Source organism: Vitis vinifera, chromosome 4 (assembly GCF_030704535.1).
Source record: "Vitis vinifera cultivar Pinot Noir 40024 chromosome 4, ASM3070453v1".
NCBI classification, from domain to species: domain Eukaryota; kingdom Viridiplantae; phylum Streptophyta; class Magnoliopsida; order Vitales; family Vitaceae; genus Vitis; species Vitis vinifera.
The window spans coordinates 15,456,843-15,601,021 of NC_081808.1; the positions used below are offsets into that span (position 1 = coordinate 15,456,843).

The 144,179-nt window shown below is 34.5% G+C and overlaps 3 protein-coding genes and 1 non-coding gene across 5 annotated transcripts; 1 reads left to right on the forward strand and 3 right to left on the reverse strand.

The window, feature by feature from the left end:
• Positions 1-682: 682 nt before the first annotated feature.
• Positions 683-3,079, reverse strand: LOC100257040 (protein neprosin). The gene is made up of 6 exons (XR_009465576.1): positions 2,879-3,079; positions 2,419-2,505; positions 1,939-2,100; positions 1,543-1,710; positions 1,149-1,238; positions 683-1,060 (listed from the first exon to the last, which is right to left on the reverse strand). It is a non-coding gene; the product is annotated as a protein neprosin (transcript).
• Positions 3,080-19,017: 15,938 nt separating this feature from the next.
• On the reverse strand, positions 19,018-22,347 carry LOC100253635 (protein neprosin). Its single transcript, XM_010650644.3, has 7 exons — positions 21,629-22,347; positions 21,414-21,500; positions 20,856-21,155; positions 20,444-20,614; positions 20,253-20,306; positions 19,746-19,892; positions 19,018-19,658 (listed from the first exon to the last, which is right to left on the reverse strand). Exons 1-7 carry the CDS (start codon positions 21,842-21,844, stop codon positions 19,281-19,283), a joined length of 1,353 nt encoding a protein of 450 aa, XP_010648946.1. The 5' UTR covers positions 21,845-22,347; the 3' UTR covers positions 19,018-19,280.
• A 5,453-nt stretch (positions 22,348-27,800) lies between these two features.
• Positions 27,801-110,605, reverse strand: LOC100248532 (protein ILITYHIA). 2 transcript variants are annotated; one of them, XM_010650645.3, is made up of 60 exons: positions 110,269-110,605; positions 106,222-106,598; positions 105,992-106,123; positions 105,518-105,899; positions 105,220-105,366; positions 104,884-105,068; positions 104,657-104,783; positions 104,468-104,541; positions 104,007-104,083; positions 103,867-103,903; positions 103,566-103,732; positions 103,234-103,417; positions 92,082-92,159; positions 77,836-77,955; positions 77,685-77,744; positions 75,565-75,690; positions 75,359-75,482; positions 75,055-75,224; positions 67,523-67,825; positions 67,331-67,447; positions 67,148-67,249; positions 66,916-67,065; positions 55,217-55,381; positions 54,969-55,145; positions 50,063-50,185; positions 49,802-49,882; positions 49,597-49,713; positions 47,686-47,858; positions 45,456-45,533; positions 45,225-45,372; positions 43,480-43,602; positions 43,320-43,376; positions 43,128-43,238; positions 42,844-43,035; positions 42,590-42,763; positions 41,302-41,412; positions 41,139-41,208; positions 40,943-41,021; positions 40,445-40,547; positions 40,186-40,356; positions 39,930-40,052; positions 39,731-39,844; positions 36,127-36,233; positions 35,970-36,021; positions 35,765-35,871; positions 35,610-35,669; positions 35,419-35,533; positions 35,143-35,253; positions 34,891-35,028; positions 34,695-34,817; positions 34,478-34,549; positions 33,069-33,181; positions 31,640-31,798; positions 31,258-31,354; positions 30,995-31,177; positions 30,499-30,693; positions 30,246-30,425; positions 30,006-30,138; positions 29,591-29,669; positions 27,801-28,223 (listed from the first exon to the last, which is right to left on the reverse strand). In XM_010650645.3, exons 1-60 carry the CDS (start codon positions 110,381-110,383, stop codon positions 28,181-28,183), a joined length of 7,911 nt encoding a protein of 2,636 aa, XP_010648947.1. In that variant the 5' UTR covers positions 110,384-110,605; the 3' UTR covers positions 27,801-28,180. The 2 variants fall into 2 exon arrangements, with proteins under 2 accessions (XP_010648947.1, XP_019074935.1); XM_019219390.2 differs by having other exon boundaries at positions 67,148-67,447.
• A 23,828-nt stretch (positions 110,606-134,433) lies between these two features.
• LOC100248518 (dehydration-responsive element-binding protein 2D) lies at positions 134,434-135,577 on the forward strand. Its single transcript, XM_002267513.2, has one exon. The coding sequence runs from the start codon at positions 134,630-134,632 to the stop codon at positions 135,224-135,226; it is 597 nt and encodes a 198-aa protein (XP_002267549.1). The 5' UTR covers positions 134,434-134,629; the 3' UTR covers positions 135,227-135,577.
• Positions 135,578-144,179: the final 8,602 nt, after the last annotated feature.

Consider the following 144,179-nt stretch of genomic DNA (forward strand, 5'->3'; position numbering starts at 1 on the left):
TCAAAAGTGGAATAGAATGGACTTGGATGAGTGATCGGGCTAGTTCAACCCATCTTGTGTAAGTGAGAGATATTGGAGTTGGGTTTGGGTGCCCAAGTGGGTTGACCCGACCCGACCCAAATAAAATCTGTCAGTATTAAAAATAAAAATAAAAATAAAAAGTTTTTTTTAATTCTCTCTCTCTCTCAGTGAAAAAACTATCTCATGACAATTTTAGAGATATTTTGGCTTCTCTTTCCCTAAAAACCACAAAGAGAATAAATATGTTTTCTTCTCTCTCCGAAAAACGAAAGAGTAAGAATATAATTCTTCTTAAAAAAACAAAAAGGTCATCTCTTGAAGTTATTCCTAGTTTTCTCTGTGAAAAAAAAGTCAAGGCACGTATTCGTAGTTCCATTCATGACTTGAAGTGACAAATTTGGCTAGTGAAACAACCAATCGAGATCTTAGAGCATTATAAAAGGTAACCGGGAGCTTTATTATTCATCAATCAACTAAATATCAAAGAGATTGCTCTCTAGAATATGAATATTCCTATTTCCACACCAGTTCTGTTTATGCAAGGTTGTAGAGCTTCATTCAATTTCAATTAACTGCATCCAAGAGAAAACAAAGTAAGAGGATTGGAAATAGCAGAGTGGTAAAGTTTGGAAAGAAAATAGAAAGATTTAAGTGTGAGGATCTAAGTGCAGTTGGGATTAAATCCAGGTCCCCCATAGTAGAAGTGAGTGCCCCAATCATTATTGTTGAGAAGATTTATGCTATAGCAATTGCTATCATCGGCAAAGGCCGATATGTCTTGGGGTGAGTTGATGTTGTTATTTATATCGACAAGTCCCACATTTTGGAAATAGCTGTTGTTCCCATAGCCCTCTTCAGCGAAGCGTCCGGAGCCCATTTGGGTGGAAGTGTGGGCGCCGTTAGGCTTGGTATTCACCACCTCCCCACCCCACTCCACCTGCGTCGCCTTCGCTGCTAAGTGTGTGAACAGGTTTGATGGCTAGTATCCCACTGCAGTGTTGTTCCCATACCCCAGCCACCAATTTTCTGTCTTTGGATCCTAAAATTTTCATTTATTTTCAATTCTCCAAATAATATATATAACATTATCAAAGTCAAACAAATTTATCTAATGAAGAATGACAAACCTTCCATATGAAAATATTAGTTTCGTATAGCGTGCCAGCGATGGTGAAGACCGGAGCAATGGCTGAGCCCACAACTATATTTGTGTCCACCTGCACAAATTCTGGACAGAGAATGTTGTAACACCCTATTGATTTATATCCATCGGCTTGTCACCATGTTGTAAACTTAGGTTAAAAATCATTTTAATGTACTAAATAATGCATCTGCAACATGTTTGGCTTCTGTCTTGTTAGAAAGAGATCTGACCGGCCAATAAGCGAAGAATCTGGTGCTCCTATCACCATACAGATGTGGCTGGACCTAAGTACATGTCATATAATGTAAAGAATAAGGGGTTATTATTATTAAATAATAAATAATTGATTATAATTAGAAAAAGAGGAAACAGCGTACCTGCCATCCAGCGTCCATGGTGTTGAGATCTGAGCCACTGAATGATCCAGCAACAACCCAAATATGGGAGATGCTCATCTCACCATCTTGTACGGATGGGTTCCACAAGCTTATTTCTGCATATGCTCCGTACACCCCTTCCGGTGATTGCGAGCTCACGTACGCATACTGTCATTCCCAATGCACTATTTTTCATTGCAAAATATTATCTAGCAATTAAATTAATTTCATAGTACCTTAAGAAAGATAGTGGAAGATATTCTAATGATATCAAGTTTATAGAAATTGTAATTGCTCTTGAAAAATAATTAAAAGCAATATTAATTGTTTCTAAAAATGAAGCAGCAAAAATCCTAGTTGAAGAGAAAAGGGAAAGATATTGAAGATGAGACAAACCTCATGGTCATTGTTACGGATATCATCAGGAGCAATGGTGTGCCTAGCAAGAGCCATTCTTGGTTGTTTCTTCCCAAAATCATGGAGTGATTGGGCCCTCAACACATTATCCACTGTGGTCCTCCTGATGGGCACTGTGGTCCTCCTGATGGGCACTGTGCCCTTAGGGCACCTTGTCCTATTTTGATGCCACACTTGCCATGCACCTCTCCCACTAATCACCATTCTTTCTTCGTTCTTCCTACTTGAAATATGGTTATCTCTCTTCACTTCCTCTTCTTTCATTCTCCTCACTCTTGGCATTTCCGGTGGAACCAATTGATTAATTTCATCGCATAATAAAAATTAATTAAAAATCAAAATAGAACAGTTTCTCTTATTTACTCCATTGATAAAATATTTGTTGTTCAAATAGACGTTGTAATATCATAGAATGTTTGTATACTATCCGGAGAAACGTTTGGAATAGACTTTGTGTACCTGAAGCTTATGATTCTTGAGAAGAGGATGATCAAAAGCAGGTTGTTTCCATTTATCAATGCAATCTATTATATCTCCATCTGGGCTCTGAAAAATCAATGAAGAATACAAAACCAAGAAAACATCATCATCTTCTACAAACAATTAAAGAAACCCCATACGAAATTTAACTGAAAAATGAGAAAATAATATTTAATGGTCGATTCCCTCTCTGTCCACTCTAACCCAATAAGTCTTTCTGACTGTAAAACATGTTTTTTTTTTTTTAAAGAGAAGTGAGATTGTACATATATATTGTTAGAAAATTTTAATTCTTATCTAATGTCAAATTTCACAATCACTATCACTCACAACACTCATTCAAGTGGCTCCCTCCCATGAACATATTTATCCACTTTATTTAAGACATGTTAAGAGAAGTTGACTATACTTCTATCTCATTTCAAATATCACAACATACCTCAATGGTCATGACAGTAGGCTTATTGATCTTGTTCGAGTGCTTTTGAATCCTTTCAAGTGTCAAGCCACTTGGTTGCTTGTCCTTAGAGTATTCCAAACCTGAAACAACACCCACTGATCTTTCCAAGAAAATGGCCAAGAAGAAAGTCAAACAAAGAGGAAGGATAACAACAGAAGAAGAAGATGGCGATCCACCCATATCTCATTCAATGCCAAAGAAGAAATTAACTGAGGTAACTAGAACTATCAATGGATAAAACAAAGAGGGAGTGGGGATGCAAAAGCCAACTCAGAGCCTAGCGAGCTTCTCTTCCAAAACCCCAAAACACCAACTTTTTTATTGCACAACTTTGATTGAATATGCGTATCTGCCACCATATACTTTGCCATTAATATCCCTTTAATTCTCTAATCCTTCCTCTTTCCACCATTCTTTCATTATCAGTATCTCCATTCCTTTGCTTTGTTTTTCCATTTTATGTCTATAGTTCCACCAATTCTATATGCTTCCTGCATTTTTAGATATATGGGTGTGTATACATACGATATAGTCTTCTGTATATTTGATTTCCAAAATTATAGGTTTCCTAAATCCATATGGTATTTTACTTTAAATCTATATGGAATGTTTCACAGTATAATAGTAATAAAAAGTAACTCGCACCTAAAATATTGGCAGTGGGGTTCTTCAAAGATATCGTAGCACTGATTTGGCCACCTACATGGAGTTGTGGTCGGAATCATTATTGATGAACGAGGGGTGGTGGTGTAGGAAGAGTGTAGATGTGAAGTTGTGTTTTAAGTGTTTTAACTTGCCCCACATGGGAAAGATAGTAACCCTTTAGTGGGTATATTATCTAATTCACTTAACCTAATGGGCTTGTGGAGAGGTGTAGGAAAGCCTCGCCACCCTGTGGGTTGGGTCAAAATTCCTTAATAGTCATCACGACCAGTGGTACCCTAGTGCAACGCCTCATCCTATCACCGTCGATAAGTTTCTACTTACTCATTCCATTATGTTCTTTGCTTGTGTGTTTTTGGGCTAGTCCTCTTTTAAATACGGTGTTGTGATCGGAATGGGGTGTGAATGGAGTTGGTTCGGCTGTGAGAGAGGAAATGACATGGCGGAGGGCTGCAGCAACGACGCCATGAGCACATGGATTGGCAGCAAAGCAATGAGCAAGTGGGAGGGCAGGTCAATGCAGCCATGGCAATGGTGGCGGTGGCTTGTGCCGTCTGGTGGCCATGGGTGCCACTGGGTGTAGAAGAGGGGTGGCCAGCCACAGGCTTCAGAGAGACCTGTACAAAAATCCCTCAATATTTTAAAACTAACCCCCCACTTTTAATAGCCTCCAAAATAATCCAATCGGACAAAAATACCCCTTAGCTACATCAACTCCTTTTTTCCCTCCCATTCTAATTTTATTTCCATCATATTCTGAAGCTAGATCCAACGAATTGTTTTTTTTCAATGAAGTATGTATTCAATGCCAACATACCCATAGGTCCTATACAACTAACTGATGATGGGGATGTGAAATTCTTTATTGGTTTAAATTGTACAAATGGTAAGTTGCATGTTGCATTGTGCATCACAGTTGAAAAGAGAATTGATAATCACAATCAGAAATCAATTTGCAATTCTTATTTCGAATATCATATCTCTTCTGAGATTGATAAAGAATTGAATGGGAACTCAATGTTGATGCATAAAAGTAGACACATTCATTGTGAGTCAGTTGAAACTCTTACTGTTGATGGTGAAAATGGACCAAGATTTCAAAATGAGTCACTTGAAGGGTATAAAGTTCATGATTGGAACATGAATGAGACGTCAATTAATGAGGAGAATTATAGGATGGATACTAACCCTACTAATGATAAGCAAGTGACTCAAATTGGCACATTCAGAACTAGTTCAGCTCAAAGTGTAGAAATCTTGACCATGATTGATACAAATGATGGTTTCATACAAGACAATCCCACTATAATCGAAGGTGTAGCAAATGAAGGACAAAACATAATGCAACAACCTATAGTTAGTGGAATTAGTGATGACCATTTAGAAGAGCACCAAATATACTCAAGTAAGAAAGAATTACAAAGGAAGTTGTATATGATGGCTCTGAAAATGAAGTTTGAGTTCAAAACAACTAAATCCACTACTAAGTTATTGCTTGTTGAATGTTTTGATAAAGAATGCAAGTGGCGAGTTCGTGCTACCAAGTTGGAGATTTTCAATATGTTTCAAATAATGAAATACTATTCAACACACACTTGTCGGTTAGATATGATGTCTCGCGACAATCGACATGCAAGTAGTTGGTTGATTTGTGAGAGTATAAGAGAAACATATCAAGGGGTTGGTTGTGAATTTCGACCAAAAGACATTGTAGCAGACATTTGAAAGCAGTATGGCGTTCAAATCAATTATGATAAGGCGTGGAGAGCCAGAGAACTTGCTCTAGGTTCTATTAGGGGATCACATGAGGAGTCTTATAACACTTTACCATCCTATTGCTATATTTTAGAGCAAAAAAGTCCTAGTACCATTACTGATATAGTTACCGATTGTGATAATCAATTCAAATACTTTTTTATGTCGATTGATGCATCTCTTGCTGGGTTTCACACATCAATAAGTCTTGTGGTTGCAGTTGATGGGACATTTTTGAAAGCAAAGTACTCAGGGAATTTATTTATTATAGCATGTAAAGATGGCAACAATCAAATATACCCTTTAACCTTTAAGATTGGTGATTCAGAAAATGATGCCTCATGGGAGTGGTTTTTACAAAAACTGCATGATGCAATTGGACACATTGATGATTTGTTTGTGATATCAAATCGACATGGTAGCATTGAGAAAGCAGTACATGAAGTATTTCCCTTTGCGAGGCATGGTGTCTGCACTTATCATGTTGGACAAAATTTGAAGACAAAGTTTAAGAATCCTATAATTCATAAGTTCTTCCATGATGCTACCCATGCTTATCGTGTTTTAGAGTTTAATTTTATATTTGGGCAACTAGAGACGATTGACCCAAGAGCAGCAAGATATTTGATGGATATAGGAGTTGATCGATGGGCACATTCATATTCTACCAAAAAAAGATATAATATCATGACGACATGGATCGTTGAAAGCCTTAATGTTGTGTTGAAAAATGCTAGAGATCTTTCATTTTTGCAATTGGTTGGAGAATTGAGAAACTTACTTCAAAAATGGTTTGTGACTCGTCAACAACAAGCAATGTCAATGTCAACTGAACTTACCATGTGGGTTGATGGAGAACTTCGTTTAAGGTATAATATGTCAGTAACATATCTAGTGGAACCTATCAACTCCAAGGAGTGTAATGTTAAATATGTTGACATTAGTGCTCAAGTGAATTTAGACACTCATTCATGCACATGTTGACAATTTGATCTTGATCATATTCTATGTGCACATTCTATTGCTGCTTGTAGATTTTACAACATTTCATGCTACATTTTGTGCTCCAAGTATTTTACTACTAAAGCATTGTTATCTGCATATTCAGAGTGTATTTATCCAACTGGAAATGAAATAGATTAGGTAATACCTGATCATATTTGTAACAAAGTTGTGTTACCACCTAAAACGAGACGCCCAACAAGAAGACCAAGGAAAGTAAGAATTCCTTCTAGTGGAGAAGGCAAGCGCGCATCTCGTTGTAGTCGATGTGGTCAATATGGGCATAATCGGAAAACATGCAAACAACCAATCCCTTGATATCATGATAGCTTTGGCACTCTATGAACTTACATGGAATGAAAATTGTAATAGTGAGCTTTTTTGTTTTTTTTTGGTACCCATGTGAACGAAAATGTAAGTTACTTTTTTGTATCAGGTGATAGGATAAGCACATAGATGAATATTGTAATAATGATCCCTTTTTTTTGCATACCCATAGAAATGAAGATATTTGCTACTTTTGTACATATATGTTATGATGAGTTATGTATAAAGTATGAATGAAAATTCCATGTTTATTCTCAAACTATGGACTCAACTGTTTTCACGTTTATTGATAAGGAGCTTGACAATAATTAAGTTCAGGTTTTTTCTGAAGACTGTGGACTTAACTACCTTCAAGTTTGTACATAAAACAACTTGACAATAGTTAAGTTCAGGTTTTGTTTGAAGACTATAGACTTAACTACCTTCAAGTTTGTACATAAAACAACTTGACAATGGTTAAGTTCATGTTTTGTCTAAAGACTGTAGACTTAACTACCTTCAAGTTTGTACATAAAACAACTTGACAATAGTTAAGTTCAGGTTTTGTCTGAAGATTGTGGACTTAACTACCGTCAAGTTTGTACATAAAACAACTTGACAATAGTTAAGTTCAGGTTTTGTTTGAAGACTATGGACCTAACTACCTTCAAGTTTGTACATAAAACAACTTGACAATAGTTAAGTTCAGGTTTTGTTTAAAGACTGTAAACTTAACTACCTTCAAGTTTGTACATAAAACAACTTGACAATAGTTAAGTTCAGGTTTTGTCTGAAGATTGTGGACTTAACTACCTTCAAGTTTGTTCATAAAACAAATTGACAATAGTTAAGTTCAAGTTAAAATGGCAACTGTAGACACAACTTCCTATGAGTCTATAGAAGATCGACTTGATACCTGTTAAGTCCATATTAAATATGTTATTCTGAAATAGACTTCGACTTAATATTTGTCAAGTTTGTTCACAGTTAACTTGATAGTAGTTAAGTTCAGGTGTTCTATTAAGACTATGGACTTAACTACCTTCAAGTTTGTACACAAAACAACTTGACAATAGTCATGTTTAGTTTAAAAGGTCAATTGTATACATAACTATCGAACTACATTCATCAAAATATCCAAGTATATATATCAAGTTGTCCAACTACATTTATCAAAATGTTTAACTACATATATCAAGCTATCCAATTACATATAACAAACCATCCAACTACATTATCAAAATGTGAAATATCAACATGAATTCATTACATAGGCAAGTATTTCATATAAAATAACTCTACTGCCATCTTTTCCTGACAGTCCATTCGAGCACTTGTTAATGACTTCAATGGATGGTTGTGCATTAAGTATTCAACATATTTGATAACAAACATGCCACAGTCGCCACTGCATGGTACACAAATAATCAATGTTAGGGCTATTATTAAGGATTAAGTGTATAAGATATGAAAGTAAATTTAAGATCACTTACTCATTTTCCTATTGAGAAATATCTTGCAGTCGTTCAATTTCCCATTCTTGGTAGTTAACTTTTGTGTCACCATGAAACCCATAATATGCTATGTTAAATCCAACTATGTTACCAAACTTATAAATTGAGCAAAATTATATTACCAAACTTATCCAACTATGTTAAATCCATCATTTCGTATTACTTCTTAACATAGACTTTATTTTCATATTATTTAAGGATGTCATGTCAAATGCTAATATTCTAAAGATATTATTTTACTAATACAATTGAAGCTATTATATTTTACTAAGTTGCAGCTAAAAAAAATTGTAGACATTATTCTAGTGTTTATTGAAATTTGAAACAAAACCAAACCATTTTGAAATTGCAACCTGTTGACAATGAACTTGATAGTAGTTAAGTTCAGTTTTTTCTTAACATATATATTTAAATCAAAATTCTAAATATTTGGATAAAATAATTTCATAAAAATTATATTCAAATACATTATAAATTCATAACAAATAACTTCATTACACAAAATTTCAAAGCCTTTTGATGGTAAAATTGATAGTAGTTAAGTTTAGTTTTTTCTAATCATTCAAATATTGCTTTAAACCTTGGACTATAACCTCACAGAGAAAATTTTCAACAGTTAGATTATCAATTCATGAAAAATAAATTCATAAAAAAAAAGGATAATCGATTAAAGAGATAAATTTAAAAAATAAAAATAAAAACCAAAATTTCAAGTAGAAAATTAATGCTTATTGAATCAAATGATTTCTTCTCATTTTCTGATGACGATGGCAAGGTTTCAAAACCTTGCTTTGTTTCACTTCTCTTTTTTCCCGAAATTTTATACCTCTTCCGTTTCGTATTTTTTCATCAGCAAATTTTCTTCTTCCACCATTTTCATGAACTGAATCAACACACAATATCAGAAAGATGAAAAATAGGGTTTGATTTAAAAAATAAAAATAAAAGGAACCAAAATAAGACACTTAGGGTTTCTTCTCATTTCATGGATGAAGGTTCATATGTACAGTTCAAAAAATTGAAATCAAAGAATGAAACAGTGAAACTTACTTTCTATTTTTTTTCTTGTGTTGTGTTGCCTTTTTGTTCTCTTGCAATAAACAGAAAAGTCCTTCGTGATTTCTTTCTTGTAGGTTAACAGATGGAACAAATGGGTTTGCAGGGTAAGGAAGAGACACAGCATAGGGGAAAATTGGAGTTGGAGGGAAAATGGGCTGAAAAGATAGCCGAGGGGTATTTTTGTCTGAGTTGGGTCATTTTTGAGACTCAAATAAGTGGAGGGTTAGTTTTGCAATATTGAGGGATTTTTGTCCCTTTTAATCGGTTATCCCAAAAAAAATCTATTTCCTCTTTCAAAAAGGAAATATTTGGTTAAAAGGGATGAAATAATCCCTAAATTGAAAATCTAACCCTTCCTATGTTTTTTCTGAAAAAGTAACCAATTTTTGACATAAATGTCATTTTCTATTTTAAGTATTTATATGTAAGTTTTAAAAGAAAATGTTATTTTTACAAGAAAATGTTGAGGACATTTTTATCCAAATGATGCCAAAAAAGGGGTGGGAGGTTAAATTTCAAATTTTGGGCTTTGAGAGGCCCTTTTAATCAAATAACCCTTCAAAAAATATGTTGATTCTTGTATGCACAGAAAAGCCCATTGTAAGGGAAAGAAAGATGTGAAAAAAAAAAAAAAAAGAATTAATAAGTTGTTTATATATCTAGTTCAAGTTTATTTTTAGTTATTTTAATTTTTATATAAAAATTAAATAATTTAAAAATGCATAACTTTTTAAATTATTCATATTTATTTTTTTAAATTAAATATAAGAAATCATTTTTGTTTTTGTTAATATAAAAGGACAAGGTATTTTTCACTTTTTTATTTTCAAAAATACCCTTATTAATAATCAACTTAAATATGAATTTAATATTTTCATTTAATTAAGGTTTTAATTACTTGATGTAATGGAATCCTTCTTGAAATTGTAATTATAAACCTAAAAGATCATTCAAAATTTAATCTTTTCAATACTAATAATCAACTTAAATGAGAATTTAATCTTTTCATTTAGTTTTTAATCTTTTTGTTTAATTTAATTTTTTATGTAGTTAATATTTTAATTACTTCACGGAAATTATTCCTAAAATTACAATCACAAACTTAAAAGGTAATTTAAAATTTAATCTTTTTGGTAATCATAATCAACTTAAATGGGAATTTAATATTTTCATTTCATTAGGATTTTTATTACTTGACATAATGGAAATCATTCTTGAAATTACCATCACAAACGAAAAGGCAATTAAAAATTTAATGTTTGCATTTACCTCCAATTTCTATTCCATCAACTATTTCAATAAGGATTTCAATACTTCATTTTAATTTTATATTCAAATTTAATCCTAAAACTGCTATCAAGAAACTATAAAGTAAAAAAGTTAATGTTTATGGGAAACCTCTCAAACTAGGCATTCATCTCTAGCACAACAATCCGGTGTCCCCTCCGGCATAGTTACTCCATCCTTCATCCTATTTGACAAAGTACCCCACCAATATGATGTTTATGAGTCTCAACCATTGATTATGGTTTATTTATAATATGTATGAAGAGAAGTGGATTATGATAGAAGATTGTTGCAAAGTATTTTTCCCATTTCGAATTTAGAATTGAAATAAAGGACAGTTAAGGTTTGTTTGGAACTCTCTCACAAATCGAGTTTTTTTTTCATGGTAACAAATTTAAAGTATTTTAAATCATATTTCAGTGTGTTTTAAGAAAATAAATAAAATGTATTTAATACTTATATTTATTATTAATTTTTCCTTCTTATCCTAACCTATCTTTCATTTCTTCAATGAAATAAATTAATTTTTTTTTAAAAAAATTACATGAAACTTTTTACTTTTTGTAACTGTAATAGTAATTTCATTCATTTTGATATTTAAATCTTTTAAATTTAATATTTAATTAAATAATAGTGAATTAATAATAACACTTATTATATTATAGATAATTGTTGAATCAAAATTTTCATCACGCATTTACATTATTTATTTAAACAAATTTAAATTTTATTAAGAAACTTACATCATGGTTTTAAAAATACTAAGATTTTGATATAAAATTTACCAAAATGATGAAAAAAATTCTATTGAGATTTTAATTGTTTTGATTTTTTTTAAATATTTTTAAAACAAAACTTTTTTTTCCTTCATATTTTTTTCATTTGATTGAATAATTTGATATATTATATATTTTTCTTTGATATTAAATTATTTAATTTAATCTTTATGTTATTTCTATATTTAGAAACAAAAAATAATAATAAGTTTTACAAAATATATAATGGTTTTTAAAAACGAATTAAAAATATAATTTTTAAAAATAATTTTTAACAACAGAATGTAAGTCAATGATTTTTCCATAAAATTTTTTAAATTTAATATAAATTTTTAAAAAAAGAAAAAAGAAAAAAGTGTATGGAAATTGCTCATTAATTTTTTTTATTTACTTGTAACTTAGGTGCCCTCTCATAATTTGTGGAACACCTTTTTATTTCTTAAGTTTCCTATTAGTTGTATTCCAATTTATTTATTTTTTTAATTTATTTTATTTTCATTACTTTCTATGAAACCAAGGTTTGGTTAATCTTGATTTTGATGATAACAAAACAAAGTTTAGAACTAATGGTTATATTTCAAGTGTGATTAGGCAAGATGATTTCCAAAGTGGCAATCACAAAGACAAATCAAGTCAAGAAGAAATCATGAAGAAGAAGACCACCTCAAAGAGAAGTGTTTTTCAAGACCCAAGCTTCATAAGATCTCTTTGTAAGGTTGTTGGTGCACTAGGATTTTCATGCATTACATTCTTTACTTATGTACCAAAATCATCCAAGAGTTATTTTGTTTTAAATATTTTAAAAATTGGATGATTTCATGTTTTCAACTAAAATCTTGTGTTAAATGTTTTTCAAACTTATTTTAAAAGGTTTTAAATTGAAAAAGTTTTAAATTGAAAAAGTTGGTTGTTGAGCCAAAAAACGGCTCAACCGGATGAACCAGATGAAGAATCGGTCGACCGCAAGATCAACTGGTCGAGGTCCGGGTCGACCCCCAACTCAATCGATCGAGGGTGCAAAAAACTTTCTCTTTCTTCCAGACGATTGTTCAATCGGTCAAGGTTGAACCTCAACCGATTGATGTCCGGTTGAGGTCCGATTGAAGCCCAACAGTCACCTGCCAAACATTAAATGCTAACGGCTAGTCAACCGGTTGACCCCTAGCTCGACCAGTCGAACCCCCAACGGCTAGTTTGGCTTTTTTTTCCTATAAAAATGCTTCAATCTTCATTGTTTCAAAAGCTTAACCTTCCCAAACCTTTCTTGAATATATTTGAATCTTGGAAGAGTGTTTTTTAGTGCACTATTGTTCTAAAACTTTCATATCCTTAGTGCACATTTTAATCCTAGTTTTCTTGTATCATTTGAGCTTAAAGTTTTTATACTAGGATTTTGTGAGATCATTTATTTGTAAATCTTTGAGAGAAAATTTTTCAAGTGTGGGGTATCACTTGAGGGGTTGTTCAAGAGTGGGATATCTCTTGAGAAGTGTAAAGGGTGCTTGGAGCCAAAAGTCCAAGAGGGTGAATTGGAACCATAATCCAATTGTATTGCTTGAAGGCTTGGTTTGGAAGCCTTGAATTAGTGGAACCTCAAGTTTGGGATTGAAGATAGAGGAAAGTGGATGTAGGTCAGGTTGCGCCGAACCACTATAAAATCTTGTGTTTGCATTCTCTCTTCCCTACTCTTTTATTTTATATGCAATTGTCTTTTTATTGCTTATTATATACTTGCATATAATTGTCTCTTACATTCACATAGTTTAAATTTGCAAAAAGAGATCATCACCCTATTCACCCCCCCTCTCTAGAGTGATTACCATAAGTTGGATTAGCCTATTTTTTTCTAACACTTTCTCCTTCCTCTCTTTTTATTATTTTGCAGTCAAGACAATTTTTTTTTTTTGACAATTAATTTAGTAAAATCCTATATTTTACATACCAAAAAAAGGGAATGATCGGTAAGGTTTTAATATAAAAACCCTTTGTTCGGAAGAATTGATTTTTGTTTTGTTTTTAGTAATTTTATGAAAAAAAAAAATTAAATGAAAGACAAAAAAAAAAGAGGATTTATTCCTTTTATTCTCAATTTAAGACTATCAATTTCATACAAGAGTTATAGATTTTTAAATCTTAAACAAAGGTTGTTGAATGAAGTTTTCAAAGCTCCAACACCCAATTTATTTATTGAAATCGAAAAATTGGCATCTAAAAAAAGCATTCAAAGTCTTTAAAAATTGATGGTAAAAAGGAAGATCATGAATTCTACCATGTTAAATGAAGTTATCATCTATAGAATAGAATAAAATTGTTAAATGTTTCTTATTCAAATTTCAGTAAAATAGAAATGTGCATAAAACCTTTTGTCTTAATCATCTTCAAGTTTGAATAGCCCACTTTATTAGGGATGTTATTTTTTTAATATCAAACCACACAACCTTATTAATTAATTATTGTTGTATTTTCTCTAAATGATTTATCAATGTTTTGAAGTTTTTTATTTTTTACCTAATTTGAGTGATAGATTTGACCATTAGCGTGTTTTCGGTTTGAACTTTCATCCAATATGAACCTGGAGAGAAATTTTAATTACTTGGCTCAAAGGTTTGAAATTTTTTTTCTTATAATTTAACTTAAATAAATGTATACTTAGCCATTCCAATGGCTTTTGCTACTATAACCTTTCCGATCACGATTTTTTTTCCCTATGTATTTCACCTCAAAAAAAAAAAAAATAGTATTGATACTAGGTATCAAAAGCATAACAATAGTAAATTCAATAAAAATGAGAAATTTCTTATTTAAGACAAAAAAAAAAAAGGTAATATTCATATATTATTTTCCTTGTGATAATTATTATTGTTATTCACAGATGTTTAGGGCTTTGAACTAGAGATGTTTGCAATGCTTTGATAATCTTGTTTTCTCTTCTTTCTTTTTTTTTAACTCAACTTACGCTCATCGCACCTGAGCATCTACTAGTATAACCTAAAAATGTGAATTGGGTGTGAAGATAAAAATAAATAAATAAATAAAATAAAATAAAAATAAACAACACCAACCACAATACAAAATGATACTATATGAAGAGGAGAGTAAGAAAGATTGCAAAAGCTTCAATGAGGCTCCATGGTGTTTTAAAAATCGGACTGCCCGATCGAACCGGTCAAAACGTTGACTGGAGACTAGTCCGGTTCACATGTTGAGCCGGAAATCTTCTGAACTGTTTCAGCCGGTTCTAGTTCTCCTCAAAATTTCAGATCTGGGTTTGGGCACAAAAGGGTCCCTATGGGCGGGCTAGTGGGCTTCTCCATAGGGATCTCTGGGGGCCCACCGTAAGGGATAAGTTTTAATTTTGAAGGGCCCTCTTTCTTCATCATTTTCAAACCCACAATTGACTCCAGGCTCAAAGAAGGGACGATAAACCACCCGCCAACTACAAGTTTTTATAAAACTTACAAGGTTAGTTAAATTTATCACGTTTATTCGTGTTAAAATAAATTTGAAAATAATATAAATAAAATAACCTAATATCTTTTAAAATTATAAAATAATTGGATATTTAATATGTAAATAAAATTAAATAATATAATTTTTGTTATTTTTAATATATATTTTCATATTTATATTTATCCATTATAATTTGAGAATATTAAAAATGAATAATTAATATTATTGATTTTAAGTTTTTTTATATATATTTTATATTTTTTATAATTATTTTTAATTTTAATAAAATATAAAGTATATATTTATAACATCATTGATTTTACTGTGATTCAACTACTGATTAGACCATTAAATCATAAATCGATAAATTTTTCAATTCAATTTTCAAAATATTGATTAAAAAAAAAATCCAAAGAACCAAATGTCCACGTGGTCATCCAAATTCTAGTCATTGAAGTATTTAATGAGCCACAAAGAATCGTTGGAGGCTAAAAAGCAAATGTTAATGTTCACATTGACAAATAGACAACTACATAGTTGTTCACATGGCTTCCAATGGCTAAATCAACCAAAACAAAATGAGTGGACATCTAGACGGTTGTCTGACATGTGCTCTAACCTAATAAATTTAAAAGTTCAAACATTCTTTAACCAACGTACCCATATGAAATTGGACTACCTTTTATGTAAGAGCTAACCAATATATTGAAATATTTTCAAGTTTAAGAGCACATTAGTTAAGTCAAAAATGTTCTTATGGAAACTTAAGGTTTTTCATGAATGGCTTGAAGTTCAAATGAGTCTCCTAGGTTTTCATAAAATATTTTTTCGTAAAAATCAAACAAAAACTTTTTTTTACCCTATACAAAGGGGTGGCAGAAGAGAAAACACATCACTACGATAGAGGATTTCAAAACAATGCTAGCAACTCGATGGGTTCAACTAAAATTTTTTTCATACACTTCCAAACGTGTAAAATGACAAAATTTAATCACTATGTATTTTATAGAAGTAATTATTATTTTCTAATTTTAAAAATAAAAAGCATATTCAAATTATCACTAAACAAATCTTAAACTATTTTTATAGTTACCAATTTTTTATAAATTAATAATTTATTATAAATTTAAAAAAAAAAAATCCCCACCAAGCCTCCGATAAGTTACCATATTTAAAGGATGCCCATGGGCTATTTAATGGAGTGGAGTACCACAAGTTATTATTTAATGCTTCGACTTCCACACTTGTTTTTTAATTAATAGATTAGCCTTCAAAGAGATGCCATGTTTTGTTGTGATCTTCTCATTCAATATTTGTTTAATTCCCATGTGATGCGATTAATGCAAAGATCCCTTAAATTTAATATTGGCGTAGTTTATGATTTTTCAGATAATTAATAGAATCTCTATCTATATTAAATTGGATTCACTTTTATGCTCATATTTATTTTTAGAAAAATTAAATATAAATTAGACAAAAAAAAAACCTAGGGGTGGTAAAGTTTGACACGATTCGTGATCACAACACAAACCAAACATATTTTTCATATATTTGGATTAAATATAAATTGGTTTAAGTTAAATTCATGTTGACCTGCATAACCTGTTTGATAAATAGGTAATTTTTTTGTCAACCTACATAATATGAATTTTACCTTGAATTGACCTATCTAATAATCTCACCATTAACTTCATTATATCTTTAAACTATTTGTTTCATTATATATTTAAACTATTTGACTCATATTTGACTTATTTTAAATTTGTTTTTAAATAAATAAGATATTTGAGTCATAAACATGTTTGGTTGAAACATTAATTACATAAACATGTATAAGACTTAACTTACTTTGATTATAAAATAGGAAAAATTAATTATTAAATGAGTTAAATAAATTGCACACAACATGTTCCTTGTTTAATAATTAGATAGTATTTGTGTTTATGTTTTTTATATAATTATTTTTCATGTCAAGTTTGAATTGAGCTATGTAGTAGAATACTTCAGCTTTGACACGACACGAACACAATCCACCAACACCAATTGTCACTCCTAAAAAATACAATTTGCATCTAACTATGGGAATGATGTTAAAATATGAATTTGAAAATATATTTTATCATCTTTTTATTAAATTTCCACCTATGACAAAAATAGATTGAGCTATGACTCATTATAGTGTGAATGGCATCTTTCTATATATAATTTTTCTTATCATTTTTTTAGAACCAACCCTCTATATATCCCTAGAATGGGAATAATAAAATATTTAATATTTACTTCTATAAATATATTAAAATGAATAAATATAAATGCATTAAAAGCACTTCAAAAATATTATTGTTCGTGGTCAAATAAAACAAATTATATATTTATGTATAAAAAGGTAAATTATAAAAATAATATTTTATTTTGTATATTGCATTATGTCCTAATCTCAAATAGGTGTTATTGTTAAGATTTTTCATGAAAAATTGGGGGAGAAACCCACGTGACAAACTTGTAAACAAATTAGACTTACCCAAACATATTATATTAAGGATGATGTAAATATATATGTGATTGTTGTATAATTTTAATGAAAAATCTTAATTAAATGGTTTATTTAACATTTGGATAAAGTTTAAAGTTGATATTGCTTTAAAAAAAAATTAGGTAATGTTTGGGAACAATTTTCAAGAATAGTTTCTTTTGTTTTTAAGAACAAAAAAAAAAAAAAAAAAACCATTTTTCATTATCAATTATTCCCATAAATATATTTTTGAAAATTGTTCTAAAAACAAAATGCTTTTTCCAGAATGTATTTGTCCGTACAAATTCATGAAATACTACATATTTTTCCTGTATGGTTTTGTTTTCTCATATTTTTATCTTTATAAAATCTTTTTTCTTATTAAAGAAAGTCACATTTATTTTAAGTGAAGTTAGAACATTAAATTTGGAACTCCAAAAACTTTATTTATATAATTCAAAAAATTTGATTCAACTTGTTTCATAAATTTGCCTTTATTTTTATTTTTAGTTTTACTTTAATTAAAAGATTTGTTTTCTTTGTTTACGAAATTAATGAAGAAAATATTTATTTCTAATTCCTTTTTACTTCAATGAGAATATTTGTTTTTATTTTGTAAAGACTTAATTTTACAGTTTTCCAATTTTTTTCATGTGTCCTCTTTTGAATTGTATGTCACATGTCCAATTATTGAACTAAATAGTCACATTCTAAAGAGGTAACTTAATCCATTAAAATCTTTTATGTCTAAATCATTTTAATTATTTCCATTTTTATGTTGAAATTTATTTTAAAAATAATTATATAAATATGAAAAATGATTAAAAATAAAAATGATTTTTAAGAAATATTTGAAAACATAAAAGTCTTTAAATATAAAATACAATATTTTAAAAAATATTTGCAAATAGACCCTTTGAACTAAATTGGAACAATGGGGAAATGATGATATTTTTAAAAATAAAAAATGAGAAGAGAGGCAAAAGCATGATAGTTGTGTGTGAGCATACAACAAAGCTTTTTGGATTGGTATTGGTGTAGATGTCATTAGAATAAATGCAAAGAGGCATCGTAGTAACTAACATAAATAAAATATATATATAAAAAAAAAAAAGATTGAAAAAAAGGCTCATCCTCCAACTCCCCATAATGAATGGGCATTGAATATGATGTTTCCCCATCTTCCACTGCCTTTATTTCCTCACTTTTTTGACTTTCCCCCCACCAAAAATTGTAAATATGGGGGTAGTTTTGAACAGCTTGCTTCCCATTAATTATGCCTTCTTTTGGGTGCCTTCCACTCCACTCATTTATTCAACTTAGATTTTGCAAAACTAAGCATCCTTCACTCCCATGCCCTTTCTAAGTTTTTGCAACTTGGATTCTTCTGTGTGCCTTTCAACAAATATATATATTTTACCTTTTTGGTACTTCATTCAAACTTGCCCAAAAGGTTCCTTTTTTTTTTTGGGTTTTTCAACATTTATTCTAATTTTATCCACATTTTCCAAAAAAAAATGTTTTTAAAAATTGTTTTTAAGTTAAAAAGATAAAAAATAGTTTTTTAAAAACAAGTTTCAAAAAACATGGTGATAGGGTCATAATTTTTTTCTTTTTTTATGGTAAGTTTTTAAAAAGAAAAATATTGTAAAAATTACTTTCTATTAATTTTTTGAAAATTTATCCCTTTTTATTTTGTTTTCAAATATTATTCTAGAACAAAGTAGACAAACATGTATATACGACTTTGCATGAGAATCATGTGCATAATAAACAGACTAGCAATTAGCAAGATACAAGAAACAAATTTTAGCAATTAGAAGCACTCACTTGGTACAAATAAGAGATTACTCTCTAGAATATTGCTATTTCCACACCTGTTTATGCAATGCTTTGGCCTTATTGGATCTAGGACAAAAATTTGGCAATGACACAAACAAGATTGGAAATAGCATAATTCTATACTTACAAAATAAAGAATGTTAAAATATAGATTTTGCTTCGACTTAGAATATTATAGGACGATAATGGTTACGAGCAAACAACAATGACGATGATCAGGGGCACCGGGGATTATTTCCCGGTCCCCCAAAGTAGAAATGTGTGCCCCATTCATTGTTGTAGGAGCTCTTTATATTGTAGCAATTAGTATTCTCTGCCAGAGTTGATATCTCTCCAACTGTACTCAGGCTGTTGTCTGAATCCACAACCTCAAGGTTTCGGAAGTAGCTTGCTTTCCCAAATCCATCTTCAGCGAAATGCCCGGACCCCATTTGGGTGGACGTGTGGGCGCCGTTGGCCCTGGAATTCACCACCTCGCCGCCCCACTCCACCATGGTTGCATGGTCTGCCAAGTGTGTAAACAGCTGTGACGGCCAGTATCCCACTAGTGTGTTGTCCCCAAACCCCATCCACCAATTTCCCAACTTCGGATCCTAATTTTAGTTCAAAGAAATATAATCCATCATGCAGAAGGTACACAACTCTAATGAAGAAAATGAGAAGATGTGATGGATATAGACCTTCCATATGAGAATGGTTATGTCATATTGGTTGCCGGAGATCAACGACACCGGAGAAATGGCCGCTCCGATGGCTATTTTACTGTTGGTCTGCACAAATCCTGAACATAGAAGGTTGTAGCACCCTGTTGCTTGATATGAATCACTCTGTAGCATGTAACACACGTGTAAATTTATACAACCTTAGGCTAAAATAATGAAATTATTCACATGTGTGGCAAGCAATTCCAAGAAGGTTCACACCTAGATAAGCCCTCAACCCTAGATTATGTTGACTTTGACCAGATAATAATATGATTTTTAGAAACTATAATTAATTTTGATTTTTTTAATAATGGTTTTTGAGAATCAAAGATAATAATCTAATATGCACAAGCACCCACGATAGACATTGTGAATAAAGAATTCAAAGAAGCTTCACAGCTAGAAAGAATCTCAACCCTAGGAGATGTTGACTTTTGACTTTTTTTTTTAAAATGCACGAATACCAGGAGAAAGAGATCTGACCGTCCAATAAGTGAATAATCTGGGTCTGCTGTCACCATAAAGCTCCGGACTGACCTGACTAGTATAAAGAATCAGCGGTTAAGAATCCCACTTGTGGATTTATTTTATTATTAAATAATAATTAATTGATTCATTAGAAAAGAGGAGCTTTGGATTGAGTGTGTGGCAGGACAGGAAATGGAAAAAAGTACCTGCCATCCAGCTTCTATGCTATTGAGATCTGAGCCGTCGAATGATCCAGAAAGAATCCAAATCTGAGAGAGACTAAATTCGTTGACCACTTGTATGGATGGGTCCCACACGTTTATTGTTGCCCTTGCTCCGTATACCTCTTGAGATGTTCCCGTGTACGCGATCGCATGCTGTCATAGCCCAATGCACTCCAAGTCATATACCAACAATTCCGTATTTCATTGAAAAAAAAAATCTAATTATTATAAAAAAATAAAAAATAAAAAATAAAAAAAGCTAAGAAGCACTAACACGTTAAGCTTAGGAAGAGACATTAATGATGAGGATATATGAAAATTAAGTGTAAAATAAAAGAGTAAAAAATACTCATATTGGAGGATAGGGGGAAGTGATGATGAAGAAGACGCAAACCTCATGGCCATTGCCACTGACCACATCAGGTGCATCGGTGCGCCTGGCAAGAGGCATTCTTCTCTGTTTCCTCCCAAAATCATAGAGGGATTTGGCCCTCAACACATCATGGACTGTGCTCCTCCTGATGGGGACTGTGCCCTTGGGGCACCTTGTCCTATTTTGATGCCACATTTGCCATGCACCTCTGCTACTCAGCACTGTCCTTTCTTCACTGTTGCTACTTGTAGTATTGTAGTCTCTCTTCACCTCTTCTCCTTTCGTTTTTGTCTTCGCTCTTGGCATCTCTGGTGGAGCCCTCTGCTTACACCCACCGCATAATCCAACAGTTTGTGGAAATAAGAATTAGAGATACTGATACTTAAATGTCATATGATAAAATAACAAGTTTTGAACAGATTCTCGGATTTACTGTTCATGCAGAAGCTGTTATATCATAGAGTATTTATACATAATTATGAGGAGAGGTTTTCACAGAGAGAGAGAGAGAGAGGGAGGGAGAGAGATTGGGATCTTGTGGTAGTGGTGGTGCTTGGTGTTTTTCATAACTTTTTGTACCTGAATCTTGTGATTCTTGAGAAGAGGATGATCCAAAGCAGGTTGTTTTCTTTTATGAACGCAGTCTATGATATCTCCATCTGGGCTCTGAGAAACCAATGAAAAACAGAAAAACCAAAGCAAGAAAAGAAAACATCATCTCCAGAAAATAATTGAAGAAACCCCAGATGAAATCTAACTCATGCAGAAAAATGGAAAACCAAAGACATATATACCTCAATGGTCATGACAGCAGGCTTGTTGATCTTGTCCAGGTGCTTTTGAATCCTCTTAAGCCTCAAGCTATTGACTTGCCTGTGCTTGGAGTAGTCCAAACCCGAAACAACAACCACAGATCTTTCCAAGAAAATGAGAAAGAAGAAAGCCAAAAATAGAGGAAGAAGAAAAAGGGAAGAAGAAGATGTCGTCTTCCTTTTCAGAAGACCACCCATATCTCATTCAATGCCAATGAGAGAAACTGAGGGAACTAGAACACCATTAGTGGCTAAAACAAAGAGGGGGGTGGGGGAGGGGAGGCAACAAGCAAGTCAGAGCCTAGCTAACCCAGCTAGCGATCAGCTTCTCTTCCAAAACCCAACAAGGTACACAATAAATGGAAAAACCAGCTGCAAAGAAAAGGACTGTCATTAAGGAGCTGCAAATGCCTTCACCTTCACCTTCACCATCATCATCATCATTGCCTCTCTCTCTGCATTGGATTCATAGACATATTCAATCAATCACCACAGCATTTGTTGTTGTTTTCTTGGGGGCACCTGCAGGTACAGCAGCAGCTCACCACAGTGGCTTCAAAGCATTATAAAAACCCATAGTCCCACCAATAAATCCTCATCAACTCCCACCTTTTTATTGCACCACTTTGCTTTCAATATGCATATCTGCCACCACACACTTCGCCATTAATATTCCTTCAACTCTCCCCACCTTCCTCTTTTCCACCTTTCTTCCCTTCTCAGTTTCTCTATTCCTTTGCTTTGCTTTGCCTTTTTATATCTATAGTTCCACCAATTTTCTATGCTTCCTGCCCTATTCTATTGCTAAATTAATCTCTCTTCCTCTCCCTCCCTCTCTCTCTCTCTCATTTATTCTTCTTTTACCTTTCATGAATAAGACATATTCTGAATACATTTGTTTTCCTAACCTATAGTTTTCCTAAATCTATGTACGATTTTTGTTTAATTAAATAACCTACCAAATCTAATATTTGAAATTACAAGCTAAGAATCAAATCATATACCATGACTTTATAATATAATTTTCTAAAATTATAATATCCTAGATGTATACATGTATATATATATAATTTTCAGTTCACTATTTAATGACTTAAGATTTTAGGTTAATCATTAGTTTAACATGGTATCATACTTTTAATTAATTAAATTAATTTCCTAATTACCTATTTCTAAAATTTGGCCCAATCATTATGCCGACAATAAGATCGGGTCCTTCACTTATTATTATCATCGATGATATCATAAAAGTCGCTACTTCTCACCATAAATATCCCCAAGCTTAGCCTAAATGTGGATGTTTTCACCTAATCCCCTAATTACGTGGCCATAATTTTAAAACTAACCTCATGGCTATGGTGAACAATTTGAGAAAATGATAAATTTGGAAGAAGGTCCAAATTGACTACCTACCCTTCATATTGGTGGGAGAATCCTTGTTACTAAAGTCTATTTTATTTTCTTTAATATAAAAATGTGATGTTTATTTAACATAAACTATTCCTAAAACCAAAGAATGCAAAAATAATTTTTTTTTTTGACGAAATTAACATAATCAAGACAAGAGGCATGGAAGACATATTTAGCCAAAAAATATCTGAGATTTTTCAACAAATTTTCTAAGAAAAATAATATTTTCCATTAAAATTATTTTTTTTAAATATTTTTATTTTTAAATAAAATTTCCAAAATGAGAATTTCCAAATTTTGTATTGAATCAAAGTCAATCTCTCAATTTACTATTGCATATCGACTAATGGCAATATTGTTTGTAAATTTCAATCATTCTTGCAATTTTTATCAAAATTTGCGTCCATATAAATATTTTTAGGGATATTTCTATAAAATGGTACTGTTATTTTCACTGAAAAGTTGTTGCCAAACCTAGAAAACACCTTCTTTTTTTTTCTTTTTTCTTTTTTATCAATATTCAATTTCAAAATCATATTTATTATAAATACATCTTAAATTATTAAAAAAACATTAATTTAATTTGCGCATTATTAATTTTTCAATTATTTTTTTAAGCTTTATCAAAAATCTTTTAATTGAGTAGGATGAAACACGAAAAGACATACTCAAACCCAACCCGAGATCTCCTAAAGATAATGGCACTAGTGCTGAATTTTTATTTTTATTTTTTTAATGGTAATAGAATTAAAAAAAAATTGTGTTAAGTCTGAATTTTAGATATTTTATTTGAATATAAAGATTTTAAAATTTAAATAATTTATTAGTTAATCTTAATGATTAATACAATCAAATATCCATCTACAGATATAGTGTTTGGGAATTGAGTAGAGATGAAACCCAAGGGAGAGAAGAGGTCTAGTTGAAATTTCAATGTATTGGGGATGCTTCTATTCTGATGTTAAATTATTATTTTTATTTTTTTGTATTGGGTTGCAAGCAAGGCCTTGATTTCTACTACAATGCTCTCTTTTTCATGTGGGTGCATCTTTCAACCAATTAAAAATATATATATTAGACATAGAATATGAATTGTAATAGCTAGTTAGTCAAGGGTTTGAATTTGGGTTACCTCCCCTCATATTATTGTTTATCAATTTTTCTATTTTTTTTTATTATGAATTTTATTTTTTTATTTTAAAAAAAATTATATTTGATATATATATATTGGAACCCATTTCATGGATTCATTTATTTTTTTTTAGGGTCCTAATGTTAAGAAATAATTTTTAAAAAATAGAAAATTAAGTTGTTTTTCTATTTTAAGACTAGAGGGTGTTTGTTATTTTTTTTTTTGTCGAAAGCAAATTGCTTTCAGATTTTAAATTGTTTGTTTTTCTATTTATTCATAACTTATTATAAATTTTTAAATGAATAAAAAAACCCAATATTTGATATTTTTAAATAAAAAAAATAATATGTTGATTTTTCTTTACTTTTTTATACTTAATAGAAATAAAATATTATAAAAACAAATAACTTAATATTTAATATTAATTAGTTTTAAGTTCTATTTAGAATTTCTATCTTAACGTTGACTATTAAATTATTACTAATACGTGATTAGGGGTATTCGATGAAGTGATGTTTTTTAAAAAAAGAAAAAAAAAAAGGTGGTGTTTAGACTTTAGATGGGCAAGTGTGCTTGGGCATGGAAATGGAAAGGTCAAAACAAAGAATTTGCTTCATATCTTGGATAGCATTTGCTTAGAGTACAAATTTACATAGGGCGGTGATGATATATGTCAAACAAGTAGTAATTGAAAATTATTTGATGGATTTCATACAATCATACTCTAATATTAATTGTCTTAATCATGAATGATTTTAAGTTGCCTTATGATTATGTCTACTCTTTAGGTTTAAAGTTTTATATTCATATTTGAAGGCAAAATTAATAATTAATTAGAACTTGAGTAAGTCAAGGCCATCATTCAATAGTTTGAGGGATTCTTATTGAACCCACAAAACAAATAAAATAAAATATAGAGACCTTTTAACTTATTGATTATTTTGTAATCTTCTCAATTATTATTATTATTTAAATTTAATTCACTATTATGAATGGAATTTTCAGAGGCAGTGGAAGTGCCTTCATTTTTGACACTTAACACACCTTAATTGATTTCAATGATTGGGTATATATTTACTCCCCAAGTACTCACATTTTCTCCAATGTGTTGATGGACCTCTAGTAGTATCTACTATGAGTTTGGTGTGGCTTATTATGAATCATCTATTTATATATTTATTTATTTATTTTTAAAATAAAAATAAAAATAAAAAGTCTAGTCATATGTAAGATGGGGTTCCATTTTATAAACCACTTCAATGAAGAAATGAATTCATGCCAATTATGGGTATGGAGATTGCAAAAATAAAAGTTGTAAAATTAAAATCCATTAATGAAGTGACCTCCTTAAAATAACAATAAAGTGGGCTTCATTTACCCATTTCATTGAAGTCTTGAAGATAGAATAACTTTTTATTTACCTTTTTTTATTTCATAAAATTAAATTTATATGTATCCCATTTATATACATTTATATTTTAAATAAAAAAATAATTTCTAATTAATTTAAAATATTGGACCACAAAAATTAAATATTGGGTTGGTCCAATTCGGTCTACATTTATGACCAAAAAAAAAAAATTTAAAAAGGAAAAAGAAAAAGTATAAGGGAAGTCATCAGGGGCATTTTGGTCATTGCACAGCTGTACCAGCTTCTAAGGCAAGGAGTTGCAGCGAACGGTGACTTGGCGAGGAGAGTTATTATAGCCTCACCTAACAATGAATCGACAAATAAATTTACGATAATACCCCTGGATTTAGTTTTCTCAATCACCAATGTGTACTTCACTCCCAAGGGAAGTTAAGGCCAAGCTCTTTAACCAAGCAAGAGGAAGCAACCAAATCTAATATTCCTAATAAAACCTAAGAGATTGCTACTCATATCAAATTAATTATTTGATTTTGATTGAGGTGGATTCTATGTGTTATAGTTGCATTACTTTTTAAACCTTTCTTTTTTGTTTTTTTTTTTTTTGGTTCGAGGGAGGTTTTTTTTAATTGAAATACATTAATTCGAAAAATTAGTACCCAGTCTTAAAAATATTTTATTAGGCTTGGATTGAATATTTCATATTTTAATTTTAACTAAAAGTTGAAATCAAAGTTAAAATTATAATTTTTAAAAAGATAATATTATTATAAAAGTTTTATCAAGTATAAAAGAACTTTTTATATAAACCAAAATAAAATTTTTCTTTTTATAGTCATAAGTTTTTAAAACAAAATGAACCAAACAGAAACTATTATTGAACACAAAAAAGAGTTTTTAGCTTTGTAGAAGTTGGTATGATATTAAATTATTTGATCTATATTACTAATATGTGTAAAATAAGAATATGGTTAATATAAATAATGTGATTAAAGATAAAAGGAAAGTAACCATAAATGTTGATATATTATATTAAGTCGATAATTTTGTTCTATTATTATAATGAATCCTATACATTATACGTCTAAGGGTCTTACCAATTATAATTGATTTTTGATGTATTATTGTATGATAAATAACTATGCTATGTAAAATTGGAAATTCAAACAAAATTGGAAAATTATAGACAAACATTCAAATGTTTCCATGGAATGTTGGAATGTCATCCTGATGGATGTTCAAAAAAACATTCACTAGTGTTCAAATGTTTCCAACATGGTGTTTAAATGCTGGTCAATTCATGTTTCTAAAACCTATTTTTCATACTTTTGAAGACTTTTTGGTAAATTTAATTTTGGAAAACCCATTGTCACCATACTCCTAGGCTTTTTCTATAAAAACCTATGCATGTGAATAGCCATTATTCTTTTATTACTTCATCTCTTAGAGCTTTTAAGAGCAATATTGAAAGAATTTTCACAAAGACAAGGTCCAATATCCTATATTAGATAGGATGAAAAGATTATATATGTATGGATTTTTTTTAACATCGTTAACACATTTTAAAATTATGAGTCTCTTAGATTTAAAGTGGATAATATCTATATGATTGAAAACAAATTGTTATTTATTAATGTTGACTTGCAATCCTATGTTAGGGGTTTATTAAATCGATGTTTATCTATTTAACCTTATAATCTTATGGGATGAGACACAATGAAAATATTATGTTTGTATCCCACATCAGATATAAGAAAAAGTTCCTGATATGAGCTCTTCTTAACTTTGTAGACGTGTTTTAAAATTATGAAAGTCTTCGAGTCTAAGGAAGTGGATAACATTTATATGGTTGGGAATGAGTTGTTATATAAGGTGTATGTATCAATATGCTAATCCCAATACTAGGTTGAAGTAACCCACAAAGGAATATGAAGTGTTATGCTGAGGATGTGAAGTAATGTTTAGATGCTGATGGATAGAAGGTCTTTAAGAGGATGTGAAGTAATCTACACATTTGGGTGTGTAGAGTTCAAAACTTAGTAGGTTTTGGACCGGGATAAAACAAATTCTGATTGAGTTCACATTAATCCAACTTAAATATAATCAAACTTGATTTATTTTGCAAATACAAGTGTTATATAAATGCAAATGATGAGAAAAGCCAAACAACTACCCTCAGCTAAACATGTTTGTACAGAGAGCCCTATTTATCCATATGACAATCTGAAAAAAGAGATGGGAAATGGGAAAACAAACTACCTTTATTTAGTGCCCTCATCTTTCATTGACCCTGAAAAAAAAGAAGAGATTACATCCATACAAAAAATCACAGGCCATGTGTGTCAAAAATTTAGCCCCCAGTCTGATTAACAATTACATTTGACATCAGAAAAGAAATCCAGGTGTGAAAAACTAGGGTATGCCATCTGCATATCTGTTTCTCTCTCTCTCTCTCTCTCTCTCTCTGTGTATATCCCTATTTTCCTTATAGACATTTTCCTCTAAATAAACACACAAAATGGCATATAAAAACTACATTCAGGCCCCAAACTTCTAAAGCATCTGCAACTTTCCAAAATTTCAATATGGGAGGGGAAATCCAAAATAAAAAAGCCACCAAAATTCAGCCACTTGTTGGGTCATCTTCATTGTCTTCACTGTCATCACTGCATATCCATATCCACAAATCAAAACCAACTTATTACAGTTCAACCATAACAAATTAAAAACAAAAGAACTATTAAAACATGTGCAAACTACTTTTTTGACCATTTTTTTTTTTCCCTAAAAGCAAACACAACAATGTCCACCAGCATGCTTAACATTTTATTCAGTAGTAACTGAAGAAAACATAAGAATGTGGAAAGAACCAATCATACAATTACAGAAAAAGAGAAACAGTTTCAGATGATAACGGACTGGTTATTTAGCATTATCTCCAGCATTTCCTAAATAATGCTTGTTTCTGAGGAAATTTATCACATGCTAGGGAATGAAGTTAGTAATCAAATTGAGAACAGAAGTAAATTGTATGGTTCTGCTATTCCAAATATCCTAGTGCATAACCTACTCATGATGAGACTTTGATCCAATATAAAACCAGAAACTTCAAAAGACTTTTCTCTAGGTTACTTTGGGGAAAGAGAGGAAAGATCATTTCTTCCATCCTTGTTTTTTCAAACTTATGGCATAACTAGTGAAGTTGGAAGTTTGATCATCACTGCCTTGCAAACATAAGTCAGCTGGTCATGGGTAGCACCTTGAAATTCATCTTCATAAACAAGAAATCAAAGTTGACTGGCAACAGTAACCAAATAATACCGACTGGAAGCCTTGGTAATCCAAGTCAAAATTTAATTTCTTAGAAACAAAACTACATGCAGCAATATTTGAGATCCAATTTTACATGGACACTTCAAAGTATGTAAAATACCTATATCAATATGATATGGCAATGGGAGATGCATCTAAATGCCTACAGACAAGACACATAATAATAAAGAAAGAGCAATGACTGGGTCATAGGTGTGGGTGTGGTGGAGGTGGGGTGGGGGTTGTGTGTTTGTCATTTCATGTGGAAGAAAATGGTAAAAGGGAGCATTCCACCAATTATAAAAATATTTACTAATCTAAGAATATATTTTGACTTGAATCTAAAGCACTTATCCATTTTCATGCTGCTCCTTACAAAGAAAACTAGAAAATCCAAACTAGCCCCAGGAAGTTGGAAATACACTCCATTAAACCTTCAAGTGGTTATGAAAATGGGACCTCAAACCCCCCAAGGATTTCCAAATATTACCATAAAAGAATATATGTTTTTTTTTAAAAAAAAAATCCAGATTTACAGATTATAAGGTATGGAATTTATACAGTTGATATAATTTGACATTTGTCATCACAGATGCACACACATGAAAACACAATCCCCTAAAAGCATGTAAAAAAAAAAACCTAATACTTCACTCTATCCCTGTGCAGTTGCAAATACTGATGACAAATGTAAGTCTGCATAACATGTATAATGATATACCTGTGTTCAGGAAACTTAGACAGTCGCCTAGCATCCAAGCCTGTGATAAACTTTTGCGCAGCTTGAACATTTTCTGTACCTGAAAAACATTGAAACAAAACTCATTATATGATGTGATAAAATAACCTTTCAAGTGGTCAAAACAGTAGTGAACAGGCTTAAATTTCAATAATAACTATGCCACATGAGATAAGTGTATGCATTGCATGGCTTGGGTTCCAGAGAGTCAAAATTCTAATAGGCCAGGCCTAATGACAAATCAAAAGTTCAATGATATTTGTTTCATGTCCAGCATGTCTACACTGCCCCTAACCCAAATGGCAAGCAAAAATCTGAATATTGAAATAACCACAAGTCAAAGAAACTAACAGAAAAGTGAAATTGAAAAAAATATGCATGCAGCAGAAATAAATACCCTTAGTCAATTGGAAGGCGTGCAAGGCACATCTTTCGGCAGCAAGTCTCACTGGAGTATTTCCATCCTTCAAACATTCAGCAAGTGCAGGACCAAAAATTGTAATATGGGTCATAAGGGCTGAAGGGTTTGCCTGCAACATAATTTTGCTTTATTTAAACTACCTAGAGACTAATGAAACTCAAGAAATTCAAAAGGTACATGATTTAGTATGGAAGGCATGAACAGTAAAGTATGTACTTTTGCAACTGCTTTTAGGGCAGACAACGCCCTTCTCCTGACTTCACTGGAGTCATCTTGCAAAGCTGATACCATAGGTGAAAGAACATCCAAATGTGCAGCGGTGTTTGAAGGATCACTTTGAACTCGATGAAGTAAAAGCCTTCCTAATGCCTTTGTTGAAGTTTCGCGAACAGGGAACTGTATGAGAGTAGGTGTCAGGAATCAGCTAAAGGTAGAACCATGAAAAGTAATTCTGTCAGAATGACCATACCTTTTCATCTTTCAAGTTATCTTTAAGGCAGTATACAACTGATGGAAACACTGGAGATGTACAAATTGAGGAGGGACTGTGCCTAAGCATGGACGAGATTGTGAGTATTGAGCCATGCCTAGCTGACCAGCTAAGGGATGAGTCCAAACTTGAGAGTTCCTGAAGCAGGTCAGACAACTGACCATCTTCCATATACTGCAACATCATTTTTGACAAGTCGCATCAATAACAGAAAAACCATCTTACACCAAGTGCTGAAGTAAAGTGCAGGCAGGAATAAATAAATCTCTTTTAACAAAATTGGAAGTGGTAATGGAGCAATAGAAATGGGTCAAAAGACCTATACAATTGGCCATGCTGTCACACAAAAAATATATTGCATAAATAAAAATCTCCAAAGTTTGCATTTAGCCATTCGAAAATAGTTCAACACTTTTTCAACATCTGAATGTAATAAAGAACGAAGGAAGAATTCCTTAAAACAATGACAACAGACCTGTGATAGGATGCCCAATATGCTTGCAGCAGAATTTCGAACTTGGTCATCATCATGATGAACAAAATCTTTCAAAAGGACATAGACACGGGTTCGAACAGCAACACTCACACTCTTGCCAGCATGCTGCAGGACACCTTTTAATGCAGTAAGAATGGCCTCCCGTACTCCACCATCCGAAACCTGAACAAACGATTCAGCAGTGTTACATGGTTCAGTTCTGAAACCCATGGGCAACAAAGTTGAAAAAGAACAAGCATCACCTGCAAGCTAGATAGGAGGTCTCCAACTAAAGGGTCAACCCTAGTGCTGAGTGCGCTAAGCTTACCAAGTGCTAGGGCGGCACTTGAACGAACAGTTCTGCATTGTCACACCATATTGTAAACAACTGAAATAGCACATGAAAGCTATATAATATAATATGTGTGTGGACACTCTGTGTGTACAATAACTTAGGTGTGAGTACCAGAAACAAGTAACTTAAATCTCTACAAATAAAAAGACTCATTATATTAAAAGTAAAACCATCAATCACTCAAAAATAAAGGAAACAAAATATTTACACTCCAGACAGAAGTCTATGAATTCTCAAAAACGCATTGATTGTCATTATTAAGATGCTAAAAGTTGAAATTCAAAACTAACCTTGTGTTATCCTGAAGGCACTTAATAAATGTTGTCTGAAGTTGAGGAAGAAAAGGTTTCAGGGCAATCCCACCCTTTCTTATTATGATACTTAAGGTGGATAAGATGGCACTCTTCACTTGCCAAGGGAACCGATCACCAATGATTCGAATAAGAGGCCTGTAGTTACAAACAAGTGATGAACAAGTCAGATTCCAAATAACAATGTATTGTATTAGGCATGGGTGCAGTACATCTCATCAGTCCAAAGGGAGAGCTAGTGCACAGCATTCCAAGAGGAAGACACAATCACTTTTTTAGAATATCAGACCAATAATAATAATAATAATAACAATGTATTGTATTAGGCATGGGTGCAGTACATCTCATCAGTCCAAAGGGAGAGCTAGTGCACAGCATTCCAAGAGGAAGACACAATCACTTTTTTAGAATATCAGACCAATAATAATAATAATAATAATAATAATAATAATAATAATAATAATGTATTGTATTAGGCATGGGTGCAGTACATCTCATCAGTCCAAAGGGAGAGCTAGTGCACAGCATTCCAAGAGGAAGACACAATCACTTTTTTAGAATAGCAGACCAATAATAATAATAAAAAAATATGATATAGACTCATTTTACTTACTATTAGGAAATAGAATTCCTCAAATTAACTCATAAAAGCATGTATAAACAAGAGGTAAAAAAAGAACAGCACAGGAATATAAAGTTGATATTTGGACATCAATCCTAATGATTATACCATGATTCACAAATTTCAAATATCACATAATATGGAAAATTCAATGCTCAAGTTTGGGCTATGATCCTAGAAAGCAACCTTTTCCATACACTAGATTTGGGCTTCTACAGACTAAAATCTGATATTTGTTGGACTGCAGTGACCTCATAAAACAATATTTAGTGCATCTGCTCTTCGGAAAAATATTGATGATCCTCATCAAAATGGGAGTAAGGATAACAAAAATACAACCAAGGAACATCTGCTAAACATTTCAGGAATCTTTTGGACTTGGGATCAACTGAAACATTGTGCTAATCCTGATTTTTGAACCAACAATACGTTTACATGAAAAAGGTCACACGCTCAGAAGTGCCAAAAAGTTACAAAAACATTATTTGGAGCTTTTTTATAATTAAAAAAAAAAGAAAAAATCTAATGGAAACATTAACTGAGATCACGCCACTCTCGGGTGGCATGAAACCCAAAACTCCATCTGCTTAATAAAGGCATCCAATGATTTGCTAAAGACAGCAAGCTGTTTCACAGAGGGTCTTGCCTCTATGTAGTGAAAAAAAGGGGGAAAAACAGACACAACAACTATGTATTTTGTCAGGGAAATCCAACCTCACCCTTATATTTTTCAATTCTTTGGACATTAAAGACAATGCATATTTACAAAACAACCACATTACATACCCTGTTATTGGAATAACAAACTCCTTCAATGCTTGTTCGCTAGTCACTTCAATCAGCTCTCCAAGACCCTGTGCTGCTTGCTCTCTTAGTTCTGCTGATCCACTTATTAGACCCTGTAGATGCAATATGAAATGAAAGACTAAACTACTTGCATAATTGTAGAAGGTATTGCATAGAATTAAATCATTTCCACAACTGTGCTTCTGATAAATAAATATGTTTTCTGCCAGAACACTAATTAAGGATAAACAATTTAACTTGAAGGAAGGTTCCATATTCTTCACAGGAGTATAAAACAAGGACGTGTACACAAGTTATGTAAGATGCACTGTTATTCAAGTGAATGGTGTAGAGGATTTCCAAAATCAGCTGATGGAACATATGGGCATATTTATCCCAGCACTTGCATGACTTTCCAATGAGCCACGCAACTTCGAAAAGTTTGCTTAGCCTGCTCAGGAAAGCTATATCTATCTTGGTGGGCTAGAAGAAAAGGAAATTACACTGCTTAATTTTGTCTGAGTCCCACAACTAAAATTAAGCAGAAATAAACACAATGCTTGTTTCACTAGTCAAGAAATTGTGGGATAAGAGACTACAACTCAGGACCAGACATGTAAACAGCTTATTTGATCTGAAGCTCAAATATCAACTCAAGTAAAACTTAATACTTTAGTTAACATACAAGAAAACATAATTAAATAAAGAAGATTTGTGGCCATACATTAAGAAGTTTCCAAGTTATTTTTGCTTAGAAACCTCTCTAGAGTCAAAGCAAATGGAAAAACTAGAATGTAAGAATTCAAACCTATTTGAATCCTAACTGGATAAATATTTCTTACAGACAGAAGCTTGAAAGACAAGAAGTAATATGCCACAGAAGAAATTTACAACTCAAAATTTTAACAAAATTCTTTGAAACACTAGATAATGTTATGATGAAGTCCTAAATTTTTTTTTTTAGATGGCTAAAAAGATAGAGACTTTAGGTGGTAGATCATCAGCTAAAGGTTTAGGATGATCTAATTGCAATCTCACTGTACAAAAAGATAATTCAAAAGCAAGGGCAATAGATTTGGGCCACATTATGATTGTAGTGAGTTAAAAAAGGCAGATGATTACCTAAATGACAAAATTTTGCAAAAAGGAAATTGAAGAAAAGCAAACAGTATTTGCATATGACAATCAGACAGGAGTTTGAGCAAATACAGTTCACAAACAAGGATAACCAACTGTACCACATATTCAATTTCATAATGATCAATTTAGTAATATTTCAAAGCATAAATCGCAAAATAGAATGGGGGCCTTTTAAGGGAGCTTCGGATTTCCTGGGAAACAACATCTCAAAGAAAATATGTCTAAAAAACTTTCAAAGAGAATACCTAAAGAACTTTCAATGAGAGTACCTGGAGAAAGACTGGAAGCAATGGCTGAAGAGCTTTAGGGAGACAGAATCCGGGTATAAGAACTGGTCCTCCCTGAAAATTAATTAAATAAATTTATGGCATTCTAGAATCTGGAATTTTTTCAGTAATCACAGAAATTAGAAACTTAATTATTTATAAAAGATAATAACATAATTTATATCTAACCATCTAAACTGTAGAATCAAGAAGAATATACCTTCTTTTTTCTTCGCTCTTTATCTCTAGATGTAGATACAGCATCCCGTACTATTTTTATATATGAAGGAAGCACTTCCTTGGGAACTGAATTTGTGACCCTTGACAAAGCTTCCCAAGCAACCTGTTGAATGGAATGTAAGATACAATAACACAGAGATGAAACAGATAATCATTAATTATGAATAGGATATTACCGCAACAGTGGCCGAATCAGAATCACTAAGCAAAACAATCAGGGTAGTTATCATGTTTGGAGCTTCATCAACCAAATATAATTTGCTGTTTTTGAAGAAGTATCCTATTAAAAATGAAGAACTTCTTCGTATTGAAGCCTGGAAACATAGAAGGTAACAAACAAAGCTGTGAGAGAGAGAGAGAGAGAGAAAGAGAAAACCAAACATGAAATGAGAACCTTGAAGATAATGGATAATCTATTGCTAACATACCTGATTATCACCAACACCTTTAAGAAGCTCTGAAATCAAACCTTCAACACCTTCCTCATCAATGACTAAGACCACAGTTTCTGCTGCCTTCTTTGCCAGTTTTTGAACATCCTAGAATTTCACAAGCAGTAAATAATCCATCAGGATAAACAGACAGGAAGATGTATTTAAAACTAAAGATCTTAAAACCAAAACCCATGCTCAAAAAATAAAAAATGTAAGTTTATATTCAAATCAGAAGAAGCAACACAGGAAATGCTTCTAATAGTAGCATACCGTATCATCATCACTCATGGCAGAAAGTAAAGCAGGAAGAACAATGCCCAGGTGAAAGTTAAGACCAGGTCCAGCAACCTCTGCTAATGCTCCCAGAGCATGTGCATTAAAGGCACTGAATGTAAATTGCTTTCAGTTAGAGAGAGTCCCTCAAAATTGTATATTATGAAATGGGAGGTAGGTATACATACGTGAGAGGAAGATGAACCAGCTTGGGCAAGATATGAGGCAAAACAGCCGTAGTCCTGACACTAAATTAACAAATAGAGCAATTTTAGCATGAGGAAAAAGCTGAAAAAGAATATACAAGCCAGAACTCATCCAAGGGGAGAGTAGATATTTTTACCTAAGGATTTGTTTCAGGCCATCCAGTGCAGTATCAGAGGTTTGATCATCCTCCAAAGAGTGCAAAAGCGTAGGGACTATCTCATCAATTGCTTGCATTCCAGCACTCTACATAATCATATGTAAGTGTTAATTTTCATTATATTGTCAAGTCAAACATAAAACTGAGATGAAAACCAGAAAACAGGAATGAGCACAATGAGTACCTTGTAAAGAGTGCTGAAGGCTAAGCCTGCAGACTCGCGAACCTCAGGCGTGCTGTTAACAAAAATAAAATCATGATGGTTTGTCAAGTAATGAAAAGTAACCAGTTTTGATGAGATTATGAGCATGTCAAGAATCAAGCATAAAACCATGACAAACCTATCACAAAGGGCAGTTCGAATAGTAGGTATGAGCTCGTCCATAAAACTTAATAGCTGACTCTTACCAGCACTGGCCATCACTTCACTCAAACCAATGCACACACCCTGGAAATTAAATTTTTTTTTAAAAAAAAAAAGAAAAGAAAAGAAAAGAAATGAAAAGAAAAAAAGAACACAGAAATGAGCATCCTAGTAATTTCATGAGATCCTAGTGAAGAATCTTATCTGGTCCATCAACAAAATAATCTTCTCCTTCACAAGTAAAAATTGATTATGAATTTTCCAACATTTCATTTCTAAAAGAAAGTAGGTTCTTTGACAAATAGTAAAATCTCATATGGAGAGAGAGAGAGAGTAATCAAACTGAACATATGAGTTCCTCTAGAAGAATAAGTTGAAAGTTAGATGAGAAAATCCACAAATATTCCAATACCCATGTTGCCAAAAAAATAGTAGGCATCCCCACATAATAATTAAATACCATCCCTACTCCCAAAACAATTGAATTCCCCAAACCCTCATTAGAAAGGGGTAAAAAAGGCAAGAGAGGGAAAAGGATGAGATAAAATCACATCATGCAACCCCAAACCACTCCTAGTACCAACTCACCCTTCTGCTAGAGCCATTCCAAAACTCTCTCCACCATTTTATTTTAAATAGGCAAATAATGATTGCATTAGTGGTAGAAAATGTGTGTATACACATGATGTATAAAAAAGAAGCCAAAAGGCCAAAAAAAAAAAGCACGAAAACACGAAAAACAGCCACAGTGCCCCCCCTAGAGCCTAAGTTCTAATCAATCCACAAAGTCCAACATGGACAAGGAACAATCTCCAATTGACACTGTAGCTCATTCCAAAAAGATGTACAAGAAACAATGTTTAATTGATTGGTCCATTTTTTCAGAATTTTCAAAAGCTATCCCATTTCTCTCCCTCCAAATGGTCCAAAGCAAATACAATGGAGCAGCCCTTCGAGCCTTTTTTCTCTTCTTTCCTACTAAGGTCCTATGCCAGATCAAAAGAGCATCCCTATCCAAAAAATGTATCACCCACTGCACACACAAAAGGGCATAAATTGACAACAACAAAAAGCTTGCTTTTGCACAATGAAGGAGAATTTGGTCAAACCATTTCTTCTTCTTCTTCGCACATGTAGCATCTATTTAGGATCTTCCAAGCCTTCCTTTTGAGCTGATCTAGAGTTAGAATCCTGCCCTAAGTAGCTTCCCAAGCAAAGAAGCTAACCCTCAATGGCACCTAAAAATTTCAGACCATGCCAAATGGAAACGCCTCTGCCCTCCCATTCCCAAATGATAAAGACAAATATGGCTTAACTAAAATATCTCCACCATTATTAGTTGTCCTTCCAGAAACAAAACCCACAGGCACCTTCCACCTTGTTCCCACCTCATCCTATACTTTTAAATGGGCATTCATATAATTTTTTTTTTTTTTTTTATCTAAGCTCCAAAATTAATCCCTAAAAGTGCCAACCCAACCATATGATAAGGAATTCATGCTTTCTCGGCAAGTATAGTTTCAGTCAATTAATGGAATGACATTTAAACTCATCCCTTTTCCCACTCCCAATAATGTAGCTATTAATTATAACAAAGGCCACAAGTCAACACTTGGAATCCAAATGCATATTACACTACGCAACTCTTGATTAAGAGTATCATTGGCATCTCAAGGGGAATTTCAAGCATCATAAACAAGGCAGGGTCATAAATGTTTAAGTTACTCATCATCATCTACAAATCATCAAAACCATTCTTGTTACTCACTTCTAGATCATGATGGATGCAGTGTGTGGTTCATTTATGATCGTGAACCAGTTTTGGTAGAATGAAGTACATCAAAATAAGCCCAGGTGAGAGTTATGTGGTGAAATGATCTGTCATGGTTAGAAGGAAACCACAGTGTTGATCACCAGCTTCATGGCCTATGGGGTAATTGTTACTAAAAATGACAACTGCAACAAAAAGTTGATGGGTGAATATCCATGCAAGCCAATGGCTGAAGATGATAATTTATGCTCTTCACAGACCATAGAAATTATTATTGGAGCAACACTAAAATCATGACACTAGTGGATGCCAATTCCAAGTGAAGTGCAATACTTCATAATATTATAACTCCTTAGTGTGGACCATTTGTTGTGTTTTACTAACATCTTTCTCAACTCCAATTGTAATGAACAGTGAATCAATGCCATTTCAAACTGAAATACTGTTGCAAGAATTGGGATTGACTTGTTGACCATGGAATATAGTTTCCATAGCTAAATGCTGTATATCTGTACAATATTATGTAGATCCTAAAATTTTGCTAGGATAAATTTGTTTCCTTGTTTAGATTCTAGAGCTAGAACTTTTGTTCAATACATAGTCTTGTACCAATACCTAAGAAAGAATGAGAAAGAATGATTTTCTCTTCATTTTCTCTCTAACTTCAGCAAACACATATTCCAGCCATCAAAAAAGTTTGTCCCTAAAATGTTTGACTAAAATGTACCACATCACGAGTGACTTTCTGTTAATCTGTCAGTTAAAATTTTTGAATTTTGTGAAGTTTCTAAAAAAAAGTTAATGACTTGATGTTCCCCATAAGATTCTCCTAAAGTTAAGAATGAAAACCTTTGAAAAATATAACATCACCAAGTCAAAAACAGTCATATATCTAGCAAATATGCCACTAACAAGAATAGTATACACAGAACTAACAATGACAATAAGACACAATTTCCATGAATACTTTCTGGCAAGAAACATTCACAATGCGTACAACTAAATCCATGAAGCTTGTCCTACATAAAAATTTTTCTCTAGGTATGCCATACAAATACAGAATACATATAGGGCTATTGAAAAGAAGACTAGTGAATTTCCAACAAAGAGTAGGCTTGAATAAATGATTGGCTTTTTGCTCTTGTTTATGGAGAAACTTACATGACATAGTCAAGATGGTTTTCTTTCATGTGTGTTGTTTGCTGACAACATAGTTTTAGCTTAGGATAGAATAGCGGGAAGGCTATTTACACTTTGAAGGTTTTAGGACAAGAATCTTATGACAATATAAGTCATGCAAGTTTTTGTAAATATAGGATTGCAATTGAGGAAATATAACTATAAAATACATAATAGAGACTGTTGGACAAAGAGTACCCAGGATATAATAGACTGTAAAGTAGTATTGTGTAAAGAACAACAGCATTGATTCAGGTAAAACATATTAAAATCTAAAGAATGTGCCACCATGTCATACCATACTCACATCAATGTCAAAGCAAGACAAAGATGAATAGAGTTCCGCTAAGTAACATATAACACATTAAACTGCTAAATAACAAATAACATGTTAAGAAAAAATAAAATCAATGTTGTGGTTGCCTGACAAAAATATAAATTCCAAAATAATACAGCTATAAATTTTCTCAAGTGGAGAAAACGTGTTTTTTCAGCTAGGGGACTTCATGATTGACATAAATTTTATTTGATAATAAAAATTTGTGGCTGTATGCTTTCCAGAAATGAAACCAGAAAAGAAAAAACTAATTAATTATTTAATTAATAAGAATCGCAAGTGAAGAAATCTCACTTGTCGTCTGCTAGTCTTAGGGTCTTTTAGCCCTTGAGCTAAAATTGGGATGATTAAAGGAAGTACTCTTTCACCAAGCTTCCTAACAAGCTCACCCAGTGATCGTCCAGCAACCTGAAAACACAGAAGCATTGAATTTATGCCGCACAATTTGCAAACTATCTCAAAGATGAGCTATAATAAGAACATAGAAATAGACCTGCCGCCTTTCAGAGGATGATGATGCAAGAGAAGTAATCAGTGTATTCATTAAAACTGGCATTATTTCCCGAAGAGTCTTTGGAGTATTTGCCACTATAGTCTTCCACACATGTAATGCAGCCTAACAAAGAGGAGGGAGAATATATCAGCTTACCAAATTAAAAGACATATGTAGATGCATGCATGCATATTTACATACATATATCCAGACTTATGTTAAACAAATAGCTGTTTAAATTTGTCAGCCTCATTACCTGACGAACTGATATGCTGACATCAGCCCGAACCATGTATAATGCAGCAAGAACTTCATTACGTTTATCCCTTCCAAGTCCCTCAATGATGGCACGCCCATGTGCTTCAGTACTAGCACCTTCATCATCACTACCGCCCTCAAGTAATGCTTTTCCAGAGGTTCCAGCAACCTGGATGGTAAAAAATTAATGAATTTTTAAAAAACTGACAAGGAATGTCCCCCAAAGACAAATTGCAAAAGGTTGAAGAGCTTAATACCTTAAACAAGAGATCACCAAGCAATTCCACAGAGCTTTGCCGGATACGCCAATTGTCATTGAAAATCCCATCTTCTACTGCTGGAAGGAGCAAGGGTAAAGACCTGACAAGAATGGGGAAAAAAAAAATGGAACCAGTCAGTTGAACATTAATACCAGGATCAACTATTCCCAAAATGCAGAAGACATTTCAAGTTAATAGCAAGGCTTTTTTTCTGAAATATGTAACCACAATTTTGTAACATCAATCTCAATATTACAATCTCTTCGATGTTGAACATTACAGGAATTATTTGATAAATTTCAAGACAATTTCCAAATTCCAACATCTCCTTATTCTCCCAGAAGAACTTACCATTGATTTCCTGGGGATTTATATAAAATATTTTCAGATTAAATCCAGAGATAGGGGCAGGAATTTCAATCCTCAATTCATTGCTATATTAAATAAAAAGGAAATAACATATTTGCATCAGAACTGCAAGATAAGAGCATGTACGTTGTAGCATAATGCTCCACCAGAACATGACCGGCACTGAGTGCTGCATCACGTACAGACTCATTCTCATCGGCAAGACCTGAAAGGGTATAAGAAGACATTATATTCAAACATATCAAGTATTGACAAAGGAGAAAGCAGACACCTTAGTATTACAACATGAAACAAAAAATCAACAGGGAAAAAATCTACTTACCATCTAATATAGCAGGCAGCACCTGCTGCAAATAGTTCTGGAATTGGAGACCTAATGACCTTGGCAAATACTGCAAAAGAATTTTCATGAGGCAAAGACAAGGAGATTTAAAAACAAACACTTCAGTGGTAAATGTGTAAACCATATAATGTATAGCGGTCACCTTGAAAAGTGTTAAATATCCATCACGAACAGATGCTCTTTGATGAGAACAGTTCCTAATTATATCAGGAAGTAGGTGCTCAAAGTACTCTGTGCCTAGTGCTGCTAAAACCTGGAGAGAAATAGACAGACCTTTAAGTTAACAATGAGAAACTTAAAAAGCACAAAGTACCAGTTAAAGTCCAGACACCTGTCTACTTGATGTATAACACAGAAATCATAATAACAACTTTTGTAATGGTTGCCCCTAAATATGAGTTCCGTACAACTGATTAATAATGTTTTTACAGACCCTGCAGTAAATTCCATTCCTTTCTTGACACTGCTCATCAGTCACAATATATAGGCATAAATTGATAATCGGGCAATATCTTCAGAACATCTTAAGTTTAAGATAATGGTTTTCATCTTCTTGTTTTATCTGTTCATAAAGGTAGAATTCCCATGTGCAAAGCCAATTACAGAACTATCCCCCTCTCCTGGAAAGAGTGCTGAATCTGTTCTAGAAGAATCACTCTACAGAACAAACTAAAGGAGCTGTAAAAGAGTTCCTAAAGTCATGCTTTTAGCGAACTAACCATATTTACAAGAGTCATGCTCTATTACATTCATTTCACTCTTCCAAATTTGTAACCTTTCTTCCCACTTCTCAGAACCACACTTCAAATTAGGACTGATTGAGATCAGGATCCTTTCAAATATGAACCCTAATTGCATAAACAGAAAGAACTGGAGCCATTCACCGCATGATGACTGATTCATTATAGAAACTTAATTATGCCCTTTAAAAAAAAAAAAAAAAACATCAATATTTAATATAAACATTGTGTATAACATAAACATTACAAGAAAACAAAATATAAATAACAATGCATTTGTCGTTACATTGCAATGCACTATTTATTGATTGAATGAATCCAATGGTCATGAATGATTACTAAATTTGCTGTGAGGTTCGTAAAAGTATTCCAAATACTTCAATTCTGACAAAATTTCCTTCTTTATAAACATGCATTAGTTTTATCACTCTCAAGTTCCATATCTCATTTCTCTGTTTACTCCTGATATTTTGCCAATTCACACTCAAATTCAAAATAATCCCAGTCTCGAATAGATCCAGCAACATGAACAAGTCACCACATCACATGATGGCAGTCATTTCAAGTATGCAGGACATAAAAAACTTTGAAATCCTTGCACCATGAAGAACAGATTTTTCTATAATCTACCTATTTATTTTTTGAAAAAACTAAAGCAACTGCAAAAACAATCAATAGAATATAGCAGACCTCACTCAACCCTTGAGCAGCTCCAGAGCGCTCAACGTTACTTGCATCAGATTTAAGAGTGTCTAACAACCATGAAACAAGATCTGGGAAATTCTCTTCTCCCATCCCTCTTATAAGCGATCCTAGGGCCCTCGCTGCAACAGACCGTACTTCAGGAATTGGATCCACAAGAACCTGTTTTTGTAGAAACAAAGAAAATGAGAAAAGGTTTATATTGTTTTAGAAGGTTAAAGAATATCGTTCCAGGAAGGTACTTTTTTCACTTCAGGGAGGAGCAAGCCTATATAAGGAATCATGTCCTTTGGTTCCGTCACTAGTGAACACATATTGCCAACTATTTGAGCAGCCTTCTTTTTAGTCTCAGCACTCCTCTCCCTAAGCCCTCTATGGACTATTGGTACCAAAAGTGCAAGTGAAGGAGCATCAATTGAATTAACAAAAGTTGTCTGCAATAGATAAGAATGTATTTAGAGCAGTAAAGAAGAAGAACAAATATAAAACTGGTTGAAAAGTTCAAAATTACATCCATGAACCTTACTTGCAGGAGAATATCAAGGGAGTATTTGGTATAGTCATTAGGGTCAGTAAGACCCATTAGAAGAGTAGGGACAAGAGCCGAAATTTCTGGATTCTTGATCACACTCCCAACCTAAAAATGCAAAAGGAAAACAATAAAAAAACAAGAATACTGAGCAAAGAAAATCATAGTACTTCTAACAAAAATTATCACCTGCTGAAGAGCCATTTGGCCTGCTGACTGAACTTTGGGATGGGTGTCTGTTAAAACCTGTGATTGTGGTAATAATTAAAAAAATTTAAGATAGTATTATATTTCGATAGGAGGAAAACTATCAATTAAAAGATGGACTCATGTTTGTGCTGGGATAAACCTCAGTCAGTTTTGGCACAATCTTAGGAAGGCACTGTGAAAGTTGCTGAGGAGCACAGTAAGCCATAGCACCAAGCAGTTGTACACTACTTTGCTTTGTTCTCCAAGCTTTATCTTCAAGGCCCTGAGAAAATCATGTATTTAAAAAAAATATATATATATATATCATGAAGGTGCATGTGCAGGGCTTATAAGATGATGAATTCCTGCTCTAGATCTGAACTTAAGAGGTAAAATGATCAATAAGAGGTAAAACATCATTAGAAACGAAAAGGGAATAAAAGGTAGAATGATAATATAATCCTCTTGAGATATGCAGCTACAAGTGATCATCTCACTTGTAAATTAAATATATAATACAAGCAAATGCACCAAAACAAAACAAAACATATAAAGATGTTCTTCACACTTGTGGAACAAATTTCCCTATTTTGTCTTTCAATTTTCTAGGATTAAGATATACACATTATTCTGCTCCACATGAAAAAAGTATTTTCCAAATTATTTGGGCCAGGTTACACCTACATCACCATTCCTCCATATCTAGCAAATTAACCAAAAGCAACATAAATAATTTATATAAATAAGCAACATAAAATACAGAAATAATATGTAGGATGTTTCCCCGTATCAACCATTGATATGTCTGAAACTTGTTGACAATACATTTGTGTCAATCTATGGCTGTGCCAGATTCTTCTTAGGATACTTACAAGAGAACTCACCCTTATCAATTCTAATGCACACAAGAACAAGTGAATAATGCCATTTTGTTAAGGAATCTAATTTAAAATTATTAGCTCCTTCACCATTTTATTCTCCTGGTGCCCATAGAAACTTTGCACATGTTTGATGGACTTGCAACTTAAAATGCTCTTAAACAGTGACTTTCAAATTTTTTGATATCTTTTCCAATGATGCTTCTTTAACTCAAACTAGGATACCAATAAAGTACATATCCTTGTCAAGTTTTATGCATTACATTACAAAAATTATATAACATAAAATAGAATCATAATAACACTATAATATTATGGTAACCAAAAATATTTGTTACATAACTAGATCATATAAACAATTCTTTTTGATATCTTTCTTTTCAATTACCAACAAATCTTGACCATACAATTTTACCTATATGAAGTTGTATTTGCATAACTCAAAAATATTAAATGGTACATGGATTTTTATTTTTATTTTTTAATAATTCATGCAATTTGTATAAGCATATCTCAAACAGCACACCAATTGGATGTTTTTCTCAACTTCCATGTAAAACTATATATTTGCAATTTACTAGCACCAAATCAGTCCTGATATTTTAGTTTTTATTAGGTTAATTGTAGCCAATCCCTGTGCATGTAAATTATATGTTTATTACTAGTAACAATCGGTACAAAATATCCATATACCCTTCATACTGATTGCTATCTGAAATGGACCTAGCATATTTTCATTTCCATATGATTACTTTCCAATTACCAGTTTATCTTTCTTTGACAGTGTTCTAATCACATTAGAGCTTAAATTGCATATTATAGGCATAACTTCTGTCCTAATTTCTCCACTTTATATGTCTATTATATAAATAGGAGGGAAGCATAGGACAAAAATCTGTATTACTAAGACATAGAATACAGTGGAGCATAGTGACTAGAATATTTTGACATAAACAACGATTGTCAATTGTGAGAAGTGAAAAATTATGAAGAGCATTACAAAAAATAAATCATACAAAATAAGCACCTTCAGAAGTGATGGAAGAACAAGCTTCACACCCTGAGCACTAAGCTGAGACATCATTGCACGAGCAGCACATTCAGCACCGTCACGAACAGCAACAACTTGATCGGAAAAAGAAACCAAAAGCAACGGTAACATTTGAATTACATACCTGGATGAAACGTAGGGAAAATAGTCATGATAAAATCCATATAGAGAAATCAATATTTTGAGTACAAGAAACCATCTACATACGGTTCAAACAATCTCCCAAGCTTCTCACAAAGGCACTCAAATCCTAGTAAAGCTCCTTCACGACACTTTGCAGAATTCCTGTAATATAGATCCAAATTCAAGAATAGATAGGAGTTATTTCCCCTTGAGCAAAACATGATCAATGAAGGTGAACAACAGATGCAGCCTCCTATATTACAGATCAATGCCAATAAATAAAAGTGAGAGTTTTAATTGCATATTAACAAAGAAAACTCACTCCTACTACTAAAGGTGGACAATACAGATATTCCACTACACTAAGTGACACTAAAATTAAACTTAATTCCATCACCACATAAGATACTTAAAGATTAAGGGTTCAAATATTCACAATTCCACATACTTTTAACTAAAGAATTAACAGAGCAATATGAAGGAAAAGACAATTAAATGTATCTTTTTAAGGGTGTAAATCTAGTAATGGTGCATGCAAGGAGACACCTAAAAGAAGGTAAGTAGTAATACAAGCTCAGACCAGCAAAAGAACCAGAAAGACCTTCCCCACAAGACACATGAAGCCAAAATTTTGGTTCCAGCCTATTGTTCATTGAAATAGTAGTGAATTCAACAAAATCACCCCATCCTTCCCCAATTGGACGGAGGCCATACTTATGTACCCTACCTTACCTGGTGCACCACTACCCCAAATTTATCCTTAATCTAGTGTCTCCACAATTTATCCCTTATAACTGAAATGTCCATAACCACTTACCTAGCAAAGCTTTATTCAGAATTAGAGAGTTTCCAATTACCAAGCCCCCTTCTTAAGTATCAACTATCAACCACTTAACAAGTCATTACTTCTTAATATCATCACCCCACACCAGAGAAAGTCTAATTAAAGCTTTCCTAAATGGTTGCAAACAAAAACCAGGATAACAAGTGAGGATATAAAGTAGAATGGTAAACTGGATAAAGTACTTCGAACAAAAGTAAGCCTATCCCTTTAGATAAGAATTACCTCTTCTGCAAACAAAGTCCCTACTCAAAACATTCCCTCACCTAGATCAAATGTAGATTAAAACAAAGCACTCACAAATAATGCCAAGTTGGTAGGTGGTGCTGAGTCACTCTACAATAAAGAAATGCTGCCACTACCTCCACATTCTCAATAAACTGTACTGAAATCACCTCCCTATTGTCCAAATTGTCTCTAAAACACAATAAAGCTTCAAACACAACAGCACACATCTAAGATACAACAACTACTCTATTCACATTATATATCATCCCCATGATAAACCACCCATAACTCTCTTGTCTGTATTTGAAATATTCAGAGCTCTAAGATCCCAAGTGCATAGAGAACTTTGGAAAAAACAATATGGGAAAGGACAAAAGGGAATATGCAAGCGAGGTGGTCCAAGTTAAAAGGATAAAAACATACATGTGTATTAGACTAGTCAAACCCATCAACAAGAGAATGTGTAAGCTAAAAATCCAATCCAACTGCAAATTCTTGGCTGCGACATTCCGTAGTTTTCCACATGGGGTTCACCTAATCCAACAGCTACTGGTTATCTAAAGTCAACACATATGTACTAGTTTTACATTTGCCAAATAAGTTAGGCTGAACTTGATATTATCCAAAGTGGTACTCTGAAATTCCATCCTTTCTGGGGCCACATTGAAGGACTTGCAGAACTATAGCAGGTGATTTTCTCTGATCAGGGAAAATCATACACACACACACACATATATATATATAGAGAGAGAGAGAGAGAAGGAGAAGAAGAAGACCATGATTTGGTTCCTTGATCACCAAGAGCTTTCGGCCAAGTGCTACAAGATATCGGTTTCCACAGAGTATGTCGTTCAAGGAAGAAAATCAAAACCAAGCTGGGTGAGAGGCAAATGGCTTGACAAAACTTATATATTTTGTGGAGAATAAAAATGGCTGAAAATGCTTTGTTTAAATATCTCAGTCTAATGTGTGACATGTTACACACTTGCATTTGGTATCAGTAGTGCTGCCATTTTTGTTTAATGGTCAAATGCATTCAAATGTAGCACTCAAAGGAACGCCTTATGATAATATTTCGTATCATTTGTTCATCACAGGCATCTTAAGATTCTTTTCTTTAACTATATTTTTAATTCTAGAATTATTTGTGAAAACTGACCCACATCTCATCAAGATTTTATATACTGACGTCTCCCATATGCATGCTCAGAAAAAAGGTTGCTAAAACAGCAATGGAAAACAAACCTATCTGCAAGACCTTCTCGTAGTACAGTTGCAATACCAAACTTCTTCAGGGAAGAAATTCCAAATCCTTTAACAACCCCAGCAAGTCCAAATGCCGCTCCACGGCGCTCACCATATTTATCACTCTTCATTAGTTGATCCAACAGTCTTGAGACAAGTGCTGGAGCATCTTCCTAGTTTAAGAAAATATATGAAAACAAAACGGGAGGAAAAATATCAGTTTTCAACTTCATGAAGACTAAAGTCAAGAAACAATAATATCAAGGGAGATAAAATTAAACATGATACTGTTGCCACTTCTATCTAGAGAACAATATGATAGACGAATACTAGAGAATAGTAAATGAAGAAAAAATAGCAAATGATAGTTTTTTTAATCCAAAAAAATGACAGGAAAATCTCACAAGGCCTTTAGAGGCACCTCCTTGAGCTTTGTATTGCTAAATTAGCAGCTTGTATGCAAGTCAAGGAGGTTGGTCCAAAAGACCTCACAAGTATGGTTAACGCCAATTAAAGGAGTAGTTAAACTGAATTTTGATGGATGTGCTTGACGCACCCTAGGCAACTTGGGATTGGTGGTGTCATTAGAGATCATTGAGGTTCAGTAATCAAGGCATACTCTAAACCTCTAATAAAAATAAATAAATAAAATAAAAAAATAAAAAAGACATTATCTAAACCTACAGGAGATGATTTTTGCTATTGAAGCGAAGGTTGTAGAGCTTCTAGAGGGTCTTGTACAAGCAAAAGCTTTGGGCTTGTTCAATCTTATGGTGGAGGGAGATTCTGCCATTGCGATCTCATTAGTGGCTAAAAAGAAAAGAGGTTCATGGAGACTCAATGGGTGGCTGCACTAAATATTCCACATTTTTACAGAGTTGGGATCTAATCAGGTGGCAAATAGGCTAGCTAAGTGAGGGGCAAAGCAATTAGTATCTTTTGTTGGAGATTATGTGCCTCCTTGAGTCTATCTAATGCTTGTTTCAAAAGTTGCTTCACATTTTGTAATTTCTCTCATTTGTTTAGTATAATATGGGTCCATGTAGAGGGATCAATTCCATTGTCTTGATCTAAATTTGTACATTGTGGAAGGATGTCTCCACCTTCTCGATCTTTTAATTAATCGAAAAGATCTATTGGGTTTCTGATCCAAAAAAAAAAAAAAAGGAAAAGAAAAAAAATGACAGGAAAAGAAGACAAGATTAGCAAAAAGGAGAAAAGAAAAAAGAGCAGAGAAATAGATCAACTCTCAGCTCTCTCCAAGATTAAATAAAAATAATACAAAACACTGATATTTTGATAATCACAAAATAGAATACAATTGTGGCTATGTCAAGAAAAAAATACTTAAAAAATTAGAGGTTAAAGGAAAAATTATCCTGAGATGGACAAGGATAGGAAACTATGATAATTAAAGCTTAATGTAGAGGCAGGGCAGCTCCCAATGCTAATAAGACCCAAAAATTAACTTTAGGTTGCTTTGAGGCAAAGAAGAAAGCAAGATAGCAGCATAGCCACCTACCTACTGAAATCATAACCACAACTATTTTATATAGCATTTATTCCCTTGTTAGAAACCCACTCCAAACAAATGCCCAATAAAGTTTCAGACCATTTGTTGGCAGTTCTAATTCATATTAGACACCAGAAACCATGTCAATGTCCTTGTTAATGAGAAATTACTGACCCAGAAAACAGAAGTCATGAGATGAGGCTAACCATGAAGCAAGGGCAGAAGTAACTACACATACCAAGTAGTGACTAATGAAATTTAAGTTGATTTTTTCTTTTCATTAGGAAGTGACAAATTTGAGAGAATATCATGTTTTCAAATAACATTGACCTTTGCAGAAACAAAAAAATAAAAAATAAAAATGGATAACATCTAAAATCCTTTCTCTTGTAACATACTTGCTTTGATTGCATCAATGGAGATAGGCATGTTGAGACTGCCCGTTGAACTGCTTCTGATGGAGTGTTCAACACATCCAACAACTTCTCTACAACAGCATGAACTTTAGGATCATCCTGTTCAAAATATAGATATTAAGGTTAAACTAGAATGCCAGAATGATGCCAAATTATTCCGAAGAAAGACAGGACAATAAACTTATACCTTTGCTAAGTGTTTAGCCAAAGCTCCAGTGAAAATAACTACACCTTCACGCACCAAATCATATTTTTCTTCATCAGATGTCTGGGCAAAAGAAAACAAATAAATGAAAACATCCAGGAAGCTTTGCGAAGTTGCCATATTAGGAATATGCATTCCTTCCATTTAGGATTGAGACATCAATGAATATTTAATCAAAGAGAAAGAAAGACCTCCAGTAATTATTTAGAGTCAAAGAACTTTTTGCTTAAAATGGATACTAACCTTTTTGTTTAAGTAGTTCTCAAAGATTGGAAATAACAAGGACACATTATCTCTTCCATGCTTATCAATAATCAGAATTCCAGCATTAATCATTCTTCCTCGAACATCTGCATTTGGATCAGCCTGCAATATCAAATGCATTGACAAATTAGTACCAATGTTTCTAATCTCATCAAATTCTTGAATCACTCAACAGTGCATATTAAATTCAACCATGCTTCTAGGATCTAGGCTCTTTTTATCTCAAAGGAAATAGAATTATGAGGGAAACAATAAAGTTAGAGTTAATATGATGGCACGCTATCATTATATCCAGCGATGCATAAGGTTGATGAAAAGGCTATAACCAGCAAATTCTTCAGAACAACATCCTAAAAAAATAAAAAAGATAATTATAGAAAAAGATATACGCCTTTCTTTCTTTCTTTTTATTTTTTAAAGGCCCTGAGTGTTGCTAAGGTGGGAAGACACACAGAGAGAGATCTTGCTGTCAAAAGTTCATCAGTTCAACGAGTTTTAAACTCCAAAGTTCTTTTTTCCCCCTTCTTTTTTTCCTTTTTAATAGGCAAAATAGGGACAGGTATGTTGGTAAAGGCACCTAACAGAAAAAGGGTGTGGTAATCACTAAAATTCTCTGTGAAGAGGGATTAAGACATGCTTAGGTTGCAAAGTTTAGTGATTGAGCACCTCATATAAGCATAAAAAATCTAGCTAGAACCACTACAATGATAAAATTGGTCGTTCCTAAAGTTCTACTTAATGATGGCATTTTATCAAGGTCAGGAGCAATGGTTTAAGTATGGAGAAGTTGGAGAGAAAACAGGAAGAATGGAGCGGGGATGTGTATCTCTCAAGCAAATTCTTCCTCTGCTCTAGCAGATCACCACTATAAGGACTGAGGTTGATGCACCATAATCTGCATGAGCAGATTTCTTGATCACACAAGTGAAATCACAGAACATAGACTGAGATTTGGGGCCTTCATCCTGCTCATGCAACTATCTGAAGCACGCCAGCAGGTTTTGCAGCACAAGACTGAGCGCCACACAGGGCTGATCGGATTGAGCTGAGGCTCCTTCTGCATGCACAAAATTACACATGGAGACATCCTTTTTCCTTGGTCATGGACATTGTCACAGCTCCATCCAGGCCATCCACATGTCCCAAAGAGGGTTGAGGCTTGGAAGGGTATAGACAGGCAGAATAAAGGCAGACCTTCAGCTGCTTCTTCTCTTGACTGGTTGCTCTTCACTCAATCATTATCTTCTCCTTCTACTCTGTTTTCAGGTCAATTCTAGGTTGTGTGCAAGGTTATTTTTCTCCAGCTCCTCTATAAAAAAAAACTAGATTTTCATAGCTAGGGCTTACAGTGAGGCTGTGGGTCATACAAAGGATGAGAGATTATATAGCTGAATTGTGAGAATTCTATTAAGGAATTCTACTCAGTTTATTTTGCATATTTTCCTTTCCTTTGCTTCATTGATGTAATATTTTCCTCTTAGATGAAGTCTTTTTTTTTTATTGGACCTCTTAGATGATGTCTCGAATGCTTGGATTTTGATTTTGATGTACTAAATTGAGCTAAAAGGTTAGGATAGAATCATACAGTGTTGAATTCGTTCTTGTTGAAAATTCAGAATCATATTGAAATATCTTCCAATTAAACCCACTCATTATTTGGTAGAGGATTAATTGAGCCTTGGTCAAATATGTCTCAATCCTTTAGGTGAGCTATATCTAATAATCATGAAACCTTGGGTATTCCCCTTCATTGAACTCTTTTATTTAAATTCCTCTTAGACTTCTTAGCTTACAATCTCTAAATTTCCCAAATTTCCTTCATCTTCTTCTTTCCTTCCCTACTTTGATCACTTTCTTTTCCCCTAAATCCCTGTAGAGATGATACCCAACTCAATGGGAATATTTCTCCAACACTCCAGTGCTTAGAGAAGACATTGCAACCGTGTTATAGGGTGCAATCCAAATACAAAATAATGTACACAAACAGCACAAAGGAAATGATAAAAGAAACAAACAACTACATTCCTTGACCAAGTTAACACACACCCAAGCTATACACAAAATATCACAGAGAAAGATTAGCTGTTTCCAACTCCACCAGATTATAACACTGCATCATAGCTTCCTGCCTGGCTCACTAATCAGACCTGCGTGTAATTGCTCTAGTTCAGTCGCCAAAGCTTTCTGTCTGCAAAGCAAAGCATGTGCATATAGAAAGTTTTGCTTCTGTAGGCACAGTTCTACTAACACTGTTTCAAGATGATCCAAAATAAACACAAAAGGGTTATCCGCCACACCACCTTGCGCTTGGCGGCCAGGCAAAACATCTCTAACCAAACTAGTTAGGACCCAAGGCCATAAAAAGACAATAAATATCAAAGATCATAAGCCAGAAACCCTCTTATGATGAATGATTATATGATCTGTTGATTCAAAATCTTGTTTACAGAAGCACCACCAACCAAGCAATGCCTACACTCTGTCCTCATAAACAGATTGGTTGTAATAATACTCCCCAAGCTACTTGGAACCCATCTCAGCTAAAAATGCTCCTATCTCAGCTATCCTTGGCACCTCTTCCTTTTTTTCTTGGAACCTAAATTTCCTTCATAACCTCACTGATTTAGAGATTGAGGACCTCGAAAGACTCATCTCCTCTCTCTCTTGTGCATACTTGTCTCCATCTACCCTAGATATAAGAGTTTGGTCTTATCATCTTTAGGCTTTCTCTTGATAAAGTCTTTCCTCTTAGCCTTATCCGATTTACCAAATCCATTTCCTTTGAATCCAACTAAATTTCTTTGGAAATCTAAAACTCCATCTAAGATCAAGGCCTTTGCCTGACTGTTGCATTTTGTGCATGGAGAGTGCAAAGAAGGTTGATCATCTCTTTCTACACTGTCCGCTGACTTTAGGGCTGTGACATAGATTATTCAATCCAGTCAATTTGGATTGGGTTCTGCCAAGGCATATATGTGGCATATTTAATATCTCTCATAGGGGTTTAGGGAGTGTCAGGAGAGGCAATGCCCTTTGGCAAATAGCTTCTCACTTTTATTTGGATCTTGCGGTGGAAACAAAATGGTAGGATTTTTTTGGACAGGTGGAAAACTTCAGAAACTATATAGGACCTAATTCATATCTATTCCTCTTTTTGGGCATCCTGCACCATTCTTTTTAAAGGTATTCCTCTCAATGTTATTCAACTTGAGTGAAACTTGGTATGTATAGCAAAAGGGTGTGATTAGTAGGAGAGAAACATTTTGGTTGGACATGTGATCAACCCTATGGAGTGTTGAGTTGCTTTTTGAATATTCCCATGTGTTGTAGATGTCTCCTGGGTATAGTGGAGGTGTTTAGTCTTATACTTTTTTTATCAGTTCCTGTATTTTGGGGAGGACTCTTTATCCTTCTCTTATACTTATTACCATATTTAATACATATGCTGTTTCTGATAAAGAAAAAAAAAAAAATTACTCCCCAAGCTCCTTACTGCATCATAAATGAAAAAAGAAAAAATAACTTTTTAGGTACCCAGGGATTAAAAACCAACTTAGCAGGAAAGGTGGAAGGATCGCCACAATTAAAGACTTGTAGTAGGATCTGAACAAAGGATCCCTCCCTAAAATGCTGCCAAACCAACCTGTTTTTGGCATCGGTACAAACAGAAAGGGTTCAACAATCGCAGAAGAGATTTCACCAAAGTCAATTACTAATACAAGACTTTCCTTCTAAAGAAAGGATCCAAGAAACACCATTCTAATGATTGAACACTCAAAGTCTCTTTCTGGGCTGCTAGATTGAACAATACCTGGAACCAAAATTTGAGAGGACTCTGAAGTCTGACCTCACAAACAATCATTCTAGGACTTGGTTGAGAGACTGTTTCCAATAGAAAAACATGTTCTCAAGAAAAATTCATCTCCACCATTGTTAATTGCTCTCCACAAGCTTGAGCCATAAGCTTCCCTATCCTCTCCATAACACCAACCACTCCAATTCTCCATATTTTCACAATCAACTTCCTCTAAAATTGATCCTGCCCTACTGCAAATCTAACAGCCCATTTCAAAGTTAAGCCATTTAGAGAAGCTTAAGGCTTCCGATACCTAAACACCCAGAAATATTTCCTAAAAAGCCTCTGTGCCATCTCATTGAAACTTTCTAACTGACCCTCCCCCACGAAAGGAAATTTAAAATCCACTCCAATCTGCTCCTTACCTCTGAGGATTATGGTTCACTATAAAACCATTTCTCCAATCTACTTTTCAGTATTAACATAGACTGACAGGAAACTAAAACCCATTGACATGATGACATCCATTCCTCAAAATCTTTTTTATCAGAAAAAAACTCATTTCATAAGAAGTACAAGGAAGAATGGGACATCCTATTCCTACAAATATATATCCAAGGTCTGATAAAAAGAGAGAAAAAACGCTAGAAGGGCATACAGCCACAAAACATGAGAAAAACCAAAACAAAGATCATAAAAGCAACATGACTAAGGACCTGTGAACTCCCAACATAAACCTCCAAACTAGAAGCACACATTTAGCCAAAGAATCTACAGCCGGTTAGAGGAGTGCTGAATCCACAAAAGACCGACCCAACTCTGTTGACAAATGAAATATCCTCCAAAATGTCAAATGCAACATCCAAGTATCTCTCTTTTCATGAGATTCCTAAGAAATAACTGTGGCTGAAACACCATCCCTCTGGGAAACAATTAAACCAAAAAAACTGCCAAGGTCAAGCCTTCCAACAGTGGTAAAATCATTTCTACTCCAAACTAAAATATTCATCTGGTTCAACATAGCACAGTCTACAAAATGATAAAGCATCATTAACAAAGTTCTAATAAGAAAAATAAAGCAAATCTTACCAGTGCCCGTGATATCAAGAATGTCATTACGACAGGAAGGTCTTTGGTCCTTAGTACATCAGCTGCAGAATGTAAGGCCAATGCTATTCCTTGTCTGCCTATCCAACTAGCATCAACATTGTCCTCACCAAAACCAACATCACGGATATATAAAGAAAAAAGAGTTGAAAGGGTTTCCTGAAAATATTACCAAACCATAAGAAACCACACCAGACAGTCTACAGGAGAAAACTGAAAAGCACACTAACCTGTATAGTATCTGGATACTCATCTAAAGCGGCAGCTAATGCCTCCCCAGCAGCCAAGCGAACATTATAGTTGATATGGGAAAGTGCTTTGAAAAGTCCAGAATAATCAGTCCCAAAGACATACCCACAGCGGTCCCATATATCCTCTGCCAATTCTGCAACCGACTGAAAATAGCAGGAACATTATGACAACAAAGTGACTGACTTCTTAAAATAAACATTGGAGTTCAATAAAATGACATTAATTACATACAGAAACAGAAAAAGCAAATCCATTTCATATAATGAAATAAAAATGAATCTAAAGAGGATATTCTTTTTATAAGAAACAAAAAAAAATGAAATAGAAGTCTAAAAAAGATAGATACAAGGAGATGGATGAGAAGTTCATGTCAGGTAGCATAGATCATATCTAAGCCTAGTAACCCAAAGGAAAACCACAAGCAGCTATTTGAGAACTTAGTTTCACTAATACCAACAATAGGGTGTGAACCTAGCAACACCGAGAGTTGGTCCTTATGTGATGGGAAACAATATTTGCCAAAAATAGTTTAGGAATTTTAGCATTTCAGAATTTTAGTTGGAATCCTTCTTTTTATTCTTTTTTTTTTTTTTTTTTTTTTTTTAAAGAATTGATTTTAATAGTTTATTTTTTAATCAAATTCCTATTTTTGTAGTTTTTAATTTGATTAGGAAAAGGAGCCATTCCTATTAGGATATATTCTTAGTCTTATTAGGAAAAGTAGCTTTGTGTGTCTATATAAACATATACAGTTGTCAATTTTGTATTCCTATTAGGATATAGTTTTAGCCTTTATTAGGAAAAGTGGCTTTGTAAGTCTATATAAACCTACATAGTTTCAATCTCAATTAATTTTTTTGATCGGCAATAAAAATGTTGTATATATACTAAAAAAGAAAATGGTATACCAAAGTACATAGGATGTATACAACAAATTCAAAATGGCAAGGCCACAAAGGAGAGAACACAAAAACAACTCTCTTTGATTAAAATAAAATTACTCTCAACAAGATCCTAGCCAATCTAAAAATCAATAAAAAGCATTGAACCTTTTTTAATGTACATCTCAACTCATGCTAAAAGAGTACTTAGGAACAAACACTTTAGCTTATGATCAAACAACCCATTTTCAAACGCCCTTTGGTTTCTTTCCTTTCAACTTATCCAAAAAATGCATAGAAGAGTGGCTCTCCAAACCTTATTCCATTTTGTCCTAACAAAAGAGTCATGCCAACTTTAAAGAGCACCCAAACTATGTCAAAAAGAGAGAACAACTGCCATAGAACTCTTGACTTGACACAATGAAGAAGAATATAATCAATTGATTCCTCTTCAATTTTACAAAGAAAACATCTATTTTCCAATGACCACCCTTTTCTTTGCAGTTAATCAAACATCAATACTTTCCCTCAACAAGCTTCCCAAACAAAAAAACTCGCTTTGGATGGAACTCATGAATTCCAAATAATGCTCAATGGGAAAGGAATTGGCCTCACCGTCTCTAAGACAAAGTACGGGGATTTAATAGAAAAAATCCCATTCTTTGACACCTTAAAAATCACCCTATCATTTTCTTCCCTCATCGCCTTATCTTGCAATCTTGAGAAAAATGTTTCAACAATACTTAACCCCCAATCGTTTAAGTGTTTAGAAAAACACGGATTCCAATTTAAGTGTTTAGAGAAACACGAATTCCAATGATACCTATTTCATCCCATAAATCCACTACCTAAGCATCTTTGGACGATGTTAAAGCATACAAGGAGGGAAAGAACTCACATAAAGGCTCCTGCCCAAACCATCTACCTTCCAACACTTCACCTTTCTTACATCCCATTTCAAAAGAAGCCCTACCATTGAAGAGGTCTCACCCCTTCCTAATAACTTTCCATACTCCAACCCTATACCTACCTCTCATTTCACAGAATACGAACCCCCTTCTTCTTTCCCATACTTCCCCTCTATGACATGTCTTCAATTTCGATTAATAGAATGTACCAAGAATTTAGTGGCTATTTTGTTTCTTAAAGGTGTGATTGCCAAGGATCTAAGTGTATCCTTTCTTTTCACCCAAGTGTGATTGCTTAGGAAGCCCTAGGTGTGATTGCTTGAGAACCTTGATATGATTGCCAAGGATTTGTCCTTTCTTTCCTTTTTTTTATTTTATTATTTCATTTCTTTGACTTCTCATCTAAATTTACAACAAACAAAACCTTCTTTAGTGCTGGAAATCTAAAGATCCTACATCAGTTTTGTATCAAAGCCTATGGACAACATTATGACATCTTGAAGAGGTTGGAATTTTAGGAAGAAATTGAATGATCAACTAATTGACAAAAGCCATGTTACAGCACTATGACTATGACACCCTCAAGGCTAATGGTTCTTATAGGTTCTCTAATATGCAGTAAGTTATTGTTGCTAACCCTTTTATTAACCACTAACAGAGCAAACATCCTGACCTTTGATGGAATTTTGGACCTCCAACTCAAGTTTGCTTGAGGAAATAAGGAGATATATTTAATCTAAGATTAACCAAAAAGAAAGATTTCAACAAGAATATACTTGACATAGTAAGGTCCAACACCTCTTGTTGGAACTTCTTAAGAAATATCTGACTTTGGATTTCCTTGGGATTTTCTCCATAAAATTTTTGAGGTGCCATATAACAATTCTAAAGCTCACTTCTGTCCAATAATTTTCATAAAGTTTCCTTACAAGTTGTCAAAAGTCTCTTTCCTCTTCAATATAATGATCTACTTATACAAAGATAAATGCCTAATCTCTAAGGCAGTTTTCCCTTATAAGAATAAACCCAAGAGATTCTTAGGTGGTTCAATAAATGTTCAACCCTTGTCAAGTAGAAATGAGATAAAAGTAACATGGGACACATTTCACAAGCTGATCCGCTCCTAGACTCCACTCAAAAGATCGAAGAAGGTAGAGGCTGACTTTGATTATGAGATGAGACAAGCAACTAGTTTAAGCATCCCCATGCCACCAAACCAAGACCATCAAGGATCCCACCTTCAGATGAGACAGAAATGCTGTAGCAAACCAACTAAGAAAATCAGCATCAAGTGCTCTATCATGTTTAGACTTCTTAGACCAAGTTGTAGATCCAAGACGGTGTTTAGAAGCAAGGTGCATAAAGATAGGGAGGTTGTTAGCCAAATTTCAGATATTGTGCCCAATGGGCTCCATTTCATTTCATTCCCAGCAGGCACTGTTTCAACAATTTTTTTTTGATAGGAAACGACAAAGAGATATATTGATAAAAATAAAAAGTACAAGAGAAGGATGAGGAATCCTCCCACCAAAGAAAAACTAAACAGCAAGAATACGAAAACAAGAAGCTACAAAGTAAAAACAAACAAACTCTCTAGGTTAAACCATCCCGTTGGAGCTACACAGTGCTAGCCAATCTAGTTGTAACACATTAAGGGGAATGCCCTTAAAAACCATGGAACAAAAAACTCAAAGAGAAGCAAGGAAGTGAATGAAATCCCAAAGATTCTCAGAATTCCTTGTTTTATCCTCAAATATCCTTGCATTTCTTTCCCGTCACACAACCCAAATTAAAGCAATGCATGCAAATTGCCACAGAACTATCCCTCTCTTGGATAATCCAAAACCTTTATAATTGATGGTCATCATGTCGAAGATGCTTCTCGGGGGAACCTAATCCATCTTGGCTAACTGAAATAGTCTGTGCCACAACCCCATCGACAAAGAACAATGTAGGAAAAGATGATCTGTTGATTCTCCATACTTCATACACAACTTACAAATGTCAAGACTAATAGCTTTGTAGGGTCTTCTCAATTGTAGCAAGTCATTAGTGTTTACCTTCTTGTGTGTCACTAACCAGACAAAGGATTTGACTTTAAAAGGAACTTGAGAATTCCATATAAACTTAGTAGGAAAAACTAGAGAAGAATCGGAAAGGTGGAACAAGGCTAGAAAAAAAGACTTCTGTAAAAAGCCCTAAAGAAGATAAAGACTAAGATCTCGCATCTGAAATCAATGGGGATAAATGCAAACAATCAAGTGACCGCATGAGGCTTTTTAAATCTTCTATCTCAGAATCAGAAAGGTTACGACGAAATTAAAGTTCCAAGAGAAGGGGCGAGCAGAACCGAGAATTGAAGATATAGGTATATTTTTATCTGTGACTACTCTAAATAGTCTTGGATATTGGAAACCCAAAGGTTGGTCCCCCCACCACAAGTCTTCCCAACCGAATTCTTTCCCCATCTCCTGCCACAAACCGAGTATACTTGGAAAAATCCTGAAAGACTTATACAATAGCCTTCCAAGGACAACGATGTGACCATCTGACTATAGTGTTGGCATCCCAACCATTGGAATGTGTCCCATAAATGCTTAAAATGACCTGATGCCATAGAGCTGAACTCTCCCTAAGGTACCTCCACAACCATTTCCCTAAGAGAGAGAGATTCCTTAGAGAAATCTTCCCAAATCCCAAACCCCCTTTTACTTTCGAATTGCACACTACATCCCAACTAACAAGATGATCTCTTTTACCTTCCCCAACCCTTGACCATAGGAAATCCCTTTGCAATTTCTCAATTTTTGCAGCCACTGAAGCGGGAATCTTAAACAAGGATAGAAAGTAGTTAAGAATGTGGGAAAGGCATGAATGGATAAAAGTTATCCTACCTCCAAAAGATAAGTAAGTCTTTTGTCACCCATCTAATCTCCGTGAGATTCTCTCAATCACTGGATCCCAAAATCCACAAGCCTTTAGATTCCCTCACAGAGGAAGACCCGTGTAGAGTATACGCCAATCAGAAGCCTTGCAATTAAGCAACTCAGCCAACCTAGAAAGATGATTCTGATCAAGGTTGATGCCAAAAAGATTACTCTTGTCAAGATTAACCTTAAGCCCAGAAATATGCTCAAATGCTAACAATAGAGTCTTGAGAGTTTGCAGATCTTCTGCACAAGTGTTAGAAAAGAAAATGGTATAATATGCGAATTGAAAATGGGACACCCTTGTTCTATTCCTGCCTACCTTGAAACCCTCCAACAAACTTCTTTCCTCTGCTCTCAACAACATCCTACTCAACACATCTGCGACGATAGTAAACAAAAAAGGGGATAGAGGGTCACCTTGTCTTAATCCTCTAGTTGCCTTGACCCATCCTTTATTCCATTCACTTGAACTGCATAAGAGACCATAGACAAACAACCTCTCATCCAGGTCCTCCATCTAGGACTAAACCCCTTATTCTCCAACACATGATCCAAAAAAATCCCAACTCACATGGTCGTAAGCCTTTTCAAAGTCTATTTTGAAGACAACTCCTTCCTCTCCTGAGCGTCTTTCTCATCGACTATCTCATTGGCTATACGAACTGCGTCCAAAATTTGTCTCCCTTGAACAAAAGCACCTTAAGTAGAATGGATAGTTTCATGTAGTATCCCTCTTAATCGCCCAGATAGAACTTTAGCTATTATCTTATAAAGACAAGTGATCAAGCTAATAGGTCTAAAGTCTGAAATTTTCTTTGTCAGGCTTTTTTTGGGCAAAAGAACAATGAAGGAGGCATTAGTGCTTTGATTGATAATCCCACTTCTGTGAAACTCTGCGAACACCCTCACTAAATCCTCCTTGATCACATCCCAACGATCTTGAAACACTACAATAGTAAAACCATCAGGCCTCGGCGCCTTATCCCTATCTAACTGAAAAATGGCTTTAGAAATCTCTCTTCAGTAAAAGGGGAATCCAACCTAGAAGCACTCTCTTCTGAGAGAGGGGACCAATCTAAGCCTTCTACTCTCTAGGAGTCCTCGAGTAGAGCTTTTCAAAATAAAGTAAAATCTCCTATGTGATGCTCTCAGAATTATTCAACACTAAACCGCTTTCGTTCTTGAAAAACTTGATGAATTTCCTATTTCGTCTGCCATTAGCCACTTTGTGAAAAAACTTTGAATTGCAATCCCCTTCTTTAACCCATTTCACCCTAGCTTTTTGTCTCCAATGAATTTCTTCCCTCAAAATTAATTCTTTTAACTCCCCTTTTCTTAAAGCTCTTTGAGCTGAAAGTTCAAAAGTGAGAATCCCTTCTTGCTTAACGGCATCAATGTTAGCTATTTCATTCAGGATGCTTTTTTTCCTTTCGTTTAGCTCTCCAAAAGAATCCTTATTCCAACCTTTCAATTTGGCCTTAACAAATTGTAACTTCCTCATGAACTTGTGACCTTCCCAACCATTTCCTTGAAAACTTCTCCACCAAGTACTGAAGCACTCTTTGAAACTAGGATGTTGCAACCACATATTCTCAAACCTAAAAGGTGTTGGGCCCCACTTGAAAGGATTGGTATCCAAAACTATCGTCCAATGATCCGATATCCATCTAGGAAGAACTTCTTGAAGGCTTTGAGGTAAGAGATGCTCCCACTCATTTGAATAAAGAAACCGATCCAATCTCTTACACACAGGTGACTCTTGCATGTTTGACCAAGTGAATGGGGCGTTCCGTAAAGGGGGGTCAAGTAATTCACAGTCTCTTATAAAAACCATCAAAGTCCCTCATGCTAGAAGTTAAACTAGAGCCTCCCAATTTTTCTGAACTTCTTATAACATTAAAATCACCGCCCACACACCATAAAGGAAAAAAAAAAGACCAAAAATGTCTAAAAGCTCCTCCCAGAAATCCTTCCTAAGTAAGAGACTATTTGGGCCAAAAACTGCGGACAACCACAAGGGTCCGCAACCATCCAACACAAACTTGACTGAGACAGAAAATGAGCCTATTACCACCTCCTCACTGCATAGTTTTTTAAAGTCCCAAATAATCAAAATCCCACCTGAAGCCCCGCTCGCCGAAAGAGCAGCCCACTCCTTATTTCTAACCGTCCAGACACTACCAACAAACCTTTTATCACACACCTCCCTTTTTGTTTCCTGAATCATCATAAAACATTCGGATTCTCTAGCCTCAAAAATTCTTTAACCACCCATTGTTTTTTCCTAGATCCCAAACCCTTGATATTCCAACTAATGATTTTCATGGATAAACCTCGCTGACCCTAAACCTCCATCCAATTCCAACAAGTCTCAAATACCTGTGGAGAATCTGTTCTTCTGCCTAGAATACACCTTAATATCCAGAGAACTTAAGACCTCACAAACTTTAGCCATTTTCCTAGGGGAAAGGCCTTCTATTTGGAACTCGCCCAACGGGAAGAACTCAGCTTCACCCTAGCTAACTGTAACTGGGTTAGAGGCCTCATTAGGCATGTCGGGCAAAGTCTTAAGGGGGTTAAAACCCTCAGGCATTTGGTTTAGATAAGCTAATTGGGACTCCACAACATCTAGTTTAGGATTGCCAACAGACACTTGACAAAAAGCACCATCGTCGTCTTTTTTGGAAAAAAATCAGAACTAACTCGAATTTTCATAGGAAACTGAGACTGAAAGACTAAACTGGGAAGAACAGGAACAGAAGGACTCAAAGGTGGAAGTGCCAAGCCAAAGGGAGGGGGAAAAGTTGACAAAGATGACTGAGAATGTGAAGACGAAGATACCTCCAAGTTTTCCGCTACCAACATTTCACAAGTCCCCACAAAGTTGAGCCCTTTTCTCTAATTACTGGATTAGAAGGAAAAACCGTGACTGATGAACCACGATGATCAAAACCCACGCGGCCCTTATAGCTAGCTCTGTCTTCAACGTTAGAGGATTTGCACAAAACCACGTCTCCTCTTGACAACGAAGCCCCTTTCCCTGAACACCTCTTTTGAAACCCAGACAATCGACAACAAGTGAGTGGACACACACTAAATCCTCGTTCCATCTGTGTTCCTACTCTGAAAGCAACTACCTTTGGATGAGCTTCACAATCTGACGATGGCTTCTCCTGCGTTAGAGGCTCGCTTCGGCTTCGAAACCCTTGTTGGAAACCAGAACTTGGAGGAAAAAGAGTAGTCCACAGCTTCTTTGAACCAAACTTCATCGTGGAGCCCCTCGGCTGAGCATCAAGGACCTCTAAGACCCCTTTCCCTTTGTAGAGAAGACTACTCTTCGTAAAGAGCCCTTCTCAAAAATGGGCTTCTTTCCTTCTGTTTCTTGGCCCAACTTCGAAAGCGGGCCATGTAATTTAGCACCCCTCTCCTAGCCCAAGTCTGCTTCTACCAGTGGACTGAGATTAAGAGGAGATTGTGCCCTTCTCTCTTGCTTTGAATTAGAGGCTCAATGCCCTTCCTCATCAACTAAGTGGGCCTTGTCCCCTCCGACCCTAACTTCACCATCCTGCTTTGACCCAACAAGCCCTAAACTCTAATTGTTTGAATTCAAAATGAACGACAAGGAGGGTCGGAACGAATTGTTCCCCACTTTCGATCTCCTCTTGCCATGTGTCCCCGTAGGAATTGCTTCAACCTTTTGCCTTTCTCCTCCCTTCGTCATTCTACCAGCTGCTCCAACAAAAGAAATTCCTTCAATCGTTGATCCAGCTCTCTCAACCCGTCTTCCACCACCTGTCCACGGGTGAGACTCAAAATCCTCCCGAGTTCACTCACCCATTTCTCTACCTCGCCTAACGTCTTCATCTCCGACCACTGCAACTGAAATTGTGAACACCCATTCCCCATCTAACACCTCGATCAAAGCTAGGAGAACTACCCGTTCCTTCATTAAAATTCTCACTCTCACCTTGCAAAGATCAAACAATTTCAATGTTCGCCAATCGATCTCTGTCACCATCCCCCACTGCTTCACAATTTTCTTCAGATGTTCCTCAGACCATAAATGAAAGGGCAATCCCCGTAATTCTATCCATCCTCCTCTGAACTTCCCCACGACTTCCAAATTTTCCCTTGGCAACCACCTTCTCAACTGGACTATATACCCCCCCTTGATCTTGAGAAACCTTAACTCCTGGAAAGAGAAAGCTTCCTCTATCGTTTCTACAAAAAATAAACCTTTTCCACCTGAGAAGGGGACGATAGTCACCACACCTTTTTGCCCTAATCTTTTTGCCAGAGCACAGCCAACCTCAACCCAGTTAACAAAATATGTTGGACATTCGCACATCATAGTTCTCGCCCACCTCCCAATTGGAACAAGGCCTCCTCTCCTCGGTCCTTCTTCTCTAACTACATTTGTGAAGGACCGGTACAAAGGACCCACATGTTTGTGGATAAAACTTTCCTCCCTGCACTGCCTTCCCTTTTCGTCTATATTCAATGAGGGGACCACCAGAATTGAAGACAACGCGCTTTTTAGTTGCTCCCAACCCCTGCCCTTCTCGCCCTTAGGAATTACCAGGAAAATTGACTTTCTATTGAAGGCAAACTCCGAAAGCCTTATAAACCTTCCATGGTTGTTGAACCTCCATTAAATGGACACAGGATTTTCCCTTGTATTTTCTGTTGAAACCCATGTAACTCTTCAGTTCGATGGCCTTCGTCAAATGTTCGATCAGCCACCCAACCTCTTCCTTCTCAAAACCTAAGGCGAAAACAGAGCCTCTACTATGCTCTGTAAGTGAGCACCATTTTCCACCGGACTCGCCTTCAAGCCTAACCAAGAAGGTCTTCCTCTCCATAGAGACCTTCAATGTCCTTACCATTCTCTCTAGAACTCTAGAACTTTTTAAGACATGCAGAAATCTCTATGAGTGCTTTGGGATTCTATACACTCTCATTTCATTGTAGCTATCAGTCATGCAGAAATTTTAGGGTATTCCATTAGTTTCATTGGATACTTTATTATTAATAAATGCAATTCTGTATTTAGAGATTACCATTGTTATAAGGGTTTGGAATTGTAAACTAGCTTCTCTGTCTATGCTTTACTTATATGGTGCTTGAAAATCATGTGGAAATGACATTTTCATTGTATTTCCTACTGTTTCAACAATTTTGCAAAGTCAAATTTGAATTATGGATCTGTCTTTATGCCAAAAGTTCTCTTCAACTAACCAAGCATTGCTTTTTTATTGCCATCCATCACTACGAATCAATGATTGTTCACCATATAATTTATTAGAGAACTATTCAGATTAACTGAACGTCATATGCCAGCTTAGGACTAAATTAAAGAATTTCATAGAGCATGGTAGGAATTTTTGCTTTAGATATGAAAGCTGATTCACATGTCCCATTCAGTCAGTGGACATTCTATACATTGCACAGATCCACTAGAAAGCAGGTTGCTTATCCATGAGGATGGCTGCCAAGTCAGAAACTGAAATTCAGAGAATACTTGGGAACATGTAGAGCACCACACTTCAGGCATCACAGATTCAGATGTACAAATTCACTGCTTCCTTTATGTCAGATGTTTTAAAGTCTATCCATTTGTTATGAAATGGGGTATAGTCATAGTTGTATCATTTTTCCATTTTTCTGTATTGTGTGTTGCATTGTATCGTGTATCGTAAGTTTCTTTTATTTATTGAAAAATAAATTTAAAATATATGTATGTGTACATACCAATTGAAAGTATGAAGTATAAAGTAATATATAAGCAAATTTACAAAAGATATTAGATCTAAAGATTTAACAAAATATGACTTTAATATATAAATTCATCACATAATCCACAAAAATGTTTATTCTTCAATTTTTAGCTCCAAATTTTAACTAGGCACACACACTTATTGTGTTGTTGATTAATACATACACACACAAATATATATACTTCAAAGTTCCAACTTTGTCATCTCCGTCATCATTCCTTCCCCCCCCCCGAAAAAGAAATTAAAAAAAAAAAGAGCTAATATAGTAAGTAGAAATTTTTATTCACTAATCACCATCATTTTCAATGTCAACATTCAAACTATTCAAATGAAAATTCTTCAATACTTATTATAAAAATAAATTTACTTGACTTCTAATTTAGTATTTGACAACAAAAATGTAATTTTTAATATAAGACTATTTTACCTATTTCTCCTTTTTATGTTCAATTTTTAATCTTTTAATACATTTTAAACAATTAATATAATACATTTTTTTCACAAAAAAAAAAAAAAACCAATTTGATTTTTTGTAAAAATGATGGAAAATAGTTGAAGATGTATAATATTATTTGTATCTTTATATCACGTATCATATCATGTATCGTATGTGTATCGTAAAATAAGCTTTAAGATAACATACAGATTATCGATTTCCAAAAAAAATGTATTATATCTTTGTATCGTAAGTTTTTAACAACTATGGGTATAGTCTGTCCACCATCATTTTTTCCCACAAATCTGGGAATAACACAGCAGTTATGGCTATGAAATGATGATAAAAACATAGTCATCCTTTTTCTCATGCTTCTTTGGAGCAATATCAAAGAAGATGCCTATGGAACAACAAGACACCACAATAAAAGATTAGATAACAAAAGCCCAGGCATGGAAACTCAATGCAATGGTAAGAGAAAAAGACAGATAGATGCCAGAAACAAGGATATTTAAAACAGGAAGCATGGACAGAAAATGACTAAATTACATGTAGGACAAGATAAAGAACCAATCCAAGGATATGGTATAAATAAGCATTCTCAAACAGATAAGCTAATATATTTTGAAGAAGAAACTTAATATCCCTTCCACAATCAGTAGGAAATTCAGATGCCAACTAAATATTAAGACGATACATAAGTTTAAAAACAATTTACTGCAGGACATCAGTAAGCATGCTTAACCTTTTCCCGATCATGTAAAGCAATCCAAATGCTTGTTGCGACCTCAACATTCTGAGGAAGAGAGCAGCTAGAGACAGCTGGGATGCATTTTACGGCATTCAAGCAAGCCATTCTTACATGCACATCCTTGGCATAAACTCCATAGAGAGCCTGAAAAAATGCATATTATGAGATTCAAAAAATACCACAAAAGAACCTTGCAAAGGCAAAAAGGAGAAAGTTCAGCAGATACAGGTGCCACTTCATCTGATTGCAAACCCAGACACAACTCATTCAATGCAGGTCCAATAGATGCTTGATAAGTTGGAACAACACCAAGAGCATGATAAAGAACCTGCATAAAGGAAGAGAATGAATATGGAAACCAATGATGAAATGTCAGAAAGAAACAATGGGTCTGTGAAAGAGATGTAACTGATAACATTCGAAGCCTAGGAAGTGGCAGTATGGGATCCATATGTAGATAAAGAATCTGAAGCACATCATCATGAAGTCCTGTCTTCTTGGAGGATAAAAGTATCCGCTCCATTATCTGACAGCAAAGAAAAAGGGATAAACAAGAAGCACCATAAACTGATATAAAAAAACGATGTGGAGGAAAAGTTACCGGGAACACAAAAGTAAAGGAATCCACTGGAAGAGGACCCGATTTACAGGAGACTGATAAACCACTTATTATTCGCTCAAAAAGACCTAACGATGGCCTTTCATTGGTCTCCCCTTCACCAACTGATGGAATTAGTTCCAACAAAACATGAACTTCCTCTGTCACAATTAACCGTAAAGCAGTAGCAATGTCTAGGGCCCAATTACAGAGAGGAGAAGCAGTACACCTAGCCAACTTCACCATGGTTTCATAGGCCACTTCACTTACAACAGGTGACCGTAGTAAAGGCTCAACAAATTTAACCTGATATTGGATGAAGAATTTAATTAACATCAATGGATTTGTTATAATAGATGCAAGCACACCACAACTGAAAAGAAACACTGAATAAGCATTTGATTCTATTGTCATACAGAAACTGCACCTATGAGAACGGAGAAATCTATAAATGCATCTCAACAATTTAAAGTTTGCCTGGCCAAAGGAGGAGAAGGGGGAGAGGAAAAAGAGGGGGGGCGGCGGGGAAATAACCACCACACACACACACACACAAAAGAAAGAAGGAAAAAAAAAAAAAAAAGACAGCAAATTAACAAATTAGCAACTGAAAAAAAAAAAAAAAAAAAACAATAACACGAACACCACCAACAACAAAAAATCAATATCTAGCTGTTATCAGAAAGTTATTCCTAACAAATTTCTATCAAGTTTCTAAGGTGGCAACAAATGCTTCTAGTGAGGGGATTGTAGGTGCTCTCAGCCAAGAGAAAATGCTGCTGCATTCCTTAATGAGAAACTAATGATGCAAAGCCACAATATTCAACTTATCAGAAGAATTCTATGTTACTAATTTACCATTTCATCTGTAAGACTTTGTTTTATATTTAGACCATGAAGCATTGGAACATAAAAACTCCCAAAAAAAGTTGAATTGTCAACATGGCAAATGGTTTCTCTTTTACAAGAATACTATCGCATCCACAAGCACAAGGCTGGAACTGAGCAATAGGGAATAGATGAACTGAGCATAGGTTTATCCCAACTGCCAGCAAAGTAAACCCCTTGTGATATGGGCCTGCCCATCTATCTATACCATTTGAATACTAGGACGGCTCAAAATTAGGGACTCTAGTTGATTGCCAACAGACACTATCACTCAGATTAATGTTTTTACAAGCATATTATCCAAAATCTGCAATTGATGATAATTATTAAAGATTTGTGGTGGGGGGACCAACCTTTGGGATCTCAATATCCAAGTCTATTTAGAGTAGTCTTGGATAAAAACATACCTATTTCTTCAGTTCTCGATCCTACTCGTCCTTTCTCTTGGAATTTAAATTTCCGTCGTAACTTGTCAAATTCTGAGATTGAGGACTTAGAAGGCCTCATGCGATCTCTTGATGGAGTGCATTTATCTCCTTCGGTTCCAGATGCCAGATTGTGGCCCTTGTCTTCTTCAGGGCTTTTTTCAGTTAAATCTTTCTTTCTAGCTTTATCCCAATTTTTTGGATCTCCTCAGGTTTTTCCTTCTAAATTCGTTTGGAATTCTCAAATTCCTTTCAAAGTGCAATCCTTCATCTGGTTAGTGGCACACAAGAAGGTGAATACTAATGACATGCTACAAGTGAGAAGACCCTACAAAGCCCTTAATCCGGATATTTGTATTCTGTGCATGAAGCATGGGGAATCAGCTGATCATATTTTTCTTCATTGCTCCTTGACGATTGGGTTATGGCACAGGTTATTTCAGTTAGCTAAGATGGATTGGGTCCCCCCGAGGAGCATCCTTGACATGATGTACATCAAATTCAATGGATTTGGTTCGTCTAATAGGGGGATAGCCTTGTGGCAAGCTGCAAACATCGCTCTTATTCGGATTGTGTGGAGGGAAAGAAATGCGAGGATTTTTGAGGATAAAGCAAGGAATTCAGAGTCTCTATGGGACTCTATTGTTTTCCTTGCTTCTCTTTGGGCTTATTGTTCCAAGGTTTTTAAGGGGACTCCCCTTAATGCGATACATCTTGATTGGATAGCAGCGTGTACTCCATAAGGAGTGGTCTTTTTAGAGTGTTTGCTTGTTTTTCAGTGTATTTTTCTATAGCTTAGCTTTCTTTGGCAGGAGGATTCCTCATCCTTCTTTTGTACTTATTTTTATCTATCAATAAATCTTTGTGTCGTTTCCAATAAATAAAAAAATGATAATTATTAAAGAAATTCAATTGTGTTTGTCCAACACTGTAGGGAAGAATGAGGAGTTGCATGTTAGGTTTAGGGCGACTGAAGACGTGCCTATCAAAGGGTGTGGGTTGTGTGCTGCAAAAGTGGTGAGCACAACCTTTTCTGACAGCCCATCTTGTTCTCCTGTTAAAGGCAAGAAGGTGGCGCATTTAGATGGCTCTAAGAGGGCCCTTTTAGGTAGGACAGGAACAGGCATTGCTGGTGGGTGTATGCTTATGCTGGGGATTTAAGGATGGACCATTTATTAAAGAAGGCCCATTCAGAGCTATGGAAAATAGGGGCAGGATTTTAAAACAGGTTGGATTTAGAAGGGGGCTGAAGGAGTGGGCCACAGGCCATGGAAGGAGGCCCATGGCAAGGTGATCAATGTGTGTGAGGACCGACCCAATGTCAGGCTCTTTGCATGGGCTGGCCAGGGGTAATCCCATTGGGCAAGCAAATTCAGGAGTGGGACATCAGTTTGTAGGCCCTAGTGAGCCTGATGGTGGGCTGGGGATGCAGGTGGGCCAAGTCCAATTGGGCTTAAGGTGCTTTAGGGCTCCTTTTAATCCTAAAGGCCTGCTCCATAGTGGAATGTCATGCTTTGGGAAGGGGTTTGAAACTTTCATGGACGACACATTGAAGATCTCACTATCAGTGGTTCACCTCATGAGCACTGACAAGGCCTTCAGGGCAGAAGCGGCAAGACGCCCCGGTTCTCTATTGCTCTCTATTTCTTCTTTCATAAATCAGGCAGCTTCTTCTTCGCTTTCTGAGGATGGTCTCGATTTGAAGGGTTATACGATGTGCATTGAAGTTGCTCCCTTAAGAAAGGGTAGCAGCCCTTTGAGATTGGTTTTGGTAAATGACTCCTAGGTGGAGTTTGAAGAGGTTGGGGTAAGGTCTAAAGACACCATGATGAATGAGACGGCTAGGTCTAGGTTTGGTTCTAAGGGACGAGGCACTTTTGGAGGATTGCTCCTCAAGCAACTTGGCAGCTTTCCACAGCTATTTTGGCATGCCAACAGTAGGTTCTGAGGGAATTAAAAAAGTTGGAATGTCTTGTTTACTTAAAAACGGTGGAAGGTAAACGATCAAGAAGTTGGGAAATTGTAGCATTTGGTATATGATCCTAAATTTCATCTCTTATAATGTTAAGAGGGGCTAGGAAGATTATCTAGGCTTTGTTTAGATCGCAAAAGGAAGACTTAGCATGCTTGCAAGAAGATCGATTGAGGGCATTATGCTTTTCTAGGTCTTTAAGGCATTGGTTTTGTTTTAGAGGGTGGTTTTTTGTTGCCCTTTTTCTTTTACTCACCTATTGGCACTATTTATATACTCTGTGTGTACATTTTTTGATAGGTAAGTGCAAATTGTATAAAAACACCAAAAAAAAGGCACACCAACGTACACACGGTGTATACAATGGCTGCCTAAAAGCACCAAAAAGATAGGGAAAACAAAAATACTCCCTCCCTCAATCCTACCCTAACCAATCAATAAAATCAACTAAGGACATAGATGAATGTTCTATAAACAAGTTTGACCAAGATAATAAGTTGCACAAAAACAAAAAATTTAGCCTTTGAATAGAAAGCTCCACATTCACAAAAGATCTTCTATTTCTCTCCTTTCAAATTGTCCAAAAGAGACACAAAGGTGCTGCACTCCACACTTTTTTCCTTTTTCTTCCAATAAACAAGCCATGTCACCCTAACAAGGTCGCTCTAACTAAAGAATGAATCACCCAACTCAACTTGAACAAAGAGAATAAGAGCTCTCATAACAACCTTGTCTTTCCACAATGCAAGAGAATATGATCAATTGTCTCCTCATGAACATAACAAAGGGAGCATCTATTGGCTAATGACCACCCTCTCTTTTGCAATTGGTCTAAAGTCAAAAACTTTCCCCAGGCTGCCTCCCAAGCAAAAAAACTGACCTTAGGAGGAACCCAAGCATTCCACACCACTCTAGTAGGGAAAGGGTCTACCCTTACTTCCTCAAGGATAAAATAAAGGGACTTAACAGAAAAGGATCCACTCTCCGTGTCCGCCCAAAACAACACATCCTCCCTTTCCTCCACCACCATCTTGTCTTGACAAGAAGCACCCCCACCATCCCAATCTCCATATACTCAATGTGTACTTTGGTGCCATTTCCAAGCACTTTTAATTCATTTTCTTATTTACCTATAAAGAAAAAAGTCTTTGCCTAATAGTACTCTTAGAAAACAAGTGATAATGGGAATTACAGGTTTGATAGGTGGTTGCTCATTTTAGTGGAATAAAACAATTGCAATGGCATAGAATTGTTTGTACTAGTATCAGTTTAAAAGCGAAAGTTTGTGAGGATGCTCTTCCATTGTCATACTCGCCAACTAGCAAAAGAAAGAAAGAAGAAATTAGTCTTTATACACCTTTACCTATAGCACCCCTTCCTTGATAAGATCTTTGCATGGACGTTGTACTACAAGTACATGCACATTCAAGGGTTTTGATGCCATACCCATGGTAGTTAATTAGTTCTCAAGAATATCCATTTCATTCCAAGCTCAGAGGCATCAAAAGTTATGCACAATTTCTTGTCATTAATGTAGTATTGTTAATGTGGGATTTAAGAGTTTTCGAGTGGCAAGACACAAAACCGGGTTCTTAATTTATTTCTTATCGTTTTAGAAATTGTGAATATGGCTTCCTTCCTTTGGTTGTTCACTAGGAATTATGGCCTGTTAAAAGTGAGGGAGAGAAAGGAGATGTTAGAGGAGCTGGCCTCAATCGGAGGACTATGGCAAGAGCCTTAGTGTTTAGGTGAGGATTTTAATGTGGTGTGCTTCCCAATTGAAAAGGAATTGTAGATGGATGTCCTTAGCTATAAGGGAGTTTTCTAGGTGTACAGAAGGGCTTGAGTTGGTAGACCCGCCTCTAGTTGATGACAACATCACTTAGTGTGGAGGCTAAGAAGGTTCCTTCATAGCTTGATTGGACCACCTTTTTTTTCACCAATGATTAGGAGGAGAATTTTTCAGGAGTATCCTAGCAATTGTTGCCAAGGTCAGTATCGGACCACTCTCTTATTTTCCTAGATTGTGGGGGATAGAGGAAAGGTCAAGCCCCATTTAGATTTGAAAATCTGTGGTTAAAGTGGAACGCTTTGAGGAGCTACTCAAAACGTGGTGGAAAAAGTACAAGTTTAGTGGCAATCCAAGTTTTGTGCTCATTAAAAGTTGCAAGCATTGAAAGAAGACCATAAGCAGTGGAACAAAGATGTTTGGCGATTTATCAGTCAAGAAGGAAGTTGCTCTGGAGTTGATAAGATACATAGTAAAGAAAGAGTAAGAAAAAGGCTGGAGGATCCATAACAGATGCTACATGTGCAAAGAAGAAGAAATGATTAATCATATCCTTCTCCATTGCTTGAAAGCAGTCATATTATGACAACTGATTTACGTCCTTCTCAACGTTCAGTAGCTTATTCAAGTGAAATAGGAAATTTTTCACTAATATTGAAAAAGTTGACCAAGCAATTAAATAATCTTTCATGTATATTTGGTTGGAATGGGTTAAAGTGTCAATAGGTGATTGTTCTTTGTGCATGTTGGACTTGTGGAGTGGTTAGGGTACACAAAGGGTAGACCATTGGTTAGTTCAATTCAAAAAACTCTTTCAAGAATACTTTAGACCAAGGACAGCTATTCAGTTTAGAAATAGTAGGTGGACTAAATTTTTGTGGGACAAATGGGTAGGAAAGAATCGGTTGAAAGAGGCTTTTCCTGTTCAGACTAGCTTCTACAGTTTTGGATTTATGGGAAGGAGGAGGAAGGGGAGACCATTAATCAGTACAATTCAAAAGACTCTTCAAGATTGGGAAATAGGGGTGGTAACCCAATTTATGGAACTAATTTATTCTATGAGAGTGCAAGAAGATGGAGAAGGCAGTTTACCATGGAAACATAATAAGAGGGGAAAGATTCAATGCAAAGTTGTAAAACAATTCCTCATGTGTTGAGACTAAAGTAGTTGTCTTATCCAAAGAAATTTGAGGGTCTCAAGCTCCCTTAAGAAAATGTTTTTTTTTTGCTTGAGAAGCAGTATCAATAAAGATCTATAGTTATTCCAATAAAGAGAGGGAAAATGATGATTAATATAGCCTTTGTAAAGATAGTAAAGAATCATCTGATGACATCTTAATACATTGTGATACAACAAAAAAGCCATGGATGCTTCTATTAGCGGTCTGTAGTGTGAAATGGGTATTTCCAGCTTCAATGAGGATCTCCTCCTTGGGTGGAGGCTTAAGGGATTAGACAAGAAGAGAAAGATAGTTTGACTCATGGCTCCCCTATACTTTGTCTGGTGCATGTGGAAAGAGCACAATTGAAGGATTTTCAATGAAGAAGAGCTTTTAAATTAAAGTTGAAGGAGAACTTCATTAAATCCCTATTGGAGTGATCCCACGTTTAATAAGAAATGGAGAATTACTAAAATTTGGAATTCTAAGATAACCTTAATCGTGGTTAGATTTGTTTTTATTAAGGCTACTTTATGCATTTGCTTTTTGGTCTGCTTGTTTTGAAGCTTTTTGTATGCAACCTGTATACATAGGGTGCACCACCTTTGTTTGCCACTTTTTAACAGTGCGCTGCTTTTGTTTATAAAAAAATAAACTAAAACAAAATAATGCATTATTTTGGATGTTGGAGCACAGAAGAGAACAGGAAATAAAACAAGGTTTCGTAGTCATATATTCAGGAGGAAAATTTTGATCAAGAGCATCATACAACTGAAACTTTCCCCTCAAACTTCCAAATCTTGATTAGAAAAATCATTCTCTAATCTGCAGATTAGATGAAATTTTCTGTGAGAACAAAACATAAAACAATGGCGGACAAAGGACCTTAGGAACAGAAATCACCCAAAATCTAGATGCAGGTGCACACCTAAATATGCAATTGTCAGTGGATATAGTATATATAGCAAACACATGTTTAATCCATGCCAAAGTTCTTGTTATGTACCATAGAGAGAAAAATAATGAGTTAAGGATGCAGTAGGTTCCACAATAAAACCACACAATATTACTATTATGAACATGTTTAAACAAGTAAAAGTGGACAGTCCTTCAAGCGTCCAAAGGGATATCTGACAACCCAATCACTGATAAGAACATCTTATGGCTTAAAACCTTTCTTTGTTGACATATATGCACTTGCTAAGATGGGGAAAAGGGTTATTTATATATCAGGAAAAACTGTACCAATAAAACAAAATATAAAGAAAAAAACCAAGAAAAACTGTTTGTGGAATACCAACCAGTGAAGGTAGTTCACTGTGCGCAAATACTGGGTTTGCAATAGCCATCTCCCCAAGAGCTCTCAGCATCAGAGAAAGGTTCTTCTTTATAACACCAACCTTCTGGCGTATGGATGCCTCCTCCCTAAGCAGCAATTCCCGTGCCTCTTCTTTTGCAGTCTTTCCTTTATCTAGATTGATAAAAAGATGAAAATAACGCATCTGAGTGTAACCATTTGATTTTGAATAAAACAAAAATATTTTTTTTTATAGGCTCAATTAAAACAAATATAATGAGACAAAACAAAATGCAACAGTGACATGCCAGCTTTCTTTGTTGACTTTCCAATGTCTTTTTTCCCCACACCAGTGACTTCTCTACTAGCTGTCTCTTTCCTTCCAGAATGATTGGTCTCTCTCTTTACAGAAAGGTTGGAATTAACATCATCCTACAGAGAGAAAAACATGTCATATAAAATTAAAAATGTAATATAGAATACATGAAAGTGAAGAAGAAGCATCCAGGATTACCCCATCATCTTGGTCATCATACATTCGGAAACGGCCCTTTGCTTGTCTCATATTTTTAGTGGCAACTGACTCAGCAACATAAACACCTTGTTCACTGGAAAGCATTCCTTCAGGAGTGTGAAAAATCTGAGATGATACAAGAGAAAAAAGAGCAACAATAAGAAACTTCCAAAATCACAATACAAGTAAATGAAAATATGAGCCATTAAAAAAAAGGAGATAATGAAAACTTATAAAAAGAACAGCAAATTAAGGAGTGAGGAATAAAATATATATAAAGCATCACAAATTACAGCGGGAATATCCAAGTAATATAACCAATTCTTTTCCTTTTTCCTTTGAGAGATGAATTCATTGGTAAAAAAGAGTATAAAGGGTTGCCCTCATAATGGAATAAAGAGAGTAAAAAAATCAAGAACATGTAAGGAAAGAACAATCACGGAAAATAACACCAAAAGCATACACAAGGAATTACACAGCACTGAAGGACTGTAGACAATGAGCTCTCCTCTTTACAAGAGGTCACCAACAAAATATTTCATGCACAAGAAATCATATACAAAATGACCATGCCAAAAATTCAAGAACAGCATTGACAACCTAGAGAGATCAATAAACCATCCAGTAATAAAAACATGTTTCAAGGCCCAAAAAACTAATAATTAGGGCCAAAATACTCCATTGGCCAAGTCACTGACAATGATAATGGTCTGAAAAACTCCAACCATGCCTTATCAAGCCACAAATAGATCTATTAACCCAGCTTTACAGAGATATAATTCACTGACTCATTTGTTGAAAACAAAATGGAGATTCCATCTTTAATTTTTGGATACACTCCCTCTCCCACAACTCCAACATTTATTTGTTCCTTTTTTCTCTTTGCCTGTTAGGACTCAAACTTGGAACCCCTCACATCCCTACACCAGAGCCTTGCCACTTGAGTCAGCCCTAAAGGCCACAACTCCTGGCTTTTATAGAGGACATCCATTCACATTAATCCTAAGCAACGAGTGTGTCCAAATAGCTCTAGCCAAGACTCAGTCGAAGAATGTAAACACAATGTCATTCTAAAACTTGGCACACATATAATGACACCCATTACAAAGCCAATACCTAGTAACCTTCCAAGTTAGAATAGCAATCACCAAATTTTCTTAAGTTCTATTCTCCCAAAGTTAAATAATCAGTAAAGCAGCACACAGGCACATGCCAGTCCAAACTTGATCTTCAGCCCCCAAGACCAAGCTGTTTGAGTTGCAAAATAAGGAGAACATTTGTCGGCCTGAACCATCTTATCCTACTTCCATAGGATGAATAGCTAAATAAGTATGATAAAAAATAATGAAAAAGATTATCAACTGACTCAAGGTACATATTAACATGGGGCACATATGAAAGAAACTGCTATGTGACATTCTCTTCACTGACCAAAACAATTTAACCCTTTTGGAGTTGGCAACCCTAGCACACAAGATTCATTTAAAAGGCAAAAGAGCCAGGAATTGGAATTTCTAGAGTGAATTTTAGAGGACAACTAGATTCAAGGGGCAGAATTGGATTCAGTGTATAAGTAAAGATCTTTCAACAAATTCAGTGGATTAGAAATGCACCTTTAGCTGTACTAAGATTAAGATCCATCAAATGGCTTAACAATCAATTCAGCAAAAAAATAAAGTCCAACCCAAAATCATATTTAACTTGAAATATGATTAAAAGATAACAAAATGTTATTGTACCAAAACCAGCTCCAAACACATTAGTCACTGGTAGAGATCAGAGAATTCAGATTTTACGGAAGAATACTGTGAAAAAATTATTTGCTTCTGGAAGGACATTTCATGTTAGTTTTAACAGTCAAACTTTTCTTATAAGAATTATCAGATATTTAGCAAACCAAGCCTATTTAAAAACAAAAAAAAAAAAAAAGAAGTAAAAGGAGCCAAATACAAGAACATAAATTTACAATCCACATGAATTGATAACAAATTTATTGCTGCTTTCTAAATGATAATGAATCTATTAAACCAGAAAACAAATCTATTATTTCAGATTTGTAGATATTTATTGATACAAAAATAATATTAGTAAGAATTCAATCATGACTGAATTAATTTCACCTGAATGTCATTTTCTGAAACTGTATCATGTGACTGCCGATCTGGAAAATTGCTGAAGTGCTGGCAAGAGGAATGAAGAAATTTCAGTCAGCAACAAACAATATGAGTCAGTGGCTACTTGGATGTGTATAAGAGATATCTATGCAGTAACCTTTTCAAATTCTATATAGGTATCTTTGGGTATTACAGACATCAAAGTTGACAAAGAATTTATTGCTGCTTCTTGTTCAAGATGATTAGGACTCATCAATGCCGTAGGCCCTAGTAGACCCTGCAAATTAAAACACAGTCATCCCAAAGATTAATCGCAAACATAATTTAAGCATATTCCATTAACAAAAGATACTGCTAATAAACAAAATTTGGATGCACCAGCCAATGAAATTGGTATTCAAGCAAGAAAACAACACACTCAACAAATCAACAGGGGAAAAGCTCCATCTAGTTCTCAATTAAATTAATAAAACAAGCAGTTAGAATCCCATTTCACTGCTAAAACCATATATTATAAAAACTTTTCATCAACCAAGCTCATTATCTACATCAACTTATATATACACACACATATATATACATAAAGGTGAATAAAGATGTGTATATAAAAATGTGATTCCCATAAAGAGGCGTGCAGCCCAACTCCATTGAGATTTCTTGAGTAAACAATATTTTCTCAAGGGAGAATTGCTGGCAATGAGGGGAGGGAGGAGCTGGTTTGCAGTGGAGGCAAAATCTTTTGAAATTGAGGTTGAGGAAGAGGGAGGAAGTTGAGAGGCTGCATTTGGGAGAGATGCAGAGGGGTTACGTCCAGGATCAAGTTTGGAGAGGCAAGCTTGCGATGTTTGCTGGGTGGAGTCAAGGCATGTTGTAGGGATATTGGAGAAAGGAAGTGGACTCTTGACTAGGAGGAGAGGGGAAGGAAATATAGACTGGAACGCCGTTCGAATGAGGCTGGAAGATTCCTTTTCTGCTCCATTCATGACTTAGAGCTGAAAAGATTCACTATTATAGTTCCAAAAGGTAAGGGACTGTTGGGGGGTGGTACACTCTAGCAGAGAAATTAAGGGGCTTGGAGTGGAGCTGCATGGAGATGCTTAGTCTTCATTCATCCCCGAAGCCCAGCCAAGGGAGAAAGGGGTGGTTTCAGGGTCGAAGGATGGAGTAGGTCAAGAGGCTGTTAAGGGAGAAAGAGGTCATCCCTTGGAGGTTGTTAAGTCTAAACCTGTAATGTCAGGAGACTCAGTGTGGCTTGAAGAGGGGGTTAGTGAAATGCAGAGAAGGATAGATCAGTTGAACCGATGCTTGGCAGGATAGTGGGACGACTCTGCGCTTCCTAATCCAGAGTTGGACTTTCTTAGAAGGTGGGTGAAATTCTAGTGGCCCCTAAGGGGAGTTTAAAAATAGTTGTGTGAGGGAGAGGGTTGATGCTATTTGAATTTGAGACGGTGCGGGAGGCTGAGCGGGTCCTTGCCAGAGGAAGAAGGAGGGTGCAAGAGAATTTCTTGCGTTTGGAGAAGTGGAATCCGGAGGTGGGTTGTTTTTGGAAGGATTGTCATGCAAGAGAAGTCCGGGTTAGGGTGATGGGCCTACCTCTTCATCTGTGGAGGCGCAAGGTGTTCAAAAAGATTGACGACAGTTGTGGAGTTTTTATTAAAGAGGACAAAGACACAGCTAGCATGTCCGAGTTGCAATGGGCCAGAATTTTGGTGAAGTTGGATGGAAGAAGTTTACCTAGCTCAACTCCGATTGTAGGGGGGTCAGAGTGTTTTTCCGTTCTATTGTGGTGGGAATTTCCACCGTGGTTTGTGCAAGTGCCGTTGCAAAGGAACTCTGTAGATGACCTCATAGAGGATGGGGAAGAAGAAGATGGATGCCTATGCACTACCTGCAGCAAGAGTCCAAAGGACAGATTTGCTCAGAAGGAGGAACAGTGTTGGGTACAGGATGTGTCATATTCGGGCGGAACTCTGAAGGGTGGTGCAGCTTTCGCTAATGTTCACTCTATAGGGGTGCAAGCTGAGGCGACTACGGAGGCTAGGGAGGAGGGGAGTATAGGGAGGAACGGTTTGACCGTAGGGTGGGACGTGTCATGTAGCAGCCTTTCGGATGTTATGAGAAGCGGGGCGGAAGCTGTAAGTAATGGGGCGGGTGGCGAGGAAAGCGGTTTGGGTGGGCTAGGTGGGCTGGAGTGTTTGGGGCCCCAATCTTTGAATGGGTCGGGCCCTCTGAAGAGAAAGGGCAGGGAGGCAAAGGCTGTGAGGCTTGTTGTTTGTGGCGTGGGCCGAAAGAGGAAGGTGGGAGTTGCTTTTGGGCCAAGTGAGGTGGGCTTCGTGGGGAGGTCGCTCTTTTAGTGACCCAAAGACCTTAGAAGAGGAGCTCCTCGCTAGGGCACAAGTGAGAAACGAGAGAGAGGAAGAAGGAGAGAAGCTGGGAGAGTTGGAGTCGACCACCGATGGGGATCTGAGAGGAAACTTGGTGTTGATGTCTCCGGAGAAGGTGATTAAGGCAGCAGCTACAGATGAAGCTCTCTTGTTTGAAGATACTAGGTATGGCAACATCTCTCTTCTCGCGGGGGGTCGGGAGATCTCTTCTTTTTTTGGCCAAAGCTTGGCGATAGGTGGGGCTTACGACCTGGGAAGGGGGGAAGACACTGTTAATGAAGGGAGTTTGGTGTCACTAAGGGTTCATATGCCTCTGAGGTTTTTAACGAACGGGTGTGACACACAGTACAGGACGATGAGGGGAGGGGAGTTGCTTTCTTTGGTGGAAGAAGTCGATAGGTGTGCAAGTCCAAAGCTTGAGGGGCCGTTGTAGGAAAATAAGGGGACTGAAGGTGGCTGGGAGAACAGCATTCTGGTTAAGTTTAGTAGGATATTGGGGTTCCCGATTGAAGGTTCGAGGGTGAAATTTTGAATCTGCTTCAAAGGATAAAAAGCAAAAGAGAAAAAGGCAAGAAAAAAGTTTGCTCGATGTCTACCTTATTTGACCAGGAGCTAAAAAGGCTAGAATGCTCGATTAATTACAACAGAGGAAAAAAATGGAACGAGTTGAACAGAAGAGGAGGGACCAAAGAGGTCTATTTTACATGAAGTTGAAGATTTTGTCCTGGAACGTTAGAGAGGTGAATGACGTTAATAAAAGGAAAGTAATCAAGGCTTTAATCAAGTCTCAAAAGGTGGACGTGGTGTGTTTGCAGGAGACGAAAATGCAAGATATGTCTATTAGGGAGGTGCAAAGTCTAGGAGTGGGAAGATTTTTACAGTGGGGCGCAATGAATGCTAAGGGTACAGTAAGGGGGGCGATATTTTTTTGGGATAACAAAGTTTTGGAGTTGGTAGGGATGAAGGTGGGCCATTTCTCTATTTCTTGTCGTTTTAAAAACTGTGAGGATGGTTTCTTATGGTTTTTCACGGGCATTTATGGGTCTATTGTAAAAAAGTATAGAGAAAATTTCTAGGAGGAGTTAGGGGCTATCTAGGGGTTGTGGAATGATCCTTGGTGCATTGGAGGGGATTTCAATGTGACCAGATTCCCTTGTAATTGCAACAAGAGAGGGAGGATGTCTTCAACTATGAGGAGGTTTTCAGAGGTGGTTGATGAGTTGGACTTGAATGGTCAGTCCATGTCTAGACTGGGCCCTTTTTTGGTCATTGAGGATTGGGAGAGCCACATCAGAGGGGTAGTTCAGTACACCCTCCCTAGACCAGTATCTGCCCATTTCCCCGTCATGCTAGATGGAGGAGGGGTGAGGAGAGGTCTGACCTCTTTTCATTTTGAGAATATGTGGTTAAAGGAAGAGGGGTTTAAGGAGTTGTTGAAAAGTTGGTGGCAAGGTTTTAATTTTAGAGGGTCCCATAGCTTTGTTCTGGCAGAGAAGTTGAAGGCCCTCAAATTCAACTTGAAAACATGGAACAAGGAGGTGTTCAGAAAAGTTGGGGTTAATAAAACTTTGACCTTAGAGAAAGTTTCTTTTTGGGACAAGCAAGAGAAATCAAGAAAGTTATCAATGGAAGAAGTGGAGGCTAGAAAGGAGGCAAGGGAGGATTTTAAGAAATGGGTGCTTATGGAGGAAGTCTCTTGTAGACAAAAATCAAGAGAAATCTGATTGAGGGAAGGAGACAAAAACACAGGCTTTTTCCACAAGATGGCTAACGCGCACAAAAGGAGTAATTGGCTAAGGAAGATTAAAATTAACGGAGTGTGGTGTACAGAGGAGAACGAGATCCAGGAGGGTGTGGCTAAGGCTTTTCAAAGTTTGTTGTCAGAGTCGGGTGATTGGTGCCTAGCTTGGCGGGATTGGACTTTGATCATTTAGGGGATGAGGATGCAACCAAGCTGCAGGTAGCTTTTAGTGAAGAGGAGGTGTTCTTGGCACTATGCAAGTTGAACGGAGACAAAGCCCCAAGGTCAAATGGGTTCACTATCACTTTTTGGCAGTATAGCTGGGATTTTGTAAAGGAAGAAGTATTGGGTTTTTTCAGAGAATTCCATGAGGAGGGGGGGGGGGGAATTTGCTAGGAGCCTGAACACTACGTTCTTGGTTTTAATACCCAAAAAAGGAGACGCAAATGATCTTAGAGACTACAGATCTATCAGCATGGTAGGAGGTCTTTACAAGCTGTTGGCTAAAGTCCAAGCTAACAGACTAAAGAAGGTGGTAAGCAAGGTAGTGTCTCGGGCCTAAAACGCTTTTGTGGAAGGAAGGCAAATCCTTGATGATGTGTTGATAGCTAATGAAGCCATAGATTCAATGTTAAAAAGGAATGAGAATGGAGTGTTATGCAAGTTGGATATGGAGAAGGCTTACAACCACATTAGTTGGAATTTTCTACTCACCATGATGCAAAATATGGGATTCGGGGAGAAGTGGGCAGGCTGGATAAGTTGATGCATTTCAACAGCAAGTTTTTCGGTTTTGGTTAATGGAACTCCATCGGGCTTCTTCAATAGCAATAGGGGATTAAGGCAAGGAGATCCCCTTTCCCCCTACCTTTTTGTGATTGGGATGGAGGCCCTTACCAACCTCATTAATAGAGCTAAGAGTGCAGGTTTTTTATCAGGTTGCAGGGTTAGGGGAAGGGCAAGAGATGGGGTTCAATTAAAACATCTACTGTTCACCAATGATACCCTCCTATTTTGTGAAGCTTCCCAAGAGCATATGGTCTATTTGAGCTGGATTTTGATGTAGTTTTAAGTCATTTTAGGTCTGAAAATAAACTTGGACGAGAGCAAAATTCTTCCGGTAGAAAGGGTTGATAATGTGGAGGAATTGGCGTCTGAACTGGGCTGCAAGTGGGATCACTGCCCTCCTATTATCTGGGAATTCCTTTGGGGGCTGCTCATAATTTAGTTGCAAGTTAGGATTTGGGGGGGGGAGGAAGAGGAGAGGTTCCAGAAAAGGCTTGCAATGTGGACGAGGCAATTTATTTCTAAAGGAGGGAGCATTACCCTTATTCATAGCACGTTGTCAACCATACCCATTTACTACATGTCTATGCTTCTTATGCCACGAGTAGTAAGGCTGAGATTAGAAAAAATTCAAAGGAACTTTCTTTGGGGTGGGGGGAAGTTGGAGAAGAAGCCTCATCTTGTGAAGTGGTCGATTGTATGTTCAAATAAAAGAAAGGGCGGTTTGGGTGTTAGATGTCTTTCTAAACTTAATAGAGCCCTATTAGGTAAATAGAGTTGGCGCTTTGTGGAAGAAAGGGGGGCTTTTTGGCATCAAGCTATTAATAGAAAGTATGGGGTAGAAGAAGAGGGGTGGTGTACCTGAGAAGTAAGGGAGGGGTATGGTATGGGGTTTTGGAAGGAAATTAGAAAGAAATGGCCTTTTATGAAAGACAAATTCGTATTTTCTGTAGGGAATGGACGAAGAGTGAGATTTTGGAAGGATAGTTGGTGTGGAGACGAGGCTCTAAGCATGTCATTTCCTTCTTTGTACACTCTGGCGACTTTCAAAGAGGCATGGGTGGTGCAGGTTTGGGATACTTTGGGGGAGGATGGGGACTGGAATCCACGCTTTATGAGACCGTTTAATGATTAGGAAATGGAGATGGTAGAGAGATTCCTTTTCTCTTTGCAAGAAAAGAGAGTGGTTATTAATTCATAGGATAAGTTATTGTGGAAGGAGGCAAAGGATGGTAATTTTTCCATTAAATCCTTTTATAGTGCTTTGGAGGGTAGCAACACAGTCCCGTTCCCGAAAAGTATTATTTGGAGCCCATTTGTTCCTACTAAGGTTGGTTTTTTTGCATGGGAGGCCACTTGGGGTAAAGCTCTAATTTTGGACCAACTAAAGAAAAGGGGTTGGGCGCTTCTAAACAGATGTTACCTTAGTGGGGCTGCTGAAGAGTCTATAAATCATCTTTTAATTCATTGCACCAAGGCTAGGGTCTTATGGGACTTGTTATTTAACCTTTTTGGGGTACTATGGGTTCTTCCTTCATCAGTGAAGGAGATCCTTCTGGGGTAGCATGGGCAGTTTGTGGGCAAGAAACGGATGAAGGTCTGGAGAGCAGCCCCCTATGCCTTTTTTGGATGGTTTGGAGGGAAAGAAATAGGGTTGCATTTGAAAATGAGGATCTTTCGATCCAAAGGATGAAATTTTCTTTTGTTAGCAATTGTGGTCTTGGTCCAAGTGTTGTATTGCTGACAAGCCTAATTCTTTATTTAACTTTTTTGTGTGGGTAGGGTATAGATGAGAGTGGGTAAGCTTTTGTATCTCTCTTCCTTTTGTTTTTAACCTATAGGCACCTGTTGTATACTTCTTGTATGCTTTGGGCTTGCCGGTGGGCGCCCTGTTTCTTTTAATATACTCTTTACCATGTCTTTGCCTATCAAAAAATAAATAAAGAGGCGTGCAGCCCATGTACAAAGGATGGACATGGAGAGCACCTAGCTAAGAAGACAATGACCAGGGAAAACAACTTAACATTTCAAACCACATACATTCAGAAAGTTCAACAAAGAGCAAGACTCCAACCCAAGAGGAGCTCTAGACCACTCTAAAAATGATATCACCAAAATGTGTGCATGTGTGCAACATCTACATTATAGAATCTAGTTATTTCACAACAATGTGATTGAATCATAAGATTTAAATCTACATTTCACTTAGTTTCACCTGCCCTACAGCTCAGCTTAAATAACATCTTCGTTAGTTCTCGCCACCCAAATAACCAAGGCATATCAAGTATTCCATGTGTAACTGTGCAAATATTAACCAGACATATTAGTAAATGGTCTGATCTGATCTAATCTGATATCCTTACATGGTCTAGATTATAATAGATTTCTTTTCTTTTTTTTAATCAAAAACAAGAGAAGTATTAATTATGAATAAAGAGTTCATGAGAAGGATGAGGAATCCTCCCCTCAAATACACAAACTTGATCAAAATACAGAACTCCACTATACAAGGATATATATACAAAAAGATAGATCACAAAAAATGTACAAAGATTTCATCTCCTCAAACTTGACTAAGCTCCTCTCATTGTTGGTCCAATCCTATTGGTGTACACACTGAATACCAATTGAGCTTAATGACATTTAAAGGGATGCCTTTAAAGACTTCAGTACAAGAGGCCTAAAAAAAAGGAAAGAAGTGAAGTAAATCCCACAATATCTTTGACATCCAGCATTTATCCACAAACATCCTAGCATTTCTTTCTCACCACACAATCCATATCATAGTGAGACAAGCAATGTAGCACAACATTTTGCCTCTAATGGAGTTCCCTAAACCCATATATGAGATGATCAACATGTCAAATAAATGCATAGGCAAATAAATGCATAGGCTCAACTAAATCCATCCTAGCATGTGTGAATAATCTGTCATAATCCAAAAGTAATCGGACAATGTAGAAAGATATGGGCAATCATCTCTCCACTCCCCCTACATAGAATGCACCAATCAGAACTAAGGGCTTTGAAAGATCTTCACAACTGCAGCATGTCATCGACATTTAACTTCTTGTGTGCTACTAACCAAGCAAAGGCCTTGATCTTAGATGAGACTTTCGATTTCCATAAAATTTTGGCTAGAAGGAAAGATACTAAATCTGATATATTGATTGTGTCAAGGCCTTGACCTTAGATGAGACTTTTTCCACCCATCCAATCTCCTCAAAATTTTACCAATCACTAGATCCCAAAACATATTTGCTATTGGATTCCCCCCCTAATGGAAGACCTAGGTACGTTAAAGGCTAATCAAAGACTACACATTCTAGCACCAAAGCCAACCTAGAGATTTGATCTTTAACTCGTGTTGACACTAGGAGTGCTCTTGCTAAGATTGATCTTAAGCGCTCATAAACCAGCAATATAAGCTTGAGATTTTGCACATCTTCCAAAGAAACTCTAAAGAAAAAGATAGTATCATCTGCAAATTGTAAATGAGACACTACCCTTATTTCTGCTCACTAGGAAGCCCTATAATAAATGAATCTAATCCACTCTCAACAACAGCCTACTTAAAACATCAATTGTAATGGTGAAAAGAAATGGAGAAAAAGGATCTCCTTATCTCAAGCCTCTAGTCATCTCAACCCAACCTTTGGCATTATCATTCATTAAGACTAAAAACTTGTCGAGGACAAGCATGCCCTCCTCATCCAAGATTTTTTCATTTTGAAATAAACCATTTTCTCTCAAGTTCATGGTCAAAAAAAACCTCAATCTACATGGTCATTGGCCTTTTCAAAATCAATTTTGAAGACTACCCTTTCCTCTTCTAATCTCCTTTTCTCATTGGCAATCAAAATAGCATCCAAAATCCGCCTCCCCTCAACAAAAGCTCCTTGGAACATGAAGATGGTATCATAGAGGACTCTCTGTATAGGCCCTAACAAGACCTTAGCTATGATCTTGTACAAACTCGTGACCAAGCTAATAGGTTTAAAATCTAAAATTTTGGTGGTTTGACTCTCTTTTGACACGAGAAATGAAAGTAGCATTTGTGCTTTAGTTGATTACCTCATTATTGTGAAACTCTAAGAATGCTCTTTGAAGATTGTCTTTGATCACATCCTGGCACTCATAGTCCGAAATTGTGAATCCATTAAGCCTAAGAGCCTTTTCCTCTTTTGAATAAGGGCGATCTAGCCATGTAGCACTCTCTATTGAAATCAGAGACCAATCTAATCTTTCTATCCCCCAAGAACCACTTGGAGGCTTGGAGTATAACTTTCCAAAAAAATGCATTATCTCCTCTAAAATGTTTCTGATGTTATCTAGAAATACTCCTAAAACCAATGACTTTATAAATTTCCTATTTCGCCTACCATTGACCACCTTATGGAAATATTTCCCTTCTCTTATCCATTTGACCCTAGCTTTTTGCCTCCAATACATCTCTTCTTTTAATAATAGCTCTTCTAATTCCCCTTTGCTTAAGGCCCTCAATGCTGAAAATTTAGGAGTCAAATTCCCTTCTAGCACCCTGGCATTAATGCTAACAATGTCTGTGAGAATGTTTTTCTTTTTCTCCTTTAAATCTCAAAAAGACATCTTATTCCAATCTTTCAGCTTTGATTTGACAAATTGTATCTTTTTCATCAACTTATGGCACTCCCATCCTACAATCTGACACTCATTCCACCAGAAACCAAATCTTTCCTTGAAATCTAGGTGCAACAACCACATATTTTCATGCCTAAATGGTGTCAATCCCCACTTAAAAAGATTGGAGTCTAGAACAATCAGACAGTGACCAGAAGCCAATCTTTTTTTTTTTTTTGATTGTAAACGACACAAAGATTTATTGATAGATAAAAATAAGTACAAAAGAAGGATGAGGAATCCTTCCGCCAAAGAAAGCTAAACTATAGAAAAATACACTAAAAAACAAGCGAACACTCTAAAAAGACCACTCCTTATGGAGTACACACTGCTATCCAATCAAGTTGTATCACATTAAGGGGAGTCCCCTTAAAAACCTTGGAACAATAAGCCCAAAGAGAAGCAAGGAAAACAATAGAGTCTCAAAGATACTCTGAATTCCTTGCTTTATCCTCAAAAATCCTCGCATTTCTTTCCCACCACACAATCCGAATAAGAGCGATGCTTGCAGCTTGCCACAAGGCTATCCCCCTCTTAGACGAACCAAATCCATTAAATTTGATGGACATCATGTCAAGGATGCTCCTCGGGGGGACCCAATCATTCTTAGCTAACTGAAATAACCTGTGCCACAACCCAATCGTCAAGGAGCAATGAAGAAACCCGTGCTCCCACTCATTTGAATATAAAAAACGGAGAGTTCTTGCATGTTTGACCACGTGAAAGATGCGTTTCTACGAGGATGGTCGATTAATTCACTTTCTCTTATAAATCCATCAAAATCCCTCATGCTCAGGTTAACTTGGAACCACTCAACTTTTCTAAGATCCTTCTTATAACATTAAAATCCCCTCCAACAAACCATTTCAGAAAAGTTATACCTAAAAGGTCTTGTAGCTCCATCCTTTTTAAGACTGGAGTTAGTTGGACCGTAAACCGAAGTAAGCTAAAAAATCCACCCTTCATTTGAATTCAACTTTATTGTTACTGAAAAATACCCTAGAATCAACTTTAAGCATCCAAACTTCAATGCGTCCCAAATTATCACAACCCCTCCCAAAGCCCCATGAGCTGGAAGAACAACCCATTCTTTGTTTCTAACTTTCCACACACTCACCACAAACCTCTTATCACCAGACTCTCACTTTGTTTCCTAAAACATCACAGTATCCAGACTTGCATGGCCAATGTATTCCTTAACAATCCTTCTTTCCTTACTAGAACAAAGAATTCTTATATGCCAAACTAATGATCCTCATAATTACAAATATCAGCCTAAATTCCGGCAACTTGATGAACCTGCCTCTATTATTAAAACGAATCTCCATGAGATGTGTCCCTGTTTTTCCTATGAAATTCCAGTTGAAACCCAAATGCCTCTCCAGCCCCGACACCTTCATAAATGTTCCAATAGCCAGCCCATCTCTTTTCTTTTGAAAGCCACAAAAAAGCAACATCTCCACTCCTCTCAGTAAAAGAAACCCACCTCCTCACATGGGAGCCTTCAAACCTAACCTAGAAGACCTTTTCCACCTTAAAAATCTTCATGTTTCCTTTAGAAAACCTGATTAATGGCATTGGAAGATGATGATCCTAGAGAGAGCTTTCTGCTCTTTAACAGTATATATCATGCTCTCTAACATCCCACAGATACATCATGTCTCTGTCTAGAGTATAATACATCTCAAGGATACATACATAAAAATAGGAGAAGAATATGTAAATATTCAAGTATTAAATAACAAGCATCTAAAGAATTATATGCACACTTAACAGGCAAATATTCATATAATAGGATGCTTATCATATTTAAAGTTATATTAACTACAATTGGATAATCTTCTTGCTTAGTGTTTTCACTTTTGATCACATTTTATACTTCAGGCCATGTCATACCTTGATCAACAAAGAGGCTACAGGTAACTTGGCTAAATGAGGAGCCTCGACAGCAGTGGTTTTTCTTATGGATTTCCTTACCCTTAAGGGTTGAGGTTGCTGGCATACATGGCTTCAGTTAAGAGTTCTTTAAGGGTTGTATTAGTCACCTTTAATACAATTTTGTTTCATCTTTCATTCACCTCCTTGTTGTGTTTAGCTTGAAAGATCACCTACCTTTCCTGTCCCTAATTTAAAGTTTGAATGAATCTGGGCCTAATGATGTAGATCTCCCCTTTATTTCAGAATGTTATACTCCCCCTTCCCCAAGGTATTAGCCAAACAATATGATCCTCTCATGCCCTTGATATGTCATTAGTTTGCTGATTAAGCCACTATTCCACCTAAAATTTTATGAAAATAGCCACATTATCCTTCATTCAAACTATCTTTAAATTAACATGTTTTTATGAAAATTTTTGCATTAACCTTTGTCCAAATTTTGCTTTAAATTAACCTATAAATTAATCCTAATTAAATGTAAAGAAAACTCTAAAGTAGTTTTTATTAGCTTCAAATTAGACTCTAAGTTGATCATAATTAACCATAAATCAAACTATAAATTATGCTCTAGTTTCAAAAAAATCATGCAAACAATCTTCTTCATATTCCTCAACCTCCTATTTTTTTCTCAATTTTTTTGGCTGCTAAAGCCATGTGCAACATGAAGCAATTTTTTTTTTTGATCAATAAGTAATATATGTATTGCAAAAGAGGCGCTAAAGAAGCGACTCAAAGAGTTATAGCAAAGAACAACTCACCCCCTTACAAAAGGACCCAAGACACTAGGAAAGCTCAAAAAACCCTCTCCCTTAACACATACACACCCATTCTATAAAATCTATTAAGGTCGAATGACCATCTTTTATCCACAATTTGGTTTCCGACCATAGTAAATACACAAAAGAAATTTTCAGGTTTTGAATGGACAGCACACCATCCTAAAAAGCAATAGAATTCCTAGCCTTCCAAATAACCCAAAATAAGCATAACGGTCCCATAAGCCACACCACCTTCCTCTTCTTGCCCACAAAAGAGCCTCTCCAACCTATTAGAGTTTCCTTAACCAACTGCAAAAAAACCCAAGAAACTCCAAAAAAAGAGAGGAAAGGAACAACGTTCACACCTCCCTTGTTCTTTCACAGTGAAGGAGGAGGTGGTCAATCGACTCCCCACACTTTTGGCATAGAAAACACCTATTTGCCAAAGCCCAACCCCTCTTTTACAAACGGTCCAAGGTTAAAACTCTACCCCACAAAGCCTCCCACGCAAAGAAGCTTATCTTGGGCTGAGCACAGGACATCCAAATAATCTTTGAAGGGAAAAAAGCAGAAGACACCATGATGGCTGTGAATAGCACAGCAATGAGCCTTTTATGGTTTTTCTAAATCATATTTTTGTTAAACTCTTTTCTAGGCTCTGAATGATTTGGACTTTTTTCTAGGGTCCGAATGATTTGGGGATTAGTGTTTTAGAGAAGAAAAAGATTGAGGAAGAACTGAAGAAGAAGAAAAAAGGTGGATAAGGACTTGCCTATCATATTGAAAAACTTACACGAGAAAATTTTAATTACATTGGATTATTGTTAATGATTACCATTAGGGTTTTCCATTGTGCAAGTAAAACATGGCATGGCACATAGCAGCAGCCAGAGAACTGTTGTGAATTGTTGCAACAACATGCAGCCATAGCTATTACAAGCGGCAGCAAATTCAATCCTTTCTTATTTTAGAAGAGGGAGAAGAAAAAGGATTAGGCATGTTAGGGTTTACATAATCAATCCTTTTTTACTTTGTGGATGAGGGTTATGGGAAAAAAGATTGGGGAAGAAGAATATTGGGAAAAGTGGAAGAAGACCAAAACAGCACTGTATTTATCACTTAAGGATGAGTATTTTTAGACTTGCCCATCAATTGACAGTGTTAAGGGGACAAAGTCTTAACAGCAGAGTAAATATAATATGGAGGTCCATGTAATTGTCAGATATCTTAAAGGAGGTTTCAGTAATTTACACTTTTCCAATTAATACAATTTATCTAGTTTCTGTAAGATCACAATTTTGAGGTAAAAACACTAGTTAAGCACTCTGTCAGAATGGTTTTCTGCAAATAAAAATTTGAAGCCAAAACTAATAGAATGTGTACAGCATTTAATGTTTATTAGTGTCTCTTTGATTGTGCGTTCATCAAAGCTAAAAATGTTCATCAGTCACCACAAACCAAAAATGGTTTGATTGTGTGTCCATAGAACTTGGTTGCTTCAATCATACTTCATAGTCCAAAGCTTCAAATCCCATAAAGATAAGTGTTTTCACAGTCAACCAATTATGTGCCTCCTGCCTCACCAAGCTTATGCTTCTAAGTTAACATTTGAGGAAGACAGAATAACATGCTAAGGAACTGATATAATTTTCTGATATCCCAATCAGAAAAATTAACCTAAGACACATTATACTTTGTACTCCCAGAATGAACAAAATAAAGTTTCACAAATCAGCTCTGAACACACATTATCAAGGACCCACAAACAGGTTCCATGGAAGGCATTCAATCCTAATCACAAATTTATCTGAAGCTAAACTAGAATATCGTTCCATAGAACATTTTCCTATTAATTCCATTGACTTACTGTAGACACAATATATCACTTCAAGGGATTTTTAACATGTGATCTAAATCATAATAAATTTTCATAACATAAGTGATACTACAGTATCTAAGCTTCATCCTTTAATTACTGAAGAACTAACAGCTAATTAAGGAGAAATACAATTTGCAAGATTCATAATTGATTATTACAAGTTCACCCTATAACTGAGATAGATTATTTTGTGTAAAAATGTTTATCTAATTAATGAAGAGAGGATAAATAAACTAGGATGAGATATTTATCAATTACCTTGCACAAGATTTCCACATTAGCTGTAATGATGCCAATGACATCAAAACCACGTGTTTGCAAACCCTTCTGGAGCCTCTGGCAATGGACAGATAAAAAAATAAAGTTGAAACAACTACCACAAGAAGGAAGTGAATATTTTTCCTACCATAAGAAGGGGAGTGAGAGCAGGTGTGGGAGTGAATACCAACATGCACACTCATCAAATGATATTATTCAACCGTTCCAGACACACACACACCATAATGTCTCATAAATTGATATTATTCAACAATTTGCAACAAAATCACAAGTTAGCATGAAATCTTCGAAAGGCCTAAGAAACTTCATAATCAATTTTGAGGTGTTAAAACATGTTGAGAAATTTTGGCACATATCATGGAGATTACTGATCAGATAGCTAACAGAAACCAGCAGACAATCCTTAATGTGTGCCTCGTACATAAAGGAAAAGGCTAAGCATAACCCTGATAACATAATGTTTATATTATTTTCCAAAAGATACTTTAAGCCTTGCTTGTTCTTTTGACTTAAGTCTTAAAGCAAGTGGTTTTAAGACTTGCAACTTTTTGAAGCTGTTTAGTTTTAACTTATCACTTATCCTAAAGACCATTTCGTTTTAATGAAAATAGTTAATTTTTTTTAGTTTTGCTTTTAATGGAAAAAATCACTTTTTCTTTTTTATTTTTCAACTTTTAACTTTTACAACAACTAAATCCAATTTCTCAATCAAAATAAAACCAAATTCACTTTTCGAATTTTTTATTAATTGTTGACTTACAAATAAATCAAACTGCCAAAATTTCATGCAATTTGATTGAGAAATGAATTTACTATAAATGACCAAGTCATCAAGAAAAATAAAATATAAATGATATAGGCTCTACTCTTAACCATTTTCTTTCTTCTTTCTTAAGCAAATTTAGATTTAAGATCTTTCATTAAATTCTCACTAAAAGCAAAACCAATAACATAAGAATCAACTAATTCTGAGAAGAAATGAGACTTAAATAAATCAAAAATTTTCTAACACTGAAATAGATAACAACATGCAGGCACAATTTTTGTACTCATCCAATTCTCAACAAAATTAAATTTTGTATGGAGCCTTTGCATGTCCACTCATCCAATGAAGTGGTCTTCTGTCTACATGGAGAAAAAAAAAGGGTTTTGAGTGTTAGGAGCCTTGCTTTTCTTAATAAAGTGTTGTTGAGTTAAGTGGAGTTGGAGTTTCGCTAGTGAAAGGGGAGCTTTTTGGGGACAGATTATAAGTAGGAAGCATGGGGAGGAAGAAGGGTTTGGTGGTCTTACGATGTGAGAGAGGGGTATGGCGTTGGGTTATGGAAAGCCTTTAGGAAGTGTTGAATATAATGTATTTATAGTATATTATCTTTCCTTGTTAATATAGGTCACATGTATGGTAGTTAGGACTCCTAGCCTTGTATATATATATCTCTCAATTGTAAGTAGACATTACATGAATGAGAATTAAGGTTTTTCTTCTTTCTCTCTCTCTCAACATGGTATCAGAGCTAGGGAAGAAAACCTAATTCTTTCCTGTTTCCCGTGTCATCAACTCCGGGCAACCTTCCGGTGACCGTGTTTCATTCCGGTCACCTTCCCCATCTCCCAATACTTTCCGGTCAGTCGGAACGTCGTTAGAAACCACTCACCGCCGGCGAAACTTTCCGGCGAACTTTTCCGGCGACCTATTTTTCCGACACCGACCATACCAGAAGGAGCGCCTGGAGGAGATCTCCAACTTTTGTGAAGGCACCAGCACCAAAAGAGGATCCACGCGCCGGCCACGCGCCATTTTCCGGCCGGCGACTGCATCTCACGCGCCGGCGCGTGAGGGCGCGTGAGGCCTTTTCCGACGACGCGCCTCCTCCTCCAGCCTCGTCTGCCGCCGACCAGCATCCCTACCTACCTGGTTCTCCCATCCGAGCCCTGCACGTACCTCTTTTGGGGATTTTTGTCTCCGTCAGCCCTCCAAACAGCCTTTCCGGCGAAGTTCCGGCTACTTTCTCTCCACCCCAATCCCTGCACGTGCCTTGGGAAGTGTTCTTCTACCTTTCTGGTGGTACCACGTCGCGATCTGAGGCCGTCTCCCTTTTTCGGTGGTGCCACACCGCAATCTGAAGCCATATTAGGGCTCTCTTCGATCCAAATACGTGAATATGACCACCAAAAATCAGATCTTTACCTCTGTTATCTCTGGATCTCCTATGATTACCTCAGAGAAATTGGTTGGCAGTGAAAATTATCTTTCCTGGTCTGCCTCTGTTGAACTTTGGTTTATGGGTCAAGGATATGAGGATCACTTGGTTACCCAGGAGGCAGATATCCCTGAGGTTGACCGCGTACAGTGGAGGAAGATAGATGCACAGTTATGTAGTGTATTATGGCAATCGGTTGATCCCCGGATTCTTCTTCATCTTCAGGCCTATAAAACTTGTTTTAAATTTTGGACTCAGGCCAAAGGATTATACACGAATGATATCCAGCGTCTTTATAAGGTGGCTTCTGCTATTGTCCATCTCAGCCAACAGGACTTGGATCTATCTACTTATATTGGTCAGATTGCCTCTCTTAAAGAGCAGTTCTTGACTGTGATGCCTCTTACTCCTAATGTTGGGGCTCAACAAACACAGCTTGACAAGTTCTTCATGGTCCTTACTCTTATTGGCCTCCGTCCGGATCTTGAGCCTATTCGTGATCAGATTCTTGGTAGTTCATCAGTTCCGTCCTTGGATGATGTGTTTGCTCGCCTCCTCCGTATCTCGTCCACTCAGACTTTGCCATCTGATAGCGCTTCAGATTCTTCTGTGTTAGTTTCTTAAACTACCTCTCGAGGAGGACGCAGTGGTACCCGAGGTAGAGGCCAACGTCCTCATTGCACCTATTGCAATAAACTTGGCCACACTCGCGATCGTTGCTATCAGTTACATGGAAGACCTCCTCGCACTGCCCATATGGCCCAGTCCTCTGATTCTCCGCTGCCTCAGCCTCCGAGCTCCTCCGCATCTCAGACATCTCAGGCTTCTATTGCCTCTGTTGCCCAGCCTGGTAATGCCTCTGCCTGCCTTACCCACACATCTTCTCTTGGACCCTGGATTCTAGATTCTGGAGCATCTGATCACCTATCTGGTAATAAGGATCTTTTCTCCTCTATTACTACTACCTCTGATTTACCTACTGTTACCTTAGCTAACGGTTCTCAAACTGTGGTTAAAGGTATTGGTTTGGCCCTTCCTCTGCCTTCTCTACCTCTCACTTCTGTCCTTTATACTCCTGAATGTCCTTTTAATCTTATTTCCATCAGCAAAATCACTCGTACTCTTAATTGTTCTATTACCTTTTCTGATAAATTTGTGACCTTGCAGGACCGGAGTACGGGGAAGACGATTGGCATAGGACGTGAGTCTCAAGGCCTCTATCACCTCACCTCAGATTCATCTCCTGCAGTTTGCATTTCCACTGATGCTCCTCTCCTCATTCACAATCGTCTGGGCCACCCTAGTCTCTCCAAGTTCCAGAAGATGGTTCCTCGTTTTTCCACTTTGTCGTCGCTTCCGTGTGAGTCATGTCAGCTTAGGAAACATACTCGTGTCTCGTTCCCAAAGCGTTTGAATAATCGGGCAAAGTCTCCTTTTGAGCTTGTCCACACTGATGTTTGGGGTCCTTGTCGGACTGCGTCTACTTTAGGATTTCAGTATTTTGTCACTTTCATTGATGACTATTCTCGATGTACTTGGTTATTTTTAATGAAAAATCGAGCTGAGTTATTCTCTATTTTCCAGAAATTTTATACTGAAATCCAAACCCAGTTCAATATTTCTATTCGTGTGTTACGCAGTGACAATGCCAGGGAATATTTTTCAGCCCAATTTACTTCGTTTATGTCTCATCATGGGATTCTTCATCAGTCTTCTTGTGCTCATACTCCTCAACAAAATGGGGTAGCTGAACGCAAGAATCGACATCTTGTTGAGACAGCTCGTACTCTCCTCCTCCATAGTCACGTTCCTTTTCGTTTTTGGGGGGACGCTGTTCTTACCGCTTGTTATTTGATTAATCGTATGCCCTCCTCTGTCTTACACGATCAGATTCCTCACTCCCTTCTTTTCCCTGACCAACCACTTTATTTCCTTCCTCCTCGTGTCTTTGGTTGTACTTGCTTTGTTCATATTCTCACTCCTGGACAGGACAAGCTTTCCGCCAAAGCCATGAAGTGCCTCTTCTTGGGATATTCCAGACTTCAGAAGGGCTATCGTTGTTATTCCCTTGAGACTCATCGATACTTTATCTCCGCTGATGTCACCTTCTTTGAGGACTCACCATTTTTTTCCCCCACTTCTGAGTCTCTTCCTGTTTCTGAAGTCTTGCCCATTCCCATTGTCTCCCCACCTGATGCTATGCCCCCTCGACCACTTCAGGTTTATCATCGTCGCCCTCGTGTCGTTGCTCCTCTCCCTTTTCCTGAGGCACCTGCTGACTCACTTCCTATCCCTTCGGCTTCACCTGCCCCGGCTCTGCCTTCTCCTAATGACTTACCCATTGCTGTTCGGAAAGGTACTCGCTCTACTCGTAATCCTCATCCTATTTACAATTTTTTGAGTTATCATCGATTATCTTCACCCTATTCTGCTTTTGTTTCTGCTATATCCTCTGTTTCTCTTCCAAAGAGCACCCATGAAGCTCTTTCCCATCTAGGCTGGCGACAGGCAATGGTGGATGAAATGGCTGCTCTGCACTCTAATGGCACTTGGGATCTTGTTGTTTTACCCTCTGGTAAATCTACAGTTGGTTGTCGTTGGGTCTATGCAGTTAAGGTTGGTCCTGATGGTCAGGTTGATCGCCTTAAGGCCCGCTTAGTTGCTAAAGGCTATACTCAAGTTTATGGTTCTGATTATGGTGACACATTCTCACCTGTTGCCAAGATTGCTTCTGTCCGCTTGCTTCTCTCCATGGCTGCTATGTGTTCTTGGCCTCTTTATCAGTTGGATATTAAAAATGTCTTCCTTCATGGTGATCTTGCCGAGGAAGTTTATATGGAGCAACCTCCTGGTTTTGTTGCTCAGGGGGAGTCTGGTTTAGTGTGCAGGTTACGCCGTTCTCTATATGGCTTGAAACAATCTCCTCGAGCATGGTTTAGCCGTTTTAGTTCTGTTGTTCAAGAGTTTGGCATGCTTCGCAGTACAGCAGACCATTCAGTTTTTTATCATCATAACTCCTTGGGGCAGTGTATTTATCTGGTTGTTTATGTGGACGACATCGTCATTACAGGCAGTGATCAGGATGGTATTCAGAAACTAAAGCAACATCTTTTTACCCACTTTCAGACCAAAGACTTGGGGAAACTCAAGTATTTCTTGGGAATTGAGATAGCTTAATCCAGTTCTGGTGTGGTCCTTTCCCAAAGGAAGTATGCTTTAGACATCCTGGAAGAAACCGGTATGTTAGACTGTAAACCGGTAGACACACCTATGGATCCGAATGTCAAACTTGTACCAGGACAGGGGGAGCCTTTAGGAGACCCCGGGAGATATCGACGGCTCGTAGGTAAATTGAACTATCTCACCATTACTCGTCCAGACATTTCTTTTCCTGTGAGTGTTGTTAGTCAATTCCTACAGTCACCATGTGATAGCCATTGGGATGCCGTAATCCGTATTCTTCGATATATCAAAAGTACACCAGGCCAAGGTGTATTGTACCAGAATAGAGGTCATACTCAAGTTGTTGGTTACACAGATGCAGATTGGGCTGGCTCACCCACAGATAGACGTTCCACTTCAGGGTACTGTGTTTTTATTGGAGGTAATCTAATATCTTGGAAGAGTAAGAAACAAGATGTAGTGGCCAGATCTAGCGCTGAAGCCGAGTATCGAGCTATGGCTTTGGCAACATGTGAACTCATATGGTTGAGACATCTTCTTCAGGAGTTGAGATTTGGAAAGGATGAACAGATGAAACTCATCTGTGATAACCAGGCCGCATTACATATTGCATCCAATCCCGTCTTTCATGAAAGGACCAAGCATATTGAAGTTGACTGTCATTTTATTAGAGAGAAGATCGCATCAGGATGTATTGCTACAAGTTTTGTCAATTCAAATGATCAACTAGCAGACATCTTCACTAAATCTCTCAGAGGTCCTAGGATTAAATATATTTGTAACAAGCTTGGTGCATATGACATATATGCTCCAGCTTGAGGGGGAGTGTTGAATATAATGTATTTATAGTATATTATCTTTCCTTATTAATATAGGTCACATGTATGGTAGTTAGGACTCCTAGCCTTGTATATATATATCTCTCAATTGTAAGTAGACATTACATGAATGAGAATTAAGGTTTTTCTTCTTTCTCTCTCTATCAACAGGAAGAATTGGGATACCTTTAACATAATATTGTCTTTTATTGTAGGAAATGAGCAGAGGGTGAAGTTTTGGAAGGATAGAAGGTGAAGAGACGAGCCTTTGTATGTCCAATTTCCATCTTTGTATGCTTTAGCCTCTTCAAAAGAGGCTTGGGTACTTCTTCAGGCTTATTGTCAGTAAAATCTTTCTTATTCACTTTGTCTAATATATTTTTTTTTTTTTTGATAAGTAAAGAGAAGTATATTAAAATGAAAGAGGAGACACCAAACTAGTGTCCTCTAGGTATACAAAGAGTATACAAAAGCAGCCCCTCGACTCTAAACCAAGGTAGCGAGCAGAAACCCCTACCTATAACTAAAGCCTAGCCACTCAAAAAAGCTAACCAGAGACCGCGGGCTCAAAACTATAAACACCCTCACCCATGACCACAAATTACATACAAAAGAATGTTTCAACCTTTGGATTGACAACACCTCATTCCCAAAAGCCAACAAATTTATTTCCTTCCAAACTGACCAAAATATACATAAGGGGGCCATTTGCCACGCCTTTATACGGATTTTCCCCACAAACACTCCATGCCACCCAAGGAGAGTTTCCTTAACTGTACCAGAGAGAACCCACTCCACACCAAAGAGAGAAAAAAGAAGATTCCACAATACCCTCGTCATAACACAATGGAGTAAAAGATGATCCACCGTTTCTGCTTCAGCAAGACAAAGAAAACACCTATTTGCCAAAGAATAACCCCTCCTCTGGAGTTGGTCTAAAGTTAAGATTTTGCCCCAGGATGCTTCCCAAGCGAAAAAAGCTACCTTTGGAGGCACACATGCTCTCCAAATACCAACATAAGGTAACAGAGCAGAACCACCAGGCTCCAGCGTAGAGTAGAGCGACTTGACTGAGAAAACACCACTTCTAGATGCTGTCCAAACCATCTTATCCTCGTTCTCCCTTTGCACCCTAAAAGCTTGGATTTTAAGCATAAACTGTTCCATCATCTCAATTTCCCAATCATTAAGCGCCCTTGAGAAAAGAGGGGTCCAACCATCCCCTACACATTCTCCTTCAACTTCAAAAAAGGGGATGGACATTGGCTAAGAGATGTTTATGTAAAGCAGAAGAGGAGTCAAAAGATCACATTCTCCTTCATTGTCCCTTGGGAAGGGTCCTCTCGTAGTTATCGTTTTATTTGGTGGGTGTTCATTGGTTTCTATCAGCCACAATGAAAGAGACTCTGTTAGGGTGGCATGGATCCTTCATCACTAAGAAGAGCAAGGTTTGGACAATTGCTCCCTTATGCATATCTTAGACTTATCTTGGACTATCTAGAAAGAGAGAAATAAAAAATTCTTTGAGAATGAAGATTAGTTTATCCAAATTCTTAAAAGTATTTTCCTTAGTAATCTCCTTTTGTGGATAAACCTATATGTAGGTGATGGCACAATGTTTCTAATTGTATTGATTGGTTGGATTCTTGGTAAGGGATGAAGCTATTTTTTGGTACTCCCACCTTGGATTTTTGTTTTTTTTCTTGGCTCTCTTTGTACACTTCCTATGTACCTAGATGCGCTCTTTTCTTTAATCAAAAACAAAGATATATTAAACGTACAATGAAGGAAAAGGGGCCCTCCCCATAAAATATAAGAATCTTATCAAAGTATGACTAAAACCCCTCCACTATGTGAGGAGACCTATACAAAAAAAATCAGTCCACTAAAGGCTATACATCAATTCTGAACAAAGCTCCTCTCATTGTTGTCCAACCTTGATATACTCTTTCTTTGGCACATGTTTATAATACCTCATCATTTACTTATCAAAAAAAAAAAAAAAAATCAAATTTTGTAAATTTTTGTAAATTCCTCACTCGGAAATTTTTATTTTTTTTTTTGATAAGTAAAGAGAATTTCATATATAAAGAGACGCCAAAAAAGGGACTCAAAGTATACAAACCTATACACCCACCACCAAAAGGGTCAAAGAAAAAGGAGGAGAACAACATCCAACTGGCCCAAAAAACAACCTTAATAGGATCCCAACCAATCAATAAAATTAATCATAGTTAGAGGGCATTTAACTATAAACAACTTAGCCTCAGACCAAAGTGAATAAACAAAAGAGTATTTCAATCTCTAGATTGACAACACATCATCCTTGAAGGCCAATCTATTTCTCGCTTTCCAAACCGTCCAAAATATGTAAAGAGGAGCAGCTCTCCACACCTTCCTACGCTTTTTGCCCACAAAAGAACCATGCCAGCTAAGGAGAGTCTTTCTAACTGAAGAGGGCAACACCCAAGACACCCCAAACAAAGTAAAGAGTAACTCCCATAGGACTCTTGTTTTTGAAATGAAAACAACACTAAAATCATAAAATTCCTCATTTGGAAATGAAAACAACACTAAAATCATAAAATTTGGGGTCAAATATGAATTTACTAATTTTTTTTCAAAATTCACTCTTACAATACAACAAAACCAAAATAAGTTAACAATCACTAGTTCAAATGAATTTTTTCCAATTAGAACTCCAAAACCTAACTCATACCCATCTAAATATCCACTAGAATCAACAATTTCAACTTATTTTAAAAGGTAAAAGTTACGATTGATGTTCTTAATTCCACAAAAATCCAAAAATTAATAAATTAATCTTAACAATTGAAAACACATTTCAATCATAAATTTATAAATCTAAATGTGCACCAAATACAAATAAATGAGTAACCAATGAAATTTAACCTAGAAATTTCTAACATTTTCTTATCAACAAAACATAACTAGAAACCCTTAGCCATCTTGGGATATTAGAAAGTATGTTAAATTACTGTTTTTTTAATTATAAGTTCTCAAATATCTTACCTAAATTATATAAAATAACAATGCAATAAATTTTAATATTTTGGGATATTTGGAAATATATTGCTACTATTTTTTTAAAAATTATTAATTTTAAAATATTTTAATCTTTATTATACAAAATAAGAAGGAACAAATAACTATATTATTAAAATTAATAGTTTTCAAATATATTTATATTAATTATAAAAAATAAAAAATAAAATATTTTTGTAAGAATAAGAATTGTTCATTAAACACAACAATATTAAGATATTAATAGAAACAAACGCTACTATTACTTATCAAAAAAAATATATTAATAGAAACAAACGGCCCAATACTTAATAGCATTCAAACATTACTCAAAACAAACAACTTAATACTTCAGGAAATTAAGTTCTATTTAGATTTAAGAGAGCCTTGGCTTCCAACTTATCTAAAAGTTATGAGAAGAAATTCAAAACCTCTTGAAAGCAAAGAAACAACAATTCTTTTATTTCAGATTGTCCCAAGGATCCAAGAGTGCACACAATTCAAATCTTCTTACAAGAATGTCCGTTACCTCACAACTCTTTGGATTTCTATCACCAAAGAATTCACCACTGGACACTTTAGCATCATCTGGCTAGATTGATGATAAACTTGTTCCCCAAGTAAGGGTGTGGCTGAGCACCTCCTCCTTTAGAGAGTAGCCTAAAGCATAATTGTGATGGATGCTTCCTAGGGAATCCAGACCAAATGAGTATTGGAACTTCTCTGAGACATAGAGATGATTATAAGAATATCCTGAATCTAGCTAGTATTGCACTGGATCTTGAGGTAGAAATCCTAGCATTACTGAAAGACTCGAAAAAAAAAACACACACACACACACCAAATCATTAGGCATTTCTAATGCTATAGTAGAAAGGGATTTAGCAACAGTTTTCATACACGGCTGGGGACAGGAGAGGACAATGAAGAAAAGATCATTGGTTCTAAAGGGAAACAGATATTTCTGGATATATGGATTGTTCTTTTCCAAAAAAGTGTAGATTGCAAACCATGAAGCAAATAGGTTAGCCAAGATAGGAAACTCATCCTCTTTCTGATTTGTTGAGGATCATCCACACCATCGGGACCATATGGCAAAAGTAGATTCTTCTTTTTGACAGATAGTTGAATAAATTTTTGAATCCAAATTAAGCCCGTAGTCGTAACTACGGATTTTGCATCCGTTTCTTTTCCTCTTGAGAGTCCCTTTTCTTATTCCTTCTCAAAATTGAATCAAATGGAAGCATCCCATCCTCCCTTGTAGATTCCTTTCTCTGTATATGTATATTTCCAAATAAGAAAGGCTATTCCTTTACCAACATCATGGTCCAGATGGAAGAATAGAAGATTTTAAAAATGAGTTCATTGTCAAGGTGACAAAAAAAGGGTTACTAGACTAGGAGTCTCCTCATACTTGCTCTTCAAGAATTTGCAGAACTAATACAAACTGATTCTGTTGAAGCTGTTTCTTTCCCCTGATAGGTAGAGAAATGAGAAATCTTGTATGACTTTGTTAGGGAGGAATTTTTTGTGTTCCTACTTGTCCATATTGTATGACTTTGTTCACTCCAAGGAGTGCTTTCTTCTATAGATTGCTTTCAAATTTCTATGGTTGAAATAAAATTTGAACTCTTGAATTTTTGTCTAAGAAAGAAAAAAAGACAGAAGGAAAACTAGCGTTTATTGCCAGAATACAAGGAGATGGCCAATACACTTACTCTTGGCTTTGTGACCTTCCAAGCAAATCTAGATTATCTAGTATACACCAATATAATTTATCCAATATGCACCCAATCCAATGAGCATCATAAGAAGATTATGCAATAGAAAAAACACCAACAAAATATATAATACCAGATAATCTAAGATAATGAAGAAAATATATACCCTCCAAACAGCATTTCTTTTTCCAGTGCCAACTATGCATGGGTGATGTGAACAGAATATAATTTGCATGATGGCACTAGGAACAGCAGCCAGTGCTTCCGACGATATCACAATTAAGGCCTTCACCAAAACTTCAACAGATGGAAGAAATGGAACTTGAGCATCCAATGAGTTCTCTGTGTCACTACAAACCCGCAAATTTAGAACCCCTCCCCGAGATCAGAGGAAAAAAAAAAAACAGAAGTATGACCATTGAAAGAAGGAAAATGCAGCAATAAGAAAACCAACAAATAAGCAAAAGAAAATGCACTAACAACAAGTACGGATTGTACCTTGTCTTCAGAAGCTGAATTTTCTCCCCGACTACTGAAAGGAAATTTGTAAATTCTGACAGGAGAGCCTCAGCTAATTTTGGAGCAGCACTAATAATCTTTTTGGTATTATCATAAGCTGCTCTTCGGATGTCCCAACTAGGATGGCATACTAAAAAGAGTATTAACTGCACCAAAACATTTTTCTGTTAGGAATGAAATTCAAATCTGAAAAAGGAGATAAATTTTTATCATTTCTAGTATATGGGAGAAAAATATCTGAAAAGGACATCTGAGTGGTACTTCACATTGGTTTGCTTACCTGTGATAGGGGTGTGACGGAGAAGGTCTCCAACACTCTGTAGAATCAAGGATAAAGAATTCATGATTGTTTTAAAAAAATTTCTAGCACTGGTAGAGATATATTGATTGATAAATTAAGCGAAACAAATGAGTATAAACCTGTGCAAATGTTCGACTATTAGCACCTCAAGAAGATCAACACAAGCCATACAGTCCTCAGTAGATAGTTTTGAGGCCTGCATAGCAACAGAAACAGTTTTGAAAAGTGATGAAGCCATTAAAAGAAAAAAAATAAAATATTGTATCAGACTTATGGATGCTACAAAATGTTCATTTGGAAGTATATCCAGAGTAATTATTATCAAGAATCCAGAGAAAAGTAAATGGACTGAAAAACATAGAACTAACAATGGAAATAACAATCAGATACACAATAGAACTTGTTGCATATTGTACCCAGGGAATTTCTTCTGATAAATGATATCTATTTAATCTTTGACCATAACAATTTATATATTTATTTTGTGAATATATACATACAAACACAAACACACACACATATGTACATATATATGCATGTATGTGTGTGTGTATAACATAAAGAGTCAGTGAATAGCTACCATAGATATTGGCACAAGCGAAGGTTCATTTTGGGATATCAATGACCAAAGTTTTTCCTTTGCCACAGTCTCCTCTGGAAAAAGAAAAGGAAAAAAACTTCTCTAAATGATTAATGATAATAATAGAAAACGTTAATGCAGGAAGAGATGGTGGACATTCTAAATAGGAATCAATGACTTAAAAAATACCTGCTTTGATATCAACAGCAGCAATCTTTGCAACTAAAAGTAATGCATATATGCCATCCAAACGCTGTGCTGCTTTAGTAAAACCTGTTTTTACTAGTTGGACAAGAGGGCCCAGCAAAGATGATACCTGAAGCATGTATTACAAAAGTTACAGTTAAGGGAAGACGAGAACAGCCCAGACAAGACTCAATCAGAAAGAGCAGGGCCATCATAATCAGCCTCCTCACCAGTATAATGGCATCAGTATTTTTGAATATAAATCGTAGGCAACGAAGATGCCCCCTCCTTAAACCTTCCTTCTCCTTAAGGCCAGAGACTAGAAAAGAAACCACATCACGTTGAAGTGCATCAGCAGATCGTGCCACCCAGGAAGCTAAAGCTGGTAAAATTGCAAGCTTTACCTCTTCATTTCCTGGAAATCGAAACAAAGGACATAAATATCTGTGCATGCAAAGTACAGATAGGAAGCAGACAAGAAAGATTAGAAAGATGAAAATCAAACCGAAGAGGAGAGCCCTATGTCTGATGAGTATACAAAGTAAGGAAATCAGATAACACATTACCATCATCCTTATAACAAGATAACAGAAAGCCACAAATGGTAGGTGACAGGCTGTTGAGATATTTCCCTTCAGGAGCATTAGACAATTCTTGCAGAGCATTGATCATTCCAACCCTCTGGTAGGGAAATGCAAGTCTTCCCTCTGATCCTGTTTGCATGGAAACCCTAATTAAAAAAACGTAACTAATCCAAAGTTGATTCATAAATTAAAGGTGCAAAAGCATCAGCTAGCTGCACACAGAAAAAGGAGAATCTTAACAGGAAAATATAAAAACAATGACAAAAAGGCAAATCCAAACCTCCAATTACAGCTTTGATAGAATTAAACATCGCTTCTATAGCATCAGGATTACTAGATTTTTGGCTTAAACAGCATACTATAGACAAGGCCCCATGTCGTCTTCCTTCATCTGCATGGCGAGCCTGTGCTAATACAACTGAAAGAATTTCAATAGCATATTTGCTCAGATCAAGGTTGACTGATTTCAGAAGGACGCCGACTGATTCCAACACAATCTCAGGGTTACGTTTCAACATCTTAATAGCAGATGGAACCACAATACTCTTAAAATCTTCATGCACCATATGTGTAAAAAGTGGATGAAAAGCTTCACTAAGACCCTTTGCTGGCTCTTCTCTTGCATTTAGAACTGCTTTAACATATATGTCAAGAAATATTGGCTGCGAAAAGCAAAGCACCATATTAAACTAAGGTCATAAAACATGAGGACTATCTCCATACATACAAGAGGTTAAAGACAAACATTTCTCACCTTGCACTGCTCAAACAACAAGGGCTTTCTACTTGAGAATTCCAGCAATAGCCATATTAATTCAGGGCTATCCTTGTAAGAAATCCGAGCATCCTTTAGTTCTTCTATGTAGATTTTGTAAATGTCTAGTGACTAGAAAAATTTATGAACATAGAATGCAAAAGAATTAAAAGTTGAAATTAGAATAAAGATAATATCCTCAAAATCCAGAAAAGATTATTGAGCCAAACCTGAGAGAATAAACAGAAAAATGTTCGCTTGCATGCCCTTCGCACACGGAAAGATCCTTGCATAACGATATGAAGTACAGATGCCTGTACAGTAGCTACTCTACAAAATGCATTCTTTGAAACTGAGGCGAAGCGACTTTTACTTAGTAGGAGACATGACCACTTCAGAAGTCTGTAGCAGCCTATATTAGACTGGAACTTTGATTGCTTTTCCATAAACTGAACAAGGGTGGCTGCAAAACTTTTCATAAATATAACCTCGCCTAAAGCTTTTGAAATCACATCATCTACAGCTTTCCTCGATCCATGATCATCATAAATATACAATGTATTGAAAATAATATCTACCAATAGTGATGCAAGCTCAGCCGACATTTCTGCACCAGTCAAAAATAAAGGATGTAATACACAGAATAGCAGTAGGCATGAATGATATAAGATGTAAAAGATAAAGAGAGGTATGTCACGTTGTCTAACAGAAAAATTAATGTATCTCAAGTTATCTACAGTTCTATGTTTTTTCTTTTTTATTTTGATTTTTTTGCATAGATAAACTTTTTTCCCTTTAATTTTTTTCTCGTCCCCTCTAAGACTCAAAACTGGAACCCCCCACCACCCAATCCCAACCACTTGAGCCAGGCCTCAAGGGCTCAAGTTAATTGCAGTTTTGCTTTTCACAACAACCCAATAGGATCAAATGCATAAAAAAGCAAGTACAAGAGAGTTATTGAAAAAAAAAATTTTAAATCTCCCATCTTCTAGTTAGGGTATGTATGAAGAAGATACCATAATGATAGAAGAACCCTGAAAATACTATGAAGATTTAATAATTCAGGAATTTTGTGTACACTACTGATTTCTAGAGCATGTTAAGTAGCATGATACACCCAACATAGAATCATAGCCTTATGAGGAATTTGGCTCACATGGATACCACTAAGACACATGCATATGGATCATATGCAACCATGGATTGAAAAATTGCAATCTAGCGGCAAAATTTTGCCAAAAAAATTGGCTATTGGACATGGCGAACATGATATCAAGAATGGAGACCTATTGTCATGTAAACTAACTTTATTGTTCCTTTATCGTTTCTTTGATGAAATGGCAATCTTTTTTTCTTTTTTCTTTTTTTTGATAGGAAACGACAAAGAGATATATTGATAGAAAAAAGAAGTACAAGAGAAGGATGAGGAATCCTCCCACCAAAGAAAAGCTAAACAACAAGAATCTACAATGTAAAAACAAACAAACTCTCTAGGTTTTTGATGAAATGGCAATCTATCTCCACATGCTTCGTCTTATTGTGATGAAAAGAGTTCTTAGCAATTCTTATGGCAACCTGATTGTCACAAAACATCTTCATGAACATTTCAACAAGAATTCTTTGTTCCACTAGTAACCTTGTCAACCATATTCCTTCACATATGTTGAGAGCCATGGCTCTAAACTCAACTTCTATGCTACTCCATGCTACAATTGATTGTTTCTCGCTTTGCCAAGTAAATAGATTTCTCCATACATAGGTTTAGTACCCTGAGGTCGATCTTCAATCTATTGTTGAACTAGCCTAATCAACATCAGAGATGATTTTAATTTCTCTGTATGAGGCCTTTCTGAAACATAGACCCTTGTCTAGTGTCATCTTTAGGTATCATAAGATCTAATACGCTACATTCATGTGCTCCTCGGTTGGGTTGTTCATGAACTGGCTCACCACACTAATAGAAAAACCAGTGTCAGGTCTTGTGTATGAAAAGTAAATGAGTTTCCCCACGAGTCTTTAATATCTAACTTCGTCCAGAGGAGCACTCCTTATTTGTATGGTCAATAGGAGCCTCAGCAGGCTTTCACCCAAGCATCCTTAATCTAGGACATACTTGTGATAAGACACAAAAATACCCTTCCTTGACCGAGCAACTTCCATGCCAAGAAAGTATATAAGATTTCCCAACTCTTTGATTTCAAAATCCTCGGCTAGAAAGCTCATAAGTTTACACATTTCCTCCTCATAGTCCCTAGTTAGGATAATGTCATCCACATTTACAATGAGAATGGTTGCCTTTCCCTTGGGTGAATGTTTGACAAATAGAGTACGGTCAGCCTAACACTGAGAATACCCATACCTCTTTACTGCTTTTGTAAACTTGTCAAACCAAGCTCATGGAGATTACTTGAGAACAATAATAACTTACTAAGCTTGCAAATTTTATTAACATTTGCTTGTGTCTTAAAGCTCGAAGGAATTTCCATGTAGACTTATTCTTCCAAGTCACCATTCAAAAAGGCATACTTGATGTCTAGCTAATGAAGAGGTCAATCTAAGTTGGTTCCCAATGATAACAGAACTCGAATTGTGTTGAGTTTGGCATTAGGGGCAAAAGTCTCACGGTAGTCAACTCCATAGGACTGAGTGAACCCCTTAGCAACCAGCCGAGCTTTGAACCTGTCCACAATTCCATTTTCCTTACATTTTACAGTGAAAATCCATTTGCATCCAACTAGTTTTTACCTTTTAGTAATTCTGAGATTTCCCAAGTTCCACTCTTCTCTAAAGCCCAAATTTCTTCCCAAATAGAAGCCCTCCATTCAGGTGGTTTGATAGCTTCTTGTATATTGTTGGGAATCTGTTTGTCAGTAAGTTGGTGACAAAGGCTTGGAAGCTAGGTGGCAGTCCTTCATAAGAGACAAAATTACAAATCATGTGATCTGTATAGGATCCAACTCCTTTCCTCAAGGCAATGGGCCTATAACGATCATTATTAGAGAGCTCATTATGGACAAATTCAGAACTATTGTTGCCGGGAGGAATTTCAATTTCAGTGGAGTTGCAGAAAAAATTAAGTGAAAAAACAGAGAAATGAAAACTAGAAACCTTGGGATTGTTTTGGTTTCCCAAAAAATAAAAATAAAAAATAAAAACTCACCCAAACTAATCCAAACAGTTGAATCAACTTCATGATAAATCTCTCTAAAAAAACTAATTAAAGCTAAGATAAAAGGGAACTGATTTTACCAAACCTTTATAAACTTCATATGCCCTAAGAAAATTACCCTTGATTTTGGTTGGGTTCCCGAAACAACTAACAAAAATTAGTGAAAACTCAAAACTATGAATATTGCAATATTTTGGCTTCCAAAAATTTAAAATACACACACATCAACCTCTTGAAAAATCCAATACCCAGAATACAAATTTCCTTCCGCTTTTCACGATTTTCTCAGCATCCAAACAGAAACTACACCCACCCAAATTACAAATCCCACATCTTTATGGTTTTCAAAAAATGAAATGGCCCACCTAATCAACCTCATGATAAATCTCACACAAAATCTAATTAAAGCTAACACAAAGACACACTATATTTCCAAAAGCTTCATAACTTCTTCTGCCTTGAGATAAATGAAGTTTTAACTTCCAGTTTGGTCCCTAACAAAACCAATGAAAAGCAGACATATCAAACAAAAGACGTCTCATTGTTTTGGTCTCCCAAAAATGAAAATAAAATAAAATAAAATTCTCACCTGAACTAATCCAAAAAGTACAATCAACCTGATAAAAATATCCAACGCTCAAATACCAGTTTCAGTTCATTTCTCACCATTTTCTCAGCAACCAAAGAGACACTACACACCAAAATTATGAATTACACCCACATGAATAATTCCAATACGCAAGACCAATTTCTTGCAAGTTCTCACTATTTCCTCAGCAACCAAACAGATACCAGACTCACCTAAATTACGAACCTTACGATTGTTTTGGTTTCCAAAAAATGGAAAGTTGTCACCCAAACTAATCCCAACAGTAGAATCAACCTCATAAGAATTTCCAACACTCCAATTCAAATTTCCTTCCATTTCTCATCATTTTCTCAACGACCAAACAGACACTACAGTCACTCAGAGTACGAATCTCGCGTTGTTTTAGTTTCCCATAAATGGAAAAAAAATCCCACAATGAACTTATCCAAAGAACATAACCAACACCGAGATACCAATTTCTCACCATTGTCTCAGCAACCAAGCAGCTCGAAAACTTACCCGAATTGGTCAGAATAGGCGGGATTTCATCTCGGAAGATCCGAACGCGCTTCTTGGTGGAGACAGTTGATACAGACCCGGCAATGGCGGCAAGAGATTCTGACCAAGCAGCCATTGGTGGATCGATCAGAATTGAAGATCCAAACGCAGCCGACGATGCTGATTGAAACGACGGCGTTTTGGATTTTCAGCAGAGTGTTTCCTAGGGTTTTAGGAGCAGCAGAGATATATAGGACTGCCAACGCAAGCCTTTCAGTAAAGACTAAAAGAGAGGATCATCAAGGGTCCTAGTGGTAGTAGGGTTTAACCCACATATTTTCGCCTAATATTCAAGTATCAATTAAGTAGACACTCCATTTTTAGCATTCATAAATAAATAATTTTCTCTTCCCTTTTTGAAACATTATGCTTTTAAAGTGTAAATTTTTTAGAACTCCAATATTAAAAAATAAAATAGCCAATGTGTTCATTTTAAGATTGATTTCAATTATTAAAGCATTGTTAATAACCTTCATCCATAAAGTTGTGAAATATGGTATTATGACCTACATTTTATTAGACTACTTAAGCTCGAAAAACATAACATAACCTTTGCTATATATTTGGTAAATTTAATGTGGTTGGCATTTGAGTTACGCGATATTAACCTTTTTCAAGTGAATATTATGAGAATGTGAGGGGTAGCCCTTTTGCTTGCCTTTTTGGAAGATGTCAAAAAATCAGTCTTGATTAGTTTATAACTAACTTGAAATTATGAGCAACTAGTAAAATGATGAATTACTAGGATGAGTTAGCTTTACCAAAAATACAAGATCAAATGCATAGTGGCATCAAACAAACGCTAATAACTTACTATTGGTTAAGATCAAATACTAACCCTTAATTCGTGGTTTTATCATTTGAGTTTCAATTTGACAAGGCTTTACTTCATTAGATATATGTTATTAATGATTTCCCATTGATTATGTAAGGAGGTCTATTTTATCATCAATATTGTTATCCTTGCGATGGCTATTTTGCACTTCAAAGTAAAGAAATTACTCCCTTGGGCACTAGTGTTTAGTTGAGTTTGTGTATGTCATAAGTTGAGTCTTTTTTAACTATGTTAGTTTTAGCATTTCTACTTCCCCTACCAATTAAGTATCTTTATATCCAATCCTTTCCATAGCATTTTAGACTTCTGTGTATCTATTTTCCATTAGACTACATTATTTCTCACCAGGAATGTGTTTCCTACCTATCCCTATTTGAAAATAGGTTTCTAACATGGTATCTTCCCATTAATTTTTAGGTCATATCCAATTATCTATTTTATCAATGGGAAGAAGATTTGCAAATCCCCTTACCCTTTCTAAAGCTTTCCAAAGCCCAACTTATAGCTTCCAACTTCAATAATATGCATGGTAATAACATTTTTGACATGTTTGAGCCTTTCTTAATCCTCTTGAGTACGAGAAATTCTTCATTTTGTTCACTTACCTGTTGTTTAACCTTCTAATACATTTTAATTTTTTCTTCTCAAACAAATTGTTCATAGTCTCATGATTTTTTTCCTCTTTTGTGTTCCAGATATGCAATTTTTCTATTTTTTTTCTAAGGCTTTATGATGATAATAAAACCATTTGTGTTCTTAGCCTTTCCTTTGTTATCATCGAAAAGAAGACTACCCAACCCTTGGGTGAACAATTAAAAATGCATATCACTAAGAAGGTCAAGCAGTGCATAAATTCTAAGTCATATATCCTTATGAAAAGGAGTGCTCAAGAAGATTCTAATAAAGTCTTCCATAATTATTCCATCAACATTGCCTCAAGATCTCCATTTCGCACTTGGTTGGTGACCATCAAGCTAATTCTACCATACATTTAAAGAAATGAACAAATATGCCCTACAATGCTAGTAATCGTAGGGATCATACCCATGAAGGAGTTAATGATATACTTATTCTTAATGTATTAGATGACAACTCTTGGGACACAAGTATCATTTTGAGTATAAAAAGTCTAAGCATCATTCCATATACCATGAAATGGCCATCTCCTTCCCACTTAACATGGATATCTTTTTTGAGGGTGTGTCAACCTTAACTCAATCAATGTAGCTTGATAGAGAAGAGGTAAAGTTCTTTTTTTTTTTTCAAAAAAAAAAAAAATCTTCATCCTATTAATGTTAAAAAAAAAAAAGGGTACTTTAGTAAAACAATGAAGACTTGCTTTTTAAAGAAGTTGGTAATATTACATACTAAGAAAATAACATTATAACTAAAAGGCAAAAGCTCCTTGAACTACATTGCATAGAAGGAGAAAGATTTTGTTACCCTCACACTATTTCTATTAGAATGTAAGATCGTGGTGTAATGATTAAAGAAATAATACAAGATGAGTTGACTTTGGCAATTGATTAGATTTGATAAAAAAACAACACTTTCCACTTGCCAATGAACTATCATACTAAACTACTTCTGTTTCTTTTGCTCATACATTTTATGTAGAACAAATTATCTTTAAGGCGTAACCTTAGTCAACTTCGATAAAAGAGATTATACTTGGTTTGTTGCTTTTTAGTTCATAAATTTTAAAAAGGTATTTAACAGTGAAATTCTTACTTGAAGAAATTAAACTAGATCAATAATTAACACTCTCAGTCCTTAAACCAAAAATAAAAATAACAAGCAATTGTATAGCACTTAGGTCATCTCCACATGGAATTCTTACTTGGAAGAAGCAAAGGTAAGGAAAAAAGGGTGTTATTGTTGTTTAGAAGCTTAGAAGGAATTAATTTTAAAGACAACAAGCAAAAATGAGAAATTTAAAGATAAAAAAATTAAAGAGAAGTAGACTTTAAGAGTAGGGATGAATTGAGATTACCACTCCTAGCTATTATTCTCCTATAAGATGTTGAACCAATACTTGCAGCTTCAGGTTTAGACCAAGGATTTGTACCAAAAGATCTTTGCTTAGAATGAATAAGAACCACTTCAACAAGCCTTCACTTACTTTGATTACTTTCTTTTAGGTCCTCATAACCACATGCTTTAGATGGGTTTCATTTCATCCTAATAGAATTGTGCTTAACTCATGGAAATCGATACAATGATCTTTAAGCATGCAAGGTTGCTTGACTTACATCCCTCATAACCATTGCAACATACACTTGCTTCCCATGATTACTCATTTCAATCATTGTAGCAACTGACAAAGGTTAGATCCATTTGAGTTGTGTATAAATAAAATCAATGGAGAGCTGAATTGAGATATGGAAAGATCTCAACTTCACCCACCCCTTGAAGTTAGCTAAAAATGATGAAAATTAAAGAAGATTTGAAAAAAAATCAAAGTTAATAATGAAGATGAAACAGAAACTTACTAAAAATTTGAAGCTTAATTAAGCTAAAAATAAATGAAAGATTATAAGAAATAGTAAAGATTGCAACTAAAAATGAAAACTAAACTAAGCTCAGTTAATCTTCCTATGTCCTCCTCAAATTGAGAAGACACAACTACTTTCACTCTCTCTTTCTCCTTTCTCTTTCTTTATTTATTAACAAAAGTGTCCACACCCCTTGAATCTTTCCTCTCCTTTGAATTTGTGTTAGACCATACTTCCTACTGGAGTGTTTGGCTGCCAAACTTAGAGGTGATGGATGTTGATTGGAGCCTTACATTATGCTAACCTTCTCTACCAATCATAAGAAAGGGTAACCTACTTCTCTTATATAGTACTATTTTATTTTTATTTTTTTACAAAGAAATGATGGTGGTGGAAGAATGTGCTCTAGATGTGTAAGATGTCACCTTTGCTTACTAACTGAATGTTACTTAGTGAAAATCCCTTAAATGTGTCATCATCATTTTTTAGGTGCGCCGTTAGTGAAGAGGATCATGTTAGGATAGAGCCCTTAAAAGCATGACATAATGTAATACACTTGGAATTCATTATTTATTTAATGATGTTCCAGTTTCACTTTTATTTATCCTTATTCCATGTATTATACTTTATAAGCATTCTTGTCTGCATCTTTTGCATTGTATGTGACTTAGGTGCATTAGGAGTTGTAAAAAAAATCTAAGTCATGGATTCATTACAAATAGATGACTTTTTCACACTCGGTTCATGGGCCTAGACAACTCATTAGAGGTTGTAGTGCACCATCTCCTAATTGGAGATGAGTTTCCCATGAAGAGTGCATCAGTGTGTATGGTTACACATTAGAAAAGACCTACGGTGAGTCATGACTTAAGGCTATCAAGTAGTCATGACCTCACCAAGCTGCTTCATTGTGTTGTCTCTCAACCTTGAGAGAATATTAAGTTTGTGTTAAAGTTAGCAATGATTTTAACCTACAGGTGAAATCGTATGTTGATCATATATTCTTTGTGGATTGGGTCATTGTTGATAGAAGCTGGTAGCAATAGGTATTCTCAATAGAGACATCATGATATCTCTTGGGATTGAGATAGTGTGTCCCTTTGGGTGATCCTAAGGAGGTGTGTTCATGGAAAATATGACCATAGTAGTTCCTGAAGTGGAACTTGACATAAGCTCTTTGAGAGTTAAGATATGTCAATTCAATACATAATAAGAGGATCTATGACTCAAGGATGATAGAGATAGTCTTGAAAGACTGATAGTTTTCACCTTATCATACTACAGACACTAGTTCATGGGGAGACTGAACACAATGGATAGTAGGTCAAAGCCCTAAGCACTTGGTGTCTCGTTGTTATTTACATAAGATACTGGAGTTTAGTTGATTCTCTATAGCGAGATGTTGAATCAACTTTAAAATTGGATTATGAGGGAACCAATATTCCTATGAGTCCTAATGGTCCCTACTCTAAGCTTGTATACCTTTTTGGCATGGGTTATAAGGGTCGGATTGGCTCTAAGTTTACTTTTATGCATAAGGGTGTTTTGATAATTATGCAAGGTTGCATAGGGGTAAGTGAACAAGGTCCCTGGATTAGACTACTTGATTAATTAGTAGGCCATGTTGGGTTAATTAATCGATTAGAACCCATTTTAGGCTATATTAAGTGACCCAAGCACATGTGGGATCAGGTCACTTAAGCCCACTTAAGAACCTTACAAATACCCCATAGGGGTTAGGGTTTCCATAGATTTTGTCTTCCACCATCCAGAGAGATTGAGAGTCATAGCCTCTATTCTTTTTTTCTTCCCATCGGAAGTGTGTCAAGATCAAGGTTCGAGTCATCGGGCAGAAGACTTCGGGTTTAACGAGACTTCTGTGATTTCGATCTTCATATTCACTATGTGGATTTGATTCGAGAACATCCAAATATGAGGTATGGTTTTCGTTAGCACTTTTTAAATCCTTTTAAAGTATAAAAATACTTTTTTTTTTCGTTGTGCATAGGATTAAGAGAAAGCCTAGGATAGTTATGCATGTTTCTAACCTGATCTGGACTTGGGAATCAGAGAGATCCAGGTTTTTCCCTTCAAATCATAAGTGTGTAGGGTTAGCTTTATTGAAGGTGTGTTATTTTAGTTAGAGGAAGGCGGTGCACAATTTTGGTGAGTTGGAGGCGATCCATTTAGATAAGCTAAGGTGTGCAATTTCATAGTATGTCACCGTTTTGATCACAACTTATTCTTTAAGTTTGTCGACCATATAAAAAAAGGATTGGATATTAGCTTATTGCTCGAGTTAGTTCACAAGCCATAATCATTCAGTTGGCATACCTATCACAATGAAAATCCATTTTGAATACAAGAAAGAAAGATGTTTCATTAATAGGTTTTCATTTGATTGTTTATTACATCCACGATACCTTGGGTAGTTCTTCCTATTACGATAGAGCTCTTAAAAGCATGATATGATATAACAAATTTGGAATTCATTATTTATTTAATGATATTTTAGTTTTACTTTTATCTATCTTTATTCCATGTATTATACTTCATGAGCATTATCGTATAGCATCTTTTGCATTATAAATGACTTGGGTCTATTAGGAATTGTATAGAAAATTCAAGTCATGGGTTCCTTACAAATATATGATTTGTTCACCAATTTGTAGACCTAGGCAATCCATTTTAGGTTATAGTGCACCACTTTCTAATTGGAAGGATGATTGGTCTTGACCATCGGGATGGGTTTGCCATGGTGAGTGCAGTAGTATGTACAGTTACACATTAGATAAGACCTACGATGAGTCATGATATAAGGTTATCAGGTAGTTATGACTTCACCAAACTATTATACTATATTGTCTCTCAATTTTGAGACAATGTTGAGCTTGTGCAAAAATTAGTAGTGACTTTGACCTACGAGTGAGATCCTAAAGTAATCATATATTCCTTATGGATTGAGTCATTATTGATGGAAGTCAGTAGCAATAAGTATTTTCAATAGAGGCACCATGATATTTCATGGACTTTGAGACAATGTGTCATTTTGGTTAATCCTAAGGATGTGTGATCATGAAATATTTGACCTTGTAGTAATTCTTTTAGTGGAATTTGATAAATGTTCTTAGTGAGTTAGAGTATTTTATTTGATCACATAATAGGAAGACCTATAACTTCAAGATAGTGGAGTGTTGGGATTAAGTCCCTAAAAACAAGACATGATGTAACAAAGTTAGACTTAACTATCTCTTTGTTATACTTTTAGTGTACTAACATTGATTTGAGCATTTAACACATGTCTTTTACATTGTATATGACTTATGTGCATTAGGAGTTGTACAGAAGATACAAGTCATGAGTTCCTTGTAACTAGATAAGTTGTCCACAATCGGTTCATGGATTTGGGCAATCTAGTAGAAATTGTAGTGCACCACCTCATAATTGGAGTGATGACTTGTCTTGGGCATCGAGATGAGTTTCCTATGGTGAGTGAATTAGTGTATGTAAGGCATACTAGACAAGATCTATGGTGAATCATGACACAAGGCTATTAATTGTCATGATTCACTAAAGTACTATACTATATGGACTCTCAACCTTGAGAAAATATTGAGCATGTGCCACAATTAATAGGATGTTTTAACCTATGTGTGAGACCTTAAAATGGTCATATATTCCTATTGATTAGGTAACTATTGATGAAGGCTGGTGGCAATAAGTATTCTCAATAGAGGCACTATGATATCTCATGGAATTGAGATAGTGTGTCCCCTTAGGTGATCCAAAGGACATGTGATCATGAAATCTATGATCATAATAATTCCTTTAGTGGAATTTGACATATGCTCCTTGAAGATAAAGTATGTCAGTTGATCACATAATAAGTGAGATCTATAACTCAATGATTTAAAAGGTAATCTTGATAGGTGATAACACTATCTTGTTAGATTACAGACATCAGTTCATGGGAAGTCTGCATGTAGTGGATGGTAGGTCACGGACTTGAGCTTCATCTCGTTGTTATTTATATAAGGTATTGGAGTATAGTTGATTCTCTTTAGTGGAATGTTGAATCAACCTCATAATTAGATTCCAAGGGAGCCAGTACTCCTATGGGTCTTAGTTGTCCTTGCTTTGAGCTCATATACCATTGTAGCATGGTTTATGAGGGTTAGATTGACTCTAAATTCATTTTTGTGCATAAGGGTATTTTAGTAATTACTTAAGGTTGCATATAAGATAATGAACAAGGTCTCTATATTAAGCCAATTCATTTTTGTGCATAAGGTTAATTAATCAATTGGAACCGTATTTGGCTAGATTAAGTGACTCAAGCCTTGATGGGCTCAAGTCACTTAAGCCTAGTGGGCAACCCTATAAATATCTTCTTAAAGGGTTAGGGTTTCTGAATGACTTCAATTAGTCGTCTTCCATCTTTAGAGAGGAAAAGAGAGAGCCAAGGTGTCCACCCTCCCCAAGCCCACACTTTGGAGTGCCAAGATAGTGGTTTAAGTCATTGGACAGAAAATCTTGGGTGTACGAGACCTCTAAACTATTAAGACATGTTCTTGATCGCAAGAAATTGATTTGGGAACATCCAAATCTAGGTATGGGGTTCATATCTCTTGATCTATCGTTAATAAATGTTTTTATTGCCATTTTATTCCTTTGCGATATGTTTAGAGATGCTTAAGGATAAATGAATGCACCCTACGAGATCTAGGGCATGATAATAGAGTAATTCAAAGTCCCCAACAACTTCTCAAGGTATTTATTTATTATATATATACATTACTATTTCTAACTACTCTTCTTTGGATTCTTTACCTTCATGTCAGCATCTCCATATCAATCAAGTTAACTAAACATGGTAGAGGATTTCTCCTCGCAAACTATGTTTGGTTTCCAAGAAAATATAATATAAATATAAATAAAGAAAAGAAAAATAAAATAAAAACCTAAAACATTAGTAAAAACTTTCAAGAAGAGAGAATAATTTCCATTTTTATGTTATTTCTCATTTTCTTTGCAAAAAACATAGAAGTAAAAAAAAAAAGTTTATAAAATAAATTCGAAAACCTAACATGTGACACACTTCCATTGGGCACTTATTACAAAGAAAATTCATAAACAATATAAAAAAACTCCAAATATTAAGAGTTCTGAATTATTATAATGTATTTCGAATTAGATGGGGGCATTTGGAACTCATTTTGATATGTTTTGGGGCTCAAACACGATCACCAATGGTTGAGTTCAAAGTTGGGGCGAGTACCAAATCAATCAAACTTTTGGAGGAAAAATGGCCAATTCGAAATCCAACATGTGGGTTGAAATTCTCTATGTATTTCAAACTCACTGCCAGTTTGCTTCCAATGTGCATAATTGCTCATTTCAACTTCGATTTGCATACTGTCTAAAGCGTTAGACTCTTAAACAAATATATGAACAAACAAAAGAAATATGAACAAAGATTTCCTAAAGAATGAAATAAATATAATATAAATAGGGATAAAATTAATTGTTTAAAAAATTAAAAAAAATAGTTGTTTGCTATAGGTTAGATTAGGTTTTTATTTTATTCAATTTATTTTTTTCTTTTATTGGATTTCACCTGTTTTATGTTGAGATTTTAGGTGTAGTCAGGTTGTTAAAGTTTTAAATTTGAGTGCTATAATGGAGTACTAGAATCATGGTTACTATAACAATGTTGGAACACCATCTGAGCTTGCACAAGTTTATAAGATTGTGAAACCAAGGTTTGGTTAATCTTGGTTTTGATGATAACAAAACAAGGTTTAGAACTAATGATTATATTTCAAGTGTGATTAGGCAAGATGATTTCCAAAATGACAATCACAAGAACAAATCAAGTCAAAGAGAAATCATTAAGAAGAAGAAGACCTCAAAGAGAAGTGTTTTTCAAGACTCAAGCTTCATAAGATCTCTTTGTAAGGTTGTTGATGTACTAGGATTTTCATGTATTACATTATTTACTTATGCACCAAAATCATCCAAGAGTTATTTTGTTTTAAATATTTTAAAATTAAATGATTTCATGTTTTCAACTAAAACCTTGTGTCAAATGTTTTCCAAACTTCCTTTAAAGGTTTTAAGTTGAAAAAGTTGGTTGTTGAGCCAAAAAAGGCTCAATCGGTTGAACCGAATGAGGAACTGGTCGACCCCTAACTCAACTGGTCACAGGGTGCAAAAAAACATTTTTCTCTCTTCCAGAACGATTGTTCAACTGGTCAAGGTTGAGCCTCAACTGATCGACTCCCACCTCAACCGGTTGAGGTCTGATCAAGGGGCGATCAAGGTCCAACAATCACCTGCCAAGCATTAAATTCTAACTGCTAGTCAACCGATCGATCCCCAGCTCGATTGGTCGAACCCCCAACGGCTAGTTTGGCATTTTCCCTCTATATAAAGGCTTCAATCTTCATTGTTTCATGAGCTTAACCTTCCTAAATATTTCTTGAATATATTTGAGCCTTGGGAGAGTGTTTTGAGTGCACTATTGTTCTAAAACTTGCATATTATTAGTGCACCATTCAATCCTAGTTTTCTTGTATCATTTGAGCCTAAAGTTTTGTACTAGGATTTTGTGAAATTATTTGTATATCTATGAGAGGAAGAATCTAAGTGTGAGGTATCACTTAAGGATTCTCAAGTGTAGGTTATCACTTGAGAGGTTGTTCAAGAGTGGGGTATCTTTTAAGGATTGTAAAGGGTGTTTAGAGCCAAAAGTCTAAGAGGGTGGATTGAAACCATAATCCAATTGTATTGCTTGAAGGCTTGGTTTGGAAGCTTTGAAATAGTAGAACCTCAAGCTTGGGATTGAAGTTAGAGGAGAGTGGACGTAGGCCGAGTTGCGTTGAACCACAATAAAAATCTTGTGTTTGCATTCTCTCTTTGATATTCTCTTAATTTATATGTGGTTGTTTTTATATTATTTAATTATATATTTGTATATAATTATTTATTGCATTCACATAATTTAAACTTACAAAAAGAGACCATCACCTTATTCACCCCGCCTCTAGGGTGATTACCATAGGTTGGATTAACCTAATTTTTTTAACAAAGATGATAAGAGATTATCTTTGTCCTGGGCTTATATCAGATATTCCTTCTCCACCTTTCAATGCTTGGCCTTTTGGTAACTTTATAACTCATTCTAATTTTGGTATTAAATCTAGTTGGCAAAATTTTCCTTCTAGCTCTAAATATAATTTTTCACATAAGCTTCTCTTTTTTTGGAAAACACTTTCAAATTTTAAACAAATTGAGAATAAAGAGATAGGCTAATGTTGGGAAAGATACTTAAAGTTATTGAACTCTTTCCCACAACGCAAATTTGAACCTTGGCAAGTTATTTCCAGTTTTTATTATATTTTAACTAAAAAATATTATCAAGTTTTAAATATGTTGAGTGAGAAAAGCTTTCTTGAAATGGAACCAACTATGGCCATGATGATACTTAATAATCATATAAGGAGAAAAACTCATGTGCCTAATTATGAAAACATTAACGAAACTAAGAATTTTGATGTATACTACAGTTAGGAGGGATATCTCTACTCTTCTTTAGTTGCATCATTATTTTCTAATTTTTCCATGTTTCGACAAGATAAAAAATGTTCAGAGGATGTACTTAAAGAATATATTGAACGTCAAATAGATATGATGAATGAAACAAAAACAATCAGTGCTGAGTTGGAAAAGAACAATGGTCACTTCAAGGAATCCATTTACCAAACAACTCAAGCTTTCAATGAATTTGAGCATAATACTATTACGCTAAATGGTAGAGTTGATGAAACTGAGGAAATAGTCTAATCAAACTTACCTTTAACAGAAAATAGTGATGAGTTTGATGTTATAAAACTTCTTACTATTGCACAAGATTTTGAATCTGAAACTTTTGATGAAATTGTGCAAGTATGCACTAACAATGAACTCACTAATAATGAAAGGTGTGACAATCATTAAATTCATCTTGAACATATTGAAAATACTTTTTGTGAGTATAAGATTATTGAAGGTACACCTAATTAGGCAAATGATGCAATGCACATTCAACTTGAAGAAGTGATAGTCTATCATGGCTTAAAAGATATCAATCTTGAGAAGCTTTTAGATATAAGTTCTATTCTTATTTTTGGTTTTTCTCATTTTGATGATTATGTAGATAGTTTAGTAGTTTTAGGTTTTAACAAGGTAAGGTTACTAACTTTTCTTTGGTTAGTTACTCTTACCATTGTCAATGTGATAATAAAAAAAGACTACAAATGATTCATTCCATTTGTAATGGTTTGAGAGAGTAGGTATGGGATAGGTTAGTACCTTACTCTTTCCTTTTTGGAATAGGAAAATTGGTTCATCCTCTATTCGTTTTAGGAGTAGGAAAATTGGTTTTAGGATGTTTTTTTTTTCTATTTTTTAGATTTGATTTTTTTAGTACTTTTTTTTTTTTGGTTTTAGAATGTTTTTTCTATTTTTTAGATTTGATTTTTTTTAGCACTTTTAGCCATTTTGAGTTTGTTTAGGTATTGATTTTTTTTTATATCTATCAATTTAATGAGTTTTTAAGTTGTTTCCTAGTTGTTTGTTGCTATCTCAATAGAATTAATATGCATTAACCCTCAAAGTAAGCTAACGATGGTAGGAGGACGAGGAACCTCATGCTTGATATTTCAAAGGATGGCATACTTGATGATACTACATTCATAAACATCATTGAGTTTAGTGAGCAGGTTCAGGGGGAGATCAAAATGCATATTACATATTTATACCCTTTGTCATATACTAGCATCATATATGGTAGTATATTATGATATAATTATTTGATACACAAGCTTGAGTTCACGAGCTATGAGGTAACATTCTTGAACCTTACTTTTTTTAGTTATTGTTCTATACATTGGGGACAATGTGTAATTTAGGCTGGGAAGGAAGGTATATTAGCCTTTTTTTTTTCAAATTTGTGCATACTATATTTGTTTAGTTAATGAGATTCCTGATTTGCCTTCTTAGTGACTTATGAGTTATTTTGCACGAGAATTCTTTAAGTAGTATTGTTTCTTTAGAATTTGACAAGAGATACAGTTAGAGTAAGAATATTATTTTACTTGTCTTTCCTTTTTATACTTAATTTGATTGCAAAAATAGTTAGGTTGAAACCTTAGGATACCTTTGATTTTTCTATGATGGTTATTTTATATTTAAGACTTATGACACACACAAAACACATGTATCCTTGTGGTATCCAAATTAAGATAATTTCCTTAACTTAAAAGGAGTTGTTTTTAAGCAATAAGAGGGGGGGTGACACAAAAAAAAAGAGACTAATTTAAGCTTGAGCGACTATTTGAGGGGGGTAATGGCCTTGTGTTTTCAAGCCTTGATGTCTAAAACCAACTAGTTAGGAGTCATTGATATCTTACTCATTACACAACCTAAACTCACTTTTGAAAAAAAAAAAAAATCATACTAGGGAAATTCGACCTTGTTCTATCTTGAGCTAGGGTTATGCCTAATAGGTAAGTGGCTTGTAAAGGTCCTTAATACATAGTACCTTGGGTCACCTAGGAGTTGTTGGTTGATTCCTTTTGAGTTATATAGAAGGTGATTTCCTAAACTAAGAAAAAAAAAATCAAAACAAATTTTCTTTCCTTTTAGTACTTGAACTTTTCTTAGTTTCCTTCTTTTAGGTACCTAAAACATGTATTAAAGGTAAAATTTATTTTTCTTCTACTTTCTTTCAAAAAAATATTTTAGTAAACTTTTAGTACACTTTTGTTGATTGTTACATTGGATGTGTTTTCTTTGACTGATTTTTTATTACTAGGTTGGGAAAAAAGAATTACTCTTTTTTAACAAGGTTTTCTTTAGTCTTTGTAGAAATAAAGAGTTTCTCTAATTGGAGAAGAGTTTAAAGACTATGATTGTGGGTTTTTTTTTTTAATTTTATATGCATTTTGAGAATTAAAGAATCGCTTTTTCTTGAGAAAGTTTAAAGACTATAATCATGTTTTTTTTTTTTAAAAAAAAATGGTTTATACTTTTTCCTATAATCTTGATTTTGTTTTGTCTTATATTATTATTATTATTATTATTATTATTTGTGGATTTTATTTTAAATTTATATAAAATCACAATCTATAATTTGTTCACTTTAAATCTTTCTTTTGCGAAGATTTTATCATATCCTCAATAATGCATATTTTATCGATGCATTCGTTCAATGTCAATAATGACTTTCTTGTATTGAGGCTTTTGTCAACGGAAGAAGATCAATAGCGTTTACAAGAAGAAGATAATGAATAGTAAGACTAAAATGAGTATTTGAAAGGAGATGATGAACATTAGGGTTGTGATAAACTGATGAAAGAAAAATAGAACAATAACACCATTTTATTTCAAGGGTTAATTTTATTTACATCCCTTGAGATTTAGTGTAAATAAATTATGCTATCATTAATTTCAAATTTTATCACTTGGTACCTTATAAATATATTTCATATAAAAAGTACAAATCATGGTAAAAAAATTCTATAGGATCCCTAAGTGATAAATAAAATCATTTCTATGGAATTTTGGTGGTCCAAAAATTGATTGGCCAAGTAAGCAAATTTAGTTGATTAACTAACTGAAAGCATACCTGTTTCATTTAGTTTTTCCATGTACTTGTATAAAAGGGTGAAGAAAGAAAAAAAAAAAAAAAACAGAGGTGTGTGAGTTTTCTAAATTATAGAACAGGTGTGAGAGGATTTCATAGTTTGAATCTTCTTCGTTGTACTGTAGAGAGAGCTTGAAAATTCTTAGAGATTCCAGAGAGTGTAAAATGGTTCATGGTTAGTGTATTTTTGGAGGTGATCTTGATCCGTGGATGTAGGATTCAAATCTTGGATTCAAACCATGTAAATTCTGATTGTCTTGCTCTGTTTTTCTGATTTGTGGTATTGTTTTTCTTTGTCTTCTTAAATTGGTGTTCGATCTCATTTTATTGAGGAACTTGGATAAAACCTCAACATTTGGTATTAGAGCTGAATCAAGAACAGAGAAAGAAGAATCTCGACTACAAAGTATGATATTGAGAAGTTCAATGGCAGAAATGACTTCGGGTTGTGGAAGATGAAGATAGAGGCCATCTTAATTCAACAGGGCGTTGAAAAGGCTTTACTGCCTGATAAAGATCTTCCAGAAAGCGTGACTGAAAAGGAAATGCAAGAATTTCAATGAAAGACTTACAACTCGATCATATTAAGTCTTTTTTATCAGGTTCTGAGAAAAACATCTCATGAGAAAACTGTTGCTGGGGTTTGGAAAAAACTGGAAGAACTGTATAGAACCCGAGCTTTGCCAAATCGCATTTATCTAAGGGAACATTTATATGGTTTCAAGATTGAAGAATCCAAACCAATTGATGATGCCTTAGATGAGTTTAATAAATTGGTGTTGGATTTAGAGAGTTTAGATATCAAGGTGGAAGATGAAGATAAGGCAATCATTCTCTTAAACTCTCTACCTAAATCTTTGAAGCATTTTAAAGAAACCTTGAAATATGGCAAAGATGACATTACATTTGATGATGTTCAGAATGCCTTGAATGCTAAGGTGTTGGATATGAAGTCCTCTGACAAAATTAACGGTGGTGAAAGTTTAACTGTTAGAGGAAGACCTCATAATAAAAATAACAATGGAAAATGAGGAAAATCATGTTCCAAATCAAAGTCCAAAGGCAAGAAAGATTATAGGAATGTCAAATGCTATCATTGCAACAAGATTGGACATATAAGAAGAATCTGTCCATATAGACAACAAGAAGAAAAGACTCAAGCACAAGGAAGTGCTGCCATTATAGATGATGGTTATGACAGTATAGAGGTACTCACTATTACGTTGAATCCAAATCATGAAGAATGGGTCTTGGACTCGGGTTGCACCTATCACATGTGTCCAAGAAGAGATTGGTTTTCATCCTATCAAGAAGTTAATGGTGGAAAGCTGCTACTGGGAAACAACATGAGCTGCAATGTGGTTGGAATTGGCACGATAGCTATTAACATGCATGATGGAAAGATAAGAACTCTCAAAGAAGTCAGACATGTACCAGACCTGAAGAGAAATCTAATATCTCTTGGAACATTGGACAAATCAGGTTATAACTTCAAAGCAAAAAATGGGAAATTAACAATTTCAAAAGGTGCCATGGTTGTCATGAAGGGTCAGAAGAGAAATGGCTTACATATCCTAGAAGGTCACACATTGAAAGGTTTAGTGGGATTAGTGTTAAGAACTGAAATTGATAAAACAATTCTTTAGCATAGAAGACTTGGTCACTTAAGAGATCGAGGTATAAAAGAATTGTACAAACAAGGCCTATTGTGTGGGGATAGCATCAACAAGATTGATTTTTGTCAGTATTGTATTCTTGGCAAGCAACACAGGTTGGCATTCAAAGCTGTAATACATAAGTAAAAGGATGTATTGGAATATGTGCATTCAGATTTATGGGGGCCTGCAAGAGTCTCTACTCACGGTGGAAACAGGTACTTTCTATCCTTGATTAATGATTACTCCAGAAAAGTTTGGCTATACTTGTTAAAAACTAAAGATGAACATATTGTCTTAACAAAGGTTAAGGAGTGGAAGGCTTTAGTTGAAAATCAAACTAATAAAAGAGTAAAGGTGTTAAGGATGATAATGGGCTAGAGTTTTGCAATGAGGAATTTGAAATGTTGTATAAAAATCAAGGTATTTTAAGATACAAAACAATAAGGAATACACCTCAACAAAATGGCCTAACAGAGAAGATGAATAGGACATTGTTAGATAGAGTAAGGTGTATGTTGCATAGTTCTAGCTTATCTAAACATTTTTGGGGTGAAACTATAATGATAGTTTGCTATTTAGTAAATAGAACTGCATCTAGTGCAATAGACTTTAAAACTCCAGAAGAGCTTTGGTTTGGAAAGTCTTCTAACTATGAACACCATAGAATCTTTGGGTGCACAGCTTATGTTCACCAAAGTGAAGGAAAATTAGAACCAAGGTCAATAAAATGTATCTTCTTAGGTTATCTAGAGGGTGTTAAAGGTTACAGGCTATGGAATAAGGAATCTATGGGTGTTAAAATAATAATAAGTCATGATGTTGTGTTTAATGAAAATGAAATGCTTTCTATGAGAACTAACACTGTAGGTACAGAGGAAGATTATGAAAAAAGGAGCTTGATCCTTTACAAAGACCATTTTGAGTTTGAGGTGGAGTTATCATCTCAAGATGGTCATGATCAACAAAATGATTTAGCATATGGTGGCCTAAAAATAGAAGATACTAAGGTGACATTTTCAAATGTTGAAGGTAGTGCAGGAACCAACTCATAAGAAGCTGATCTTGATTATTTTTTGTTAAGGGATAGAGCTAAGAGGAACATAAAACCCCCAGACAGGTTTAGTTTTGCAGATCTGATTGCCTATGCTCTATTGATTGCTATGGAGTATGAAAAGAGTGAGCCAGTCTCTTACCAGGAAGCTATAAACAACAATGAATCAATGAAATGGCTCACAACAATGAGTGAAGTATTTGAATCCTTACAGAAAAATCAAACTTGGGTGCTTGTAAAAAGAAAGCCAAATCAAAAAGTGGTAAGTTGTAAATGGATATTCAAGCAGAAACAGGGTGCCACTGAGAATGAACCCATAAGGTTCAAAGCTGGATTAGTGGATCGAGGATATACTCAAAGAAAGGGCATTGACTACACCAAAGTATTCTCTCCAGTGGTGAAACATACCTCAATTAGAGTATTGATGTCGACTATAACTTAGTTTGACTGGGAATTGGAGCAACTATATGTTAAAACTGCCTTTTTACATGGAGACTTAGAAGAAAAAATTCGAATGACTCAGATTGAAGAGTTAGAAAAGGAACATCTAGTGTGTTTACTTAAAAGATCCTTATATGGATTGAAACAATCCCCAAGACAGTGGTATAAAAGGTTTGACACCTTTATACTAAAGATTGGTTTCAAAAGGAGTAGTTATGATGGTTGTTTCTATTACAAGAAGTTACAAGGAAGTCTAATGATGTTTCTTCTAATATATGTCGATGATATGTTATTGGCTTGCAAAGATAAGTCACAAATTCAAGAGGTGAAGAGGATTCTAAAGTCAAAATTTGATATGATGGGTCTTGGGAATGCAAGAAGAATACTCGGCATGGAAGTTGTAAGAAACAGTGAGGATTGTACTTTATTCTTGTCACAAAAGGGCTACTTAGAAAAGGTTTTGAAGAGGTTTTCCATGGAGAATTCAAAACTTGTAAGTATACCATTAGCAGGACATTTCAGATTGTCAATGACACAATGTCCTCAATCTGAAGTTGAAAGGAAGGAGATGAATTCTGTTTCATATGCTAATGCTATAAGGGCACTCATGTATGTAATGGTGTGCTCATGACCAGATATTGCTCATTCAGTAAATGTTTTGAGCAGGTTTATGGCTAACCCGGGTAGAGAACATTGGAATGGAGTTACATGGTTGCTACTATATGTAAGAGGATCTCTTGGTGTAGGACTGAAGTTTGGATCTTCTAAAGAGGGTGATGGTATCACAGGTTATGTGGATTCGGATTATGTAGGGGATCTTGATAAGAGAATTTCAACTACAGGTTATATTTTCACCTTATTTGGAGGACCTGTTAGTTGGAAGTCACAACTACAATCGATAGTGGCACTTTCAACAACTAAAGCTGAATATATAGCAGCTACTGAAGCCATGAAAGAAGCTCTCTGGTTGCAAGGACTTGTTAAGGAGCTTGGAGTGCTGAATAGTGTAGTGGAAATATTTTTAGATAGTCAAAGTGCAATTCAATTGTGTAATAATCCCATGTTTCATGAAAGGACCAAACATATCGATGTTAGATATCACTTCATTAGAGAAACTATAAGCTCAGGAGCAATGAAGCTGGAGAAGATTTCCACAGTTGATAATCCAGCCGACATGGCAACTAAAGTTCTACCAGTAACCAAATTCAAGTATTCCCTGGATTTGGTCCAGGTAATATGCAACTAATGTTTAAGTCAGATCTTCATCTGAAGAATCCAAATTTAATTTTTAAACCAAGGTGGAGAATGTGGAATTTTGGTGGTTCAAAAACTGATTGGCCATGTAAGCAAAGTTAGTTTTATTAACTAATTGAAAGCATACTTGTTTTGTTTAGTTTTTCCATGTACTTGTATAAAAGGGTGAAGAAAGAAAGAAAAAGAAAAAAAAGAAGAGAGGTGTGTGTGAGTTTTCTAAATTACAGAACAGGTGGGAGAGGATTTCAGAGTTTGAATCTTCTTCATTGTACTGTAGAGAGAGCTTGAAAATTCTCAGAGACTCCAAAGAGTGTAAAATGGTTCATTCTTAGTGGATTTTTTTAGGTGATCTTGATTTGTGGATGTAGGATTTAAATCTTGGATCCGAACCACGTAAATTCTGCTTGTCTTGCTTTGTTTTTTTGATTTCTGGTATTGTTTTTCTTTGTCTTCTTAAATTGGTGTTCGATCTCATTTTATTGAGGAACTTGGATAAAACCTCAACAATTTCTAATCCTTCAGTTAATAATGATTTTATTTTATATGAATTCCTTCATTTTCTTATCTTTTTTTTTAAAATAAAATTGAATAAAATTTTAATTGGTCAACATCGACATTAAAATAAGAAATTTTAAAAAAATTAAAAGCTAAAAATATAAAAATAAAATATTGACTTTTACTTTGCCCATAAAGTATGCTAGCTAAAAATATAAATATGGAGAAAAAGAAATACAATAATAGTCAATATTTTATTTTATTTTAAATTTTTAAGTATTTTAGTTTTTATTGTATTTTTAATTTTTTAAAATTTTTTTATTTTATTGTTGTTCAATATTCCTAAGGATGTTTTTTTTTTTGGAGAGAAAAAAAAAATCTCAAATTAGGTCTCATGATTAAAAGAAAAAAAAAAAAACTAAAAGGAAGTTCAATTCTTTACAATTAAGCACTACTTGATAATTACTGTTATTAAGATAACAAGTAAAGGGAACATTTGAGGAAATAATTTTTTTGAATTGTGAAAAAGTGTATGTATTTTAATTTTCTTTTACATTGATGAATATAAAATTGATTTATAAAATTTGAGATTCTTTTTTCTATATCTTTTTCAAATTAATGTGTCATAATCCACTTTTCCAAAATTTTAAACATTGTTATCTAATTTTTATTTATTCAAAATCTCTTTAAAAAATAAAATAAAACTATAAGAATGATAATTGTTAAAATTTAAAACTAATGATAATTAAGTGTATTTCGATCAAATCTTGCAAAATGTGAGTGGAATGAAAAAAAAAAAAACCCTTAGGAAATTTTCATTTTTCATGCCTTTGTTAAGGGAAGTTAGAAAACAAATTTTGTCAAGGGGTTCAACATAATTTCCAAAACTGTTGGATTTCATCTATGTAATTGTTAAGGACACATGATAATACAAATTTACATAATAAAAGGATAAATATAATTATTTAATTGAATATTATATTTTATTCAAAATTCTTTATATTTTTCTTTAATGTGGTTAGTCCATTCAACCTCCACTACAAACACCCATTCCATGTTAAAACATGTTATTTTTACCATTGATTTACTGCCTATTGGGTAACTGTTTTTTAGAATAGTTTTATCTTATTTAAAACAAAAAAATACAAAAAAATTATTTAACAATAAAAAATTATTTTCACAAAAAAAATTATTTTCACAACAAAAAATAAGGTGTTTTCAAAAAATATATTTTAATTATTTTTGTTATTTTCGTTTGATTTTTGAATGTTATTTTAAGAAATAATTTATACAAATATATATAATAATTAAAAATAAAACACTAGATATAAAAATAGGTTTAAAATATTTTTTAAATTTCCAAACAAACTTTTGTTATGTAAAAATTAGTGAACAATTTTAAAAAACTATTCTCAAAAATTATTTTTTAGAATTATTTTCGAAAACAATTACTAAACATGCCCTTAACTTTCAAGGTGATCAAATAACACATTTATATAGTTTTGTTTTTTACCTTTTCCTTTTTCAGCCTACCTACTTTAAAGCTCATGAAAAAAATGATATATTTACTAGAATATATATATATATATATATTGAATAATACCAGGAAATGTTTCTTAATAATTCCAGTAGCAAAACCACAATCTAATCCAGAATTTAGATAAATTTAATGCATTGGAAAATTTGTCCAAATTAAAACTTAAAACTTGTTTCCACCTAAAAATGTAAACTGGGCCTGACCTAGTTAGCTGGTTAGTTTGGATTGGGCTTGAGTCTGAATGAATCGAAGCCCAGCCAAGTTTCTGAGGGGTCCATGGAACGGGTTGGACTTCAAATCCAGGCCCCACTCGGCTCTCAAGGATCATATTGGGCCTCACTTGGGCTTGGTGCCAGGCCATGGTCAAATTTTATGGCCCAAACAAAGTGTCCTCTCCATCCTTTTGTATCATTCATCCTCCCTAACCCAACCCCCCACCCCGACATATTGAAAAAAGGGAAGATGGTCAAATTTGTCAAATTTTATGGCCCAACGAACAAAGTGTCCTCTCCATCCTATTGTATCCCTCCTTTGTTTCAATTGAAAAGGATACAAAAATGAGTAAGAACCCGTTTTACAATAATTATAAGAAGTATTTTAAGTTTTTTTGATACTTAATTTTTTTTATTTTTTAAGTATTAGAAAAGTTAGAAACACTTTCTAAAATTATTATGAAATACGCTTTAAGAATACGTTTGAGAGTGATTCTAGAAAGCATTTCTAACACTTAAAATAAAAATTTTCAAGTATAAAAAATATTAAAAATGTTTTTTAGAATCACTACTAAATATACTTTAAATCGAAAAAATAATTAACTACTAATAGTTCATGAAAAAAGTATTCAAAATAGATATTTATATTTGTATTTATACCATCATTTTTAGACCCCGTAGGGGTGATTTAGAGAGTAGAAACATACTTGGAAGCATTTTCTTTATCAAATTGAGGTGTTTAACAAGGTTTTAAAAGTTACTTGTAAGAATATAAAGAGTTATTAGAAATAATTTTTTGGACTAATATTAGATACTTACTTCTTCTAAAAAGTATTATTTTTGTTATATAAACATTATAATTACAAGACATTAAGGTGATATCTGTTTTTTGATTGAATAGAAAAAGCCAAAATATTTGTCAGTTTATATTTAGTTAAAAGTAATTTATTGATATCAACCAACATAATTAAAATGAACTTGTTATTGATAAGTTCAGTTTAGAACTTATATCAATTGATATCGACATATTACTTTTAATTGAATGGAAAAAGTAAAATATTTTAATTTTAATTTTTTAATTTTTAATTTTTATTTAGTAAAAAAAAAACAAACATTACCTTACTAAATTATTCCTTTTTCTTTGTCAAAATTACTATAGGTGTTTCTCTAATTAAACGTTATTGTATATTCAAAGATTCAATTACATGTCAAGTTCACTCATTCAACCAAAGTTGTCTTGTTGACACTGTCAAAGCCTCAACCAAAATAATCTATTTTTAGAAATTAAAAAGGATTCCACAGCTAGCATGATAGTTGGATAATCTCCATAGGGATTACCAAAAGAAGTAAGGTTTCTTTCATCAGTCACTTGAGTTGTAGTTGAAAAATACTCTCTAAAAGAATGAAAAACATAAAATTTGGAAAGATGAATGAAGAGTTTAATTAGTGTGAGAACTAAACATTGACTTGAGTTTTTAGAAAATGATAGAGATTGATTTTTGGAAAATATAGATTCGATTAAGATTTCCTGATTTTGCACTAAAAATATCTTTTTAGAACTTAGATTAACATTTGTGATGCATTGATTCATTCCTATTTCATTCCTAGAACTAGACATATGTGATGTATAGAAAAACCATTGATCAATTTACTCAAGAGCATAGAATGTATTCAAAATGTATCACATATGCGAATACTACAATGAAAATAAGAAGAATACTAACTCAAAGCAATGAATCTCAGATCTAGAGGAGTAAGGTGAAGAACTTTATGGAGAATGCATTCTTTTTTCCTTCCTTAACCGCATATGATTGATCTTCCAAATATCAACATATATAAAATTAACTCTTTATAGCACGATCTCCATTGATGAGAACCATGTTTCAAATCTAAGAAAATCTCCTAGAGAATTCTCTCTAAAAAAAAAATACACAACTAATCTATGAAATATCAACTAAAAAATGATAACTTGCCACATAGCTAAAACTAATCCTAAAAAAATCTAAGTATTGAAATAATAGTTTTGACATCATTGTTACAAGTCTCCCTCTTATATATCATTTTTCAATGTTAGTGTGCAAATTCGATACTCAATTTGACAAACATTTCCTTCTTTGCTTTAGCTCTCCATATGGAATTCACCAATTTGATAGCGCTCAATACATGGTCTGGATGTCCAATATTGTCAAATTTCTTTTGCTTATCAATTAGAAGCATAAAATCTTCCATAGAGTTGAGAGACTATCAAAATGTATTTCAATACAATTCGATACATTTTGATTCTCCATTTCCTATGTCCAACTGACAATTATCATATCGAAATTGCACGTATCTAGTGAGTTGAGCTCTTGTTGAATTACCATTTGACATAATAACTGATACCAAATGATTCCAAAATCTCCATATCACCAAGTATCGAAATTCACATTCAATAGTTTATCAAAGACTTTGACTCTTTATCAGATTCAATAATTCACCAAAGACTTTGACTCTTTATTGGATTATCAATTTGATGCCATTGGTATATCGAATTGTCATATTACTTTAATATTTTGATACATAGTGCTATTGTCGAAAATTATTCTGTCATCGTGACACACCCTGTATCACCAAGTATCCATTTACCATTATAGTGTTGATTATGGTATTAAAATGACTTATTTCTTCATCAAGTGCTTGCAATTCTCCCCTTAATCTTGCTCGCTCGCTTGCTTTCTTTGGATTAATGCCAAAGTTAGAAAGCTTCTTATTTCTATAAAATTACTCATTAACTTCCAACATTAATCCATAAGAACTAGACACTAACACAAATATACACTAAGTAGTTAATTTGCATGCAATTATATCAAGAAAAATATTATTTTAACTTTAATAAACCATACAATTTGCACACAAATCATGGCCTTTATTAATGATTTATTTCTAAATACTATTTACTAGATTTAGCATCAAAGTGATGAAATGATGGTAAAAAATTCATATGATTTTCATAAAGAAATAGTTGAACTAGATAAAATGGTATTAATCTTTCCTATTGCGTTCGCTTCTCGATCTCTAATTGAAACCAGAACTAGAGTGCCATATTTTATGGGCATAACGCTCGAAACCCCTGATTCCAAGGCACCAAGAATCCAAGAAAATCACGTAACTCTGCAGAAGAAGCCAGACAATGTGACGGTGGTTTCAAAACCTTTTAAAAACAAGAAAAATCCGCCATGCAAAACCTTAACTCAGCCCTAATCTCATGGCCCAACAAGTGTCCCTATGTGACTCATCCCCAGAGTGACACAACATACAAGACCCTATGCATTGAGGCACCTGTGATCTGCCTTTGCAGTGTAACTGAATGCCAACATCATATATGGAGGAATTATTATTGAGTCAAATCCAAAATGCTTATGTCTGAAGGAGGTTGGAAACTCCGGAGACTTCTTTTTTGGATATGCAAACACTGGCAGCTTTTGGCAGTACTAGGAGAGCAGGATAGCCATGTGTTTAATTACAGCCCCCAATTCTAAAGCTGATCGTATTGCATATTTGTGAGAGACATAAACCACTAGAAAGGAGGTCAACAGTGTATATCTTCTTTGTGGGTCTTCACGGTTTGGGGTTTGTGAAGAGGATAGAGTGTGGTTTAGCTTGGTTGGCGGTGCAGCTATGGAGGATGCAGGCAAGAAAGTTGTCAAAAGATCAGCCATGGGGAGATCAAGAAAAGGGTGCATGAAGGGCAAGGGAGGGCCTGAGAATGCTCTATGCTCATACAGAGGTGTGAGGCAAAGGACATGGGGGAAATGGGTGGCTGAGATCCGAGAGCCCAACCGCGGAGCCAGGCTCTGGCTAGGCACCTTCAACACTTCTTATGAGGCTGCCATGGCCTACGACATGGCCGCGCAAAAGCTCTATGGTCCCTCAGCCAAGCTCAACTTGCCACATGACTCGTCACCACTTTCCACCACCCCCACTGCCACAACCTCTGCAGTGCCTTCTAACTTTGATGGTGTTGGAGGGCGGACTGAAACGAGTAATTCGGTGAAGACTACTACCTCCAATTGGGTGTGTGGAGTACAAGAGGTGAAGTATGATCATGAGGAAAATTTTTGGGAGAGCTCAAGCATGTTTGATGAGATCCAAACTGAAAATTGGGTTGAGTTTCCAATAGAGGGTGACCCTTTTGGGATCGACAATCTTGGAACTGGGGTGGACGGAGAAGAAGTCATGGATTGGGATGGAGTACAAGTTACATGGAGTTTGTAAGCTTGCTTTAGGTGGCATATGCATATGCGCTTGGTTTTTTTTTTTCCCAAGGCATACGGGCTATGATGTGCTTGTAGAGTAGGTTATGTCTTTGAGTCATTTTGCTTGGGTAGATTTTGTCATGTGGGCTCATGTCCCCCCCACTTTTTTTTTTTTTTTTTTGATCTACACATGGGGGGTATTTTTACATTTTTTAGGGGTTTTATGCAAAAGTATAACTTCTTTTCTTCAGGTGGGAGAGGGTGTTTTCATTAATGAGTGGACATGCCCAAAATTTTTGTTTTTGGGCAAATCAAAAGAGATATGTATAATAATAATAATAATATATGAATATGGGGGTTTCTTATTGACTATGTGGGTACTCATTTGCATTTGCATAAGGTAATTTTCCTCAAGGAATCCAAGAAAAGTTTCAACTTATTTAAAGTCAATCTGAAAAGTTTGAACAAAACTATAGTCAAATTGAATGATCAAATATCTATGTCTTTATATCTATATTTCTCTTTATAAATATATATAGTATAAACATGAAAATATTCATAAAATAAGTATCCATAAAGTATACTAGCTAATAGCCCTTTCAACAACCAAATATAATGAAAAACTATAGTTACTATAATATGAAAATTTGAAATAAAATTCAAGGAATTAATAGTTATTGTAACAAAATTCTTTTTTTTTGACATGCATGTTTTGAGTATTTAATTTTATTTTATTGCTAATTAGTTGAGTCAACCTTATTTCTGTTAAAAGAAAGTAATTAACTCAAGGTGAAGAGGGGTTTTTGATAATTGTACTGTAGTTAAAAAAATAATTTATAAATTATGGTAGTAGAGAAAATATTTCTAAATCTATTGTAGTTTTTGTCAACTAGGAAATGAGATCAGTTGCTACATAATTCGATTAAAGCAAAAAATAGTATCTTGAAAAAATGTGTATATATATATTTTTTAATATGAGAAAAAAAATCGTCTCTTGAAGAGACGATTTCTATAAATCCTAAAAAAATTTAATTTTAAACAAAATTATCTTTTGAAAAGATGATTTCTAACGATCCAAATATGTAGTTAAAATCTTCTCTTGAAAAGACAATTTCAAAAAATTCTTAAAAAAAATTGAAGCAAAATTGTCTTTCCAAGAAATGAATTCTAAAAATCTTGAAAAATTTTAGAAAACAAAATAATTGCTTAAAGAAACAATTTCTTAAATATATATATATTTCTCCAAAAAAAAGTTGATGTTATATGCTTTCTTATTTTTAATTATATTGTAACTAATAGTATATTTTAATAATAACATTATTATAACTATATGTATTCTCAAATTAATTAATTTTATATATTAAAATCAATATATAAAAATAATTATAATTATTATTGATATATTATTTATAATTATAATATTTATGAAAGTATAAATTATGTTAACCATCTCATCTTAAAAAAATATTATTTTATATTAAAATATGTATTGATTAAAAAATTTTTTTGGTCTTTATCTCAAATTTTATCTTTCAATTAATTTTGATTAATTATTATTTAAAATATAAGTTAATTTAATTATATATATATTTTTTACTACAAAACAATAAATATTTTTATTGTTAAACTTTATTTATTACTCCTTTGTTCATTTCATATTTTCAATCAATTTAAAATATTGAGGATAAATGAATTTTTAATTTTAAGAAAATCATTTTTGAAAGAAATGATTTTTAAGGGATGTAACAGTGCTTATTAGTTAAAAATATAATTTAAAATAAAAAACACGTGGCATTTATAAAATAATATATTTATTATAAATATATGTATTATAAAATTAATTAATTTTATCTACTAATTTCAATATATAAAAATAATTATAATTATGATAAATATATTATTTATAAATAATAATATCTATAAATGTATAAAATTATGTTTAGTATCTTATATTAAAAAAACTATTTTATATTAAATTAAACATTGATTAAAAATATTTTGGTCTTTATCTCAAATTTTATCTTCAAATTAATTTAATTAATTATAATTCTAAATAAAAATTAATTTTAGTTTTACACGATTTTGTTATTTATACGGCAAATAATAAATATTTTAATTTTTAAACTTTATCAATTACTTTCTATTTCATTTCTCTTAGATTTTTTTTTTAAAAAAAATCTATTATAATTTTTATTTTATTTGAGTTTATAAAAAAAATAAATTTATCACCAATATATTTTTTAGTTTATTAAATAAATTTAGAAGAGGCATTTTTAAGACCAAAAGACATTTCCATTCATAATGACCAAAAGGGATCGTAAAAACAGTTTTGTATCTATCTTCTTCTTTGATTTGAACCTGCCAAAATCTTGATTTTATATCAAATTTTAAATAAACTATCGCACTATGAAGTCTTTTGAGTAAATCTTGTTTATTAGGAGTAGGGAATCTTATCCATTGTAATACTTTATTTAAAGGTTTATAATTAATAACTAATCTAGGTGCATCTCTTTCTAGTTTAGCAACATTTTGAACATAAAAAGTAGCACAACTCCAATGAGATTTTGATGGTTTTATTAATTTTTTCTTTATTAATGAATCAATTTCTTGTTTATAGTATTCTAAAAGTTTTTCATTCATTTGAATAAGCCTAGCTTTAGTGGGAATTTTAGATTCATCAAAATTTTGAATGTAAGGTAAACTTATTAATATTTCATGTTTCTTTCTAGACCCAAAAAGCATTTGGAAGATCAGAACAAATTTCTTTTTGAAAAAGATCTTGAATTTCTTTTATTCTCTTTTGAATTTTATCTTCTAGAAGTTGTTCTTCTACTTTCTTATATTGAATTTCTTTTGATAGAAAATTTATATGAGTTTGTTTTCTTTGAATTAAATTTATCCTTTTATTTATTGAATCACTTTGGACTTGATGTATGTCCTTTTTGGTTAATGGATATATAAAAGGGAAAAATATGGTGTTTCCTAATATTATAGTTTTGACACCTTTATCATTTACTTGAAATGGGTAAAGTAATGTAATAAAAGGAGTTCCTAAGATTAAAGGTTCGGTCATATTTTGTACTAACACAAATTGAGTTATAAAACAATTATTATCTTGACATATATGAACATTTTGAAGTTTGTATTCTATATCTAATTTTTCTTTATTTGCAGCAAAAAATTCCTGTCCTGTTTTTTCATAATATTGAGTAGGGATTAATCATTCTTGAATACAATTCATATCAACTCCTGAGTCTATTAATGTTGTCATTTCTATTTCAAAATTTTCAATTATGACTTTTACATTTGTATACCGTCTTTGAAAATCTATTTTTGATATTGTATTTATAAATCATTCATAAGAGTTTGTTTACCAGGTATTATTATTCCTGGATCTTGATTATCAAATGTTTCAACAAAATTTTATTGTTTGTATTTTATTATATTTCTTATTTGTTCATTTTCTTGTTTTATTTGTCTGTTTTCTTGTTTTAATTGATCTATTTGCTTTTTTATTTCTTGTATTTCTTCTTTCAAATCTTCAATAGTTATAGACTTTTAAATCTTTTTGAATCTATTAAAAATTTCATCCATTGAGTATTGTGCAGGTCTAATTTCTTGGGTTTTATTTGAATTTTCTATGAGAATTAAATTTTTTAGGTTTTGTAAACAATTTCTTTGTGTTTCCTCATCTTTTATTTTGTATATAACAACAAAAAATACTTACTTATCTACTTTTGTATTAAAATTGTATTAAATTTTGTTTCTCTTGACTCTTCTCTTGATTCTTCTTGATTTATGTTTTGTTGATCTAATAATTTTTTATTATGATGAGAATTTTCTATTGTTTTTCTTAAGGTTAATGTTGCTATGCTTTTAAGGGGTTTCCTAAATTTGAAAAAACAATGGAAAAAAGGAATTGTGATCCTAACTTGTTGCATATATTTTTCATATTATTTTCTTAAAGCATTTCTAACTTGAGGAGGAAGTTGTCGAAAATAATTTCTTTTTGCATTATTATAAGGAGAAAAATAATATGATTTAATCCATTTTACATCAGGAATAAAATGATTTCTTTTAATATATTTTATTTTGATGATATTTTTGTTTAAATGAGGTTTATCAGGATGAGGGAAAATAGTTAAGTTAGATTCTTCTTCAAAAAAAGAAAATTTTGAAACAAAGTTTGACACATTTGACAATTTTTTTAGTTGATTTTCTATTTGACTCATTTCTTCATCTAATTTTGAATTATTAAATTTAATGTGATGACTATATGATGATGCAGTTAATGAATTTGTAGATCTATTTAACTCATATGAAGAACTGGCTAAGTTATATGCAGAACTATCATGGGACCTAAGAGATCTGGAAGAACTAGATCTACTCAATTTCCTTATAATATTATTCATTGTCACAGAAAATAATCATAATCTTGTCCTTAATCAATTCAAATAATTTTCTGAACAGGGACCACCACAAGCGGATCAACACGGGACTTACGCTCCTTCTACCCTTAAACACCGCTATCTAGGCTCACCAAGCCATTAACAGGAAATTCAATTGAACTAAGTCAGGATTAAATTAGTGATTAAATATTGTTTTAACTTGTAATACCACTCGGTTCATAAGTAGAACGTGGCTTTGATACCATTCACACCCAGGACATACAACAATTCATGCACTTGACAAATTAATTTTATTTATGAACTCCAAGTATAAAACAAAAATAATTACTGTCTAATTCTATCTAATTTATTATAGAGAATTGAACATAAAAACACAAAGATTTGAATTTGAAAATAACTTTTGTATTGAAAATATACCTTGATTACAAACAGGCTTGTTGGTAGTAGAGAGATGACTACAAATAAATAGATTTTGAAAGGAGAGATTACTAAAGTTAGAAAGAGAAATTTTTAGAACTCTTGTTGCTCACTCTTGCGCTCTTGAGCTCTCTAGTTCTGCCTTGTGATGAAGGTTGCATATCTATTTAAAGAGGAAATGTCGGACTTGAGTCTTGATGAAACCCATGTGCTTGAAAGTTTTTGAAATTCGTAATAAAATCTTGGACAACTGGTTGTATTCTTGAAGTCCGCCGAAAGAGGTAAATTTTCTTTTCTTGTTAGAGGGGTGTTGAAAGAACCCAGAAGAAAATAAATTCTCTTTCTCCCCATTGCTCTTTGAAAATCACATTGTTAGACAAAATCTACTATTGAAATAGTATCACTACTATTTGATTTTTGATTTTTGATTTTTAATACAAGGAGACAAATGTACAAAAGATTCTTGATATCTCTTAACTGAGCATTTCCAAGAGATATTTCTCAAAAACTTGTTGAGCTTCCTTTTCAATGACGTAATCTTTTTTGTACTTATCAACAAGATAATAAAATTGTGTTGGAATACAAGAGGGACTTCTGGAAAAACATTTGCAGAGATGATATTTTGAATATTGTCTTCAACGATGAGATTATAGTTAGAAGAACTATAAATCTTAGAATCAAGGTTTCTTGCAATCATTCTTGACCTTTAATGTCTGATTTGTTTTTTGAGGCCCACTTTAATATAGGGCCAAGGGTCTCTGTACCAAACAATTGATGTTTTCTATGATTGGATTTGAGAAGGATAAGATGTTGAGCAAGATAAAATTTTTCATCATTCGACCATTCAGGAGGCTTACTTTCGATAATGAGTTCAACTAATTTGAAATCTTGAATGAGGACATTTAATACATAAACTGCTAATTTTCTTCCAAAACCATTGGTTTGATCAGGATGAGAGAAAATTAGTTGATAAAGTAATCCATAATCCATGAGGAGAGCAGGAGTTAGTTCTATTGACTCATTATTGAACTTGATGACTACTGCTCTGTATCTATCTAAGTTAATGTTGGCTTTGCAGATACTGTAAGTAAGAGCACACTTGTAGTCATGCCTTTCTAGTGGAATTTCCCTACACAAGGGATCAATCTTTGGACATTCATTATTGGTGTTGCCATAATGAGTATGCCAAATGAAACTCATTCCTTGAATAGTAACTCTAAAAATGCTACAGTCAACAAGAAATTGCATTATATGTTCTTACTTAGCTTCTCCTATAACTTAAGCCTTTTGACTTATTACCTGTCTAAGGTTTTGAGGAAGATTCAAATTCTTTTGCTTGAAAAATGAAAATCTTGAATTTTGAAATTCTAGGCTTTCATCAGAAAGTGTTGGAAATTCATTTTGAAAATGTAACTTTAGATTCTTCTGAAATTTTCCTACAATTGAAACTTTCAAGATTTGTATCCATTGGGATGCAATGCATATCAAAACTTGAAGGGTTAGAAAAACTGTCTAAGTTATCATTTAACTATTTAAAATGAAAAGACAAAGCATTTAAAGCTTCTAACTTTTGGATATCACTTTTTGCATTCCAGAGGTTGTCTAAAATACATTGTTGTGATATGTCTAAACCTTCTATATCTTTATGAATTCGAAATGACGGATTAATTTTAGGAAACATTGGAAGAGTGAATTTCCCAAACTTAATTGTTTCTTGCTCCATTTGTAAAGAAAATTCAAAATTTAGTACACATTTTGAAGCATGAATAAGATCTCTAATGAGTTTATCTTTAATATACCAAAATTGAAAATATATTGAATTTATGAGGGGCACATAATTGTGAATAAGAATATTTAAAGTTTTTGAATTTTTTGAAATCATATTTATCGATTTATAAGAACATGCAGAAATACCATCACAATCTGTTTGATCATTTGATTCTTCTTCATCCTAACTTGACTCTTTACTTAATATTTCTTGTGTTATTAATATTTGATTATCTTCTTCTGATTCATAATCTTCACTTGAATCATTATTTTCTTTATCAATTATTAGTTCTATCATTAAATTTTTGAGTTTATCACTTATTTCTAATGAATTGATCTTATTTTCTAATTGGCAATCTTTTGAGTAAAGTCATACTTTTCCACATTTATAGCATGTTGGTGTTTTCCTTTTTAGAGTTGATTTATTGGGATTTAATTTTACAAATTTCTTTTGGAATTTTGACTATGTTGAAGGGTTTTTACCTTTTATATTACTTTGTTAATTTTTTCTTTTTGAATGGGCTATTATTGTATCATACCCATAATATGAACAAAAATTTCCTAATTCTTTCTCACTATCTCTTGTTTTTCTTTTTTCATTCGACTCTTTAATTTGAGATTTGTGCAAAGAGTTAAACCTTCATTATTGATGAAAGTAATTAATTCTCCATATGTTAATGACTCATAAGGAATTCTTCCATTATGAATATTTCTTATTCTTTGTCTAATCTTTTCAGCAAATAAAGTTGGTAAACTAGATATAAACTTTTCTTTCTAATAATGACTTCTATAATCATGTCTTGACATAATTTTAACTAAAAACATATCCTTATACCACTTAAAATCTTGAAGTTTTGGACATCTAAGATTATTAAGGATTTTAGAAGTTTTTTCTTGAAAATAGACTGGATCTCCTATAAAATGTTTTGTTACCACAAATATTTAAGTATTGACAGCGTCTTCTTCTTAAGTTTGGACTAATGTTCTTTCTTCTTTGATTATTGTCTTTTTTGCATTTAATATATATTCTCTATCATTTTGACTCAAATAATGATCCCACCATCCTTTAAGCAAACCAGTGAATCCTATGACTAAGGCACCAGTAGCATGAAAATCAGAATTACTAGTCTTGATTTTTTAAGCATTAGCAGCCATCATCATTTCATGAAGTAGATTAATTATTTGATGTTCACTCATTCCATCTATATTCATAAAAAATATTACCATCATAACTAGCAGCTAATTGATAATTTCTTTCTTTTAATTGAACGTTAGGAAAAGAGGGTTTTGAATAATAATTTTTTTTACTTGCAAAATTATTAGAAGTTGCATTGATTGTTGAGGGGGTTTTTAATTGTTATTGAACAAAGTCCCATAATTTACAAAGATATTAGACAAGTTCAACAACAATTAAATTATACAAATCATTCTCTTCAACATTTAACTCAACAAATAACAAAAATTTCTCAATTTTTATTTTCTTTTGCTCCGGGAGGGAAGATAGGAGAAACATCTTCTTCAAAATTTTCTCCAAATGTACCATCATCATCATCATATTCTACTAAGCCTCTAGATCATCCTTTTATTATTCCTATAAATGTTGCAAAATCAAATATACAACTAGCTACACCAACAGAAACAATGTTAATAGAAATACAACTTAGATTAGATAAACTTAGTATTAATGGAATTAATCAAAATAAGAATCAAATTCAAACTATAACAAAAGGAAAATCAGAAATCAATAAAATATAAGAACAATTCAAAATGTCTCTGGATTCAATAGTTAAAACCCCCTCAATAATCAATGCGATTTCTAATAATTTTGTAAGTAGAAAAAATTATTATTCAAAACCCTCTTTCCCTGATGTTCAATTACAAGAAAAAAATTATCAATTAGCTGCTAGTTATGATGATAGTACTTTTTATGAATATAAACGGAATGAGTGAACATCAAATAGTTAATCTACTTCATGAAATGATGATGACTGCTAATGCTTATAGAATCAAGACTAGTAATTCTGATTTTCATGCTGCTGGTGCCTTAGTCATAGGATTCACTAGTTTGCTTAAAGGATGATGGGATCATTATTTGAGTCAAAATGATAGAGAATATATATTAAATACAAAAAAGACAATAATTAAAGAAGAAGGAATATCAGTCCAAACTTATGAAGATGACGTTGTCAATACTTTAATATTTGCGATGACAAAATATTTTATAGGAGATCCAGTCTATTTTCAAGAAAGAACTACTGAAATCTTTAATAATATTAGATGTCCAAAACTTTTAGATTTTAAGTGGTATAAGGATATATTTTTAGTTAAAGTTATGTCAGGACCGGATTGTGGAAGTCATTATTGGAAAGAAAACTTTAT

Excerpts from the sequence above, each read along its gene's own strand:
- LOC100248532 (XM_019219390.2), bottom strand. The coding sequence starts at position 110,383 with ATGGCTGCTTGGTCAGAATCTCTTGCCGCCATTGCCGGGTCTGTATCA. Across the intron at positions 33,182-34,477 it reads TGCTTCCAGTCTTTCTCCAG|GGTCTAATAAGTGGATCAGC; the intron begins GTACTCTCATTG and ends TTGCATCTACAG. Across the intron at positions 29,670-30,005 it reads CGCCTTCCAATTGACTAAGG|GTACAGAAAATGTTCAAGCT; the intron begins GTATTTATTTCT and ends AATGTTTTTCAG.
- LOC100253635 (XM_010650644.3), bottom strand. The coding sequence starts at position 21,844 with ATGGGTGGTCTTCTGAAAAGGAAGACGACATCTTCTTCTTCCCTTTTT. Across the intron at positions 21,501-21,628 it reads CTGCTGTCATGACCATTGAG|AGCCCAGATGGAGATATCAT; the intron begins GTATATATGTCT and ends TTGGTTTCTCAG. Across the intron at positions 19,893-20,252 it reads GATTATTCACTTATTGGACG|AGTGATTCATATCAAGCAAC; the intron begins GTCAGATCTCTT and ends TACATGCTACAG.
- LOC100248518 (XM_002267513.2), top strand. The coding sequence starts at position 134,630 with ATGGAGGATGCAGGCAAGAAAGTTGTCAAAAGATCAGCCATGGGGAGA.